This window comes from Oryctolagus cuniculus, chromosome 14 (assembly GCF_051225735.1).
Source record: "Oryctolagus cuniculus isolate XC-2025 breed Fujian yellow rabbit chromosome 14, ASM5122573v1, whole genome shotgun sequence".
NCBI lineage: Eukaryota > Metazoa > Chordata > Mammalia > Lagomorpha > Leporidae > Oryctolagus > Oryctolagus cuniculus.
In genome coordinates this window covers 60643717-60786849 of record NC_142880.1, presented here as the reverse complement: position 1 = coordinate 60786849, position 143133 = coordinate 60643717, and the positions used below count along the sequence as shown (strand labels likewise).

Below are 143133 nucleotides of genomic sequence, written 5' to 3'. Positions count from 1 at the left end.
GCTGCCGCTTGCAGTGCTGGCATCCCATATTTGTGTCAGTTCAAGTCCCAGCTGCTCCGCTTCCAATCCAGCTCCCTGCAAATGCACCTGAGAAAGCCTCTAAAGATGTCTCAAGTACTTGGACTCCTGCCATCCACGTAGGAGACCCAGCAGATCCTGGCTCCTGACTTGGGCTTGCACCAGCTCTAGCCATTGCGGCCATTTGTGGAATGAACCAGCTGATGTCTCTCCTTGTCTCTTCCTCTGTCTCTGTCACACAGTTTTTCAAATAAATAAATAAATATTTTTTATTTCACTATCGATTTCTTAAAAGGGGAAATGCAGAATCTTGTGATTCGATTAGATCCCACCTAGAAAACCTCCCTATTTGAAGGTCAGCTCTGCTTATTTAAAACATAACAATTAGAGGAGCCATAGTTTAGTCATATTCACAGGTTTTGGGGATTAAAGCAAGGCATCCTTGATGAGGGTTAGGTAGGAAAACAGCTTCAAAATTCCACCCACCAGAAGAATAATATTCTCGGAATGACCACTGTGTGCAGCTGGTATGAAATTCCAAATGTGTACAGAGGGTGACAGTGAAGGCAAGTCTCAGCCCTTACCTCTTCTCCCCTTACCTGGCTCACCACACCTAGAGTAGCCACGGGTCTGGCCCTTCAACCACCACATCACACAGATGCACTCTGCTTGCATTAGCAGATGATCTGTATCTTGTGGGTCATTTTGTAGCTGTGCCATAATTTATTAGTTATGGGCATCTAGGTATTTAGGATTTTTTTTTTTTTTTTGCTTTTACAGAAAGATACTGCTGGTAAAATCCTGTAGAGTATGTTTATAAAATTATAATTTTGGTGTCAAAGATTATAGATATTTACCATGTATACAGGTTGTTTTTCTCCACTTTCTCAGCAGATAATGTTTTCAAGCTTCTTAAAATTTACAAAAAAGCAAAAAATGGTACTTTTTTCCCCCACAGTGTAATTTTGATTCCTTTTGTTTGAGTGAGCTTGAGCATCTCCTTTAGAGGAATTCATATGCATTTTTTGACCTCCTGCTGCTAAGGCCCTTTCCAGTCTCTGTGGCAGATGTTATTACTTAAAATAACCAATGTTAGTTTGTTTTACAGCAAAAGCTCTTCACTCTTACAAATTATGATTGCAAAAATGCCCTTGGATTACTGTGCCTCAAGGAAGCCAATATTTGTACAGCAAACTTTTTCCCATCTGAGTTGTAGACTAATTGAGATAAAATGGATTATTGCAGGAGCACAGGCATTAATGCTTTGCTCACTTCTCTCTGGGCCTGGAACAGACCCAGAGCCACACACTCCACCAGCAGAGAAGCCAGCCCCATGAAGGAGAAAGGCAGGGAGCTGATGAGCCTGGGAGTGCGTCTCCCAAACACATCAACCTAATAACTGTACGTCCTGCTCCCCCGGGAATAACAGGAGCCGAGGAGTGGAGCGTTTTCCTAACAGGTGAGCCTCCCCTTAGAAGTAAACCATAAGCCTGGGAGATTAGTTTAGCCCTCCCACAGTTTGCACCAGCATCACACTTTTTGTCTCCCAAAAAGTGTGGAGGGTGCTATGATTTGGGTGGGGTTTGAGAGTCCCCCAAGAGTACACAGGAGGGCCGGCGCCGCGGCTCACTAGGCTAATCCTCCGCCTAGCGGCGCCGGCACACCGGGTTCTAGTCCCGGTCGGGGCGCCGGATTCTGTCCCGGTTGCCCCTCTTCCAGGCCAGCCCTCTGCTGTGGCCAGGGAGTGCAGTGGAGGATGGCCCAGGTGCTTGGGCCCTGCACCCCATGGGAGACCAGGAAAAGCACCTGGCTCCTGGCTCCTGCCATCGGATCAGCGCGGTGCGCCGGCCGCAGCGCGCCGGCCGCGGCGGCCATTGGAGGGTGAACCAACGGCAAAAGGAAGACCTTTCTCTCTGTCTCTCTCTCTCACTGTCCACTCTGCCTGTCAAAAAAAAAAAAAAAAAAAAAAAAAAAAAGAGTACACAGGAGGCTTGGGCCTCAAATGGTGCTATTCAAAGCGAGCCTAGTGGAGGTCCTTACGTTATGGTGTAACTGGTTGGTTAGAGTTCAGCTGAGTCATATCTCTTGTACCCCTGCAAAGTGATACTACCTCTCTAACTGTCGATTTGGTATGCCCACCTTCCCAGGATGTACCTGTCTGGGCTACAAGGCCAAACAAGGTTATGTTAGCTATAGGATTCGTGTGTGCCGTTGTGGCCACAAGCGCCCAGCTCCGAAGGGTGCAATGTATGGCAAGCCTGTCCGTCGTGGTGGTAACCAGCTCAAGTTTGCACGAAGCCTTCAGTCTGTTGCTGAGGAATGAGCTGAGTACCACTGTGGAGCTCTGAGAGTCCTGAATTCGTACTGGGTTGGTGAAGATTCCACATACAAATTCTTTGAGGTTATTATCATTGAGCTGTATAAAGCCATCAGAAGAAATCCTGACACCCAGTGGATCACCAAAACCGGTCCACAAGCACAGGGAAACGCAGGGGCTGACATCTGCAGGCTGCAGGAGCCGCAGCCTTAGATAGAGCCACAAGTTCCATCACACTATTGGTGGTTTTTGCCATGCAGCCTGGACAAGGCGCAATACCCTCCAGCTGCACCGTGACCGCTAACTCAAGTCATGCTTGTAAAATTCATACCTAATAAACCATTTAGGACAGTAAACATCTGCTTAAAGGGGTTATTTGGCTGTTAAAGCTAGTCTGCCAATAATTTCATGAATGCTTTGTCAAATTATGAAAGTTAAAAGTGCAATAATGTTTGAAGACTAAGTGGTGTATCTTGTTTCTAATATGATACACGTCGTCTTATTAGGGGATTCGTGTGTCAGTGTTTAAAACATGCACAAGCTGCTTCCTCTGTGTGTGTGCTGAATTTAGTGTAGAATGCTGCCCTGGAAGGATTTCTAAAGTCCCTACCACAGAGCCAGCACTGTGTTACGTATGGTGGAGCAGGAGAGGAAGACAGGGCCTCTATGAAGGTATTCAAAAATCTCATAGAAAAATAGAATTAATGGGGTCAGCATTGTGGAAGAGCATGTTAAGCCACTGCTAGCAATGCTTAGCTAGCACCCTGTGGCAGAGTGCCGGTTCAAATCCTGGATGCTTCACTTCCTATCCAGCCCCCTGGTAATATGCCTGGAAAGGCAGCATAGACAGATCCAAGTGCTTGGGCCCCTGCCACCCATGTGGAAGACCACATGGAGTTCCTGGCTCCTGCCTCAGCCTGGACTACCCCTGGCTGTTGCAGCCATTCGGAGAGTAAACAAGCAGATGGAAGATCTTTCTCTCTGTCACTCTGCCTTTCAAATAAATAAACATTCTTAAAAAGAAAAAGAGAGAATTAAAAATGAGTTGATTTTTGGTACAAAAAGTATAATATCCATGCATATGTGGGGGTCTTCAAAAAGTTCATGGAAAATGTATAGCATGAAGAACTATGTATAGATTTCAAAATTCCATTTTCCCCAGACTTTTGAAAACACCAGTGTCTGCCCTCAAACACTTGAGTCTCATCGAAACCCAAGGCAGGGCCATTTGCTCCGGCTGAGGACTGTGAGCTTCACAGGCACTGTCCCTGTAGCACCACGACAACCCTGTGATGGAGACTGTGGTGGGCAGAATAACGCACCTCCCACCCTCAGACACATCCTGTCCCAGTCCCTGAAGCTGTGAATCTGATTCTCCACATGGCCGAGGGAGATTGAGCTGGGGTGACCCAGATGGGTCCAGTGGGAGAAGATCCCTGGAAGAGACATGAGGAAAGCAAGGTCTATGTCACTGAACAAGATGTAGAAAAATGCTGCTACTCATTAAAGTTTTTTCAGAAAGTTATTTTCCATCATTATTATAAAACATGTACTATTGTAAATACATTAATGCTTTAAATTTTCTCAGTTTTAATTTTAATGCAGTAAATATCAACTGATATCCATAACACAGAATCTCTTGTGTTCTCACTTTTTAGGAGTGTAAAATATTTGAGAACTGTTCTAATGCAAAGTTGTCATTTTTTCATTCATTCTGCAGGAGGTTCTTCATTTTTTAATAAATTCCAGATATTGATCTTCTGTCGGCAATCTTTACAGGACATGTAAATATCAGCAGCTTGTCTGTTTATTGATGTTCATATTGTTCTATAGAATTCTTAATCTGGATGAAGTTCCATTTTTCTTTAAGGATGTACTTTTTCTGTCTTGATTGATTGATTGATTTGGCACAGAGGGCAGGATAGCTATCTGATCTGCTGGTTCCTTTCCAAATGCCTACAATGGCTGGGGCTGGGCTGGGCAAAGACAAGGGACCATGACCTTGAACCAAACCCAGGTCTCTCATGTGGATGGCAGGAACCCTATTACTTGAGTCATCACTGTTGCCTCCAATGGTGCACATTAGCAAGAAGGTAGAATTGAAAGCAGAACCAGAACTCAAACCCAATAAACCAATATGGGATGCAGGGGTCCCAATCACTGGGAAAAATGCCCACCCTCTGTTTTGTTTTAAAGAAATCTTTTTCCGGGGCTGGCGCTATAGTGCGGGGGGTTAAAGCCCTGGACTGAAGTGCTGGCATCCCATATGGGAGCCAGTTCAAGCTGCTCCACTTCCAATCCAGCTCTCTGCTATGGCCTGGGAAAGCAGCAGAAGATGGCCCAAGTCCTTGGGCCCCTGCACCCACATGGGAGACCCGGAAGAAGCTTGTGACTTCAGATCAGCACAGTCCTGACTGTTGCGGTCAGCTGGGGAGTGTACCATTGGGTGGAAGAGCCCTCTTTCTCTGTGTAACTCTGACCTTCAAATAAATAAATAAAATCTTTTAAAAAATATTTCCTTTTAGAAAACTGAAAATAATCTTACAGATTCTCATTTTAAAACTTCATTTTTTATATATATTTTTTAAAGATTTATTTGTTTGAAAGTCAGAGTTACACAGAGAAGGAGAGGCAGAGAGAGGTGGAGGGAGAGAGAAAGGGAGGTCTTCTATCTCTGGTTCACTCCCCAATTGGCTGCAATGGCTGGAGCTGCACCCACCCCCATCCGAAGACAGGAGCTTCTTCCTGGTCTCCCACATGGATGCAGGGGCCCAAGGACTTGGTCATTTTCTACTGCTTTCCTAGGCCATAGCAGAGAGCTGGATCGGAAGTAGAGCAGTCAGGACTCGAACCAGCGGTCATATGAGATGCCAGCACTGCAGGTGGCAGCTTTACCCACTATGCCACAGTGCCAGCACCCATATTTTAGTCTTTAATTCATGTAGATAGTACAAATTATGTTTTTACCCCAAAACCTTGCCCCAGTCTATCAAAATCAAGTTCCCGTGTATGCATTGGCCTTTGTGACCTTGATGATTTCTTTCATCAATGTTTTCTAATTTTCATTGTAGACATCTTTCACTTCTTTGATTAAATTTACTCCTGACTATTTGATTGATATGTGGGGTGGGGGGGTGTTGAAGTTGATTTCTTCTGAGAAGATTCGTTCTGAGAGGAGGAGTGTGATGGGGGCAAGAGGTGCAGAGTCACCACACAGACCCCGGGAGTCAGGTGAAAGCAGGCCAGAGACAGGCAGCCCGCAGACTCATTTATTTCAGTTGCTACAGCTGCTTCTATAGCTAAGGCAGCCAATCCGGTCAAAGGGCGGTCTATGCCCTAACCAATCACAGACTGTTGCCAGGCAGTTTCTGAAACCATCCAATCACAGCCTACTGTCAGTCAGGCTCTGTTGTCATGTGGTTTCCGAAGCCATCCAATCACGGCCTGTTGCCAGGCAGTTTCTGTTGTTAGCAGCCATCTTGGCATCACTTTCTCATGACCTTCTCATCTTCTCATTCCACCACAGGGTGGCTATTATGAAAGGGATTTCTTTCTTGATTTCTCTTTCAGTGATTTAATGATTAGCATATAGAAATATGTTTCTCTATGTCTGTTTTGTAATTGCATCTTTGCTAAATTGGTTTATTAGGTTTTGGTGGAGTGTTTAGCTTTTTCCATGTACAACATTATATCATCTGCAAGCATGGATAATTTTACTTCTTTTTTCCAATTTTGATGCCCTTTATTTCTTTCTCTGTAATTGCTCTTGCCACTGCTTCCAGTACTATATTGATTAAGAGTAGTGAAAGTAGATATGCTGGGGCCAGTGCTGTGGCTCAGCGGGTTAACGCCCTTGTCTAAAGTTCCGGCATCCCATATGGGTGCCGGTTCGAATCCCGGCTGCTCCACTTCTGATCCAGCTCTCTGCTGTGGCCTGGGAAATCAGTGGAGGATGGCCCAAGTCCTTGGCCACTGCACTCACATGGGAGACCCCGAGGAAGCTCCTGGCTTTGGATCAGCACAGCTCTGGCAGTTGCAGCCAACTGGGGAGTGAACCATCAGATGGAAGACCTCTCTCTCTCTCTTCCTCTCCTCTCTGTGTAACTCTGACTTTCAAATAAATAAATCTTTAAAGAAAAAAGAAAGTAGATATGCTTATCTTGTTCTAGATCTTGGGGAAATGCTTTCAACTTTTCCCCATTCAGTATGATACTGGCTGTTGGCTTGCCATATATGGCCTTGATAATTGTAAAGTATGCTCCTTCCATACCTAATTTGTGGAGGGTTTTTTTTTTTTTATCAAGAATGAATACTGAATGTTATCAGAAATTTTTCTCCACATCTATTGAAATGACTATATGTTTTTGTTCATTCTGCTGATGTGATTCATGACATTTATTGATTTGCAAATTGAGTCACTTTTGCTTATCTGGGATAAATCCCATTTGATCACAATGTGTCTTTTGGCTGTTTTCAGGTTCAATATGCTAGTATTCTCTTGGGAATTTTTGGCTCATAAAAGATAGAAATCTGTAGTTCTCTTTTTGTGTTGTATCTTTGTTCGGTTTTGGTGAAAGAGTGATGCTGGCCTCATAAAAAGAGTTTGGCAGAGTTCTGTACTATTCAATATTTTGGAATAGTTTGAAAAGTATTGAAGGGGCCAGCTCTGTGGTGTAGCAGATAAAGCCACGGCATGCAGTGCAAGCATCCCATATGGGTGCTGGTTTGAGACAATGGCTGCTCCACTTCTGATCCAGCTCTCTGTTATGGCCTGGGAAAGCAGTGGAGGAAGGCCCAAATCGCTGGGCCCCTGCACCCACATGGGAGACCTGGAAAAAGCTCCTGGCTTCAGATCGGCACAGCTCCAACTGTTGCAACCAATTGGGGAGTGAACCAGCAGATGGAAGACCTCTCTCTCTCTGCATCTCCTTCTTTCTCTGTGTAACTCTTTCAAATAAATAAATGAATCTCAAAAAAATTGTTGTATAAAAAAAAGTATTGGAGTTAGTTTAAATGTTTTGTAGATTTCAATAGTAATGCTATCAGGGCCTGAACTTTTCTTAGAAGAATTTTAATTAGTGCTTCAATCTCATTCCTTATTATGAGTGTATTTAGATTTCCTAAATATTTCTTGATTTAATCCCGGTAAGTTATATGTATACAGGAATTTATCCATTTCTTTGAGGTTTTCCAGTTTATTAGAATGTAATTTTTCATAGTAATTTCTTATGATCATCTGTATTTCAGTGATGTCAGTCATAATGTCTCCTTTTTTATCTCTAATTTTATTTGAACTTTTTTCTCTCTTTAACTGTAAGTTTGGCTAAAGATTTGTCTATATTGCTTATGGCCTCAAAAAACCAACCTTTTTGGTTTATCTTTCATATTTTTTGTTTCAATTTTATTTGTTTCTACTCTGATCTTTATTTCTCATCTGCTGATTTAGGATTTAGTTTGTTCTTGTTTTTCTACATTTTTGAAATGCATAGTTAGAGCATTTATTGGAGTTTTTAATTTAAGCACATAGTGATATAAACTTCCTTCTTTTTTAAAGATTTATTTATTTAAAAGTCAGAGTTACATAGAGAAGGAGAGGCAGAGAGAAAGAGAGGTCTTCCATCTGATGGTTCACTCCCCAATTGGCCACAATGGCTGGAGCTCTGCTGATCCGAAACCAGGAGCTTCTTCCTGGTCTCCTGTGTAGGTGCAGGGGCCCAAGGACCTGGGCCATCCTCCACTGCTTTCCCATGCCACAGCAGAGAGCAGAATCAGAAGAGGAGCAACTGGGATTTGAACCAGTGCCCATATGGGATGCCAGCACTGCACTGGCCCCTAAACTTCCTTCTTAATACTGCTTTATCAATATCCCACAGGTTTTGATATGTTGCACTTTCATTTTCATTTATTTCAAAAAGTTGATTTCCTTTATTTATTTTATTTTATTTTATTGACAGGCAGAGTGGACAGTGAGAGAGAGAGACAGAGAGAAAGGTCCTCCTCTACCATTGGTTCACCCCCAGTGGCCGCTGCGGCTGGTGTGCTGCGATCAGCGCACTGCGCTGATCTGAAGCCAGGAGCCAGGTGCTTCTCCTGGTCTCCCATGTGGGTGCAGGGCCCAAGGACTTGGGCCATCCTCCACTGCACTCCAGGGCCACAACAGAGAGCTGGCCTGGAAGAGGAGCAACCAGGACAGAATCTGGCGCCCCAACCAGGACTAGACCTGATGTGCTGGCACTGCAGGCAGAGGATTAGCCTAGTGAGCCACGGCACTGGCCTGATTTCCTTTTTAACCAGTGACCCGTTTGTCTAATTTCCATGTATTTCTGAGTGTTCTATTCTGCTTATTGATATCTAATTTTGGACAAGGCCAAAAGCAAAGTGGAAGTTCTCTCCTCCCTTTAGAGAAAGGTACATCCTTGTTTGATGGCTGCTCCTTTCCACTGGGGTCTCATTCACAGAGATCCTTCATGTAGAACATTGTTTGCCACAGTGTCTTGGCTTTCCACACCTAAAATGCTCTCATTGGCCTTTCAGTCAGACCAGGAAGCCTTAAGGGCTGATTCTGAGGTCAGAGTGTTACTTAAAGCAATTGTTATCCTATGAGTATGCTGTGCAGACTTCTTCCCATGTTGGACATTCTCTCCTTTTTAATTATATTATTGCTGGGCAGTTGATTTATACGATCTCTTTAACACTTAATCCTATCTATATGTTCATTTTAGCACTTAATATGATCATTTTAACAATTAAGATGGCATGGCCAGCGCCGCAGCTCAATAGGCTAATCCTCCACCTGTGGCACTGGCACACCTGTGGCGCTGGTTCTAGTCCCGGTCGGGGCGCCGGATTCTGTCCCGGTTGCCCCTCTTCCAGTCCAGCTCTCTGCTGTGGCCCGGGAGTACAGTGGAGGATGGCCCAAGTCCTTGGGCCCTGCACCCACATGGGAGACCAGGAGAAGCACCTGGCTCCTGACTTCAGATCAGCACGGTGCACCTGCCGCAGCACACCAGCGGCAGCGGCCATTGGAGGGTGAACCAACAGTAAAGGAGGACCTTTCTCTCTGTCTCACTCTCTCACTGTCCACTCTGCCTGTCAAAAAAAAAAAAATTCAGATGGCATTTTTACCACCAATTTAATGGGATTTAGAGTCCCATGACAAGTTTTTAAACTGTACCCTTAAAAATAAGTCCCTAGGTGTGTATGCAGAGCTATACAGTCTTACAGCTATAAACTTCCTCCTCCCTCTTATTCCTACTCTTATTTTTTTGCTGAGATATATTTTCAATTGATTTTATACCCGTATGATTAACTCTATGTTAAGTAAAGAGTTCAACAAATAGTATGAAGAAAAAAAACTGAAAAGACAAAATGAAACTATTCCTCCTCAGTCAAGACAAGGGAGCTCAAGTCATCTCTTCTCAAAGTGTCGATTTCACTACTACAGATTTCATTTTAGGTGTTCTATTAGTTCTCACAGATCAGGTAGAATATGTGGTATTTGTCTATTTGGGACTGGCTTATTTCACTAAGTATGATGTTTTCCAGATTCATCCATTTTGTTGTAAATGACCGGATTTCATTTTTTAAAAAAAATTTTTTTTTAAAATTTCTTTTTTTGTGTGTGTAGTATTACATAGTGTAACATATCCCATAATTTCTTTATCAAGTCTTTGGTTGACAGGCACTTAGGTTGATTCCATGTCTTAGCTATTGTGAATTGGACTGCAAAAAACATGGAGGTGCAGATAGCTCTTTTATTTACTGATTTCATTTCCCCTGGGTAAATTCTGAGGAATGGGATGGCTGGGTCATATGGTAGGTCTATATTCAGATTTCTGAGGTATCTCCATACCATCTTCCATAGTGGTTTTACCAGTTTACATTTCCACCAACAGTGGGTTAGGGTAACTTTTTCCTCATATCCTCTCCAGTATTTGTTGTTTCTCGATTTCTGTATAAAAGCCATTCTAACTGGGGTGAGTTGAAACCTCATTGTGGTTTTGATTTGCATTTCCCTGACAGCTAGTGATCCTGAACATTTTTTCATGTGTCTGTTGTACATTTGAATTTCTTCTTTTGAAAAATATCTGTTTAATTCCTTAACCCAACTTTTAACTGGGTTGTTTGTTTTGTTGTTGTGGAGTTTCTTGATCTCTTTGTAGATTCTGCTTGTTAATCCTTTATCAGTTGCATAGTTTGCAAATAATTTCTCTCATTCTGTAGGTTGCCTCTTCACTTTCCTGACTTTTTTTGATGTACAGAAACTTCTCAATTTGGCTTTGATTGCCTGTGCATCCGGGGTCTTTTCCAAAAAATCAATCACTGCACCAACATCTTCCAGAGTTTCCCTGATGTTCTCTAATTTGATGGTGTCAGGTCGTAGATTTAGATCTTTAATCCATATTGAGTGGATTTTTGTGTAAGGTGTAAGGTAGGGGTCTTGCTTCATGCTTATGCATGTGGAAATCCAGTTTTCCCAGCATTATTTGTTGAATAGATTATCCTTGCTCCAGGGATTGGTTTTAGCTCCTTGATCAAATATAAGTTGGTTGTAGATGTTTGGATTGATTTATGGCATTTCTATTCTGTTCCATTGGTCTATCCATCAATTTTTGTACCTGATCCAGGCTGTTTTGATTATAACTGCCTTATAGTATGTCTTGAAATCTGGTATTGTGATGCCTCTGGCTTTGTTTTTGTTGTATAGGATTGCTTTAGCTATTTGAGGTCTCCTGTGTTTCCATATGAATTTCATCATTTTTATAGATTTGAGAAGTATGTCTTTGGTATTTTTGATTGGTATCTCATTGAACCTGTAAATTGCTTTTGGAATAATGGATATTTTGATGAAATTGATTCTTCTAATCCATGAACATGGAAGAATTTCCTTTTATGTATCTTATGTTTCTTTCTTTAATGTTTTATAATTGTAGAGATCTTTGACATCCAAATTTATTCCAAACTATTTGATTTTTTGTAGCTATTGTGAATGTGATTTGTCTTAGAAGTTCTTCCTCAGCCATAGCATTGTCTGTGTATATAAAGGATGTTGATTTTTGTGTATTGACTTTATATCCTGCTACGTCACCTAACTCTTCTATGAGTTTCAATATCTCTTAGTGGAGTCATTTTGATCTCCTATATATGGAATCATGTCATCTACACATAGGGATAATTTGACATCCTCCTTCCCAATTTGTATCCCTTTGATTTCTTTTTGTTGTATAATATTTCTGAATAAAACTTCCAGGACTATATTGAATAGCAATAGTGAGAGTGGGCATCCCTGTCTGGTACTGGATTTCAGTGGCAAAGCTTCCAACTTTTCCTCATTCAATGTGATGCTAGCCATGGGTTTGTCATAAATTGCCTTGATTGTGTAGAGGAATGTTCCTTCTATACCCAATTTGCTTAGAGTTGTCATCATGAAAGGGTGTTGTATTTTGTCAAATGCTTTCTCTGCATCTATTTAGATAATCATACGGTTTTTGTTCAGCAGTTTCTTAATGTGATGTATCACATTGATTTTGCGAATGTTAAACCATCCTTGCATACAAGGGATAAATCCTTTGTCTAGGTGGACAATCTTTCTGATGTGTTGCTGGATTCAATTGGCTAGAATTTTCTTGAGGTTTTTGCACCTATGCTCATCAGGGAAATTAGTCTGTTGCATTTTTTTCAGGTTTAGGAATGAAGGTGATGCTGACTTCAAACAAAGAATTTGCTAGGATTCCTTCCCTTTCAATTGTTTTGAATAACTTGAAAAGAATTGGAGTTAGTTCTTTAAATGTCTGGTAGAATTCAGCAGTGAATCCATCCAGTCCTGGGCTTTTGTTTTATGACTGATTTAATTTCTGCCTTGGTTATGGGTCTTTTTAAGTTTTCTATGTCTCCATGGTTCAATTTAGGTAGGTTGTATGTGTGCAGGAATCTATCCATTTCTTCTAGGTTTCCCAGTTTGTTGGCATAGAGCTCTTTATAGTAATTTCTGATGATTCTTTTTATTTCTGTGGTGTCTGTTATTACATTTGATTTTTCATCTCTAATTTTATTGATTTGGGTCTTCTCCTTTTTTTTTTTTTTTTTTTTTAGTTGGGCCAAAGGTGTGTCAATTTTGTTTAGTTTTTCAAAAAAACAGCTCTTCGTTTTGCTGATCTTTTGTAATTTTTTCATTCAATTTTGTTGATTTCTTGTCTAATTTTAGTTATTCTTTTCACCTCCTAGTTTTGGGTTTGGTTTGCTGTTTTTCTAGATCCTTGAGATGCACTGATAGCTCATTTATTTGGTGCCTTTCCAATTTCCTGATGTAGGTACCAATTGCTATAAACCTTCATCTTAACACTGCTTTTGCTGTATCCCATACATTTTTATATGTTGTGTTGTCAGCTCCATTTTGTTTTCAGAAATTTTTTGATTTCTCTTTTGATTACTTCTGTGACCCACTGATCATTCAGGAGCATGTTGTTCAGTCTCCATGTGTTTGCATATGCTCTAGAGATTCCTGATTTGCTGATTTCCAGCTTCATTCCTTTGTGGTCTGAGAAGATGCATGATATGATTTTGATTTTTTTAAATTTTCTGAGACTTGCTTCATGGCCTAGTATGTGGTCAATCCTAGAGAAAGTTCCATGCACTGCTGAAAAGAATGTGTATTATTTAACTTTGGGAAAAAAATTCTGTAGATATCTTTTAGATCTGTTTGGTCTATCATGTTGATTAAATCTGCTGTTTCCTTGTTGCTTTTCTATCTGATTGACCTGTCCATTGCTGAAAGTGGAGTATTAAAATCCCCTGTTACTATATTGGAGTCTATGTCTCCTTTTAGATCCCTTAATGTTTCTTTTGAATAGCCAGGTGCCCTGTAATTGGGTGCATATATATTTATTATAGCCACATCTTCCTGTTGAATTGATCCCTTAATCACCACATAGTGCCCTTCTTTGTCTCTATTCACAGTTTTGTGTTAAAGTCTATTTTTTTCTTTTCTTTCTTCCTTTTTTTTTTTTTTTTTTTTTTTTTTTTTTGGCAGGCAGAGTGGACAGTGAGAGAGAGAGAGACAGAGAGAAAGGTCTTCCTTTTAGCGTTGGTTCACCCCCTAGTGGCCGCTGTGGCCAGCATGCTGTGGCCGGCGCACCACGCTGATCCGAAGGCAGGAGCCAGGTGCTTCTCCTGGTCTCCCATGTGGGTGTAGAGCTCAAGGACTTGGGCCATCCTCCACTGCACTCCTGGGCCACAGCAGAGAGCTGGCCTGGAAGAGGGGCAACCGGGACAGAATCTGGCGTCCCGACTGGGACTAGAACCTGGTGTGCCAGCGCCACAGGCGGAGGATTAGCCTATTAAGCCATGGCACAGGCCTATTTTTTCTGATATTAGGATTGCTATGCCAGCTCTTTTTTGGTTTCTGTTGGCATGGAATATTTTTTTCCATCCTTTCACTTTCAGTCTGCATGCATCTTTGTTGTTGAGATGTGTTTCCTATAGGCAGAAAATAAATGGGTTTTGTTTTTTAATCCATTCAACTAGTCTGTGCCTTTTAACTGGCAAGCTGAGGCCATTTACATTCAAGCTTTCTACTGATAAGTAACAACTTTACCCTGCCATTTTCCCAAAAATATTCCTATCTTTTACTTTGAATTTCTTTTGAACTTTTACTGAGAGATTTTCTTCCTTTACATTCTTTTGTAGTGATTACCATGTTTCTGTGTTTCATGCTTCTGTGCAGCACATCCTTAAGCGTCTTTTGTAGGGCTGGACAGGTAGTGACAGATCCTTTCAATTTCTGTTTGTTATGGAATGTCTTCATTTCACCCTCATTCATAAATGAGAGCTTTGCAGGGTATAATATTCCGGGTTGACAGTTTTTTTCGCTTAAGACTTTGACTATATCTCGCCATTCTCTCCTAGCCTGTAGGGTTTCTGATGGGATGTCCACTGTGCGTCTAATTGGAGATCCTCTGAAAGTAATCTGCCATTTCTCTCATGCACATTTCAGAATCTTTTCTTTGTTTTATTCTGGTGAGTTTGATTACAATGTTGAATCTCTTTCCTGGTCATATCTAATAGCAGTTCTATATGCTTCCTGTACTTATATCTCCCTTTCTTTCTCCAAATCAGGGAAGTTTTCTGTTATTATTTCACTAAAAATGCCTTCTAATCTTTTCTTTTTCCACGTCTTCAGGAACTCCTAGAACCCATATGTTGTATCGTTTGATAGTATCCTGTAGATTCCCAATAGGGTTTTTTAGATTTCTAATTTCCTCTTCTTGTCTTTGGTTTGACCGTATGGTTTCCTGTGCTCTGTGTTCTAAGTCTGATATTCTTTCTTCTGCTTACCTGTTTCTGTTGTTAAGGCTCTCTGCTGCATTTTTCACTTGTTCTATTGAATTCTTCATTTCATTTTGATTTAAGTTCTCAATTTAATGGGAGAAATTTTCTTTCATGTCCTGTATGGATTTCAGTAATTTGTATATTTGCTTCTAATTACTTCTATGTAATCTTATCAGTTTTTTTTTTTAATTCCATTTCTTGCATTTCTTCTATCTCATCATCTTCACAATCTAGTATCGAAGTGTTGTGTTCTTTTGGGGGCATGATGTTGTCTTCCTTATTCTTGGCTCTTGAATTGGTGAGTTTGTTGTTAGGCATTTGAGGAGATATTTGTTGCTTTCTTCTTTTTTTTGTTTTGTTTTGTTTTGTTTTAGGCTTGTCATGGGTGTGGCCAGGGAGCTATGTTCAGTTCTCTAGGATTAAGGGCATGCTTAAGGTGACACGAGGTTTGGTGTGGTATATCTGCTCTCTCTCTTTTTTTTCATCGGAAAAGAAATTTATTCTGTTCAGCTGAGCTCCTTTCCTCAAAGGAGACCAGTGCCTCAGCGCTAGCCCCAGTGGGTATAATATTCATCCACTCTGTCCCAAGGACCACACAAAGGATCGGTGCAGTCCTCAGTGTAAGTTCAGATTCCCCAGCAATGTCCCTGACCAGGTAACCAGGAAGCCCTGAGCATGTGGAGTCTCCCACTATGCCCAAAGTCCCATCCATACTGTGAGTCCTCCCACACACCCTCAGGGTTTTTTTTTTTCATAGTCCTGGTACAGAAGCCTCACACAGTCACAAGCTCCTAGCCCCCTGTTATTTCTCTCCACCAGAGTCAGAAGTCTCTACTTGGCTGGTTACTGGGCATGGACACAAGCTGGTGCAGCTGTTACGTATGTCCAACATGGCACCCACTCTATCAGCTTGTTACAGGAAGCTATTGTAAAGAGATCAGGGAGAGAGAAATGTGTCCATCCTGTGTTGCTGTGGATTCATTCTGAGAGGAGAAGCACGGTGTGGGCAAGAGGTGCGGAGCCACAACACAGAAATTAGGAGTTGGGTGAAAGCGGGCTAGAGGCGAGCAGCTCTCAGACTCATTTATTTCAGTTGGTACAGCAGCTTATATAGTCAATGCAGCTAATCTGGTAAAGGGGCAGTTTATGCCATAACTAATCACTGCCTGTTGCCAGGCAGGCTCCTTTGCCAGGTGAGTTCCAAAGCCATTTCCTGAATAACTGACGCTTGCTTGCCAGCACCATGTTTGTATGGCCTTCTCATTCCAACTGAAATAAATGAGTCTGCGAGCTGCTTCCCTCTATCCTGCTTTCACCCAGCTTCCAGTGTCTGTGTCTTGACTCTACACCTTTAGTCCCCACCGTGCTTCTCCTCTCAGAATGAATCCACAGCAACATTCCATCCACTGGTCCACTCCAACACTGGCCATAATGGCCAGAGCCATGCCAATCCGAAGTCAGGAGCCTCTTCCAGGTCTCTCACATGGGTGCAGGGGCCCAAGGACTTGGGCAATCTTCTACTGCTTTCCCAGGCCACAACAGAGAGCTGGATCAGAAGTGCAGCAACCAGGAATTGAATCAGCTCCCTTATGGGATGCCGGCACTGTAAGCAGTGGCCCCACCCACTACGCCACAGTGCTGGCTCCTCACCTTCATTCTTAAATGAGAGCTTTGTGGGGTACAGAATTCTGGGTTGACAGTTGAGGTCTCTGTGTGAGACCTTTGGCTGTTGGGCTGGAAGAGCGATGGTGTCTCTCAAGAAACACCAGCGACAGGCCTGATGAGCATGTCCGTTTATTAGCAATTAGGCACAGACTTTTATAGGGTAAGAGAGGAAGACAAAACCTGGGATAGTAGGCCGGCGCAGCGGCTCACTAGGCTAATCTTCCGCCTTGCGGCGCCGGCACACACTGGGTTCTAGTCCCAGTCAGGGCACTGGATTCTGTCCTGGTTGCCCCTCTTCCAGGCCAGCTCTCTGCTGTGGCCAGGGAGTGCAGTGGAGGATGGCCCAAGTACTTGGGCCCTGCACCCGCATGGGAGACCACAATAAGTACCTGGCTCCTGCCATTGGATCAGCGCAGTACACTGTGCACCGGCCGTGGCGGCCATTGGAGGGTGAACCAACAGCAAAAGGAAGACCTTTCTCTGTCTCTCTCTGTCCACTCTGCCTGTCAAAAAAAAAACAAAAAACAAAAAAAAAAACCTGGGATAGTAAAGCAATTCTATAGGGCAGACAGGGAAGCATGCCAAAAGACCCCTAACCAATTGACTTATAGGTCACATAGGCCCCTGTGTGCAACCTGCCTACATTTGGAATGTGGGAGTTGCTCATTGGCTCTCTGTTTATCAATCATAAAGGCACAGCAACAAGGCTTCTAACAGGAAGAGGGGATTGGAGAAATGGGCCTAGAGCTCTTGCTGGCTGCCAGCAGCCAGGCTATGGGGTCCACCCCAACCTCCCGCATGGGCAGAGCAGGCAGTCCCATGGGATCACCCACAGCAGTTTTTTCTTTTAAGACTTGGACTGTATCTCACCATTCCCTTATATCCTGAGAAATCAGCTGTGAGTATAATTGGAGATCCTCTGAAAATAATCTAGTGTTTCTCTTGTGCACATTTTAGAATCTTTATGTTTTACTGTTTGACTACAATGTGTCATGGTGAAGATCTTTTCTGGCCATGTCTGCTAGGAGTTCTATGTGCTTCCTCTACTTGGATGTACCTTTCATTCTCCAACTTGCGGAAGTTTTCTGTAATTCTTCTGCCTCACCAAGTCTGCTGTTAAGGTCTTCCACCACATTTTTTATTTGATCTATTGAATTATTCATTTCATTTTGATCTCTTTAAAAAATCTCAATTTCATGGGAAAAATTTTCTTTCATGTCATGTATGGTTTTCTTCAGTTTGTGGATTTGCTTCTGATTGCTTTTGAGTAATCCTATGATTAGTGTTTTGAATTTCATTTCTGGCATTTCCTTAATCTCTTCATTTTCACATTCTAATACTGAAATATTTTGTGTTCCTTTGGGGAGCCATGGTATTTTCCTCTATTTTGTTACTTGAATTTCTGCACTTATTTCTAGGCATTTGTAGACTTTTTGGTTTTCTTTTCTTCTGATGGCTTTTATCTTTGGGTTATGGTTTAGTGGACTGTCTGCCCTTGCATTGAATACCAAGAGATGTGTGGTGGGTGTGGCCAGGGAGCTCTGGTCAATGCTATAGTGTGGGTGAGTTTCCAGGGTAACACACAGGTTTGCTGTGATAGAACTCAATATCCATCTATACCCTACACCTTCTCATATAACCACCGAGTCCCCAAGGTCTCAGCACATAAAGCTCCCCCAGTTGCTGGGTCCAGAGGTTTCTCTCCACCTTGCCAGCCTGTCCATTGACAGAGAGGTAGATGTTCCCTGATATAGCTCCAACTAAGCATTTTGACCCTGGGAGGCTACAGGAGCATGTCCCCACCATCCCACGTAGCTGCCCAGCCACCTCCCAGCCAGGCTCAAAATCAGTGGGAACTGTGGACCATTCCTCCTGCCACAAACTCTAGATCACATGTGCACACTACAGCCATTGGTTGCTGCCTGCTTGCCACCACTGCTGGCACTACCAATTAGGTGTCCCATCTCAGCTGCTATGCACACACCCAGAGGTTTCCATAGCTGCTGCCCTAATCCAAAATGGCACCCGTGCTCTCTCAGCCAGACAGCAGGTGCTGTTTTGGAGAGACTAGGGAGAATCACACGTCCCCCTCCACTTCCACTGGGTCCGTAACCACCAGTAACCGCCAGGCTCCAGGGCTCTAGTCTGGATGCATGCCATGTTCTCCTTCTAGCTCTATCACCTCTGGTTGCTGCAGTCCAACGTCGCCTTCATCTCCCAACTGTTGCCCGCTCCAGCTCTCCTCTGCCGTAGCTGTTCACACACTCCTTCTGCTCCAGCTCCACACAGGTTCATTCCACTTCACCTCCCCTCATAGGGTTTCCCCTCCTGTTTCCTCTCCAATTCTCCCCTGGGTGTGCACTTCCTCCACTTTTCACTGTTTATCCTTAGCCTGGCGAACCATGTTGCTCCCTAATCTGCCATCTTTAAAAACCTTGGTTTTTCAATACATTCAGCCAATCTAAATCTTTTGGTTGAGGAATTTAATATATTTACATTCAAGGTTATTATTCATAGATAGGAACTAACAGGTGATTTTGTTGATTGGTTACGGATTATACCTGTTAGTGAATTTTGCAGTGTCATATGGTTTCCTGATGTTTACTTCAAATGCAGGATTTCCTTCAGAATTTCTTTCTTGTAAGGCCGGTCTGGTGGAAATAGATTCTCAGTTTTTATTTATGAGAGAAATACTTAATTTCTTCTTCACTTCTAAAGTTAGCTTTGCTGGATATAATATTCTTGGTTGATTTTTTTTTTTCTCTTAAGACCTTGAATATATCATCCTACTCTCTTCTCACCTGTAAGGTTTCTACTGATGCATTGAAGATCTTTTTTGTTTGAACCTGCTTGGGGTTTTTGTTTTTTAAAAAAAGATTATTTATTTTGAAGAATTACAGAGAAGATGATGCAAAGAGAGAAAGAAAGGTAGGGAGGAAGGGAGGGAGAGAGACAGAGTAATGGCCAGGACTGGGCCAAGCCAGGAGCCAAGAGCTTCATCCAAGTCTTCCACATTGGGTGCAGGGGCCCAGTGACTGTGACCATTTTCTGCTGCCTTCCCAGGCACACTAGCGGGAGCTAGATTGAAAGTGGAGCAGCCAGGACTTGAATTCAGCAATTTTACCAGCTATGTCACAGCACCTGCCCCTTGGGGTTCTTTGAGCTTCCTGTATTTGGATGTCCATGTATCTTTAAAGACCTAGGGAATTTTCAACTATTATTTGATTTATCAGGCTCTTAATGCCTTTTTTTTAAAGATTTTTATTTGGCAGGTAGAGTTATACACAGAGAGAGAGACAGAGAGAAAGGTCTTCCTTCCATTGGTTCACTCCCCAAATGGCTGCTACAGCCGGTGCTGTGCCGATCCGAAGCCAGGAGCCTGGTGCTTCTTCCCGGTCTCCCATGTGGGTGCAGGGACCCAAGCATCTGAGCCATCCTCTGCTGCCCTCCCGGGCTACAGCAGAGAGCTGGACTGGAAGAGGAGCAACCGGGTCAGAACCTGGGGTGCCGGCACCGCAGGCAGAGGATTAGCCAAGTGAGCCATGGCGTCGGCCCCTCTTAATGCCTTTTTCCTTCTCTTCTCCAGGAATCCCCACAATATGAATTATGTGGTATCACTTATTTCACATAGACTTTCTTCATTCTTTGTAATCATTTTCTCTTTATTTTTGCCTGATTGTGTTATTTCAAAAGTCTTATCCTGGGACCAGTGTTGTGGCACAGGGCATAGAACTGCTGCCTGCCTTCCATGTGGGCACTTGTTCAAGTCCCAGCTATTCCACTTCTGGTCTAGCTCCCTGCTAATGTCCTGGGGGAAAAACAGCAAACGATGTACCTAGTATTTGGGCCCCTGACACCCACATGGGAGACGGCCCAGTTGTGGCTATTGTAGCCATCTGGGGAGTGACCAGTGGGTGGGTGGAAGATCTGTCTCTCCCTTTCCCTGGAACTCCGACTTGCAAATAAATCAATCTATTAAAAAAAAAAAGTTATACTCCAGATCAGAAATTCTTTCCTCCACTTGATCTATTCTGCTATTAAAGCACTCAGTCTATTTTATTTTTTATTTCAGTGATTGAAGATTTCATCTCTGAACTTTCTATTAGCTTAGTGATTTATTTTTCCTTGGTGAGTGTTTCATTCATGTCACTCATTTCTTTAAGCCACCTGACTATATTCTTTTGCATCGAGTTTCCTTGCAATAATTATTTTGAACTTTTTCTGACATTTCATAGACTTCCTTAAGGATCTAATTCTGAAGAACTATTGTGTTCTTTGGAGGTCTCATGCTTCTTAGGTTCCTTGTGTCCCTATGTTGACAGCTAGAAATCTGTATGGAGTATGCTTTATGGGAAAAGTTTATGGTTAAGATGGAATGCAGGATATCACTTGTTGCTCTGGCTTTGGTTCTATGTAAGCATAGAAATGTAGCCTCTGAGTGATTCCTTTTGTTTTAATCACAGTCAGCTATGTCTATAACAGAGTGGTCTAGTCTACTGCAGTTTGTGTGGGTAGAAGCGTGACTTTGAGGTGAATGTGGACTTCCTAGAGTGTGTTATCCTCAGCCCCCTGAGAGTTGGAAGTCTGTTACACTGGGTATTTTGATAGAGCCAGTGCCTTGTTGCTGGTTCTGAAGGAACCAGAAGGGGCTTGTCCCCTTGCCCCACTGGAAGCCTGAGAGAAGCTGGGGCTTGTGGCACCAAAGCTTTGGCTGTTGGAGTATGTGATGTACATGGGCTCCTCCTCAGGTCCTGCTAGGGGAGTGCAACTGGTACTGGGGCTTATAACTCCAACAACCATAGTTCCAGGACCAGGGGGTGTGAACTGAACCCGCTGCGGCCCCACAGGCTGGCAACAAGGCATACAAATTCTGCACTGGCAGGCTTGGATCTAGAGAGGGGGAATGCAGGCAGGTTCTTCCCCAGGTCTCCTGGGTAGAATCTACTGGGTTTGAGGAAAATAGTACTGACTGTTACAGTGCTGGCATTGCAGGGTACACTGAGCTCCTTACCCGTATCTCCCAGGGTAGAGATCAGGTGTTGGGGATAGTGATAGCCACCTGTCTGAAAGTGAGTACGGATTACTCCAAAGCATTTAATACCAGCATCAACAGTCCCAGTTCTACAAGGCACAGATGACCCCTAGCTCTCATGAGGCACATAAGAGTGTTGCTGGGGTTTGTGTTCAGGACTCCCAGCACCAGGAGTGAAGAGGGAAAGATGGTACTTCATCAGTCTGGATTTTTTATGGGTTGCTGATGATGCTAGCCCCAAGAAGCTGAGGGGAATCCTCCCAGTTCATGTAAAGTACATAAGCATAGCTCTGGTGCTTATTCCAAAACTTCCACAATGGCAGGATGCAGGGTATCTCCTTCTACCCACAAGTTTCCCTGTCTCTGGCTCCCCTCACTGGTGACAGTGGAACAGAGATCAGCTGAGAGACTGCACTACTGAGCCCTGTGCTCTGCTCTGCAGGGGTGAGGGTGGGGAGAGAGGCAACATGGTTTCCTTCTTAAGAGCCCAGCTGTCACTCAGACTCCCGTCAACTCCCCAGGCTGGAGTTTAAGTCACTGGGGATACTGTGGAATTCTCCATCTGGCGCTAGTGATGGTGGGGTGTGTGGCAACTTCCTCCTACCTTGACCTGGGAAGATGGCATCTCCCAGCAGGCAGCTGGTTGTGCCACACAGCCACCTCATCAGCCTGTCTGTCCTCTTTCCCTGCTGTCCCACAGAGTCTCTGTTCTGTTCCATCACTTCACTGAAAATTTCCGTCAGCCAGCCCCCTGGAAATGATACACTTCTGATGTAGCGTGCGTTCTGACTACTCAGCCAACTTGGATCCAAGAACTGAGTATAAAGCCCCGTTGATTTTTAAATCTATTTATTCTTGACCGGGGATCCCAGGGAGGTGGTGACATTTCCAAAGCCATGGAGACTCCAAGTCTGTAGTAGGAGAAGAGTCGCATTTTTACACAGGTTTCTGTCACACTCTGCCTTTTTCGGAGAATACCTAAAAAAGCTGACTTGGGGTCTGGAATCCTCAGATGGCTAGGACTGCCTCTCATAACCGCCCCAGGTTGGGAAGACTCATGAAATCAAGGAAGTCCACCTGCTTCTCATAAAATTGTGGAAAACTTGAGATTCAGAGAGGAAAACATCTGTTCAAGGAGATCTGGGGAAAAGTGACTGGCAGGGACAGGCATATGGCACCGAGGTCGAGTCACTGCTTGGGGTGCCCACATCCCATACCCGAGGGCCTGGTTCCTAGGCCAGCTATTATGTTTCCAATCCAGCTTCCTGTCTGTGTGCACATTGGGCAGCAACGGATGATGGCTGAAGTATTTGGGTCCCTGCCACCCTTGTGGAACTCCTGGGTGATGTTCCCAGTTCCTGGCTTCTGCCTAGTCCGGTTGAGCTGTTTGAGTATTTGGGGAGGGAACCAGTGGCTGCAAGATCTCTGCCTCCCCCCAACCCTTCCACATTCCTTGGTGTACTCCAAGGCATGGGTGAAGAATGAGAACTAAGTTTATAATGGGCTTCTGGGTGTTGAGCACTCTGTTACTGGTATAATGTTTCATATAATTGTAACCACTAACCTATAAAATAGGCATTTTCTTTATTCTACTTTAATGGAACCATACTCAAAACTTTAGTATGTCAAAGTTAACAAACCTTGTAAATCCCAGTATTAGATTTGACCCCATGTAGATACAGCTTTAAGACCCATACACTCACCATCCTGCTCCTATACAAATGGAGGATATAACCATCTTAAAAAAAAAAAAAAGTCACTGGGAACTGAGTGGACTCCCATAAACAGATTACTCCAAATAGAATGGGACCATTCCCTTGACAGATGCCTCCCACACCATGTGGTTGACTTGTTGCTTTTTTTGTTAAGGGAAGGTATCAAGAAGGACCAAACAGAAACAGATCAAAGTTTGGAATTCTTGAGATGTTTTCTTAGTTGAGCCAATATTCTGGCTTAACTTAAAAATTCAGTTGGTCTTGGGCTAGTGTGGCACTGGTGTGAGCCTTCACGAGGTTCCTCCAGTCCAGGACATATCACCCAGCCTGTCTCCAAGCACAGGCTGGCTGCAGCTCTCACAGAAAGTGTATGCTAATGGCACTGAACAAACTCATTTAGTGTTCAGAACATGAAGTTACTTAATGGTATTGCCAACCCCTTTGGTTTAAAGGTAAACTCAAAAGTTTAAGATGTGTCAGACAATTTTGGAGTATGGTCTTGTCACGACATAAGCTATTCTCTCCACCGTTGCTAGAACATAAGCAGATACACTTTCCTGGGTGGGCTATGCAGATCAAAAGTTCACATGGGTAGTCCCTTTGAGTCAATACTTCCACTTCTAGAACTCTATCCTAAGGGGGAAAACAAATAATAAGGCAGCATAAAGGTAAACGCAAGGATATCCATTAGAATGTGATGGTAGAAAACCAGAAAAACTAAATAGCCATAAATTTGTGATCGATTAGACAATCATTAAAACATGCAGCCTTTAAAATGTTATTGACATGGAGCATGTGCAAAATATATGAAGTGAAAATCTAAGTTTTAAGACAATATCTAGAGGACAAGCTCAGTTTTATAAAACCATTCTGCCTAGAAGTAGCCTCGCTAGGTATAAACTATAATGGTCACGTGTGGCATTCCAGGCGGTCTATCCTCAATTATTTGGAATGTTTCATGGACAGCATTTTCAATTCCATTGAAACGTACATGTAATTTTCAAAATAACCAGAATGAAATTAGCTTCTGAAAAACTGTTTTTCTGAAAAATAAGGCTTATTTTAAACTACAGGTGAAAACTATGGCAAATTGTTGCAAACAACCTCACCAGACACAGGAGAGCATGACTTTACAAAAGTTTGAGTTCTTATTAAGTTGAAAATAAGTATCTGAAAAGATATAGAAACTATCTACTACTTCGTCTAAATGCTAAGAGTTGCCGAGAACTTTTCATTTTTTAAAAATTGTTAGAAACTCTTAGTAACATTCAAATGATTTGCATTACAAAGGATAATTTGAGCCTTTTCTAGTTTTAAAAGGCACTTGGTATCCAAGAGGACATGATGATGATGGGGCCTCAGACTGGTTTTAATGGCAAAGTAATTATCTATACAAATGCACTGAGCCTAGTAACATAATTAAGAACCACTTATCTTCAAAGACATCTTCCAGCTTTAGCCTTTAAGAATTTCATTTCATGGCCGGCGCCGCGGCTCACTAGGCTAATCTTCCGCCTGCAGCGCCAACACCCCGGGTTCTAGTCCCTGTTGGGGTGCCGGATTCTGTCCTGGTTGCTCCTCTTCCAGTCCAGCTCTCTGCTGTGGCCCGGGAGTGCAGTGGAGGATGGCCCAAGTGCTTGGGCCCTGCACCTGCATTGGAGACCAGGAGGAGGCACCTGGCTCCTGGCTTCAGATTGGCGCAGCACCAGCCGTAGTGGCCATTTAGGGAGTGAACCAATGGAAGGAAGACCTTTCTCTCTTTTCTCTCTGTCCTTCTCTCTCACTGTCTAACTCTGCCTGTCAAAAAAAAAAAAAAAAAAAAAAAAAAAAAAGAATTTCATTTCATTTGGGTTAGAATTTCAATATATACAGTAATACAGTTCAGAATTCATTTTAGGATTAACTTAATCACATATTTCTCTTATAATTATTTCACTAGATTATTTCAGAAAACAAAGCAAACAGGTAAATAAAGCCAGAGAATTTAAGAGGCTATTGAAAATAGATGACGGTAATTGAATGCCTCCTCCATGCTCAGCATTGTACTCTCACTTAAGACTAATCTTTACATTTCTGGAAGACTGGTCTGGTCTCTATTTTACAAACTAAATTAAAAAATGACTTAGAGTGACTTGCCCAACACCATCCAGTACCGCAGAACGGGAATCCAATCCAAGGTCTCTGAGGGTTAGCAGTCCATTTGCCCTTTGAAACTCTTCCCTTCTCAGGTTAATGCACAAGGCAGACCGTGCACCAGTCAAGGACGGAAAGTTTGAAACAACTGTGGCTTCAATAATGTGAAGGTTTTATTTCTCTGAGTGCAGAAGTAAGTGGGCAGGGCTCCTAGGGTCCCTTGTAGGGATGGGGAATGCCTGGCCCACAGGCCATATCAGGCCCACAAAATCATTTTGTCTGGCCCTACCAAGGCAACTGAAGGCAGGATTCAAAAACCAGTAAGCCTCTATCAGGCTGATTTTTAAGCTGATCATTTTGTATGGCCCGTGAACGATGTTACAGATACCCAAATGGCCTCTGGCAGAAAAAGGTTCCCCACCCCTACAGGTGTCAGCGTCTGAAACTCCTAAGCTTTAGTTGCACTGCCCTGATGATCTGTGAGCCCACACATGGGCTCCAGCCACTCCTCTTCATTCAAACTGGCAGAAGGCAGGAGCAAGGTTTAAGTCCTAGACGTTGCTGGGCCGCAAGCCAGAACTGACATCCGGCAGGAAGGGAGACTAGAAAGGTAACCTTCATGTCCCAGGGGACTTTGTACCCAACTACAAACCAGAGTTCCGACAGGACCAATGTTGGGAGGGACAATGACCTATGCTATGCTGTGCTTATGGAATATGCCAAGAATAAAAGGAATTTAGACCCCCATCTCCCCCTGCATGTAAGTCAACATTCTGCCAGTGAAGTGGAGCATTAACCTGCCTTTGTGTGTCTGAACTATCTGTAGAGAGTGACAAATTCCCATGTGCTCCCATCCAGAATTAACAGATACTGATGATTCCTTAGATGTTACGATGAGAAAGCAAAAAGGCCTTGGATAGATGAGGCTGCTTTTGCAGCCAGGCCCAGTTCCACTTCTTTCCAAGAGGCATTGCTTTTCTGAACTTTTCCCATTGCTGTTTCTATGCTTTATATAAATATCAGCACAGAATTCTAAAGCTATAACAGCTCATATTTCATCTTCTGCAATAGAAGTTGATCTTTCAACGGCTATCCACATTCATATTAGATTGTTTATTCTTAACTTCTCAGCTCTTTGCCAACTTGTAAGCAGGCCACAGTTTGTCCAATTTTTTGACCATGAGCAATCTGAATTATTTTCAGCTTTTCCTACAAAAAAATAAAAAATTGAGCTGAGAGCACCTCCTTGTATGCATGTGCATGGATTTCTCTAGAGCACTGTTTCTGACTTTAATGAGCATGTGACTTGCCTAAGAGATCTTGTGATCCACAGATTCTAACGTGGCAGGCAAGGATGAGCTGCCTGGTGCAGCCCATGCTGCTGCTCTAATGACCACACACTTTGGTCAGCAGGGTTCCAGTTACGCACCCAGAATGTTGGGTCATCGGCTTTGCAAATATTCAGCTTCATCATCAAACTGAATCAATCTTTCCTCTAAAAGAAATGTTTCTCTCCATTCTCGCCAACACTTGGCCTTACGAGACTTCTTTGCCAAGCTGAGATCAGGAAAGGATGATTAAGTCACATTTCCCTGATTATAAGGGACAGTGATCACCCTTTTCACACTTCTGGACTATTCAAGCTTCTTCTCACATACAGCTTACCCATTTTCTTTAAAAAAATTTATATATTGGTAAGGCAGAGTTCGAGGCAGAAGTGGAGAGAGGAGGAAGGCAGGGAGAGAGAAAGGGAAAGGGAGGGATGGAGAGGGAGAGAAAGGGAGAGGGAGAGAGACAAAGGGGGAGGGAGGGAAGGAGAGGGAGAGGGAGAGGGAGAGGGAGAGGAGAGAGAATATGAATCTTCCATCCATTGGTTCACTCTCCAAATGGCCACAATGGCTGGAACTGGGCCGACCTGGAGCCAGGAGCGTCTTCTGGGTCTCCCACGTGGGTGCAAGAGCCCAAAGATGGGCCATCCTCCACTTCTTTCTCAGGTGCATTAACAGGGCTGGATCAGAAGTGGAGCAGCTGGGATTTGAACTGGTGCCCACACGGGATGCTGGCACTGCATGCAGGGGCCCAATTTTCTAATGTAGCCGTTTGAAGGATCCTGGGGGTTCCTTGAGACCCATTCAGAGGGCCTGCAAGGACCCTCCTTTTCCAATTCCTTGTCCAGGGGAGGCTGGATTTTCTTGCTATACTTTAACCCAAACAGAGTAAACTGACTGCAGGAACAGGTATGAGAATCTAGTTGTCTTTTACTAAGGTAAACACTGGAACTTTACCAAACTGTAAAACACCACTCTCCTAATTTTCCCATAATTATTTAGCATCTATTCTTAAACGAATTCATTTAACCTTTCTCAATTTTAATTCTAACACATTAAATATCCACATAAACACACATACAGAAAAACCTTTTAAAGCTCTCAATTTTTTAGAGTCTAAAGGGGTCTTGAGACAAGATAGCTGAGAACTGCAGCTCCAATGCTGTCATTTTCTCACTGATTTGTAGGGTATTTTGTTTTTTAAGATACTTTGGACACTAATCCTTTGTCACTTATGTCTAACGTTTTCTCTCACTCTGTAGCTTGTCTCTTTACTTATGGCACCTTTTATTCTCCAGAAGTCTTCATTGTGAAGCAGTCCTGTTTTCCTATGAGGGTGTGCTTTCATGTCCTGTTGTAAAGAAATCCTTTCGCAAAATTGAAGATAATCTTAGATATTGTTTTGTTTTTCATATGTAGGTCTTTATATTTTGGGGGAAGAGTATAACAGTACATGTTTCCACCATAAAGATGCAGGTCACTACCTCAAAAACCAAGTTCTCATATATGCATGGGCCTCTGGGCTCCACATTCTCAACTGCTATCTGTTAAGTTATTCTGGCACCCATCACGCGTTAATATTTTAAAAGTATTCTTTGACATTCTTGGGACAAATGCATGCCTCTCCCTCTTTCAAAACTATCTTGCTTCTTCCTAAAAGCACTGTTTTTTTCCCCATGTAACAAGCCTGGGGGTTTAACAAAAGGATTCCTGAGTGCAGAGTCAGGTAGCTGCCCCTACCCAGCTGGGGCTGTGGAGCTCCTGGGTCCCCAGCTCAGCTGCTTCTGTGGAAGCGGAGACCTGACAGTCATCTCGACTTTTTCTCCGGCCCTAAAAGCTTATAATAATTTTAGTACAAAGACATTAAACAAAATTAAAGGCTGAAAAATGAGCTAACTACTGAGCAAAGATCCTTCAGTGTTGCAGATTATGGAAAACAGAACTTGTCAGTTAAAATGTCCTATTATTTCATGTTGAAATTTAGAATTAGCATCATAACAACATTCTCAGGGCTATGGGTTGCTCTGAAATAAAACTATAGCCTTTTTTTTTTTTTTTTTGACTTATTTATTTATTTGAAAGAGCCACACAGAGAGGGAAAGAGAGTGAGAGAGGGAGCGGTCTTCCTTCTGCTGGTTCATTCCCCAAATGGCTGCAATGGCTGGAGCTGCACTGATCCAGAGCCAGGAGCATCTTCCAGGTCTCCCACGTGGGTGCAGGGGCCCAAAGATTTGGGCCATCCTCCACTGTTTCCCCAGGCTACAGCAGAGAGCTAGACTGGAAATGGAGCAGCTGGGTCTCGAACCCACGCCCATATGGGATGCTGGCACTGCAGGAGGCAGCTCCAATCACTACACCACAACACTGGCCCCAAACTACAGCTTTTTGTAAGAGTTTTATTTTCTGTATGAGTTTAATAACAATTTCAGGGACAACTTATACTAAAATTAATTTCCAACCTGGGAATACTGCAGGGGAGGAATCAGAATATAAACTTACAATACAATCCTCCTTTAAGTATTCTTATAATACCAAAGTGCCAATATTGCTTCGGCAGCAATCAAATGGACATGAACTCTACTGTGACTAAACTTCACCAACTCATCTGTTTAACAACTTTTGTGACCAAAGTCAGAAATTAGGAAAAAGGCTGTGGTTAAGGATATTGCTTCTATTTTGAAACAGGGAAACTCTAAATGGGCTTTACAGAGAACTGCCAAGTTGGGTATCGACTGAATTATACAAAGATTTCCTCTAATCCTTTCCCTCCAGAAACCTCACTCTACATATCTCCACACCTGAGCTAACTGCAATCAAGACAGTTACTACTGACCTTTAATGAGATTGTTGTAAAATGTGTGCCGTGTCTTTAGAATACGGCTGTGCCTCAAATGAAATGAAATGTTGGTGATTCACCCACACTGCTATTTTGCCCTGACATAAAATGTGGTATGTTCCCATTTTCCTTTTCAGAAGCAAATTTAGAAAGCATATTCTTATAAAATTTACTGCAGTTAGTTTAAAATGCATATTTCTGTCTGCAAATATTTAAACTGAAAAGATTTAAACCCAATAATATTTTATATAATGCCATTTTGGTTTAAAAAGGACTTTCGTGTAGACTATTTTGACCTTCATTCTGAACCCATATGATGGAGACAATATTATGCTAAGAACAGTGTTAGAGGTGAGAAAAATTAGGTTCTGCAATGATTGTTTCTCAACATTCAGGATGAGAAATGAGATTTCATTTCCAGTCACAACTGAAGGAAATCCCTTGAAAATTATGGTTGATTTTTGTCAATCTGCATAAAAGTGACAACTCCAATCAGTGTTATCTTATGGTCAGAATGAGGGAGAGTAAAGGAGGCCTAAGGGATGTCTTTGGCTCATTCTCTGCCCTCTGCAATGACTTCGTATTTTTACTGCAAAGTAACATGTGACTAACGTGTCATCCCACTCATTGTCAGGCCAATTTATCTACTTCAGATTAGAGGCAGGAAGAGACCAGAAGATACAAAACCGGCTACTGTCTTCCAGAAGAAATCCAAAAAGGAAGAGGGAAAATAATCATTACGAGGAGTTAGTGATAGAAGTTGGCAAGAAATAAAGAAGGAAAAGAAAAAAATACTGAATGATGGAAAAACAGAACCAAAAACTTCTGAGAAACCCAAAGAAGGAAACATCGCTCATTAGTCAGTAGAAATTCTAAGCCATCTGCTACCTTGCTCTACCATCTTTTATAGCTGTCACCAGGCCTGGGGAGGAAGTGCCATGTAAACTGATTTGTTTCCTACTCCACAATTCAAATATATCTTGTTGCTAATTACCAGTAAAATATTAAGTCAACACAGTGAAACCCTGAAGCAATATTACTCTGGAAATACAAGCATCTATGTACAATTTTTTAAGATTATTTATTTATTTGACAGGTAGAGTTACAGACAGTGAGAGGGAGAGACAGAGAGAAAGGTCTTCCTTCCATTGGTTCACCCCCCAAATGGCCGCTACGGCCGGAGCTACGCCGATCCGAAGCCAGGAACCAGGTGCTTCCTCCTGGTCTCCCATGCGGGTGCAGGGCCCAAGCACTTGAGCCGTCCTCCACTTTCCTCCCGGGCCACAGCAGAGAGCTGGACTGGAAGAGAAGCAGCCGGGACTAGAACCCGGTGCCCATATGGGATGCTGGCGCTGCAGGCGGAGGATTAGCCAAGTGAGCCATGGCGCCGGCCCCAGCATCTATGTACAATTAACTAGCTATCATTGTCCTTGAGAAAAAAACCTACAGTAGTCAATAATCAGTTACTTAGAAATAAATTGGGGGCTGGCATTGTTGAGAAGCAGGTAAAGCTAACACCAGCATCCCAAATGGGCACTGGCTCATGTCCCAGATGCTCCACTTCCAGTCCACCTCCCTGCTAATAGCCTGGGCAGAGCAGTGAAGGATGGCCCAAGCATTTGGGCTCTTGCACCAATGTGGAGACCTAGATGAAGCTTCTGGCTATGGATTGGCCCAGCCCTGGCTGTTGCAGCTATCTGGGGAGTGAACCAGTGGATGAAAGATTTTTGTCTCTCCCTCTCTCTCTGTAACTCTGAATTTCAAATAAATAAACCTTTAAAAAAAAAAAAAAAAAGGCCAGGAGATTCTTCTAGGTCTCCCATATGGGTAGTAATGGCCCAAGCACTTGGCCATCTTCTGTTGCTTTTCCCAGGACATTAGCAGGATCAGAAATGGAGCAGCTGGGCTGGGACATGATCCAGCACCCATATGGGATGCTGGCATGGCGGGCAGCAGCTTTACCTGCTATACCACAATGTCAACCCTAAAAAATAATTTTAAAATCAGAATTGGAGTCATGAGGTCAGGTAGAAAAAAAATCTATAATATTTTTAAGAGACCTGACAGATTATGATAAAATACAGAAGTTATTAAAAATATGAAACTCACAAAATACAGCAGAAAGGGGCATTTTTATGTGTTAAAATAATTTAATTCTCCCTGTACATTTCTGTTCACACAAACCAACAGAAATCAATACACACTTTACAATATTTACCTGTCTTGAGACATTCAAGTCAATCCAGATGGCAAAAGTATAATTCAATCACTAGTGAAATGTTTAAAAAATATATATTAAACAAAAAAATGTTTTTTACAAGATAAAAAATAATCTTTCACAATGCAATAAATTGCAGATCACTGAGATTTTAACTCTTTAGATGATTTCAGTTCAGTTTTTGGTTTCAAAAATCTAGAGACAGCCAAAAAGAAAAAAAGGTGTTGCCAGACTTTCTATCTGTTTTTACGTTTCTCTTTCTTGCTTCGACTGCTCGTTACACTGTTTAAAGATGATGATGATGAAGGTGCTCTTGCATGACCTGTGGCCTTCAGATGGTCAAAGAGTTTATTTCGGGATGGAAATTCACTGTGGCAGGTTGCACAGCTGATAAGAACATCACTCTGAGAAAAGGAAAAAAAAATTCAGACAAAAGCCAAGTGTTATCATCGAGGATACTGTTAATGCCAAGATAAAACACCGTTTATGTTGCTATTCCTTGATGTTTTAACAAAACGGGGGCAACAAAGGCAGATGTTCTTGGAAGTTAAATTCCACCCACGTCAGTGGTGCACACCACAGGGGATAGTTTGTGCTTCACTATGCAGAACCTGACACAGGTAATTCTTATCACCACAGCTTTAGATTGCCAAGTAATGGAAAACAGTATTGGTAACTGTGCTAGTACAGACTAATATTTCCAATGTGCTTGCTTCTTTTTAAAGGAAACAAAAGTAGCACTTAGATAAATTCTGCATCTGTCAAACAAAACTGAAGGAGCCAGGTCTCTGCAGAGTCTACAGAGAAGGGCTCACTCCATATGCGGTCACATCTTTGGAACAACATACTTTGTAAACAACACGGCCCACTGAGGAGACGTCACACGGTTTTGACCTACCACAGTTGGGGGTTCAGCAGGTACTCTGACAGATTTTTTCGTGTCTTTGGTTTTCTTCCCTTTGGATTTAGGAACACTGCAAAATAAATTCAGCATAATCCAAAAAGGTACTTATTATAGTTGTCATCTTGCTCCCAAGAACCCCTTGAAAGAGATGAACTTTAAAGGGCAATTCACTAATTTTAAGGGCTATTTTAATTAAACTTCACATCTCATATGAATAAACAACTTTAGAGACCAAACTACAAATCAAATTAAGGGATGTATGAGACCCCTAAAATACCTCCAAATGTTCAGAGTGCAGAAGCGGGGTAGCTGGGATTTGAACCAGGCCCTCCCATATGAGATATGGGCTTAACTGCTGTGCCAAATGCCGTACTACTGGCCTTATACACACTGCTGTACCCAAATTCCACTGTCCCCTTACTGCTGCTCCAGTGTGGAGCATTTCAACTTTGCCTGCACTTGAACTCTTTTCCAAGGTCCTGTAACAGGAACCCCAGGCTGCTTATTGTTTGGATCTCTCCTCAAGGAGTAAGAAATGGTTCCCTATTTTAGAGGAACAGAGGAGGATAAGGACAAGAAAGTCACATAAGAGGAGGGAAGGAGACAGGACTATCTCCCCGAGGGAGACCACTCTAGCCCCCCACTGTGGCCTTTCAAAGCTGCTGCCCTCAGTCCTAACACGGTGGAGCCCAATAAAGGAAGACCATCACCATGATGGAACTTGATGAGTGACACTGCAGGAGTATGTGATGGAGAATGAGACTCAGCAGGAGCCTGTCTATCCTGAGCATCAAGGATTCAGGATCAGGACAAGGTAAGAACCGCAGTAGGAAAAGGGAAACAACACATTCAAATGGACTGCTTTCTGATCTTGCCCATGTTCCCGCAACGTCTCCAAGCATATTCCTCCAGCATTCTCTTTCTGACACACCTCATCTGTGTGCATGGGGATACAGATGTCTAAGGTATATGTGTGTGACTTGGTCAGTCATGGGAACATGTGAAACATTATCCTTACTATCAATATTCAGTAACTGCAAACTAATAAACAACTTTGGCTTACTTTTTAGATTCATTTTTTGGATCATCACATGGTTTGATAGTCTCCACAACACTGACATTTTCTTGGGGGCTATCTCCCAATTCTTTGGCACTGTCTTGATTTAAGTTACCATCTTCTGGATCAATTGTTTCTTCTTCTCCAGTTCCATTTTCATTGAAATTGTCATCATAATTCTAGGTAAAACACACATGCATTACAAGATAAATGGCATGTCGTAATAGTGGCTTCTTACATGAGGTTGCCAAGTAGCTATAATAAGCAATGATAATATCTTACATACTCTAGTAGGAGAATATCTTCAGGGAATAAAATAGAGGAACAGGTAAGTTAAAAACAGATGCTCATTAGAGATTAAACTAGGGAAAGCTGAAAATAGTCCAAATGTTCAGTAATGGCTGAATATATGAAGGAAAAGTACAACATATTAGCAAAAGTACAAGACAGAAAATTATACATACAATCAAATCACAACCTAATTCAACATGAACTAATCTCTATCGGCAGAAATAAGGATATATTTATACTTATTTGAAAGCCAGAGTTACAGGAAGAGATAATCTATCCACTGGTTCTCTTCCCAGATGGCTGCAATGACCAGGCTAAAGCTAGAAGCTGCTTTCAGATCTCCCACATGGGTGACAGGGGCCTAAGCACTTGGGCCATCTTTTGCTGTTTTTCCCAGGCCATCAGCAGGGAGCAGGAATGTCTAAATGGAGAACCAATGCCCACAGGGGATGCTGGTATACCAGGTAGCAGCTTTACTCACTATACCACAATGCTGGCCCCCGATATTTATACTTTTCTATATTTTCCAAATAATTGGCAATAAGCAACTATTATTTTTACAAAATCAACAACGAACAGGCAGTTATATGCACCAGGCATCTTTCATAAAACTTCACTAAGGGTAACTGTTTTGACTCATTTTTGCTACATTTGTGTTCTCTCTCTTGAGTCTTTGCCATGTATTTTTTTAAGGTCAAAAACATTCTCCCCCAGATCCACAACACTCAAGCACTTCACAGTGATATTATCTGTTACACAGTCCACATTCAAGTTTACCAACTAATTCCTTTTCTGTAACCCAATATGAGAACTCAAGAAGAATTCCACTGTTCCATATTTTCTTTCATGATATTGAAAATTTGATTGTTTTGTAGAACACCCCATAATTTGGCTTCATTTGTTAATCATTAGATTCAGATTAAACATTTGTAATAATGATGCTGTGCCAGTTTGTCCCATTTCCCAGTGAATAAGTGGTGACTCGGTTAGATGGTACTATCACATATTTCTCTACAGAAAAGGCCCTTTTCCTTTTTCAGTTAATAAGTAATTTGCAGGGGCCGGCGTTGTGGTATAGTATGCTAAGCCTCTGCATGTGGCACCAGCACCCGCCATGGGCACAGTTTGAGTCTGGCTGTTCCTCTTCTGGTCCGGCTCTCTATTATGGCCTAGGAAAGCAGTGGAAGGTGGCCCAAGTGCTTGGGCCCCTGCACCCACGAGAAGAAGCTCCTGGCTCATCTCTGCCTGTTATGGCCATTTGAGGAGTGAACAAGCAATGGAAGACCTTTCTCTCCCTCCTTCTCTCTGTAACTCTACCTCTCAAAGAAATAAATAATCTTTAAAAAGGTAGTCCGCAGAGTACAACTTTGAGACTGTGTGACTAGCTTGCCCACAATACCCATCTCCTGACGAGTGTCGCATTGATCGATGACTTTCCCAAACCTTGTAGTACATTAGTGGTAACAGAACAGGGATTCTTCTCCCCATTATTTGTGCCATTCACATTTGTATTAACTCTTAGTCTTCTACAAGGAAGTTTTCCCACTTCCTTTAACAAAATCAATGTGTGAAAACTTAGGACCATTATTCCTTTCACTAACTCAAATTTTCTCCAATGGCAGGTCCTGCAAGCTGGCTTCTGAGCACTTCTTAGTTTTTATTTTTAGCACAGGATGCTCTCGGCTGACCTTTCATCATCTTGGTCTCAGCCTGGAATCCAGTATTTCTCAAGCATTTTCCTGGGAAAGGGAACTTAAGAAACCCAGGTACGTGCACAGCAGGATGCCTCCGCAAGATACTCATAATGGGCACTGCTAACACACTCACAGCTTTTTGACAATGCCCATCCAGCACACCACCACTCCTCCTATGCCTCCATCTGTATTTCCCTTCTCTCACAGAGAATGTGGTTCCCTAGAGCATTAAGGTATTTACTGGGTGCAAACAAGGGGCAGAGCTGGGATGCCTATATCCTGTATCCAGGTACCTGGGCTTCAGTCCCAGCTGCGCTTCCATTTCCAGTGTACTGCTAAAGCAGACCCTGAGAAACAGCAGTGATGGCTCCTAGTTAAGTCCCTACCACTCAAGTGGGAGATTTTGATTGAGTACCCAGATCCCTGGCCCAGCCCAATAAAGTACTAGGTGTTCTTTTATAATCTTCAGTGGCTTGTGCAATTTTTTTGACCATCCTTTCAGAAAACTTCCCCAATCTGAAATTTTAAGAATCTCAGGCCAGTGCCGCGGCTCAATAGGCTAATCCTCCGCCTTGCGGCACCGGCACACTGGGTTCTAGTCCCGGTTGGGGCGCCGGATTCTGTCCCGGTTGCCCTCTTCCAGGCCAGCTCTCTGCTGTGGCCAGGGAGTGCAGTGGAGGATGGCCCAAGTGCTTGGGCCCTGCACCCCATGGGAAACCAGGAGAAGCACCTGGCTCCTGCCTTCGGATCAGCACGCTGCAGCACGCCAGCCATTGGAGGGTGAACCAACGGCAAAGGAAGACCTTTCTCTCTGTCTCTCTCTCTCACTGTCCACTCTGCCTGTCAAAAATAAATAAATAAATAAATAAAAAAGAATCTCAGTATTTACTGCCTTCATCTATTTGAAAAGCTAAGACAGATCTTTCATTTTCTGGTTCACTCCCCAAATGCCCACAATAGCCAGGCTGGGACACATTAAAGCCAGAACTTCATCAGGGTTCCATATGTGGGTGGCAGGGACCCATCACTTCAGTCATCACCTGCTGCCTCCCGGGATGCATTAGCAGGAAAGTGGATCAGAAGCAGAACAAGTGGGATGCAGATTTCCCAAGCCACAAGCAGGCTTCACCTGCTGTGCCACAATGCCTGCCCTTGCCTCCAGCTGCTCATGTGTCCACACTGACATCCCCTTCACGAGGGGCTTAGAAAATACCAGGAAAATTGCTACATAAAAATTATAAACAAGAAGTGTTATAAAGAAATATAGCTTTGTCAGGAGAAAATGGAGAGGGCACTTATTAGTATTTTCTTCATTGATGAAAATGCTTTGTTTTTATTGTAATCAATAGAGCTTGTACTCCATGAATCAAGGTAAGAGGCAAAGTATAATTCTCCCTGCATTTTCTAGTGGTACAAACACACCAAGCAAAGCCAAAATGTCCTACATCAGTGTTCACAGGATCCTGGGAGGGGTGATGGCACCAGCAAATTTACAAAAGGAACATACAACTTATTATGTTTTGTAACTGAAGCAAAGACATTTCAAGTCATAATTCTAATAGTGATTAGCTCTGGTATCATTTTGGAATAAACTAATAGTTGAACTGTACTTGACAATTTTTATCTAAAGATTCATGAAACATTCATGTGTATCTGATTTTGTAAAAACATAACTAGATCACATTAAAATGTCACAAAAATCAGTTCCATTCTACTTGGAACCGACAAATAGTCTTAGTAAAACAGACAAACTCACTTATTCTTTATAGGTTCAGAGACATCTAACACCATTTATTTTAAAATAATCCTTATGATAAAGACTGCACTGGGGGCCGGCGCCGTGGCTCACTAGGCTAATCCTCCGCCTGGCGGCGCCGGCACACCAGGTTCTAGTCCCGGTCAGGGCGCCGGATTCTGTCCTGGTTGCCCCTCTTCCAGGCCAGCTCTCTGCTGTGGCCCGGGAAGGCAGTGGAGGATGGCCCAAGTGCTTGGGCCCTGCACCCCATGGGAGACCAGGATAAGCACCTGGCTCCTGCCATCAGATCAGCGCGGTGCGCCGGCCGCAGTGCACCGGCTGCGGCGGCCATTGGAGGGTGAACCAACGGCAAAGGAAGACCTTTCTCTCTCTCTCTCTCTCTCACTGTCCACTCTGCCTGTCAAAAAAAAAAAAAAAAAAGACTGCACTGGAAGTCCAGCAGCAAAATATTTTGGGGCTGGCATCGTGGCACAGCAAGTTAAGCCACTGCCTACAACACCAGCATCCCATCTGGGTACTGGTTCAAGTCCTACCTGCTACACTTCCAACCCAGCTCCATATTAATGTGCCTGGGATAGCAGAAGATGGCCTAAGTACCTGGGCCTCTGACACACATGTAGGAGACCTGGATGGAGTTCTCGGCTTTGGCCTAGCCCTAGTCCCTGCAGCCTTTTGGGGAGTGGATCAGCAAATGGAAGATCTGTCTCTCCCTCTAATTCTGCCTTTCAAATAAGTAAGTCTTTAAATAGCTGAAATATTTTTTCAAGAATAACTATTATTACAAGTTTATAACCAAAAGTTTCTTTTACACAATGTCATTTATACTACTGGTAGAATAAATAAGAGATACAATGAATGACCAATCTTCCAGAATTTAAATGCTGTCTTGACTGAAAAGCCTTGTTATCAGATGTATCTAGATTTGTTTTTTTAAATATGGTCACTCATACCAGGGGAATTTGACTCAAGACAGTCAATGCCCAAATGCCCACATGGTAAGGGATGGACCAAGCTCAAGAAAGAACTCAATCTAGGTTTCCCAGATGGTTGGCGGGTACTCAACTAGTTGAGCCATCACTTGCTGCCTCCTAGGGCACACATTAGCAGAAACCTAGAATCAGGAGCCGAACTGGGACTTGGGCATCCCAACCAGCAACTTTAACCATGAGGCCAAACATCCACCACTACACACAAAATTTTTAAACACACTGATAATGTGTCAGTTATATACATAGAAGGAAGAGAAAAAGCTAAAAGGGAAAATGTTTTTAATACCTTTTTTTTTTGACAGGCAGAGTGGACAGTGAGAGAGAGAGACAGAGAGAAAGGTCTTCCCTTTGCCATTGGTTCACCCTCCAATGGCCGCTATGGCTGGCGTGCTGCGGCCGGCACACCGCACTGATCCGATGGCAGGAGCCAGGTGCTTCTCCTGGTCTCCCATGCGGGTGCAGGGCCCAAGCACTTGGGCCATCCTCCACTGCCTTCCCGGGCCACAGCAGAGAGCTGGCCTGGAAGAGGGGCAACCGGGACAGAATCCAGCACCCCGACCAGGACTAGAACCTGGTGTGCCGGCGCTGCAAGGCAGAGGATTAGCCTATTGAGCCACGGCGCCCGCCTCAATACCTTTTAATCAACAAAAATCATGGAGTGAAAGGCCTTCTCTTTCCTATAGCCATACAGGATAAACCAAGAGCACTCCAGCTTTAGGGTTGGTGTTCAATGTTAATAAAACGTTGACAACATACCTGTGCTGGTTTCTGTTTCTTTTTCTTCTGTTTTTTAGAAAGCCTAAGAGCAAACAGAAATCAAAATGTTAAAACACTTGGCTGTGTGGAGTTTTACTAAATGACTGATACTGAAATACACTAGACAGAGAGGGAGGTAAAAAGCATTCAACAGAAAAGGAATTCTCATATTGCTAGAGACTAACAACCTTAGTTCAGTGAAGAATAATTTGCCTACAAACTGCAAAAGTATAAAATGGCTTTTTATATAGATATAATGCATTCTGTAAAATTTGTATTTGCTGCCATGTCAGTATCTACTTTGATATGCCAGAGTTCCACTAACCAGAAAGGATACAGAAAGTGTTAGCATAACAGACTAACTCTCTTGGAATAAACAACACTTATGTGAAAAGTTCATTAAGTGATATATAATATCTAGAAGTACTTTTCTTTTGGTGCATCTTCCATTTCTTCCTCAGAATCGGCATTCAATAGATTTCCATCTGTTTGAAGTCCTGAAAAATTCTCTTCCTCCGCTTCCAGCTGCTGTTTTAACAAGGCAACCATCTCTCGGTGCTTCTTCGACTTCTCGTGATTCTTCATGCTGAAAGAACAACCTCAGGTGAGCAGGTGCACAGGCACTCCTTCACACGTGCCCAGCTCATGCTAGATGGCTCCAACCCAGTAGAAATTTACTTTTCCCCAGTTAACTTAGAGATGGATACAGACAAACAGAAGGCTGTCAAGACTTCCCAGGCATTAAAAGTAGCTGGGGCGGGGTGTGTGTCCCATGACCACCCTCTTTCTTCCTGTATCCAGCACTCACCCCTTTCTCTGTACATACTTCTTCCTTTTTTTATGGGGGGAGGGATTATCTATTGTTTTCAATGTCTACTTCAGTCTATAAGTAACTAAAGGGCATCTCACAAGAAGTGGACAGATTAACCAGGAGGTAGCAAACTGGTATCATTATCTACTTGACCTCAGCTGTTCAGAAATATGGAATTCTAGAGTGCTACTTTTCCTGCTCACTAAAATTCTTCCTCACGCCAAGGTCCCTGGGAGAAACTGTGTCAGAAAGTAAGTGCTCAGAAAAACAATGAGGGCATGTCACCAGGACACAACAGCTGGCCTGAAGGAACTCTCACTAGCTAAATCTGGAATAATGTGAGGGAACATGAAAAGGGCAGTAACGTATTATAAGGCACTGAGAAAGACTGGCTCACAACAGATGCCAAATTCTGACACCTGAGGCTGGGAAAAAAAAACACCACCATTTAGTAATCATCACTATAAAGACTGCTACAAGCTAAAGCCATACAGATGCTAACCAAATCCTCTCAAAGAGACATGCAGCAAGTGAAAATCAGCTACAAAGGAAAAACACTAATCAAAATCATCACCACCAATGATGGACAGAAGACTTCATGAGAAAATCCCAATGAGAAATATTCTACAAAAAATGGGCAGCATTTATAAAATGTAAACAGCATTAAAGACAAAGACTAAACAAATGAATACACAGTCCTAGACTGGATTTTGTAGTCTAGAAAGCTACATAGACTATTAAAGGAACAGCTGACAAAACAAGTATGGGCAACAAGTTAGATACAAGCATTCTCTCACTGCTATTAATTTCCTCATGTTGGCTGGCACCGCGGCTCACTAGGCTAATCCTCCGCCTTGCGGCGCTGGCACCCAGGTTCTAGTCCCTGTCGGGGCGCCGGATTCTGTCCTGGTTGCCCCTCTTCCAGGCCAGCTCTCTGCTGTGGCCCGGGAGTGCAGTGGAGGATGGCCCAAGTGCTTGGGCTCTGCACCCGCATGGGAGACCAGGAGATGCACCTGGCTCCTGCCTTCGGATCAGCGCAGTGTGCCAGCCGTAGCGGCCATTGGAGGGTGAACCAACGGCAAAAAGACCTTTCTGTCTGTCTCTCTCTCTCACTGTCCACTCTGCCTGTCAAAAAAAAAAAAAAAAGATTTTCCTCATGTTGATAGTGGTCCTGTGGTTATGGAAGGAATATCCTTATTTTTAAGAACTATATAGTGAAGTATTAGGCAATAAAGAAACATTGTATATGTAACTTTCTAATTATTCAGGAAAAACGTGTGTATAGAGAACCAGAGGGCACATGGTACAAAATGTTAGCCACAGGAAATCGGGTGGGCTCTATTCTGTTTTGCTATTTCTCCTTAGGTATTATTTCCAAATAAAAATGTTTAAAACTCTCTTCAGTGCTGTACTTTGTTTTCTTGCTTGTTTCTCGTTCAAGTGCCTCTGGAATGGCTCTGATGCTGCTGTTTTGCCCTTACGGTCAAACAGTCAGTTTATGACTTCCTCAGCTTCCATTTTCATTGACTGCCCATGGTCTGCTCCTTTCCCAGGGCTTATTCTACTGGTTCTCTCACATGGTCTGTCCCCTCTCCTTTATAATGGTACCATTCACAAGTCCCTCTTTTTGGTATTGTTTGCATTAGAAAAAGTGCTTCCACTTCAGCAAATACAAGCTTAAAGTTCCTCAGCTGTCAAAAGCAGCCTGCACGGGACAGGGATGACTGGATGTGGTCTCTCCTCCTTGCCAACACAAGCAACATTTCTCTCTGGGGACAGCCTCTGTGTTGCTGGTACAGAACGTCTCCCTCCCCTGCTGGGCAGGAACAGCCCCCAAGAGGACATTGTAAGGATGAGTGATCAACTGCCCTTCTTTCTAAATATTCAAAGTGTCACTCTTTGACTGCAAAAAAAAGGTGATCCAGCTTACGCCTTTTCTGTCTTGAAGGACTTGTCACAGGCCGGGCAGTAGAGGTCGTCATAAAGCTCCGCGTCCTCGGCCTCCTCACTCTCTCTGCCTGGAAGAGGGGAGATGACGTTAGGGGTCCTGCTTCATCAGAACGCAAATCAAACACGCTAACAGATGACATCTCTTCAGTAGGGGCCTAAAGCTACATGCAAATTAAAAACAAAAATCTGTGTATTTCTTTACAAGTAACCCACAAATGTTAGTAGGATCTGAGCTGGCCATTTAACAGCAGCACCAGATTATAAGGAAAGGCTTCTGAATAAACCACTTTATCTTTCAAGTTCTTTACATACATCCACTTAGAAGATTCAAAAGATTCTCAAAGTCTGGTTATAAGCTAAGTTTAGAAAATCAAATGCCCTTTATACTTAGGATGTTTTTCTTACAAAGGTTTTCACAGTTCACCTATTGAGCAAGATTTGATTCAGGCACATCTTGCAACTATTATCTAAGCTTCAATGTTAAGATAAGCTTAACTCTTAATATTCTGCCATTGAACAGAAAGAAGTGTACCATCCTTCTGGACCTTTTATCTTAAGACTTTATTACAAGAAAGTAATTAGTACCTACATAGCCCACAAAAACTAAGCCATTAAAAACTCAACTGAAACCTTTGCACAATTCTATATAAAAATAAGTTGGTTTCCATTTGAGATTCATTATAGGATCAATAAAGTTTCCAAGGAACTCGTCCATATTCTACTTTTTGGTTCTTAATATCACAATTTTTTTTAAGATTTATCTGAAAGTCAGAGTTACACAGAGACAGAGGAGAAGCAGAGAGAGGCCGTGCATCTGCTGGTTCACTCTGTTGGCTGCAACGGCCGGAGCTGCACTGATCCGAAGCCAGGAGCTTCTTCTGGGTCTCCACATGGGTGCAGGGACCCAAGGACTTGAGCCATCTTCTACTGCTTTCCCAGGCCATAGCAGAGAGCTGGATCAGAAGTGGAGCAGCCGGGACTTGAACCAGTGTCCATAGAGGATGCCAGCATTGCAGGCGGCAGCTTTACCCATTCATTATGCCACAGTGCTGGCCTGACAATATTAAAGAACATTTTCATTGAAATCATATGCCCGAAATATATTCTATCTAACTCTAATATTTAGTACCTAGTATTGTTTTCTAATTGTATACACTTAATATTTCATGTACATGAAATCTTTAATCAAATAAACACTGGATTTGATGTCAAAATCTGGATTTGAAAATGGTCATATATTCTCAGGCATTCCCCATATCAGGGTCCTAGTTTTCTCATTGGTAAAATGGAAACAATTCCATGCATAAAAAAACCTACATTTAAGGGACAATATTATGTGAGATTCAACCAAAATCTTGAAGTACTTTATAAACTGTAAAACTGTATAAATGCCACCTCATATTAAGTGCTTTTAATTTACAAAGCACTTTTAGACATACTACTACTGATTCATTAGCAAGATGTTTCATTTTATAATAATTTTGAACAAATAACAATTTGTTACTTTATCAATTGGGCTATTAGTCTGAAAATACATTTACTTACAAGGTAAAACTGGTAATTGTTAGGTGATTTCTCCTTATGGAGTAGCTAGAGACTGGAGAGAATGAAGCATACAGCCATTCTCAACTGAGCCTTCACCTCCCCTTTTAAGGTGGTCATGTGTCTGTGCACTCATATTTCAGCCCACATCAGGAGCCCCTCTGCCAAGTGAGAAACCGGAGGAAGAGCTTAGACACAATATGCAGGCTCCTACACTACGTCAGTTTTTGTAGATACAGTTGCTATTAAATTTGACCTACTTAACTGCATTTTTAAGGACCAGTCAGGTCAAACCTGTCAACATGCCTGCCTATACTCCATTAGATATGCAACCAGAAGCACAAATCACTTACTTACCACATGATCAGAAGCACAAATCACTTACTTACTACATGATCAGAAGGCTTTGTTAACCAAAGTATCTGAGATTACTTCAACGGACTACCTTTGGACCAAACTACATGGTTTTCAATTCTAGTTCTTTGTTCCATTAAAAATCTGGAGATGGGGTTGGCACTGTGGCATAGTGGGTTAAACCTCTGCTTGCAACACCAGCTTCCTATATGGGTGCTGTTTCAAGACCTGGCAACTCCACTTCCAATCCAGCTCCCGCTAATGTGCCTAGGAAAGCGGCAGAAGATGGCCCAAGTGCTTGGGCCCCTGCCACCCACATGGGAGACCTGGAGCCACCTCCAGGCTCCTGGCTTCAGCCTGTTCCAGCTCTGGCCCTTGTGGCCATTTGGGGAGTGAATCATGATGAAGAGCTCTACCTCTACCTTTCAAATAAATAAATAATAAATTCTGGGGGGCAGGTGCAGAGGCACAGTGGGTTAAAGCCCTGGCCTGCAGCACCAGCATCCCATATGGGCGCAGTTCACGTCCCGGATGCTCTACTTCTGATCCAGCTCCCTGCTAATGTGCCTGGGAAAGCAGTGGAAAATGGCCCAAGTGCTTGGGCCCCCAGACCCACGAGACCCAGAAGAAGCTCCTGGCTCCTGGCTTCAGAGAGGTGCAGCTCCAGCCATTGTGGCCATTTGGAGAGTGAACCAGCAGATGGAAGACCTCTCTCTCTACCTGTCTTTAACTCTCTAACTCTTTCAAATAAACAAAATAAATCTTTAAAAAAAAAAAAAAAAACTGCTAAGAAATCCAGATGTCACACACTTTGGCACGTTTCCGGCAACAAATGGCTGAAACCAGCTGTTCTCCACCTGTCACTTGCCTCTCAGTCCCTGATGTCTTACCTGGGCCTTGTGAATGGCACCTGTTGGTTCTGAGCACCCATCTGGTTGCACAACACCATTTATTTTCTAAAGTTCCTTAATGAATGGAGAACATTACCATCTTGTCCGTCCTTTGGTTCACGCTCCTCCACTTCATTTTCATCTGATCCGTCTCCAAACTCCTTTTCATACCGTGCCTCCATCTCCTGGAGCTCCTTCTCCAAATTGGCCATGGTCATCCAGCTCTGCTCCCTGTACTGCTCTGCCAGTCTAGATGCACAAAGCACAGTCAAGTCTCTCTGTGGGGTTTTTACTTACTTTTCATGCTTAACATCCACCCCCTGGAGACAGACTATCCATGCTTACAAGTTTAAAACCTGGGCTTGGAACTGGGACAAAGACACTTAAACCTGTCACTCACTATGTGGCTGATTTTAATTGCTCTATTAGATAATGGGTTTTGAAACTCTTGGTGACATATTAAAAGTCTTCAGGTGACTTTTAGATCCTAGGTGTAAAGTCCCAATTTTTAAAAGATGAGAGGTAGGGTAAGTAAAGTTTTTAATAAGTGACCATTTTTTTGAAAGAATGCTATAATGCTAATGCTCTGGAAACAATGCTTCTGCAGAAACTCAACAGCAAAATGAATGAACTGAGTAAATGAGCTGAATGTATCAGAGTATTCCAACAAAGAGACAGTGTCTCACGGTGGTTAAAAGCAGGGGCTCTACAGGGCTGGTGCTGTGGCAAAATAGGCTAAGTCTCTGCTTGAGGCACCAGAATTCCATGTGGGCACCAGTTTGTGTCCCAGATGTTCCTCTTCCCATCTAGTTCCCTGCTAATGGCCTGGGAAAGCAGTAGAAGATGGCCCAAGTGCTTGGGCCTCTGCAGCTGTGTGGGAGACCCAGAAGAAGCTCCTGGCTCCAGATAGGCCCAGCTTCAGCTGTTGTAGCCATTTGGGGAGTGAACAAGTGGATGGAAGACCTTTCTCTCTGATTCTCTCTCTGTCTATACTCTGCCTCTCAAATAGATAACACTAAAAAAAAAAAAAAAAAAAAAAAAAAAGAGGAGCTATAATATCAGACTTTTGGGTCTGATTCCTAGATTCCTAGCTCTGGGATTTATGTCCATCTGTCTCCTTTCCTCAAAAAAAAAAAAAAAAAAAAAAAAAAACTTCCAGAATTGTGCAGTGGGAGATGTGCGCCATGTCTCCCCACACGCACTGAGGACCACCCAACGACACCTCCTCCCCCCTCCCCCTCTTTCTCTCCCTCCTCCTCCTCCTCCCCCCAAGGACTGAGGACCACCGCACTGAGGACCACCTAAGCCCACGGCTCATACTTCGCCTGCTTCAGCTTCTGTTGCCGCCTCATCTCCTCAGCCTTCCTCGCCTTCTCTGCATTCTGTTCTTCCACAAGTTTTCGATGTGCCTGTACTCTCTTATCTCTTTTGCGAATGAAAGCTACCAGCTGCCGGACAAGTTCATTCTTCTCTTTCCTTGCTTTGTCCCGGATCTTTTTGTTTTCTTTTTCCATAGCTCGTTTTTCCCAGCGGTTTGAAGCTTGTCGCGTATCATATTCCTCTTTCCAAGCAAAATTCTTTTGAGTGCAGAAACTCTGCCAGTAAGCGTAGAAAGGATGGACTACCTGGCAACAGAAGACAGGTCAAATTCTAGCTTTTTATTTCTATATATGCATGCATGTGTGTATAAATTTAATTATTTATAAGACAGAGATCTCCCATCAACTGGTTCACTCTAAATACCCGTAATAGCTGGGGCTGCGACTGGGCCAGAGAGAAGCTAGGAGCCAATAACTCAATCCAGGTCTCCCATGTGAGTGGCAGGGCCCCAAGTAGTTGAGCCACCATTTGCTGCCTCCCAGGGTACACTAAACAGGAAGCTAGAATCAGAGGTGGAGCCTAGACTTGGACCGAGGCACTCTGATACAGATTCGAGTTTCCCAAGTGGTGTATTAACCATTGAGGCACTTAAATGCCCACCCCTCTTTTTAATATTTTTTGGCAAGGTAGCAAAAGTGAGTAATGCAAAACACCTTCCAGCTGACTATCTACACAGATAGCATTCCTTTCTTCAACAGGAGAAGACAGCCCTATTCAGACTTCCCAGAACACATTATTCTTCAAAACAGATTTAGTGAGAAAAGACTATTACTAACCACAGGTTGGAACCATGGCCAATAAACAGGAAAAGTAAGGAGTGGGAGGCTATAGGGAGGTGAATGTTCCTTTTGGAAGGAGGAGAAGATGAGGGATGACGGGACAGGATGGAGAAATAGGACTTTTCTTTAATTAATCTATTTATCTGGGAGGCAGAAAGAGACAGAGAAAGTGAGCTCCCACCTGAAGATTCACTCCCCAAATGGTTGCAAAGACTGGGGTGGAGGGGTGGGCATCACCTGCTGCCTCCCAGGGTCTGCATTAGCAGAGAGCTAGAATCGGGAATGGGAGCCAGGACTCCAACGTGGGCACTCCGATGTGGATACAGGCACCTTAAACAACAGCTTAACCACTACAAACAACTGCCTTGCAACTTTTTTTTTTAATAATAGGAAAAAGACACAGTGATGAACGCTATAAAATGTAATGTTTCCTCCTTTTACCGTGTCATAGTCACTCTGGGAGTCTCCAAAAGTCGGGAAATCCTCAGCATCCTCCTCTAACACCGATTCCATTTCTTCCTTTGCAATCATTTCAAAGACATTGCGATACACTGTGTAAAAGCCCTAAGTAAAATCAGAAGTATGCATTCTATTTTAATACTTTATTGCACAATCACAGAGTAAGATTTAAATTGTACAGTGGAAAAAAAACTATAATGCTAAAGAATTCTAGGACCAAGCTGTCACTGCAAGCACATTTAGGTATCAACTGGTGGTTTTTATACTGACAGCTAAAAAATGAAGGCAATGTATTTTCAGTTTTCAAAATGAACATTGCTTCACTTCTATTATAGAATAATTTCAAGAATTCTCTTTGTATTTAAGTCTTCCTCAAGTTCTTTTTTTTTTTTTTTTTTTTTTTTTTGACAGGCAGAGTTAGACAGTAAGAGAGACAGACAGAGAGAAAGGTTTTCCTTCCTTTGGTTCACTCCCCAAATGGCTGCTATGGCTGGCGCGCTGTGCCGATCCGAAGCCAGGAGCTGGGTGCTTCCTCCTGGTCTCCCATGCAGGTGCAGGGACCCAAGCACTTGGGCCATCCTCCACTGCACTCCCGGGCCACAGCAGAGAGCTAGACTGGAAGAGGAGCAACCAGGTCAGAACCTGGTGCCCCAACTGGGACTAGAACCTGGGTGCCAGCGCCGCAGGCGGAGGATTAGCCAAGTGAGCCACAGCACTGGCCCATCCTCAAGTTCTTGATCAGCAATCAAGAGTGAGTCCCCTTATCTTACCTTTTCATCATCTCCATAACCAGAATAACAGGTAACAGTGAAATAGTGAAGCAAATCTAAGCTGTCGTCTTGATATTCTCCATCAAGCCCACCTTTAAGTAGGGCCTCTCTGTGATTATCATACCTAAAAAATAAAATGAAAAATTAGCATAATCAGTGAAGGTTCTAACAATTCAAAAGGACTCCTTACTCTAAAACAGCCAGAATAATGCACATTTCAATGTTTCAAATCAACAACAAGAGATTTTAAAGAAACATCAACATGAAAAGACTTAATAATCTTTCAGGGAACTTCTGATTAAAACTACACTTGCAACAGCCAACATGTGACATAATACTATGAACAGGAGGATTTAGAAAGTCAGGAACTTCATGACTCTCCCAGAAACGTAGCTGCATTGTCACAGGAAGCATTAAGAGGAAAGCAGTGGACATAGTCTGGTCCACAGACTAACTATCCACTAGTGATCTGGGAACTTACCAATGTGCACCAGAGTAAGACTCAACTCATGTTTATGTAACCTGATGTAGAAGCTTGCCCCACAAACACAAGAATTCCTCATAATACTGCTGTAAACATAGTTATTATCCCTGTTTGATGTAGCAGGAAGCTGAAACTCAGCAATATCAAAATCATTTGTTTTCATGATCATAAAGCCAATAAAGAGTTAAGGCCAGAATTCAAAACCAGATCTCTTTCACTGAAAAGACCAGGCCGTAGCACTACATGGTACTGTCTCGAGGTAACAGGAGATACTAAGCAGAAGCTTTAAACAGAAAGACCAGAGATTCCTTGGAACAAGAAAACCACCTAGAGAAGAAGCTACACTGAATTTCAAAGTTCTGAGAGGAAGGCAAAAGCAATTCTAAAGCTAGACCTCCAAACTCCCTGGGTACAGAAAAGTTGAGGATCCTTTCCCCTTATGATCCTAGTAAAGATCATTCTATCAGAATTGTCTTCACACCCTTTCTCACTTGACAGCCACTGTGCTGTATACTGTTCGACACACAGAACTTGTGCAGTAGCACACTGTGCACCCACCTACAGGATCATATATCAGGACTTAAAAATGTTATTTCAGGACTTAAAAATCTATTTTTTTGCAGCAAGAAGTTAATTGAGAACCTGAAAACTTAAGAATGTCTTCAAACATAGAACCTTTTTATTTAGAAATAGTAATAATTTATCAGATCATCATCAGTACAAGTATTTGTCAGAAACACAGAAGCTCAATCCAAATTTTTCACATAAAGTAGTTCTATGGACAAATATACAATTCTTTTTTTTTTTTTTTTTTTTTTTTTTGGCAGCCATTCTGTGTTTATTAGCAGCACGGGCTCAGGCCTTGACCGCGTACTTGCGCAGGGGGTACAGCCGCTCCTTCCGCTGCTGCTTCTTGGTCTTCAGGCTCTCCTCGTGCTTGTTGAGCCGGCGGCACATGGCGCGGGTCTTCTTGGGCCGCAGGTCCAGGGGCTTGTACTTCTTGCCCTTGTAGAATTTCCTGAGGTTTTCTTTCTGGGTCTGGTTAATGACGGTGAGAACGCGGGCAATGGATTTGCGGACAACTCGAATCTTGGAGAGCTTGGACGCCGCGCCGCCGGCCACCTTGGCCACGCGCAGCTGGGACAGCTCCACCTTCAGGTCGTCCAGCTGTTTCAGCAGCTCCTCCTTCTTCTTGCCGCGAAGGTCCCGGGACTTGATCTTGGCCATGGCTGCACAACCCCGCTGCCACCGCTCCAAATATACAATTCTTAAATTGAACTACTCTATCTGATTTTTAAGAACAAGTCAACATTTATCCTGTTTGATATCAGTAAATGTGTCATTCACCAAAGGTACCCCCTTTAACATCACTGCTCAATCTACCAAACTTTGTTCCAGTATCTATAAAAACCATACGGTTGGTACAATCACCTCCAAGGTTCCTTCCTCTCTAAAGACTGCATTTTATATAATGAATAGGTGACATGCTTCGAACATACCACAAACCATTTGGATATTAAATTCAAAATAAAAACAAAACACCAGGGCTGTACTGATGATTCCTTCCAACAAAACAAACTGGAATGGGGCGAGTGTGATGCTCACCAGGCTCTTTCCTGAGGGTCACTCAACACATCATATGCTGCTTGGATTAATTTGAATTGTTCAGCTGCTTCTGCGGCATTATCCAGATTTTTATCTGTTAAAGTGAAGGCACAGAAATTTAGTCATCAAAGATGCACAGGACAGAATCTAAATGAGATCTATAAACAGACGAATATGTAAAACATCGAAAAAGAGAGCCAAGGTGACAGCTGATAATCAAGACCTGTTAAAAGCATCTAAGTAGAAATTTCAGGCTTTTCCCTAAACTTTGGTATATAACTGAACACTCAATCTGGATACTCACAAATGAAAAACCCTGAGTAGCACACATTTTATATATTTGTTTTCTAAAGATTTATTTTATTTACTTGAAAGGCAGAGTTACAGCGAGAGGAGGAGAGACACAGAAAGAGATCTTCAATTGCTGGTTTGCCCCTGAAATGGCCACACGGCTGCTATACCACAATACTGGCCCCCATACATTTTACTTTTAACAGAAACAAAATAAAGAAGACTCAAATCAGTTATAGAAAGACTCATTTAGGGGCTGGTGTTGTGGTGTGGTGGGTTAAGCCACAGCCTGCAGCACTGCCATCCCATATGGGCACAGGTTTGAGTCTCAGCTGTTCCACTTCCAATCCAGCTCCCTGCTTGCTAATGCCCTTGGGAAAGCATTAGAGGATGGCCTAAGTGCCTGGGGTCCTGCCGCCCAGGTGGGAGACCCAAAAGAAGCTCCTGGCTCCTGGCTCCAGCCCAGTCCAGCCCAGCCCTGGGTGCTGCAGCCGTTTGGGGAGTGAACCAGAAAATGGAAGATCCCTGTTTCTCCCTCTCTGGAACTTTGCCTTTCAAATACATAAAAATAAATTAAAAAAAAAAAAAAAAAGATGTATTTGGTGCTAGGATATTTAGTGCTCACACTGTCTTTTTCTTATCAGAATTTATCAAAATAAATCTTGTAAGGTTAAAAAGACATGCACTAACTGTTATTTCTATAACTGTGCTTCCTTAACCCTGGAACTCAGCAAGCATCTCTGCCTCAGGGTAACAGCCAGCTTCCTAGTACCAGACACACAACACCCCAGTGTAATCAGTGTAGACTTACATTATCACTCTGTAACAGACACTACTAGCCAAGGTCTCTCCTCTTCCAAACAAAACTCTGATTTTGTTAACAGTGGCAAAGAACCCAGTTCAAAAATTCACCTCTCCAGAATTCCTTGAATTGGGAGTTATCAGGCAAACAGTTTTAATTAGCCAGTGAGATACACTTAAGTCTATTGGGTGAAGTACCACAGGAAAGAGACTGTTCTCCCGACACAAAGGATGGATGCAGTGGTTAAGGCACTGGGATACCTGCATCCCATACTGAAGTGCCTGCTTTCCATTCTAGCTTCCTGCTGATGTGCACCAGGTGAGGCAGCAGGTGACGGCTCAGGTACTTGGGTCCCTGACACCCAACACGGCAAATCTGAAAACAGTTCTGGGCTCCTGGCTTCTGTCCAGCCCAGCCTAGGCTGTTGTGAGCATTTGAAGAGTGAACCAGTAGATGGAAGATCAATCTTTTAAATTAATTAATTAAAATGGAAAAAAAACTTGTCAGATAAAAGGGATAGTCTCAAATGCCCCAGAATGTCAGCAATGGAATTTGCCTACATAAAACAAAAAACGGACTGGTGGGTAGGGTCTTTTTTCCTTCTAATCAGTAACTCATCTTAGAATACTGCTTTCTTTCACACCCTGCTTTCCTCCCCCAAAGACAAAACTCACCAATATGCCATCTGAAAATTACTAGAGTTGCTTTCTTAAATCACTGTTTCCATCTATCATATGGCTTTGTATTTCACTTCCATACACACTTGAGCCAGCTGACTATAAGGCTGAACTGAGTTCTTTAAGTATGAGCATAATAAGCTCAAAAGCAGGGGCTGGCACCGTGGCACAGCAGCTTAAGCTGCTGCCTATGACACCCATATGGGCATCTGTTCAAGTCCCTTTGCTCCAGTTCTGATCCAGCTCCCTGCTGATGGGCCTGGGGAAGCAGTGGAGGATGGTCCAAGTGTTTGGGCCCCTGTACCCACAAGGGAGACCCAGATGAAGCTCCTGGCTTGGGTCTGGCTGAGCCCTGGCCACTGTGGCCATTGAGGGGAGTGAACCAGCAGGTAAAAGATCTCTGACTCCCCTACCCTAACTCTTTCAAATAAGCAAATAAATCTTCTAAAGAAGAAAAGTTTAAAAGCAGTCATGAGGGACTGGCGTCGTGGCCCAGCAGGTTAAGCCAGCACCTGGAATGCTAGCATCTCATAAGAAGGCAGGTTCATGTCCTGGCTGCTCCACTTTCAGCTAATGCACCTAGGAAAGCAGCAGGTGGCCAGAGTGCTTGGTCCCCTGCACCCATGTGGGAGTCCTGAATGGAATTCTGAATTCCTGGCTTCAGCCTGGCCCAGCCTTGGCCATTGTGGCCATTTGGGGAGTGAACCAGAGGCTAAAGCTCTCTCTGTCTCACCCCTTCTGTTAAACTATGCTTTTCAAATAAATACTAAATTTTCATTAAAAAAAAAAAAAAGGCAGTAAAAGAAAGGGCAGTTGGCACAGCAATTAAGACCCTACTTGGGACACCTGCACTCCACACTAAACTGCCTGGGTCTGAGTCCCAGCTCCACTTTAAATGCCAGCTTCCTGTGCTAATGCACACTCAGGGAAGTAGCTGGTGACAGTTCAAGTAGCTGGGTTCCTACCACCGACACAGGAGATCCAGATTGAGTTCTAGGCTCCCAGATATGGCATGACCCTGGTTGTTGCCGGTATTTGGAGAGTAAACCAGTGGAAAGAAAATCTTTCTATTCATCGCAGTCTGTCTCTCTCTGCCTTTCAAATAAAATGAAAATACACTTACTTTAAAGCATCCATTAAAAAAAAAATCCCATTAAGCAACTGCAAAAACCACAGGTATTGCAAGCCCAGTCGTTAAAGTTTAAGAGGCATCCTCACATTATTCTTTCTCTCGACACGTTCATGCACTCTTGTGCTCTCTCCAGTGCCTGGAAAATTTCATGGATCATGTCTTTCAGCCCTGGCCTAAAGCCAGGCTCCCTGAAAACACCACTTGCCTACAGGCCTGCCCGGCTCCTCTTGCCACAGCACTTCCATGCTGGCCTGACCACATGGATCCTTCCCTCACACATGACTAAGATCCTTAGGCCATACCACCTTCCTCCCCTTCTCACTGCCTACTCGTCTCCAGCCACGCCCCTCTGACTCACTGAAAATGCTGGCACCTGACTCAGAATTTTCAACCCCAGCTTCTAGGTCAGTCATCCCAGGTGCCATCATTGCTGCCTGACCACCCAGCCTCCCCAGCTCCAGTCTTGCTTGGCCCCTACAGTCCATTCTGCCCAATATAGCCAGAGACTTGAAAAACACAAACCCACCATCCCCCTACTTCCAATTCGTCAGCGGCTTCCAATGCCTTTAGGTCCAAGTCCTGACCCTGTACCCTAGTGAGGTGGCCGCTGTTTACCGGGCCATGCTCGTCGTGTCCTGCCTCCCTCTACCTGTATTCCGCCTTGGGGTCTCCTCCTACATGTCCCTTCTTCAGCAGCTAATTTCCTGGACAGCTCTCCCTTCTCCCACCAACACATAAACCTAGTCACGGCTGGATTCACCTGCTCCTAAGCACCTCGTACCTGCCTTCATACAGCCCCTGCATCATCAGACCGAAGCTGCCCCTTTTCCTTTTTGCCCTCAGACGGGGACCTTTTCCGCTTTCATCAGATGAATTACTAAAAGCTGCCCTGAGATCACACAGATGTTACTAGACAGAATTATTGACCTTACTGAAAATTATTCTCAGTCCCTCAATCAAGGTAATTACTTGTTCTTTAATACCATAAAAAAGACAGCTTTTCCATTTGAGTTAAGCAAAGCTTTACTATAGAAACATTAAGATGCAGTGCACACTGAACAAAATTAAACATTTTTTGAGTGAGGCATTTTCAAACCAAAAGATATCTGAGATGCCGTTAATCACAGTGATAGAAAAGATATATATGCACATTCAGTTCCTGACAGGTTTCAGAGCAGTTATATGCTATTTTACTAACATCTTCATACTTCATCCTTTCTTTCATGCACTGATTGCCAATTAATCACCAAATCTGGTAATTTCTCCTGTCAACATCTCTCCCTATGAGGTCTCTGCCCTAGCCTGACCCTGAGCCTCGATTGGGTAACAACCTGTCCCCTGTGGACTGACTTCTGTCTCCAGGCTTCTTCAAGGCACTGGGCTGCCTCCCCAGGATCCTCCAAGACTTATTAATAACACCAGCCGTGACTCTCCTTTAGTGGTAAAACAAATCTCTCAGGAACATTCAAGACCCTCTACAATGTGATGTCAAACTATTCTTCAAAAACATTTAATAGTGTTACCAAAATTACATATGCTGGGATCAGCTTTGTGATGCGATGAGCTAAGCTGCCACTCACAACACAGTGTGTTGGTTAAGCCCATATGGGATGCTGCCACTGCCGGTGGTGGCTTTACCCACTATGCCACAGTGCTGGCCCCCTCTAACTTCTTTCTGATTTCCTAACTCAGTTACTAAAGGTAATTACCTCATTACTCTACCAATATTCTTTACCAATATTACTTCTGGGTTTATTAACATTGACAACATTGACAATATCGTCTAACTTCCTGATGTGATAAACATTTCGGTACTTGGGCCATTTACATCTGTCCTTACACTATATGAAAAGTCTTCAAAAAGTCCACGGGAAATGCATACTGTCGAAAAGCTGCAGGGATTTCAAAAAAATGTTTGAAGCAAAATAAAGTCATCTTTTAATTACAGTTCCAAAGAACTTTTGGGAAGTACCTGATTTTCATGCCATTTTTCAGTGCTTCTGCTGGCAGTCAGTATTCCTTTGAAGAACAGACTCACACCTGTTGCTTGTTTCAGCAACCATCAACACCCCTTCCCAGCTGGGCCTCTGCCCGTTCCCTCATCTCCGCCTTCCCAGGACCACCACCTCGGTCCAACTGCCCCTGGCCCGTCTTCTGCCCCCACTGTGCTCCCCCCCATACTTTAAGCTTGCATTTTCAAATTCTGTTCCCCCGGGGTCCTCGGTGACAAGGTAACTCAAGTCCCTGCTCACACACAGATAATTCCCAGGAAATTATTAGTTGCTCTGTTAACCCAACTACCAACCCATCACCACGTTACACTGTTTCATTTGCACCTGTATGTATGTGTGGCGTGTTGCCCAGCGAGGCTCCGAGGTCCCTGTCTTGGCATTTCAGAGTTCGCATGCATACAAGGCGATCACCTGCCAGCTGTGTTTACGAATTCATGAAACTACTCACGCTCCTTATTATAAACCCCAGAAGGCTGAGATTCAACTTCGTAGTTTCCCGGGCTGGAATGCCACACAGGCCCGGGTCACAACCAAACAGAACCACCAGAGGCGGCATAGTTCTAAATCAACACACACACACACACACACACACACACACACACACACACGGGCGGACACTCCATCAGAGTGAGCCGCAGAACCGGGTCCCAAGTGAGGCGCAGGGCTGCTTCGCCGGCCCACGAGCAGCAGAGAAGCATTCCTTTTAGAGGGCCCCTGACGAGCTCCCCTGACTTAATTTCGCTGAGAAAGGCGCCCAAGTTAGGGATTCCTGGATGAAGTTCTGGGAGCTCCAAGGACTGAGGCCCACCAGGGGCGAGGCAGGGGCCAGCCTGAGCTCAGAGCCCCGCGGCCCGGCCCCGGCCCCCGCCCCGGGCGTGTGCGGGGGCGCAGGTGAAGTCGCCGGCACCTGTCTGTCCCCATCAGGTGGCCATGCGGGAGCCGGGACCGTCGGGAAAGAGCGGGGTTTTGAGCCGGAGGGGCCTGGGAGCGGGGCGCCGGGCCGGGCCCCCGGCGTCGCCCAGGAGAGGGGTGAGAAGGGTCGCGGGCCCGCGGCGGTTGCGGGACAGCACCTACCAGGGTGCCATTTCAGGGCCAGCTTCCGATAGGCCTTCTTGAGCTCCTCCTCGCTGGCGTCGCGCCGCACCCCCAGCGCCTCGTAGTGACACTTCATCGCCGGGCCAGGCGGGGAGCCGGGGCCGAGACCCGGGCCCGGGCAGGGGCAGCGGCGGCGCTGACGGGCCTCTCCTCCGGCGGCAGCCCGGCGCCCGCACCGGGCCAGCCAGCGAGCACGGCGGCGGCGGCGGCGTGGGACGGCGGAGACGCGCGGCGCTGGCGGGCGACGCGGGCTGCGGCACGCGGGCGCGCGGAGGGGGCGGTGCCGGCGGCGGCGGCTCCGCATGGGAGGCGGGGCGGATCTGCTCCCGGAAGGGCCGCGCGCGAGGGAGGCGGGGCAGCGGCGGGGTGGGGGCGGAGCCTCGCGGGAGGGAGGCGGGGCCGTCAGGTGTCATTGTGAGGGCCACAGATGGCTATCAGATTGAGTGGTGTCTACTTGGCCGCTGATCTGAAAGCTGATGGGACGGAATAGGGTTGCTATGAGAGGTTCTGGTAAATATCTTGTAGGGGCTCTGATTATATTATGTTATAAATGTTCACTTTTTGTTTGAAAAGGATACAGAGAACTTCCATCCCTGGTTATTTCCCCGAATGTTAGCAACATCCAGGGCTGGGCCTGGCCAAACCCACAAGTGGGGATGTCAATCCGGATCTCCCACGTGCATGCAGGAACCCAACTGCTTGAGCTATCACCTGCTACCCCTAGGGTACACATGGGTAGAAGCTGGAATCTGGAGCGGAGCCAGGACTCGAACCTGGGCATTCTGACACAGGACAGACTCCCAGACTTCCCAAGAGGCATCTTCACCACTGAGCCAGCAACTCAAGTAGTCCTGTGGCTGGCCTGACCCTCCTCAGCTGACAGTGGCAGTACTTGGCTGGACTGAACCCAATTTTTAATCTCTTTCCTTAATCTCTTTCCAACTCTTCAGCTGCCACTTAGTACTCTGATCTACATGGAAAATTACAGTAAGATAAACATTTCTTCAAGTAACATACCAAAAGCTTTATTATTGTCAAGGATAAAATGTTGAGTATTCATCCATCCAGTCCTCTTTAAATGTATTTCTGGTCAATAATCCTACCTTTCCATAATTGGCTTGGACTGAGAAAGTGGCTATGGAATAGTATTTAACCAGTAGCTTCTGGCTGATCTACATGTATTACATTGTATTACAGTACGGAGGATCTGTACAACTGCTGCAATTTGATAAGGTGTCATATCCCACTGTCCTTAAATTGCATCCACACACCAATACATTCCCCTGTAATGTGGAGTATTCACACACACTACCTGTGAGTTTCCTGTATCAACTACATATGGGTAAGGACAGAAGGGTTAGTGGTGTTTCTGACACCTGTTGAAATGAACAATCTGTTTATCCCTTATTCCCTAGTATCAAAACCAACCCTAAGCCTTACCAGGTTTCTCCACACAGCAATGTCACCAGTCACCATTCAAAACTTTTATTTTCCACAGCCTCAACCTTTTGGCATTGGCACTGGACATGGACTGAGAAGTCTGAGCTTGAGGGGAAATGGGAACTTTATGCTCTCAAGAACAGAATCTATCTTTGGAGCCGGCGCCGTGGCTCACTAGGCTAATCCTCCACCTTGCGGCGCCGGCACACCGGGTTCTAGTCCCGGTTGGGGCGCCGGATTCTGTCCCGGTTGCCCCTCTTCCAGGCCAGCTCTCTGCTATGGCCAGGGAGTGCAGTGGAGGATGGCCCAGGTGCTTGGGCCCTGCACCCCATGGGAGACCAGGAAAAGCACCTGGATCCTGGCTCCTGCCATCGGATCAGCGCGATGCGCCGGCTGCAGCGGCGGCCATTGGAGGGTGAACCAACGGCAAAGGAAGACCTTTCTCTCTCTCTCTCTCTCACTGTCCACTCTGCCTGTCAAAAATTAAAAAAAAAAAAAATCTATCTTTGCCTGTAACTTTGTAGATATGCATGGGTGTTCAAAAACAAACATTGACTATGACTTAGTTTCATCCAAGGCTACATAATGGCCATTATTTTTTGCTTTCAACCAGATTTGGCCTTAATTAGCCATAAATATTTTGAAAATCTAACCTGAATTACTTGCACAATTTAGAAGACTTTGAAGATTTCAGGTAGCCTACTTAAACCCAGGAATGCTGACAAAATTAAAAAAAAAAAACCATGTAAGATTGATGACAGTTCTGCCCACATGAAAGATTTAAAATATGAAATTAAAATGTGGGGCCAGTGCTATGGCATAATGGTTCCAGTCTCAGCTGCTCCACTTCTGATCCACCTGTCTGCTGTGGCCTGGGAAAGCAGAAGATGGCCCAAATCTTTGGGCCCCTGCACTCGCGTGGGAGACACAGAAGCTCCTGGTTTCAGATTGACACAGCTCCAGCCACTGCGGCCATTTAGGAAGTGAACCAGTGGATGGAAGACCCCTCTCTCTCTGCCTCTCCTCTCTGTGTAACTCTTTCAAATAAATAAATAAATCGTTTAAAAAAATTTAAATATAACTTAAAGAAGATGTCTAGAAAAACCTTACTATGGGGGCTGGTGCTGTGGCTCAGCAGGTTAACGCCCTGGCCTAAGGTGCCGGCATCTCATATGGGCACCGGTTCTAGTCCCGGCTGATCCTATTCCAATCCACTTCTCTGCTATGGCCTGGAAAAGGAGAAGATGGCCCAAGCCCTTGGGCCCCTGCACCCTTGTGGGAGACCTGGAAGAAGCTCCTGGCTCCTGATTGGCGCAGCTCCAGCCGTTGAAACCAACTGGGGAGTGACCATCAGATGGAAGACCTCTCGCTCTCTGCCTCTCCTCTCTGTGTAACTCTTGACTTTCAAATAAGTAAATAAATCTTCAAAACACACACACACAATCACTCAAGAAAAACCAATACCTGACCAAAAATGATTTTTTTAAATCCAATGACAGATTATTTCACCACTGGCAAGGGTACAAGGAATTAACTCTAACTTCTGGTGAGGTACAATTTTTGGAGAATTAAGCAAAAATAATAGTGTTCAAAACATTTGACCCGAGTTCTACTTCTAGGAAACAAACTGTGTAGAAATGCTCACTGCAAACACCTAAGCCAGCCCATCCTTCCCACCCCCAAAAGAGATAAAAATGAAACCTCCAATAAGAAACTGATTACTTTGTTTTACAAGTAATTAGGACCCCAAAATAACAAAGCTGAATTCCAACTTTGCTAAACCAAAAGAGGACTAACCTTTGAGTATGCTTTTTTACTGACACACACACAAAAACTTTGAAAAGAAAAACAAATTAACTTATCAGTTCTGGTTTTATTTTATTTAGAAAAACATCATCAAGATTTAAAATTTTCCTTTATTCAATGTCACACTAAATAGACCTAAGAGAACCTAGAAAATAAAGTATTTACATATTCAGTATGGAATAAATACACGCTAACTGCAAATCTGGTCACCCGCGGATTCACTTTGCATTCCCTTTGTTCATCTTCTGTTTCATTTTCCTTTGCCTCTTGTAAATCCTTTTCTTTCTTGCTTTCAAATCAACTTTAGGTTCCGGTTTCTCCCACTGTATTTCTATGGGTTTCTCTTCAGCTGGAGTAACAAAAACATCTGCAGTGGGATCATGGGGAAGTACGGTCTTCGGCTCTTTCTTTCTCAGTTTCTGCACGTCCTTCACTTGCTGTTTCTCTCTGTACTTTGCAGCTGTCATGGATCTTACAATACGCCGATGCTAGAAAAAAATTACACATTTTAATAAGGCAAAGACATTCACTTATGAAAACTATTTCCCTTCACACAGTGTCATTAAAAAAAAAGTAGAAATTTTCAAGTTTATGCAGCAAACACCAAATTCAGTTTCATAGGTAAAAGAGAACATTAATTATTTCATAGAAATGTTCTGGTACAACAAAGACCATTAACAATGAAACAGCTTACCATGTTTGGAGACTGGTAGTGAGGATTTTCATATAAAGTTGGTCCTCCAAAACTCCCCTGGAAAATCTTTATAAGATTTAAGACAAAACGAGGTCCTATTTCTACAAGAGCAGCATCTTCTTCTATGATCTTTAATAAAAAGGGAAACATTTCATTTTGGTTTGAATATACTATCCTAGAAGATATACTGCCTATAACCTCATTATAAGTGTGCCTAAATAACTTACAATCAGCAAAATTAAGGTAGAGGTGAATCCTGACAAGTGCCAATGCATCAATATTTTCTGAAATCTATCACTAGTTACACAGAGTTGGTATGACAAAATACAAACCTTTTCTTAGTGTGTCCTTTCAAATTAAATAATTTTAATTTGGTTCATATCTTGCTTCTCAGTTTAATATAAAAGCATTTTTGAAAACTTTTTTTTTTAAAATATATTTATTTTCATCTACTTGAAAGGAAAAGTGACAGAAACAGAGACAGGTATTTTGAGATCTTGTATCTGCTGGTTTACTGTACCCTCAAATGTCTACAACAATCCTGAAGCCAAGAGCTTGGAACCACATCTGGGTCTCTGACATGGGTGGCAGAGGCCCTAATACTTGAGCAAGCCATCATCTGCTACCTCCCAGAACACATTAGCAGGAAGTTGGATGTGTAAGTAATGGGATGTGAACCAGAACTCAGCTATGAGACTGTGGGCATCTGAAGAGGTGGCTTAATCTGCTGTGCCATGACACCTGCTCCTTAATAAGGTACATATTCTTTATTTTTTTTTAAAGATTTACTTATTATTTGAAAGAAAGTTATAGAAAGTTGGAGAGGGAGAAGAAGGGAGGGAAAAGGGAGGGAGGGAGGTGAGCAGAGAGAGAGAGGTCTTCCACCCGCTGGTTCACTCCCCAAATGGCCGTGATAGCTGGAGCTGGGCAGATCTGAAGTCAGGAGCCAGAAGCTTCCTCTGGTCTCCCACACAGGTGCAGGGGCCCAAGGACTTGGGCCATCTTCTACAGCCTTCCCAGGCCGTAGCAGAAAACAAGATTAGAAACAGAGCAGCCCAACGAGAACAAGCATCCATATAGGATGCCAACACTGTAGGTAGCAGTCTACCTGCTAAGCCACAGTTCCAGCTCCCAAGGTACATATTCTTGAAAAACTGTGTTTAAAATATATTTTTAAAGTTGTAGCCAACTAGAATCTGTCATTGTAGCGTAGCGGGTCAAGCCATTGCCTGCAATGCCAGCATACCATATGGGTACCTGTTAAAGAGTCTTGGAAGCTCCACTGTTGATCCAGTTCCCTGCAAACATGCCTAGGGAAGCAGTGGAAGATGACCTAAGTCCTTGGGGCTTGCACCAGGTGGAAGACCCAGATAGAGTTCCAGCCTCCTGGCTTTGGCCTGGCCCAGCCTCAGCCTTTGCAGCCATTTGGAGAGTAAGCTAGTTAGATGGAAGACCTATCTCTAACTCTGCCTTTCAAATAAAATAAAATAAATCTTTAAATATATTGTGGCCATTATTAATACACTGTTTTAAAGCACACCATGGGAGAACCCTTTTAAAGATTCAATCAAGTATATATTATTATTATAGATCTGATTGAAATCACATTAAAAGGCATGATTTTATTTATTTATTACTGATTATGAAATTAACAGAAAACTTACAAACGATACAAATTAAGAATGGGACACATTTAGCTCACACTGCAAGGCAGTCAGTAAAAAACATGCCAGACTAGCGCCTAGCTTACGACCTACACCATCTGAAATTTTATTGTCGCTGGTCTCTATCCCATCTCCTCCTTTCTGCAGACTTAATCCACCAAACTCCTGCTTTTTTCACCTCTTCCCTGATGAGTCACTATATGACTCATCCAGTAGTCCTCACTTTAAGCCTTCTAAAGGAGTAATGTTTTTCTCTGTCTTAACCAACCCCCAGGTGGATGGTAGCCTTTTAGAACAGAAACTTATATTTTACTGTATTTTATAATATTTGTATACTGTACTTTACTGTATCCTTTATAGCACTTAACATAAATTGGGAACCCAAGTACCTCATAGGTTTTCCTTCTTATAAAATGAAAAATATGGTGGCTTGTTAGGAAACTCAAACCCTGTATCAACTGACAGTCATGAGAAGAGTGCACAGAGGTCACTTCAGGAATGAGATAGAATTATCTGCAACAAATCTCTTAGGGTAAAGGAAGCTATTTAAAACAAAAGGGTCTGTTAATCTGATTTTCTGTGTCTCCAAGCCCTGTGTATCCCAATTTATTTTAAAGTCTAAATAAAATAAAGCTAACCTGAAAGTTCCGAAACCATATCCTATTATCCAAAATGGAGAATGTAAACACATGGTCCACAAATGGTTGGCTTTTGGGGTGATACCGTGGTGTACTAAAGATCTTAAAAGAAAAAAAAAGTATATTAGCTCCTTACAATATCACACATAATTCATGCTTTTGACAGTTAGCAAAAAGTCCAAAAGATGCTCACTTACAGTTATAAAACTATTTTCTGGAAAAGTTTTGTTTACCTGAATTAAGAGTTCTTTTAACAAAGCATAATGTGGTAATTCATCAAAAGCCTATAAAATAAAATAAACAGATTATTTGACAGTTGAGTGCACATTTAAAAACAGTTTTCTTTTTTTAAGCAATTACAACTATATCCACTAAAATACAACTGTGCAGAATAAGTAATTGTATCTCCCATACTGAATGAGGAACTCACAGGATCAAAGGACAAAAGGGGTCGAGAACCTCTCAAGCAGTTTCCAGTCATTTTTAATTCAGCTAGGGTATGAACTAGAAAAAAAAAGTTGTAACTTTGGCACAATTACTCCAAAAGATTGTTTTAGCTTTCTCATTAAAAATATTTATAACTAAGTCAACTTACCATTTTGAACAAGGAATTTAGCAGATGGCCCATGAGGTGAATTTGAAAGCCTAAAGAAGGAAGTTTTTTCAATTAGTTACAATTTAGAATGTAGTAAATGCTAGGCACCTATTCCCAGGAAACAGCACAACATGCTTAAAATGTAAATGTACTTAGTTTTCTTTAATGGGTTCAAGGTTTTCCAAATTGAATAGTTTGTTTCATTTTATAGTCTTTTATATAAATGACTACCTATAAGAACTACCAAGAATGAGTCCACTTCTGTAAGTTCAACCCAAATCTTAGTAATACTCTTACCACATATAGAGATCCTGTTTTTTCTTAGCTTCAAAATAGATGCATTTATTGCAGTTTTTCATTTCACAGACCTAAATGAAAAAAGTACACACATATAACATAAATACAAATGAGAACTAAGTAATTCATCATAATATCCAGTTTCCTCTAAATATTTCAGTAGGTGACAAAGGTCTAACTTATTTACAGAAACAAACATTTAAAGTTCCTCTTAGACTTTCTACCCATGTAGAGTAGTCACTCTGCCTACTGCTTTGGCTTAAATAACCTATTTATTTATTTTTTTGGCCCACAGCATTCTATAGTATTAAGAGGTCTCACTTGGAGATTACTGGAAGCCTCTTTTCTTCTGACCATTCTCCAGTGAACAAACTGAAAATATGTCCAACACACAGCATTCTGCAGTCAACCCTACAAACATAGTGCTTATAGAACCAAAGACATTTCATAATGCTTATTTTGATTTTTTTACTTTTTGGCTTTTTTAAGATCACAAAATTTAAGGTCTTCTTCCCCAGTTATAATTTCATTTCTGAAGACATGGTTCCATAAAATCACCAAGGGACTGGTGAGAAGTGTTAAGTACACAAAACTTATTTCAAATTGAACTGAACTTCGTTGTCTTGAAAGTTTACAAAGTCATACTTGAGAAATATACAAAACACTACAGGAGCTAAGTCTTAAATTACTGTAGTACTGATAAACCATCTGATATAGTACTAATAAAGTCTAACTACTTGAGACTACACATCTACAAAAATGCTCCAGCTGTTTTTTCTTTTGTAACATAAGATTGCTTTATTTATTTTGAAAGTCAGAGCTATGGAGAGAGAGCTCCCATACACTGGTTCACTCCCCAAAAGGCCACAAGAAGGCCAGGCTGAAGCCAGGAGCCTGGAACTCCATCTGTGTCTCCTACCTGACTGCAGAGGCCCAAGGACTGAGGTCATCTTTCACAGCTTCTGCCAGGCCATTAGCAGGCAGCTGGACTGGAAACCAGCACCCATATGAGATGCCATCACAGTGGCAGCTTTATCCACTATGCCACAACACTGGCAGCCGCTTTTGTTTCTTACTAGTTTCAGAATAAACACAACTAGAGGAAGTGTGCGCCACTCCGGGCCTTTGCACTTACCTTCTTTTCTACCTAACATGCTTCCCAACTCTACCCTTCTTTCCCTAAAGTCTCTGCTCAAATACTCAAATATTAAGTTGAAAATTATCCCTATGGAAAGGTGCTTTCCCAGCCCAGCCTAGGTTTTTGAAAACCTATAGCTTGCATCCTTATTAGACTGTAAACTTCATAACAACAGGGGCATTTTTCTATTTAACAATGTTTCCTCAGCACACAGAACAATGACACATTGTAGCCAAGGTTCAAAAATCTGTACTACAAGAATAAACAAAAGCTTTCCAATAACAAAACAGAATGAGAACAAAACAATTCTAAATTTCGGGGACCGGCACTGTGGTGTAGCAGATAAAGCCACCGCCTGCAGTGCTGGCATCACGTATGGGCACCGGTTCGAGTCCCGGCTGCTCCCCTTCTGATCCAGCTCTCTGCTATGGCCTGGGAAAGCAGTAGAAGATGGTCCAAGTCTCTGGGCCCCTGCACCCTCGTGGGAGACCTAGAAGAAGCTCCTGGCTTCGGATCGGCTCAGCTCCTCAGCTCAGCTCCAGCCATTGCAGCCATCTGGGGAGAGAACCAGCAGAAGGAAGACCTCTCTCTCTGCCTCTCTCTCTACCTGTGTAACTGTGACTTTCAAGTAAAATAAATAAAATATTAAAAAAAAGAACCATTCTAAATTTTGAATAATTGGCTTTAAAAAAAAATACCTTCAAGAATACACTGATAATTTAACCTATCACTAGCTTATAACACTTTATCAGCAAATCCAAACACAGTATATTTTAATTATTTTATTTTTACTAATTTCAAAGGTATCAACATAGATAGGAAGACAGAGTTGAACTCCAATGTGCCAGTTTACTTCCCAAAAGCCTGCAACAGCCAAGGCTGGGCCAGGCTGAGGCTAGGAGTTCAGAACTCAATCCCATGTGGGTTACAGAAACCCAAGTACTTGAGCCATCTCCTGCTGCCTACCAGGGTACACATTAGTGGGAGCTGAAACGTGAAGCAGAGCTGGGGTTCAAACCAGGCATTCCCTTATGGGATGCAAGCATCCTAAACAGCATGTTAACTACTGCACCAAAGTGCCTATAGATAGCACTTTTAATATTGGCAAAATGTTTTAACACATGGGTTTTCTATAAATATTTAACACCTTTGAAATTGTATACTATACATGCTGATTAACAGTACCTACTGTGACACTGGTACAGTGAGGGAGAAAAAAATGATATAATCCTTCTCTCTCCAGGAACTTTCAGTATGCTTGATGGGACAAGACATAACAATGACTTCAGGCCGGCCCCGTGGCTCAATAGGCTAATCCTCCACCTGCGGCGCCGGCGACACACCGGGTTCTAGTCCCAGTTGGGGTGCCGGATTCTTTCCCAGTTGCCCCTCTTCCAGGCCAGCTCTCTGCTGTGGCCCAGGAGTGCAGTGGAGTGCTTGGGCCCTGCACCCCACGGGAGACCAGGAGAAGCACCTGGCTCCTGCCTTCGGATCAGCGCGGTGCGCTGGCCGCAGCGCGCCAGCCGTGGAGGCCATTGGAGGGTGAACCAACGGCAAAAGGAAGACCTTTTTCTCTGTCTCTCTCTCTCACTATCCACTCTGCCTGTCAAAAACAAAACAAAACAAAACAAAAAAAACCAATGACTTCAAATAATATATACTTAAAACTAAATTATAAGATATAAAATACCAAACACAATAAAATTTCTGAAAACTAGTTATTAAAAGGTCAATAAAATTTATTTCTAAAAGTTTTTAAAATAAAGATTTTATTTATTTAAAAGGCAGAGTGACACAGAACATGGGAGCAATAAAGAGAGATCTGTCTTTCATCTGTTAGTTCACTCCCCAAATGGCCACAACGGCAAGGGCTGGGCCAGGTTAAAGCCAGGAGCTAGAAACTCCATCCAGGTCTTCTACATGGGTGGCAGGGTCCCCCAAGGACTTGAGCCGCTGTCCTCGGCCTTCCCAGGTGCTTTAGCAGGGAGCTGGATCACAACTGGAGCAGTCAGTACTTGAACCTGTGCTCCTTTATGGGATGCCAGGATTGCAGCCATTGTGCCACAGTGCCGGTCCCCTGAATATCTTCTATAAAGTAATTTTTAAAAATCACCAAATAACTGACTTATTTTAATTAAAAAAATTTTAAGTTGTATTTATTTGAAAGAGAGGGGAAGGAACAGAGGGATAAAATCTCTCATCTATTACTTCACTCCCCAAATGCTCCTAACAGCCAGAGCTGGGCCAGGCTGAAGCCAGGAGCTAAGAACTCAACCCAGTTCCATGTGGGACTCAACCACCTGAGCACAGCAGGAAGCTGGAATGGAACGCAGAACTGGGACTCAACCCAGGACATGAGAGGCACATGTCCCAGGCAGTGGCTTAACTGCTGAGATGAACACTTGCCCCCAAACTTACACATCTCTAGTAAAATATTTCCTGTAATTACTTCATAAAATTACCTCATTAATCACAAACAATTTATCTTTACGGTCCATCTTAGTATCTATAAAAAGAAAAAAAAAGCAAGTAAATAAAAGACCACAAAATTACTTCAATCAAACCACACCTACTATCTAGAAAATAATTTACGTGTTTTTATACTCTTCAGTTAAAACATTTTATAAAAACACCCAACTACTTCAAATACCTCAATTCTTCTTTTAATATTTACTTGAAAGGCAGAGTGACAGGAGGAGACAAGGAGAGAGATCTTACAGCTGATGGTTCACAACGGGGCCTGTGTCAGGCCAAAGCCAAGAGGCAGGAACCCCATCTGGGTCTCCCACAGGGGTAGCACTTAGGCTACCGTTTGCTACCTGCCAGGCACATAAGCAGAAAGCTGGGTCAGAAGCACAGGGCAGTTGGGACTTGAGTTTGCACTCCACTAGGAAATGCCAGTGTCCCAAGCATGGCTTAACCTGCTGTGCCACAATGCAATTCTTTTTTTAAATGCAAAGAACATCACTAAGTAGAAAACAATCCTAAAGAATTATCAACTATGGTTTAAGCAGTATTTCTCAGACTTTAGGCAGCCTGAATCCTTTCAAAAATGGAAAAATTCTCATAGAACTGTTCAAAGAACCAGTTTGGGAAAACAGTCATTAAGAAACTTTTTTAATATACTAAATTTTGAATCAGAGTTGTGGAAGAAAATGGATTTAAAAACTTAGTTATGAATTACAGAAAAAGTGTAAACAAATTCAAATTTCTAGTAGTTTAAAATATCTAAAGATATTCCAGTAATTTCAGTTTGAAAGCACTGATAAAAACACTAAGTTAAATTACAACCAAAGTTCAGCCAATTAAAACCAAAAGCACCTCTTAACACAGGCACAAAATCAATTAAACAATGGTACTACCTCTATCCAAAATTCAAAACTAGATATTCTTCATTTACTTACAGAAAACTGGTAAAAAAAAAAAATAACTTGGCATAAAACAGATTAAGCCCAACCTAAAGGTGTTTTAAATCCTATTCCAGGATTATGATTTTTTTTTTTTAATAAAAAAAGATTTTAAAAAAGGTTCAGGCGGGCATTGTGGTACATCAGGCTAAGCCACTGCCTGGGACACCAGCATCCCATATGGGTGGGGCTGCCAGTTAGAGTTCCAGTTTCACCACGTCCAACCCGGCTTTCTTCTAATGTACCCTGAGAGGCAACAGATGATGGCTTGGGTGCTTGGGCCCCTGATGCCCACAGAGACCCAGATGAACTCTGGGCTTCTGGCTTTGGCCTGGCCCAATCTAGGCATCGTGGGCATTTGGAGTGCAAACCAGCAGATGGAAGATCTCTTTTTCTGTTGCTCTGTGTTTCAAGTAGATGAAACTAAACATAGAAAAAAGAAAAAAAAAGGCAACACATAGCAGGCTTGAATCCTTTAAAAGGTCAAATAATCCCACTATCTCATGACCTCCAACAGCATTTTTATGAAGGCACCCCTGGATCTTCAGAGGTACTGTGGTTCTTTATCTGACAACACTGTGTAAGTCAATATACATGGAAGTTAAACACACAGAAGCAGTGTTATAGACACAAGTCTTGAAAGCATATAATATCAAAGCTACCTGCTTTAGAATGAGGCATCAGCATTCTCAAGTCCTGCATTAAATGTCTTGTCCTGAAATTTATTCCTCTGGAAGAAAAGATAAGGATCCGTTCCTTGTTTTTCCACTTGCCCTAAAAAAAAGAGCGAGTGAACTTTTAAAATCTCAAACCTATCTTGTCTCTTAGTATTGTTTAAGAAGCTATTTGACTTCCTTCTCATAACCCTAAAGGCTTTCTTACTCTCTCTTTAATATTTCTGTTCTCTCCATCGCAGAGCGCTTCTATCTAGACAGCTTCAATCATCAATTCTACAGGAGAGTAAGGAACTCTTTCCAGCCAGAAAAATCTACAGTCACCCCCAGCACCCTCAGAGGATTAGTTCCAGTCCCCTCTTCCTCCAATTTCTGATGTAAAATGGCAAGAGTATGTGCACTTCCTGTAGACTTTAAATCACCTTTAGATTAGTTATAATCCCCAATAAAATGTAAATGCTTCAGAAACAGTTGTTATACTGTATTGTTTAGGGAATAAAAGGAATAAAAGCCTGTACATGCTGAGTGTTTACTTCAGACTGAGGTTGCTGAATCTTCCACTGGTGCTTATTTTCCATTTCATCAGCACAAATAAATGCTACCAATTTCTCTTCGCAGTAATTCTTGTTCCTTTCTTGTCCACACTGACCTTACTTAGGTCCTTATAACTTTGAATCAACTGCAAATTTCTTCAATGGCCCCTCTTCCTAGACAGGAGCTCCTGTAACAGACACAGCCAACCGCAGCAGCTAAAGCTTTATTAAGCACAGCTTCACTCACCCTACCTCCCACGGTTTCTAAACAAGTCCAAAAATAAGGCAGCTTTAATACTGGACTCTAAAATGGGCTAAACCACGTTTTCATCTTTCCAGAACCGCTGCTCCACAACAACTCCAGGCTTAGGCCAATCTCTCTCTACCCTTCTTTTAAAAAAAAGATTTTCAGGCTCTTACCCACTTCAACACCTTTAATCAACTCTTCTACCTTTCCCTCAGACTACTCCCTCTCATTCTGGACCAAAATTCTCCCCTTCCCTTTGAAACCCAGCTCAAAGGCTAAGTTCTCCATGATTCCTTCTCATCTTAGGGTAAAAGCAATCTCACTCTCTCGCATTGCCACCGACGGCACCACGGCGTGACTTAGATATGACCGCACTTCTTCCTAGCTCCTTAAAGGAGGAGGGAGAGCATTCCCATTTACTGACGATCTAGAGGCCCAGTTTACTCCTCACCAAAAGTATCTCGCTCCTCTTAATCTGCAGATGAGAAACCAGCACCAAACGTCACCGACACCGACTACCGGCTAGGCTACCACTAAGCACGGGGGACACAGAAGTTAACGTCCCCAGGGTCCGTCTTAGATTAGGGAATTCTCTCGGCTGAAGGCTAACTCCGAAACCTGTGCTCATCTTCTGGACCACCACCATCAGCTCCTGCACATTCTTGGTTTTCTCCTGACCGCCAGCATCTCCGGGGGAAGAGGTCCCACGCTGGTCGGCCTTGCAATCCCTCAAGCCAGAGGAAGCCTAACTGGACAGTCGCACACGGCTCCTTAGAAGCGTGTTTGGTGAGACAGCTATACGATCTGACGTATTTTTCACTATCCCTTCAGTTCAAGACCCAGATCAAGGCGTCAAAGGCCTCATCCCACGAACAACTTTCCAAAGGTTCCCAAGGCGAGCTTCAGGGTTCCCGACTGACACTGGCCAACCACGGCAGCACAGACCGAAACAACTTCGCAAAAACACACCCTCCAAAAGAGGTAGAAAAGAACAAGGAAAAGCCCATGGAAACACCTGAGCTGAGTTCTCCCCTACGCCGGGTAAAGAGGGTTCCAAAGCCCACCACCTAAACGGGGACGGCGGCGTGTACGAGTTAGGTGCACACATCGTGCACAGACCGTCCAAGAGGACTGCTGGGAACGAGCTCCCCCAACACCCCAGCTACTCCGAAAGGAAGAGAGATTTAGGGAGTCCCGGGGAAGACGCGTGGAGCCGCCGCCGCCGCAGCGGTAACCGCTTCTACCTTGCACACGGGGCCGGGGATACGGTCTCTGTTTTCTTCCTCCACCTCTTCTGTCGTGACGCCACTCTTTGCCTGCGGCCCGGCATCTCTGTCGTCTTTTTTCGGCTTCTTCGCCTGCACCGGCAACCCTCCACGCCGCTTCCTCTTGGTGGCCGCCATCTTGCCTCGACACCACTACTGGCTTTTCTTCCGGTTCCCCCCACTCCACCGCTCGCTCCACTTCCGGTCTCTATGGTACCGCACGCGCTCCTCTATAGCTCCTCCGTGGCTCTCTGGCGCTTACTTCCGGTCTCTATGGTACCGCTCGCTCTCCTCTATGGCTCTTCCGCGACTCTCTGGCGCTTACTTCCGATCTCGGTGGTGCCGCCGTGCGACTCTCTAGGCCTCCTCCATCTCTGTGGTGACGGTGGCCGAAGCGGAGGGCTGGTCTGAAGAGAGTGGCGGGAGCTGAGCCGCCCGCTCCGTGGTATTCCGGGAGCTGCAGCTCGCCTGCTCGGTGTCCAGGCTGGGCCGGGCTCTCGGGTGTCTGGCCCCCTCTACAAGGGTAGGATTTCCGGCGCTCGCGATCCCGGCCCTAGGAAGCGGGTGGTCTCCCGCGGGCAGCTGAACTGGTTGTCTCGGACTCTGGGAGAAACTCTTAGGACCCGAGCGCCCCCACCCCGGTTGCCTGTCGGGTTGCAAGCCAGGTTGGTGGCGCGAGGTGGCCCGAGCGGATCCGGGGATAAGTGGCGTGACTGGCCCCCTAGTGCACCTCCTTTGTGGGTTGCGTGTTTTCGTTCTGAGCTACTTTCCCCGTGTTACCGTCCGCACTGGGAAGACAAGAATCCCCCGCAGGGTCACAGTTACAGTGGCGCCTCGCCTGGCCCCTTTCACGTTATCTCCGACCCCCGGCAGGTGCTCTGAGATCCGCGGGAGCGGGTGTGGGCCCCAGGTGCCAGGCAGGATGCCGCTGCTCACCCAGCGGATCCAGGACGAGAGTGTCCAGTACAGCCTAGTGGCCAGCCTGGACAACGTCAGGAACCTCTCCACGATCCTGAAAGCCATTCACTTCCGCGAGCACGCCACCTGCTTCGCTACTAAGAATGGAATCCGAGTCACAGTGGAAAATGCAAAGTGTGTGCAAGCCAACGCTTTCATCCAGGTACGCAACGGGCGCCTTCCAGCCCGAGAAAGGTCTCAGTATTAAGTCTGAAAACAGAATGGCGTTTAAGGTGTCTTCTCTCCTGGAAACATTCTTTCCCCATCTTAACAGAGATAATGGTGAATAATGATAATGATTGACGTTTATAAAGCTAAACCCTAGGCTAGCCAGTCCTCTAGGTGTTCGGCTCATCTGATCCTCACCGTAGCCCCACACCTTCTGTTGCTTCCGTTTTACGTATGTGCAAACAGTTAATCGATTTGCCAGCAGTCCCAACAGTTGAGATAAGAACCCCAAATGTTTGTTTCCAGACTATATGCTCTTTAGTAGCTATTTCCCTATTAGAAAAATGCTTTTCCTTCTTTTGGTTGTAATAGAATCTTACACAGAAATATTTGTATGGTTCAGAAAAGATTTTGGATTCTGCTCATTTTTTTTTTTTTTTAAGATTTATCTATTTATTTGAAAGTCAGAGTTACACAGAGAGAGGAGAGGCGGGGGGGGGGGGTGTCTTCCATCCACTGGTTCACTCCCCAGATGGCCACAACGGCCGGAGCTGCGCTGATCTGAAGCCAGGAGCCAGGAGCTTACTCCCGGTCTCCCACATAGTTGCGGGAGCGCAAGGACCTGGGCCATCTTGCTGGATTGGAAGCAGAGCAGCCAGGTCTCGAACCGGTGCCCATATGGGATGCGGGCGCTGCAGGCCAGGGAGTTAACCCACTGCACCACAGCGCCAGCCCCTCAGTTTTGTTTTGTTTTGTTTTTAAACACCTGAGTTCACAGTTATGACCCCAGGCATGGAAGAATAAATAAGACTTGATTCTTCTCAAAGAAACTGAAAACTAGTATCACACAATGCATTGTTAGATTGTTTTCCAAATGACCTTAGCCATACTGATGGGCACAAAAAAGGACAGTTTTACATGCAAGAACGGAGAGAGGGGCGGCTTTGTGGTATGGAGATCCTGGCGCCCCATATCTGTGTTGTTTCACGGCCAGGCCGCTCCACTTCTGATCCAGCTCCCTACTAATGGCCTGGGAAAGCACCAAAGGTGGCCCAAGTGCTTGGGCCCCTGCCACCCACACGGGAAACTAGGAAGAAGCTCCTGGCCCCTGGCCCTGGCTTGGTTCAACCCTGGCTGTTGCAGCCATCTGGGGAGTGAACCAGCATATGGAAACTCTTTTCTCCATCTCTCTGCCTGTGTAACTCTGACTTTCAAATAAGTAAATCCTTACCAGAAAAAAAAAAAAAAAAAAAAAAAACGGAGAGAAAGGACCCTTCACAAGGTTTTGCATGGGAGCTCCATTACTGTTGCATCTTCACTGAGCAGTAATGTTCTAATGGAAAACAGTTGACAAAACTAAGATGTTTTGATTGGTAATTAGGTAACATCTCATGGGGTCAGCACAGTATAGTTATTTTTAAAACAGTGAAACCTAGAATCTTATATGTGAGTTTTCAGTCTTTAATATGTGTAACCATCTCTGTGCTTATCTTCTCTTAGGCTGGAATATTTCAAGAGTTCATAGTTCAGGAAGAGTCCATTACTTTTCGCATTAATTTAACTGTCCTTTTAGACTGCTTATCAATTTTTGGATCAAGTCCTACGCCAGGTAAACCATTTTATTATAAAGACACAACAGCATTATACAGAATGAGAATAATGCAATGTTATTTAGCATAAAAGCATTTCTTTAAAAGAATTTCTTAAACCAGTTTCTTTGTCAGTGGTTACTCTTGTGGACCCTGACATTTTCGAGTGTCAAGTAAGAAAGAGTGTGTTTATAGGGCACTGGCAGTGCGGCACCACAGGTTAAGCTGCCACATCCCATAACGGAGTGCCAGAAAGCAATGTATTAAAACATGTATAACCAGAAATAGTGGAATTGTCAGGATAAAACTAAAGTATTTTATCTAGAGAACCATAGCTGAATTTTGCCTAATATCCAACTTGCTTTCCTACAAAATAAAATAATTCTTCTGGGGATTCCTATAGTTTTACATTTATGGTTACTGAATTCCTCCATTCCTAAAAATAATGCCCAAAAGAAATGAAAACATAACTTATAAACAGGATTTCTTAAGAATGCAAACAAATTTTGAATACAATAAATTGCTCCCAGAACTGGTTTCTGCTTTTCCCTGCCATTAACTAGCGGTGTGATTTCTTCACCATTTTAGGGACTCTAACTGCACTTCGGATGTGTTACCAGGGTTACGGCCACCCTTTGATGCTGTTTCTGGAAGAAGGCGGAGTGGTGACAGTCTGCAAGATCAATACTCAGGAGCCTGAGGATACTCTGGATTTTGATTTTTGCAGCACCAACGTTATTAATAAAATTATTCTGCAGTCAGAGGGACTCCGGGAGGCATTTTCCGAGTTGGATATGACAAGTGAGGTCCTACAGATCACCATGTCTCCTGACAAGCCTTATTTCAGGTACTTGAGAGCAGTATAGTTATGGTTATTTGGTCTGTATGCTGTCTCCTCACTGAAGATGTAGAATTTTTATGGTCAAACTTAATAGAATTTTCAGAACTTCCGTAATTTTACAGCTCAAGAAACTTAAGACCCAAGAAGACTCAATATATAGGATTTCATAGTTAGGTCACGTTGGTTTCTAGATGAGAAGCCCAGTCTCCTAATTCACAAATCAGTGGGGTTTTCATTGTCATACTACTGATGATTGTAAATCAGTTTATATCATGAAGAAAAATGCACTTAAATGTTTGGAGAAAGTGTTTGTGTTATATATATATATTTTTTCTTAATTCACCCTAGTTCAGGATGTAAAGGGGAGCAGATGTTTTCTCTACGTTTCATTTACTATTGATCACCTGCCATATGCAGATCCATCTTAGAGAGCATTATGAGAGGACTATGTTGAATTGAAGGTGAAGACACAGTGAAACAGCAGAGAACACACTTGCAAGCCCTTCAGAAGCATCCTGCTTAGAGATCCTTCTGATACCAGCAGACACATGGGTCCTGGAGGAGGATCTGCCAAAGAAAGCTTCCGGGGGAGGGCAATTGCAGTAGGAACACCTGTCAGAAACTGCCCAGCTGCTCCTGGCAAGTCTTTGCAGGATGAAAATTGATGTGAAGATTCTAACAATTCAGAGAGAAAAATCTAAATGTTTCTTTTCTCTTGAAATATTCTCTTGAAATACTAAGAGTAAGGAAGCTAAATACATAAGTGCTAAGAGGTAAAAGTTGTTTATTTTGTATCTACTTTAGAAGAATTTCATGCCTTTCTCATAGCATTAGGCAGTTAAAATTTTGGCTTTGGGTATTTTATTAAAATATTAGTCAAGAGGTGGGCATTTGACCCATTGGTGATATGAATTGCCATTACAGGCACTTAATAGTATTCTGTAGGACCCCTTTCTAAGTCATCTCTCTCACCATGCGAACTAGATATGATATTTTTCATCTCTAGGGTGGGAAATGATTTAGTGATGTGAAGGTGGGACTTGGTTAGGTCAAATTAAAGGTGCCTGTAATACTTGGGGTAATTGGATATATAGGTACAGCACTGACAAGTCAGTCTAATCTGGATATGTAGATTTGGGAACCAGCATCATGGCTGGGCATGGATGAAATGCTTAGAGGAAGGGGTTATGTTACAGAAAGAGAGAAGAATGGACTCTGGGAAAACTAACAGCTGGAAGATGGTGCATGAAGAAAATTGACACCTAGGTGTGTTTATCACTGCTCTTAGACCTACCAACATGCCATAGCAAAATCCCATAGCAAATGTCTAATAAATTTGTGGAGATCAAATCAACATATCCACATTTGCAAACTGTTTACACACAAGTGGTTGATACTGTGGAGCAAGGCAAATCATGAAACTGCCTTAAGATTCAGAAATGCTGCAGCTGGTTGGTGGTACAAGAGGGGACAGGATCCGAGGTTTACCGTGTACTTACCGTGTACTTCAGGGTTTTCCGTCAAGCGTCGGTTCTCTCTCCTTGTATATTTTTGACTTAAGGATAAGGAAAAGCTATTTGATAACAGTAGGATTAAGGAATGAAATTGAATGTCATGTCCACCCTCCCCCCATTACTTCTGCAACTTGATTTTCTTAAAGCTGTGGTGTAGTTGCCAGTTGCCCTATATTCCCACAGCATCCTGTGGGAATCTTTACTATGGCACTTGTTACAGTGCGTTGTAAACACTTAGATGTCTGTTTCACCTGCCAGAATGAGCTTCATAAGGAAATGTTTTATTTGGATCCTGATGTGGTTTAGTGTTGGGCCAAAGAATAAACAACTCGCTCATTTTCAATTGCAGGTTGTCTACTTTTGGAAATGCAGGAAGCTCCCACCTTGACTATCCCAAAGATTCTGATTTGATGGAAACATTCCTTTGTAATCAGACTCAAGTTAACAGGTTAGTTTTTGTTTTTGAAGATGTGTTTATTTATTTGAAAGGCAGAGTTATAGAGAGGCACAGGCAGAGAGAGAAAGAGAGGTCTTCCATCCACTGGTTCACTCCCCCAGATGGCTGCAATGGCCAGAGCTGCACTGATTGAAAGCCAAGAGCCAGGAGCTTCTTCTGGGTCTCCCAGGAAGGTACAGGGGCCCAAGGACTTGGACCATCTTCTACTACTTTCCCAGGCCATAGCGTAGAGTTGGATTGGAAGTGGAGCTGCCAGGACTCAAACCAGCACCCGTATGGGATGCTGGCACTGCAGGCAGCGGCTTTATCTGCTATGCCACAGCGCCAGCCCCAGGGTTAGTTCTTAATGTAGAGATTGCCACCAGTGATGAAGGTGAGGTTAAATGCCAAATTTTTCTTTAAAAATTAACTTTACTGTTAAAAGTATGTACTATTTTTTAAAAAGGAATGGTAGGCTGCTGGATTTACTTACTGAGTTGGAGTTGTAATAATGGATGAATAAAAAATGAAGAGAAAATATTAGTACTTAGATAAGTATTTTATTTTTACTGTGTGGTAGTTCTTGGCTAAGTTTTTGTCCTTTGCCTGGAATTGTAAGCACTGCATTATGTCCAAATCACAGCTTGTTATTTGTTCTTGTACAGGTACAAGATCTCTCTACTGAAACCCTCTACAAAGGCCTTAGTCCTGTCTTGTAAAGTATCCATTCGGACAGATAACCGAGGATTCCTCTCATTACAGTACATGATTAAAAATGAAGATGGACAAATATGTTTTGTGGAATATTACTGCTGCCCAGATGAAGAAGTTTGTGAATCTGAGTACTGAATGTGAGAACCGACAGGATACAAGTGTGACACATTTTGTTAGGTTGTGTTCTCATTCTGATATAGTACTCTTCATGATTTCTTCTTGGATTTTTTCCATATGGAAGAGGCATAGGGAAGAACTGGAACAAAAACCCTCTACTCTGAGTATTGCTGTAAATTTTGTAAATAAATATTTTCTTGTAGTCATAGATTTTCCAGTGTTAGACTGTCCTATGTTTCTGTTCTTTGAACTCGGGAATTAACTGTCAGCCAAGGCAAACAAATTATATATTCTCCAGTAGAACATTTCAGGAGTCTGTAAAGACTGTAAGTTTGATGAAGCTGTGGCTGAAATGTTCTTTTATTTATTCTCTATTAGAAAAACCAAACACGTGGGCATGACTTACTAGTTTGGATGTCCTGCTCAGACCGGCAGACTGGGAACTTGTCAGAAACTCTGCAGGTGGGGCCTACAATCTGTTTTACGCCTGCCAAAGTCTGGGACCACTAGTTTAAGGTGCTGTTTTAAAATAGTATTTAATTCCATTGAGGTGACAGCTTTTACATGTGATTTCTTCACAAATGCCGAAGTTGAGGCATTACTAAACCCATCTAAACAATTCTTTATATAACCTATTTTTATTTTTAAAGTATCCCTTTTGAAGAAATCTGTGTACAGGATATGAAACCGTCTTCAGAGTTCCAGACAAGAATTCCTCCTTGTTCTCAGGACTGCTAAATGTCCTCAGTACTCACTAGCTCCCTTCCATGACCTGTCACAGGTTTTTGGCCAAAGCAAGATACAGAAATCCAATCATTAAGGAATTTGGTAAATTCCTGGGTAGTTTTCACTAAAATAATTTGTGTAACATGTACATATTTTTGTATTTAATAAAATATATTATCTGACTTGTTCTCTACTAGAAAAAAAGTATAACTAAAATGAAGTTTCTGCCTGTGTTATAACTGCACTTGGAGAAGCAAATGGGCAAATTACATATTGTCAAAATATATTTGGTTCAGAACAGAAGTCTGAATTATGAAAATAATCTGTCAACATTTCAGGGACTATAATTTTCTTTTAAATTTAAAATAGGGTAGTTAGTTACATTTTTACTCATTGGTGTGTCCAATAACCTGAGTAGTGCCTATTATATAATAGGCATTTAAGAAACATTTGTTAGGGGCGGTGTTGTAGCATAGTGGATATAGCCTCCACCTGTAATGCTGGCATACTGTGAGCAATGGTTCGAGACCCAGCTGCTCCACTTCCAATCCAGTTTCCTGCTAACCTGCCTGGGAAAGCAGCAGAGGATGGCCCAAGTGCTTGGGCCCCTGTATGCACGTGTAAGATCTGAAAGAAGCTCCTGACTCCTGGCTTCAGCCTGGCCCAGTCCTAGCCATTGCAGCCATCTGAGGAGTGAACAAGTAGATGGAGGATTGCTCTCTCTCCCTGTCTCTTCCTCTAAGTCTGCATTTCAAATAAATAAATAAATCTTTAATTAAAAGAAGCATTTGTAAGAGGAAAGACTTCACTGTCAGATTATCTTGTAGCATCTTATTAATCACTTTAATTCTGATTATTTAGTTCTAAATGTATTTTGACCCAATGTATTTTTTAAGTTGTACTATTTTCAAATAAATTGATAATAAGGACAGAGGTGGACCTCTGGCACAGTGGGTAAGATGTCACTTGGGATGTGTGCAGCCCATATTGGATGTAGCCTGTGTTCAAGGACCAGCTAGCTGTGCCTCTGATTCCACCTTCCTGCTAATGCACACCTTCAGAGGCAACAGATGATGGCCCAAGTGCTTGGGTCCCTGCAACCCACTTGAGAAACCAGGACTGAGTTCCAGTTTCTGACTTCAGCCTGGCCCAGCCCTGGCTGTTGCAGGCATTTAGGCAATGAAGCAGTAGCTGGAAGATCTCTGTGTGTCTGCCTTTCAAAAAAATAACAAAAGATGAGGAAATAGAAATTAATTTTACACATTTAAAACTATCATTTTAGCTGCACATACCTTCAACTACTTAAAGTTCAGAAGCTAAATTCTAAGCCATCCTAACAGCATGCTACAGATTTAATCATTTCCTCTTCCTATGTGTTCTTTAAGAATTGTTTACTAGTAGTCTAACTTTATTTTTGTTCCTTTAGAGGACACAAGGTGGCGCCCATTCTCAGGTAGAGCAGGGATGCTCTTCTACCACTAGACTCTTTCACATACTGAGTTGCTGATTCCTGGCTGCTTTTTTTTTTTTTTTTTTTTTTAATGTTTATTTATTTGAAAGGCAGAGAGATGATTGCATCCACTGGTTCACTTTTAGATTTATTTATTTATCTATTTGAAAGGTAGAGAGAGACTTTTCCATCTACTGGGCACTCCTCAAATGGCCACAATGGCCAGAGCTGGGCCAATCTGAAGCCAGGAGCTTCTTCTGGGTCCCCAACTTGGGTACAGGGGCCCAAGGACCTGGGTCATCTTCCACTGCTTTCCCAGGTACATTAGCAGGGGGCCAGATTGGAAATAGAGCAGACGGGACTCGAACCAATACCCATATAGAATATGCGATGCTGGCACTGCAGGCCTTACCCACTGTGCCACAGCACCAGCCCCGATTCCTAGGTTCTTGTTGCAGGCATTTGAAGAGTGAAACAAGATCTGTATCTCTCTCACAGGCAGTGAAAATAATTCTTTGTAACTACCACTCATTATCACCACCATTTCATAAAACACTTTACCATCAAAATCTCAGAAAACAACTTTACACTGACAATAAAAAACAAAGTATTTAACAATTTTCAAATGCAAAAAACAGGTACACTATGAAATTTTATGACGCTACACTTCATGCTGTGGTTTCATTCACACACATTTGTCAATTTGGAGATCTTTAAAATTCAGGTCTCACAATATTGTAAAAGGTTTAAAATGTTGGTGTCGCTCAGAATGGGAGTCTGAATGGCTGCTGCTTTCTGGTTCTTTACCACAGCCATTGAAAATCCATTGTCAACCAGGTCTAGGGAACTGGGAACAATTCTGAGGCTACTGCAGTCAAGTCAGAGTATTCTAGGAACAGCAGCCCCGTCGCCAGGGAGGGCTACAATGAACAATGAGGGAAAGTGCCCATTTGATAAGCACTGCAGAGAAGGGTTCTAGGATGTAGATGCCTTCAGCCCCGCCTGCAACCTGGGACCTTGACTGCAAGTGCCACGCCTATAAGCATTGCAGTCGCAAGCTTAGCAATCTGTGAACAAGCCACAGCAGAACACTGCACACCACCGTCTCTTGGGTACCAACTGATTAGTAGACTTTGCAGGCTGGACCAATGACTGAAATAATTTCTTGGATGAAAATGTGGTTCTGTGAGTACTGAGTGAGCAGCAGAGGAGCTGGTAGGAAAACATGTGTCCCCACCGACGCAGGGTCTTTGAGTTCCACTACATCAGCTAAGACAATTGAGAAAGCATGAGAGCGGGAAAGTCAAGGCGTTGCTAACGTAACCTTGAAGGAAGGAACATAACTCAAGAGTGACGGTCTTACCTGGAAGTTCTTTCCCAACCAACCTCAGCGAGCGCTCCTCTCCAGACTGAGGGTCTTGAAGGCAGTTTGGCGAAGGTAGCGCAGCAGGGTGCAAAAGGTAACTGATCGTCTGCGATTCAGGAAGCCTGCTTTATAATCACCCGCTGACCTTGAACAAATCACTTAGCCTCTCCTGTTCCTTGTTTCTTCACTTAGAAAATGAAAAAAAAAGGTCCTTTCTGAATCACGTTACAACTTCAGCCAATCAGATGAGGACAAGTGATTCAGAAGGATCTGTGACTAAAAACACCTCCAAATAGTAGATCAACTGCTTAGCTATGAGAACTGAGTAGAAAGAAATCAAAGTTAGAGCAGGGGAAATGGGGGCCAGCATTGTGGAATAGAGGGTAAAGCTGCTGCCTGCGACGATGGCATCCGATGTGGGAGCCTGTTCAAATCCCAGCTGCTTCACTTCTGATCCAGCTACCTGCTGGTGGCCTGGGAAAAGCAGAGAAAGAGGGCCCAAGTGCTGGGGCCCCTGCACCCATGTAGGAGATCTGGAAGAAACTCCTGGCTTCTGGCTTCAGTCTGGCCCAGCACCAGCCATTGTGGCCATCTGGGGAGCAAAGCAGTGGATGGAAGACCTCTTCCCTCTCTAATTCTGACTTTCAAGCAAATAAATAAATTGAAAAAAAAAAAAGTGGGGGAGGAGGAATGGAAGATAACGGTGTCCCAAAGACATAAGAAATTATATCTTAGGGACTGGCACTGTGGCATAGTAGGTTAAGCTCCACCTGCAGTGCCAGTATCCCATACAGCTGCTGGTTTGTGTCCCAGCTGCTCCATTCCCGATCCAGCTCCCTGCTGATGCACCTGGGAGAGCAGAAGAGGACTGTCCAAGTGCTTGGGCCCTGCACCCACACAGGAAATGTGATGAAATTCCTGGCTCCTGGCTTCAGGCTGGCCCAGCCCTGATGGTTGTAGCCATTTCAGGAATAAACCAGCAGATGGAAGACCTTTCTCTCTGTCTCTCCTTCTCTCTATCTCTCTGTAATTCTGCCTTTCAAATAATCTTTAAAAAAAAAAAAAGAAAAAAAGAAAGAAAAAAAGAGAAAGGAAGAAAGGAAGAAAGAAGAGAAAAGAGAAGACAAGACAAGACAAGACATAAGTTAAATCAACATGTGTCTAAAAGCTTTCTTTCCTCCAAGTTACAGGTCAGGGTCCTGGTTTCTAATGACTCTTGGGTGCTTTACCTGTAATGCTGCTGCTAAGTGAACCTTTATCTCCAGAGTCTTTAGTAAAAAAAAATAAAAATTAAAAAATTAAAAAAAGTGCGGTCTGGCTTTTGATCTGCACTGCTAGCCGTGTTGACAAACATTTTGTAGTCCAGGATTTTTGTTATCAACAAGGTTGCCTTTATTGTTGGCTCTCTTGTATAGAGGTTTACTCTTTACTGATAACAGAAGACCTACAGGAAAGGAAAAAACCATTTGTGCATTTTTCTGGGTTTTGGCTCATTTTTTCTCCTTCACTACAGGGCCCCTCTCTCCCAGCACCACATCACTGCCTTATCCAAGCTGGATGGCTGCACTCACCACGTACCCCATACGCCTCAAATTCTGACTTCCAAGAGGCCTCCAGAGCGGGCCCGGCATCTTGAGTTTTCCTGCTTACAAGATCACAGTGGACCTGTTGCCGAGTGACGTCACAGCTGCCCTACTGTGGTAGCATAAAGCATTCCTCACACGTGTATGGTGCTGCTGGTATAAACAGACCTACTGCACTGTAGTCACATACCAGCATGACGCTTAGGGCCCATAACACCTGAAGGCGCTAATAAGTGGCTATGTGACTGACTCGTGTTGTCACCATATTTTTATCATTACTTTAGTGTGTACTCCTATTTGTAAAAAATGAAAGACTGTAAAATAATCCGCTGTGTCACGCCAGCAGCAGCCTGCCGTCTCTCGATTGCATCAGGATGCCACATCAAGCGCTGGCTGAGAGCACCGGGGTCTCTCTAAGTCCACTCTATACTCGATGATGTCTGTGCAAGGGAGAAATTGTGTAGCAGCACACTTCTTGGAACACATTCCCATTGTTCAGGCACGCACGTCAGCTCCCGGCTCACTTATCTAAGGTAGGGCCTCATGTACTCCATGACTTTCAGGGGACTTTTCCCACAAGTGGAGAGATTTGAAGCCCAGAGACCTTGTAAAACCTCTGAGTGCCCAATACCGGAGGAGTTGAGCTGGAGTTACAAGTAATATGGTCCAAAAGACTGACCCCAAAAGTTTCTATTGTTCTTCTATCACCTATTTTTACCTCTGTGTATTTTTTTCATAGCCCTCACTTCCCTGAGAAAAATGCATATTGTTCCAGAGCAGTTGGCAGTTAGCTTAGTGGTTAGGATGCCCTTGTCCCACGTCAGAGTGCCTGGCTTTGCTGACTGGCTCCAGATCCTGACCCTGGCTAATGCACAGCTTGGGACATAATGGTATGGCTGGAGTGCCTGGGATCTTTCCTCCATGGGGGAGACCTGGACAGAGTTTCTGGTTCCTGGCTTTGGCCTCAGCCCAGCAACAGGGAGAGGATGCATGCAGAGTTCACAGCAGAAGGTCTGGCCCCATGGCAATCATGTGTGGAATAATGGCTATTTTACTTTTATGGAAACCTTGGCTTTGACCTTACCACCTTTAGTTGCACCACTGGGACGCGAAGCACTTGCCGACAGGGGCTGGCGACTTGGAAAAGGTTATTTGGTGACTGAACCGACATATGGGATGTCTCTCATATAAATAAATAAATAGTTTCACAGAAATGTGAGATACAAAATTCTGTGAGAAACATGGCCTTTTTTAATATGCAAATTCCACTACAGACTTCAGTTTATTCTCTACTACTGGTCTGTATGATATACAGAAAGCTGATTGGCACTTTAACTTCCTTAGCAGTAAACCAAGAGATAATGGTACTGCAAATTAGCAGAGGATAAAGACACATTAATTCAGTTGCTCAGGGGCCGCATGAGATCAGAGATGGACAAATAAACTGCCTGGGACAGTAACTAGAAATCAGTCTACTACCCTGCCACCACAAGGTGGCAGGCTTCCCCTTCCCTGAAATCTCCTGTTCCCTGAAAGGCCCAATAGACTTCCACCATGTCTATCTTGTTGAGGTTTAAGTGTGTGTCAGCACTGTCTTCTCTATGATATTATCTGTGCATCCAGGAGTTTATAAGCCCTAGATCACTTCTGAGATGTTAACCAAAATGTTTTCCACATCAGCTCAGGGGTAACTTTTCCAAGTCACCAGCCCCTGTCGGCCAAGTGCTCCGTGTCCCAGTGGTGTAACTGGAAGATGGTAAGGTCAAAACCCAGGTTTCCATAAAAATTAAATAGCCATTATCCCACACCTGATTACCATGGGCCAGGCCTTCTGCTGTGAACTCTGCATGAATTCTCTCGATTATTCCCACAACAATGCTGAAGGACAGGTACTCATCCCCAGGACTGTAATCTGGAAAGTGCTGATTCATTTTGGGGACTTTAACCAGGTTGGCTGTCTTCGGAACTACTTCTCTTAATCATGAATCATAAATTAGTTCATAAGGTGATGTTGACATCATGTTTCTATGATCAAATAAAGCAGTCTGTTGGTGAGCCAGATCTTGTTCAGAAAGACTTCATTATGTCCTGAGGTAGGCTCCAGATTCTTAACCACACCACAACAGAATTCTTGTGACCTTACTTCAAGCATGTGCTATATCCTTTGCTTTAAACAAAACCGAACCTTAGCTTTTCTGCTTTGCTTCTAAACCTAGTGTAAGGTTTTATTTGCCAAAATGGAAATCACTGACCATTCCAAAAAGAATTCAAGTGAGTAAAAATACATATTTTTTAAAAAAACAAAATAGATTTGTTCTCACTATGCCAATAGAGACCTTTCAAATATGAAGAGACTTCAGGAGACTTTCAGGAAAGTAACCTGTGTCACTTTGTTAACCTAGTTTATTTTTTTGCCTAAACAAATTTCTGTCACACAGATATGTAAGCAGACAGCCCTTGGAATCAGCATTCTTTGCATTCCCCTTTAAGAAATGTTGCCCTAGACAACACCTAAGAGGTACTCACCATGCCACTCCTGGGGTCTGCTGCCTCAGTCATGCTTCGGTGCCCTTGCACATGGAGCTCCTTCCTCCTGGAATGGCTTCTCTCCTCCATTGGGATGAACTGGTGTTTGCCCTTTAAGAAAGAGCCCAAATGTCACCCTCTCAGGAAGCCCTTCCAGCTCTCACAGTCTCTCTGCTCTCGTTGCACTGAGACCTCGATTCCAGAACTCCGACTCCATGTTTCATTTTTTCTTCATGTTTGTCTCTTGTACTCGACTGCTGTTCTCTTAAGATTAATGATCGTGTTTTATTTATCCCCTTTAGCACCTGCAGCTCTAACTGCACCTGGCACTTAAGAGGTGCTAACCAGCTGTTTGTTGAAGGAATGAATGAAGATGAAGAAATCGAGGTGCAGAATGTTTAAGTAACTTAAAGCCACAGAGCAGAGCTGGGATTCACACAGGAAGTGCCTTGTCTCGGAGCATAGTGCTCTTTCCTCCACACCTGCATAGCAAATGCGTGGCAGAAATGCAGCTTTTTCCCTACTCATACTCCATGGCAGAAAACACCACTAAATCAAGCTCCACCAAACACAAGCTTTCTGGAATCTCAGGCATCACTCCAGGAAACCAGTGGTCCTTTTGCTCTCTTCCCCTTCCTCTGGGTCTCTTGTTGTGAGCATGGCAGACTGGTTATTGATAGTGGGGCTCCCCACTGCTCTGCTAAAGACAAATTATACTGAGCTGGCTCCTTGTGGCTTAGCAACACCTGATCCCCATAAGGGAGCCCCTAAAGCAGGAAACTCAAGGCTCCTGAGTTCTCTTCTTTATCTGTCCCAGTGCCTCCAGCTATTCCTAGAACCTTGATTTGGAAAAATGCTGCTCCTTGGCGCGTGAATGCTGCATGGATCGTGCCCTGCACTCATTCAGACCAAGGCTTTGCTAGCTATTTCTTTCCCTTCACTGAGGTAGCGTGGGGCTATTTACTAACAAAGGATAGGACAGGAATATAAAAGCAAGTTACAGAGCCTAACATTTCATCAGTAAGGTCTCACCCAAGACTGGTCTGGCCACCACAAAACATACTGGGCTTAGCATCCATTTTCTTTCTCCTTGCTACAGGTTTTCTCTGAACACAATCACCCCAAAACACCCACTCTCCTCCTATTTCCCTTTGGCTTCCTCCCTAGCCCACAAGAGGCTGTTCCATTTTGTTCAAATGATCAACAGGATAATAGATTACTAATAAGCTAAGGGGCACTGAGGTACTTTCCCCCTTCGCCTTCTTATAAAGACAGCCTGTTGAGGCTGGCACTATGGCGTACCAAGTAAAGTGGCTGCCTGTGATACCAGCATCCCATATGGGCACTGGTTTGAGTACCAGCTGCTCCACTTCCAATCCAGCTCCCTGCTAATGAGCCTGAGAAAGCAGCAGAAGATGGCCCAATTGTTTGGTTTCCTGCACCCACATGGGAGACCCGGAAGACGTTCCTGGCTCCTGGACTCAGACTGGCCCAGCTCCAGCCATTGAAGCCATCTGAAGAGTGAACCAGCAGATGGAAGACCTCTGTCTCTGTCTTTCCCTCTCTATCTGTGACTCTCTCAAATAAATAAATCTTAAAAAAAAAAAAAAAAGAATACATGGAATGATTTTTAAAAAGAGAGGGAGAACATGTTGCCTCTATTTGCTCTTTCTGCTGGCTTTGACAGCATTAGACCAATCAACAATTACACTGAAATAATTTCCGGCAGGCATGTCCTAGAGATGACTGACAGGGACAAGGATGACACTGATGCTCCATGCTTTCAAGCTTCCTATCAGTTTGGATGAACACGCAGAGTTGTAAAAATATTTACTGAACACTTACTGTAAACCAAATACTGTGCTAAAGCTTTGTGTAATAATCTCATTTATTCTTCATTATGTTTTAGTATATTATCGTCTAGTATATTACTCTATGACTTTAACAATACATTCCTCTGGTTTCCGGCAAGATGGCGGAATAGGAAGGGAGCACACTGATAGTCTGGGGAGAGATAGTTTAATAAAAGTGGAGATACTGCAGGTTCAAGGAAGAGTAGGGGAGGAAACAGCAGAAGAAACTCTTCCGGAACACGTGACTCACAGCGGACCTGCGTGGAGAGCGTGGGAGCCCACAGTTCGGGACACCAGTGGCAGACTCAACACACCAGCGCTGGAACGCGAGGTGAGCCGAACCTCAATAGCCCGAGACACCGGCAGGCAAGTGGAGAGAGGAGACTAGAGGGAACGACCCCTGGGGGGGGGGGGGGGAGTTCACAAGGCTAACTGGAAGAGAGAGAGAGAGAAAAAAAAAAAGGGTGACTAGTACGGACACGGGTTTCTCTCTCTCCGCTCACCTCTCAAGGGCGAGCAAGACAAAGAGCAGGCACCATCTTGGACATACGTCATAAGCAGAGCGACCTCAGGTCTGCACCGGCCCTGAGCCTAGCAGACAAACCTGACTCTGGGCGGGGCGAATTAACAGGAGATTAGGACCTAGTAAATTTGTGGTGCTACTGAACTGAGACTGTGAAAAAAGAGACGGTGGGGGAGAGAACTCACGGAATTCACGTGAGCACTCTCCAGAGACGCTACAATTCCGTAACTTTGGCAACCCAGTGGGAGGCTGAAGGAGAATTTGAGCCCACTCTGAGGGCCGAACAGATTCCCTGTGGGGTTCTTGGGAAAGAGCTTCCGATCTCTGGCTCCTGTGGGTATATCATTTGCCTGCTAACTACCTCCAACTTCGTTCAGCTGTGCGGAATTACTTCCCTTTTGAATCAAAAAAAAAAAAGAAAGAGAGAGAGAGAGATTTACCACGCCTAACCTGGGAGTGTCACCTTTGGCACACCAAACAGAGCTCTCAGGCCACACCCATCTCAAGCCCTAAGGCTCCATCAAAAACAGATAGTCCACTTAATCTAGAGTCATAGTATAACAAGAAAAAGCACCACAGTGAAGAAACCAAATATCTCCAATATGCCAAATAACAAACGCAAAAACCGAGGTAATAAAAACAAGGAAGTCACCATGACGCCCTCAAATGAAAAAGACACCCCAATTCAAGATTATGAAGATGATGACATAGAAGAAATGCAAGAAGCAGATCTCAAAAAATTGATAAGAACATTAAGAAGTTCTCAAAAACAAATTCTGGAACTACACAAATCCTTAATGGACAAGATAGAAAATCTCTCTCATGAAAATGAAATATTAAGGAGGAATCAAAATGAAACGAAACAACTAGTACAACAGGAAACTGTGATAGTGACTGAAGTGAAGAATTCAATAGATCAAATGAAAAACACAATAGAGAGCCTTACAAACAGAATGGGTGAAGCAGAAGAGAGAATATCGGACTTAGAAGACAGAGAACAGGAAAGGATACAGTCAGACCAAAGAAAAGAAGAGGAAATTAGAAATCTAAAACATATTGTCAGGAATCTTCAGGATACTATTAAAAAACCCAACGTTCGGGTTCTAGGAGTTCCTGAAGGCATGGAGAGGGAGAAAGGATTAGAAGGCCTTTTTAGTGAGATATTAGCAGAAAATTTCCCAGGTTTGGAGAAGGACAGAGAAATCCTAGTACAGGAAGCTCACAGAACCCCTAATAAACACGACCAAAAGAGATCCTCACCACAACACGTTGTAATTAAACTCTCCACAGTGAAACATAAAGAAAAGATCCTAAAATGTGCAAGAGAGAAACGTCAGATTACTCTCAGAGGATCTCCAATCAGACTCACAGCTGACTTCTCATCAGAAACTCTAAAAGCTAGGAGGGAATGGCGAGATATAGCCCAGGTACTAAGAGAGAACAACTGCCAGCCCAGAATATTATATCCTGCAAAGCTATCATTTGTGAATGAAGGTGAAATAAAGACTTTTCATTGCAAACAGAAATTGAAAGAATTTGTTGCCACTCGTCCAGCCCTGCAAAAGATGCTTAAAGATGTGTTACACACAGAAACACAGAAACACGGTCATCAATATGAAAGAAGGTAAAGGAAGGAAACCAAGGAAGGAAAGCTCACAGCAAAAGATCACAGGGAATTCAAAGCATATATATTTGGCAAATGGCAGGGCAAAGTTACCACTTATCATTAGTCACTTTGAACGTGAATGGCCTGAACTGTCCAGTTAAAAGACACCGATTGGCTGATTGGGTTAAGGAACAAAACCCATCTATTTGCTGCTTACAAGAAACACATCTTTCCAACAAAGATCCATACAGACTGAAAGTGAAAGGCTGGAAAAAGATATACCATGCCAACAGAAATGAAAAAAGAGCGGGCGTAGCCATCTTAATACCGGACAACATAAACTTTACCACAAAAACTGTTAAGAGAGACAAAGAGGGACACTATATCATGATTAAGGGATCAATTCAACAGGAAGATATAATGATTATCAATGTATATGCACCTAACTACAGGGCACCAGTTTATCTAAAAGATTTATTAATGGACTTAAAGGGAGACTTAGACCCCAATACAGTAGTACTGGGGGACTTCAATACTCCACTCTCAGAAATAGACAGATCATCCGGTCAGAAGATCAACAAGGATACAGTAGATTTAAATGACACTATAGCCCAAATGGATCTAACAGATATCTACAGAACTTTCAATCCTACAGCTAAAGACTTACATTCAGCAGTGCATGGAACCTTTTCTAGGATTGACCACATACTAGGCCATAAAGCAAGTCTCAGCAAATTTAAAAGAATTAGAATTAAACCATGCAGCTTCTCAGGCCACAGTGGAATGAAGTTGGAAATTAGCAACTCAGGAATCCCTAGAGCATATGCAAACACATGGAGATTGAACAACATGCTCCTGAATGAACAATGGGTCATAGAAGAAATCAAAAGAGAAATCAAAAACTTTCTGGAAGTAAATGAGGATAACAGCACAACATACCAAAACTTATGGGACGCAGCAAAAGCAGTGTTAAGAGGAAAGTTTATATCAATAGGTGCCTACATCAAGAAATTGGAAAGGCACCAAATAGATGAGCTTTCAATTCACCTCAAGGATCTAGAAAACCTAGGATGTAGAAAACCTACAGCAAACCAGACCCAAATCTAGTAGGAGAAGAGAAATAATTAAAAACAGAGAAGAAATCAACAGGATTGAATCAAGAAAAACATTACAAAAAATCAGCCAAATGAAGAGCTGGTTTTTTGAAAAAATAAACAAAATTGACACCCCATTGGCCCAACTAACTAAAAAAAGAAGAGAAAAGACCCAAATCAATAAAATCAGACATGAAAAAGGAAATGTAACAACAGACACCACAGAAATAAAAAGAATCATCAGAAATTACTACAAGGACTTGTATGCCAGCAAACAGGGAAACCTATCAGAAATGGATAGATTCCTGGACACATGCAACCTGCCTAAATTGAACCAGGAAGACATCGAAAACCTAAACAGACCCATAACTGAGACAGAAATTGAAACAGTAATAAAGGCCCTCCCAACAAAGAAAAGCCCAGGACCAGATGGATTCACTGCTGAATTCTACCAGACATTTAAAGAAGAACTAACTCCAATTCTTCTCAAACTATTCAGAACAATCGAAGAAGAGGGAATCCTCCCAAATTCTTTCTATGAAGCCAGCATCACCTTAATTCCTAAGCCAGAGAAAGATGAAGCACTGAAAGAGAATTACAGACCAATATCCCTGATGAACATAGATGCAAAAATCCTCAATAAAATTCTCGCCAATAGAATGCAACAACACATCAGAAAGATCATCCACCCAGACCAAGTGGGATTTATCCCTGGTATGCAGGGATGGTTTAATGTGCGCAAGACAATCAATGTGATACACCACATCACCAGACTGCAGAAGAAAAACCATATGATTATCTCAATAGATGCCGAGAAAGCATTTGATAAAATACAATACCCGTTCATGATGAAAACTCTAAGCAAACTGGGTTTGGAAGGAACATTCCTCAATACAATCAAAGCAATCTATGAAAAACCCACAGCCAACATCCTATTGAATGGGGAAAAGTTGGAAGCATTTCCACTGAGATCTGGTACCAGACAGGGATGTCCCCTCTCACCACTGCTATTCAATATAGTTCTGGAGGTTCTAGCCAGAGCTATTAGGCAAGAAAAAGAAATTAAAGGGATACAAATTGGGAAGGAAGAACTCAAACTATCCCTCTTTGCAGATGACATGATTCTGTATTTAGGGGACCCAAAGAACTCTACTAAGAGACTATTGGAACTCATAGAAGATTTTGGCAAAGTAGCAGGGTATAAAATCAATGCACAAAAATCAACAGCCTTTGTATACACAGACAATGCCATGGCTGAGGAAGAACTTCTAAGATCAATCCCATTTACAATAGCTACAAAAACAATCAAATACCTTGGAATAAACTTAACCAAGGACGTTAAAGATCTCTACGATGAAAATTACAAAACCTTAAAGAAAGAAATAGAGGAGGATACCAAGAAATGGAAAAATCTTCCATGCTCATGGATTGGAAGAATCAATATCATCAAAATGTCCATTCTCCCAAAAGCAATTTACAGATTCAATGCAATACCAATCAAGATACCGAAGACCTTCTTCTCAGATCTGGAAAAAATGGTGCTGAAATTTATATGGAGGCACAAGAGACCTCGAATAGCTAAAGCAATCTTGTACAACAAAAACAAAGCCGGAGGCATCACAATACCAGATTTCAGGACATACTACAGGGCAGTTGTAATCAAAACAGCATGGTACTGGTACAGAAACAGATGGATAGACCAATGGAACAGAATTGAAACACCAGAAATCAACCCAAACATCTACAGCCAACTTATATTTGATCAAGGATCTAAAACTAATTCCTGGAGCAAGGACAGTCTATTCAATAAATGGTGCTGGGAAAATTGGATTTCCACGTGCAGAATCATGAAGCAAGACCCCTACCTTACACCTTACACAAAAATCCACTCAACATGGATTAAAGACCTAAATCTACGACCTGACACCATCAAGTTACTAGAGAACATTGGAGAAACCCTTCAAGATATTGGCACAGGCAAAGAATTTCTGGAAAAGACCCGGGAGGCACAGGCAGTCAAAGCCAAAATCAACTATTGGGATTGCATCAAATTGAGAAGTTTCTGTACTGCAAAAGAAACAGTCAGGAGAGTGAAGAGACAACCGACAGAATGGGAAAAAATATTTGCAAACTATGCAAGAGATAAAGGGTTAATAACCAGAATCTACAAAGAAATCAAGAAACTCCACAACATCAAAACCAACAACCCACTTAAGAGTTGGGCCAAGGACCTCAATAGACATTTTTCAAAAGAGGAAATCCAAATGGCCAACAGGCACATGAAAAAATGTTCAAGGTCATTAGCAATCAGGGAAATGCAAATCAAAACCACAATGAGGTTTCACCTCACCCCGATTAGAATGGCTCACATGCAGAAATCTACCAACAACAGATGCTGGTGAGGATGTGGGGAAAAAGGGACACTAACCCACTGTTGGTGGGAATGCAAACTGGTCAAGCCACTATGGAAGTCAGTCTGGAGATTCCTCAGAAAACTGAAGATAACCCTACCGTTCGACCCAGCCATCCCACTCCTTGGAATTTACCCAAAGGAATTTAAATTGGCAAACAAAAAAGAGGTCTGCACCCTAATGTTTATTGCAGCTCAATTCACAATAGCTAAGACCTGGAACCAACCTAAATGCCCATCAACGATAGACTGGATAAAGAAATTATGGGATATGTACTCTTTAGAATACTATACCGCAGTAAGAAACAACGAAACCCAGTCATTTGCAACAAAATGGAGGAATCTGGAACACATCATGCTGAGTGAAATAAGCCAGTCCCAAAGGGACAAATACCATATGTTCTCCCTGATCGGTGACGACTGACTGAACACCAAGAGGGAAACCTGTTGGAGTGAGGTGGACACTATGGGAAACGGTGGCTTGATCAGCATAGCCCTGACTGTTAATGAACAACTTAATACATTATCCCTCTTAGTAGTTTTTTTATCTGTTCTACTTAATATGACTGGTTTAGTTCTGTAATTGATGCACAGTTATTCTTAAATGTTGAAAATTAACTGAAATGTGATCCCTGTTGAACATGGGAGTGGGAATGGGAGAGGGAAGAGATGTATAATTTGGGACATGCTCAAGCTGACTTGCCCCAAGTGGTGGAGTTGGAAGCATACCAGGGGATCCAATTCAATCCCATCGAGGTGGCATGTACCAATGGCATCTCACTGTTCCAGGTGATCAATTTCAGTTCACAGTTGGTCATGGTGGAGGGACTGGGAGTCAAAGGGAGCACATAGACAAGTCTAGTACCTGCTAACGCTAACCGATGGAGTAAATAAAGGGGAGAGTGATCCAACATGGGAAGTGAGATACTCAGCTGACTCATAGAATGGCAGATGTCCTAAATAGCACTCTGGCCTCAGAATCAGCCCTAAAGGCATTCGGATCTGGCTGAAAAGCCCATGAGAGTATTTCAGGCATGGAAAGCCAAGACACTCTGGCAAAAGATCTCTGCGAGTGAGATCCCAGTGGAAAGAACAGGTCATCAAAGAAGGAGATACCTTTCTCTGAAGGGAGGAGAGAACCTCCACTTTGACTATGACCTTGTCTAAACAATATAAGAGTTGGAGAACTCAGAGGGCTTCCATAGCCTTGGAAACTCATGACTGGAGCATAGGGAGATTACTGATGCCATAGACAGGAGTGTCAATTGGTAAAGTCAACAACAGGAGTCACTGTGCACTTACTCCTCATGTAAGATCTCTATCCTTAATGTGCTGTACATTGAGATTTAATGCTATAACGAGTACTCAAACAATATATTTCACTTTGTGTTTCTATGGGGGTGCAAACGGTTGAAATCTTTACTTAATGCATACTAAACTGATCCTCTGTAAAAAAAAAAAAAAAAAAAAAAAAAGAAATTATCAACTCCCAACTTGACTCTCACTGGGATTAAACATGACAATAGGTCTGCTCTGATTTCATCATCATTTAAAAAAAATCATCTATTATTTTTCACTTTATATTTCTGTGTGGGAGCAAACTGTTGAAATCCATACTTAATGTATACTAAGCTGATCTTCTGTATATTAAGATAATCGAAAATGAATCTTGATGTGAATGGAAGGGGAGAGGGAGTGGGAAAGGGGAGGGTTGTGGGTGGGAAGGAATGGGGGGGAAGCCATTGTAATCCATAAGTCGTACTTTGGAAATTTATATTCATTAAATAAAAGTTTAAAAAAAAAAAACAATACATTCCTCTAGTAATTGCAACTGTCACATAATGGGCCACTGTGCATTTGTACAAGGATTTCAAAAGACAGATTCCTGGAAGTCGTATTTTAGAATCAAAGGACATTGAGCTGGCGCCGTGGCTCAATAGGCTAATCCTCCACCTTGCGGCGCCGGCACACCGGGTTCTAGACCCGGTTGGGGCGCCGGATTCTGTCCCGGTTGCCCCTCTTCCAGGCCAGCTCTCTGCTATGGCCAGGGAGTGCAGTGGAGGATGGCCCAGGTGCTTGGGCCCTGCACCCCATGGGAGACCAGGAAAAGCACCTGGATCCTGGCTCCTGCCATCGGATCAGCGCGGTGCGCCGGCTGCAGCGGCGGCCATTGGAGGGTGAACCAACGGCAAAGGAAGACCTTTCTCTCTGTCTCTCTCTCTCACTGTCCACTCTGCCTGTCAAAAATTAAAAAAAAAAAAAAAATAAGAAAAAAAAATAAGAATCAAAGGACACATGAATTTAAACACTGTTAATTTTTTCCAAAATTTTTTCAAAATGTCTATCAAAAAAGTACCAACAGCTTGTTCCATGGAGTATTGAAGAGGGCTAATCTCCCCATGTCTTTAATAGGTACTATTACCTATGTTTTCATTAACACAAATATGATAGGTCAAAAATGATGTTTCATGTTTTGAAGTTATTATTTGTATATGAGATTTAAAACCTTTTTTCTTGTGTGTATCTTCTGGCCATTTGCATTTCTTCCTTGAACTTGCCCTTCCTGTCTTTTATGACAATGACAGTGATCACTCCTTCCTTAAAACTTTCTCCTCCTTTGATTTCCCTTCAATTCTTTCCTAAGTATTTTAATTCTCTAAGGACCCTTTTTGAGTCTCCTTCCCAGTTCCTTTTTTCTACATGATCCCAAAATAATAGTAATTATAGTTATTAACATTTCATAGATGTTTATTATGTGTCATATATTAAAGTACTCAGAGTGCTCTTATTATTTGCATTTTTATAGATGAAGAAAATAAGCCTCAATGTAAATGGGAAAGCTTGAATTTGAGCACCAACTGTTCTGCTACCAGTTCACCACATTATATATTATATTCTCTCCACAGTGTATTCGCTCTTCTTTATATAAATATTTTCGTTTTTACATATTTCACTTATATGTAATATATATTTCATAAATATACACATGTACATGTCATAGACTATCTGATCTACTCTATTGGCTTTAGAATTCGTCTCCTTGAGCACTCAGTCCATAGAGTCAACATCTTACGGAACACTGCCAAGCAGATGGATGCACTGTGGATATCACGAACACAACACAGCCTACATGGAAATCGTTCTTTTACTTAGTCCCCAGACAGCCTCCAAGATGATCTTTACAATACTGCTTCACTTAACAGCACTGCCACACCCCTTGTTGCCCAAGCTGGAAACTTCAAAGCTGCCTTTAATTCCCACCTTCATCACACCTCACATCTGACGAGTTCTGAGATCTGTCATCATAGACTCCAAAATTGTTTCTCAACCCACCCTCTGCACATTCCTTCTATCCTTTTCTGGCTTTAGATAATTTAGGATCTCAACATCTCTCCCTTGGACTATTGGCTTTGCCTCCTAACTGGTCTCCCTACTTCTCCCTGTGTGCCATCTATCATCATTGCTGTCAGAGCTAGTGTTATGAATCAGTAACTGATTATGTCATACTTTGCTCAAAAGCCTTTCATAGTTATCTTTCTGTCTACCAAATCAATTTTAAACTCCTTAGCACAGCACACAAAAATTCCATAAGCTGGTCCCAAGCTGTCTTTCAAACCAATCTCCAGCCTGTTTTTTACTGGCCTACCTTAAATTATAACCATTAAGGCCACTTGCTTTTCCTCAGAAATATTAAGTCACTCCACGCCTCTATTCTTTCATTCATGCTACTTGGAATGCCCACCTCTGGCTTCCCTCTACCTGCTGATACAATATTCTACTTTTCTTAGAAAAACCCTGCAGCCAACCCCCAATCTACTGTTTTCACCCGTATCTCTAGGCTCACAATTTATTACTTGTCCTTCCTGTTTACTTTTCTCTTAAAGATTTACTACAGATTAACTTGTGATCTGGTCATGTGTGTCTGTTTTCCCAGAAAGGACTAAATCTTACACATATTAGTATTTCTAGTGCTTAGAAGGAGCTTGACATAAATGATTAAAATTGAAGTACATTTGTAAACAACCTTGAAGCTGATTTCCAAATCTGAGATTTTCTATGTCTTTTCTATACATGAAAATCTCATTTGAGGCCCTTGCAACTATCATTTAACCTTGGAAATAACTCCTATTTTAAGAGGTCCATTCTGCTTTTACTTCTTAGCGTAGGCTTCAAAACCGAAGAATTCGGGCTCATGGCGATGAGAATCCAGTGAGTGCTATCACAGCATTTCCAGAGGAGGCGAAGTGGAAAACACACAGAGCGCCCTGGAAAACGAGCAGAGCTCCAGGACACCAGGGGCTGATTATGCCAGCGAGACCCTAAAGAAAAGAACAGTACTTGTCCTGGGTTTGGACCTCGGGGCCTCAGCAGATCCTCGGGCTTGCTCAGCAGTTCTGGAGGAGTGAGGTGTGGGCTCGTTTCAGGGAAAGCAGCGCCTTCACTGAGCCAACGTCCACTACAGCGGTGCCCTCCCAGACTCATCCCTCGCATGGCCTCTCGTGCTAGGACTGTGTCTCAGCGTCATTGTCAGAGACAGGAGTCAGGCTCGAAGCCCTAAAGAAACTCCCCACTTGGGGCCGGAATCAAGCTCTACCCATGTCTCCTCATTCCTCCTCCTTCTCTTTGTAAAAACAGCTGAGGAGATAGAATTTTCTCCCCAATTCTGAGGAAACATTGTGTGCTTCTTTGAAGTGATGTTTTTTTTCTTTTAGTTTCATTCTTATTACCTTCAAAGCATACAATGTAATCTAGATATGTTCAGAGACTCAAGTTCTCAACCAGTTTCTCAGATGCATAAAATATGGTGGTACTAGCTAACACTCATTTTTTTTTTTTTTACAGGCAGAGTGGACAGTGAGAGAGACAGAGAGAAAGGTCTTCCTTTGCCGTTGGTTCACCCTCCAATGGCCACCGCGGCCGGCGCACCACGCTGATCCGAAGCCAGGAACCAGGTGCTTCTCCTGGTCTCCCATGCGGGTGCAGGGCCCAAGGACTTGGGCCATCCTCCACTGCACTCCCTGGCCATAGCAGAGAGCTGGCCTGGAAGAGGGGCAACCGGGATAGAATCCGGCGCCCTGACCGGGACTAGAACCTGGTATGCCGGCGCCGCAGGCGGAGGATTAGCCTAGTGAGCCGCGGTGCCGGCCCTAACACTTATTCTTGATTCCAAATACTTGGACATGTTTCCTCAAAAGCAAAAGGCACTGTGCTGAGAAGAAGGGGGAGGAAGGATGTTTTCTTAACATTTACTGAGTACATACTCTGCCAGGCACTGTGCTATGCATGTCACAGACATGATTTTATTTAAAACTCACAACAACTCTATGTGGTTTACTACTGAATTCTGCATTTTAATGACCAGGTTAAGCAATTTGCCCAAGGTCACATACTTGCTAAATGGCAGAGGCAGAAGATGATCACAGGTCGGATTGCAGTAATGTTACTCTCTGATTGCAGTGCTCTTAATATAAAATGATAGTAGTTAGGGTGATAAAGAGAAGCCCCTTATGTAGACATTCGGACCTCTCGGTAGCACCCCAGAAAGAGAATTACTGTGACTTCAATATGATGATGTCAACTCCTATTGAGCTGTAGGACCTGCCAGCCCTGATCTCAGTGCTGTATCATGAACTCTGAGGAAACCCCCATGTCGGGGCAGGTACTATTATTTTCCTGATGAAGAAACAGAGGCTGAGGAGTCAATGAACATGGGTCGGACAATGGACTGTTGCAGCCTGAGCTTTAAGTCCATGCAAGTCTGCCTTCAGATTCTAAGCTATACTATCTACAGAGAGAATATCTGGAATTAAAAATACCTTGGCCAAAAGTCCAAGCTCTTCCCCTACCAATCAGTTCTCAGCTTCTCCATAGGTAAAATGATTCTACAGCCTTACATGCTGAACAGATATCCCCATATGTGTACTCTACTGCATCTAAATAAGTGAAAGAAATGGCATTTTTCATGGCTTTTGTTGTGGCATAGTGGGTTAAGCCAGCATCCCATGTGGGTGCTGGTTTGAGTTCTAGATACTCCATTTCCAATCCAGCTCCCTGCTAATGTGCCTAGGAAAGCTGTGGAGGATGGGTTAAATGTCTGGACTCCTGCACCCACATGGGACATCCAGATGAAGCTCCTGGCATTGGTCTGGCCCAGCTCTGACTGTTTCAGTCATTTGGTGGGTGAACCATCGGCCACTGGCTGCCATGTGGGTAGTGAACTAGTGGATGGAAGTGCTCTGAGCTCGCTCGCTCTCTCTCTTTCTCTGTAACTCTGCCTTTAAAATAAATAATTAAATCTTTAAAAAAAAAAAAAGAACATTTTTTGCAATCAGATCTACTTGGCTCCAAATCTTACATTTACTAGCTGGGTGGTTTTGAATAAGATACCTACAGTTTAAAAGCTTGTTTCAACATCTGAACCATGGAGATTAAAAAAAATGCCTACCTAACCAGGGAGATAAAAAAAAAAATACCTACCTAACAGTATGGCTGATGGATCAGAAATTGCTAATGTAATTTTACAATATAGTGCTATAGAAATAAAAGGAGTCCTACATTATAGACTCATAGCTTTGTGGTTATTGATTAAGAAAACAAATTTTTTGAGGCTGGCACTGTGGCATAGTGGGGAAAGCCGCTGCCTGCAGTGCCAGCATCCCATATGGGCACTGGTTCAAGTCCCAGCTGCTCCACTTTCAATCCAGCTCTCTGCTATAGCCTAGGAAAGCAGTAGAAGATGGCTCAAGTCCTTGGGCCCCTGCATCTGTCTGGAAAGACCCAGAGGAAGCTCCTGGCTCCTGGCTCCAGAACGGCTCAGCTCCGGCCGTTGTGGCCAATTGGGGAGTGAACCAGCAGATGGAAGACTCTCTCTCTCTCTGCCTCTCCTTCTCTCTCTGTGTAACTCTGACTTTCAAATAAATAAAAAAAATAGAAAATATATTTTTACATGCTCTGGCAGGCAGGGAGAAAAGCTCCCCTGCTGCTGATCCTCTATATCCTAACCTTGGCATCACTGAGAGAGGCTGGAGAACCTCCTCCTTGGATATGACAGGGCCTACCTTAGGGATGGCTCTCCTGGGGTGGGTGCAGAGAGGATGGGCTGAATGCATTCCACATGCTCATCTCCCCCACATATAGCCTGGTCAGAAGGTGACTGAATGGTTGTGAGTCACCTCTGGTGAATGCAATAAGGGTCCTAACTCTCATCCAATAATGACGCCCCTCTTTTTTTTTTTTTTTTTTTTTTTTTTTTGACAGATAGAGTTAGATAGTAAGAGAGAGAGACAGAGACAAATACCCAAATGGCTGCTACAGCTGGCACAACGCCGATCCGAAGCCAGGAGCCAGGTGCCTCTTCCTGGTCTCCCATGTGGATGCAGGGGCCCAAGCACTTGGGCCACCCTCCACTGCCTTCCCAGGCCACAGCATAGAGCTGGACTGGAAGAGGAGCAACTGGGACTAGAACCCCGCACCCACATAGGAAGCCGGCACTGCAGGCAGAGGATTAACCAAGTGAGCCAAGGCGCCAGCCCCAAGACCCCTCTTTTATAGAGGGTTTCTAGGGAAACACACATGCCTTTTAGACACATTTACTTGCATCCAAACCCCCAGGAGTGAGTGAATTTAGGTAAATTTCTTTATCTATCAGGCTCCCCTCTGTCGAATGAGAGCTATCATACTGGATGCTTGTGAGGATTAAAAGGAATACTTTATGAATAGGATCTAGCTCAATTTGGGGGATTTAGAATACACTCAACAAATTATAATTTTTTTCTTAGAATAGAACAGTTCAAGGTCAGTATCATTCTGAGATGAAGAAACATCAATGGTATGCCAAGGACAAAGTATGAGGCAAATCTGTATAAAACTTTCTTTGCCTTAATCTCTAAACACTGCAAAAAGGAATCAAAAGAGGCTCTTTCATTACTGAATCTGCATACTACTATAGGCCAAAAACTTGCCTTCTATTTAGGGATCAGGATTTTGTATATTCTACAAGAAAAATAATTTTAATGTACCTATTTACTTTGTATAAATCCATATCATATTATCACATATATTTATTGACATCTTGTCTTGCATGATTTGGATACATATCAGCATTAAAATATTGTAAATATCATGTATTACTGCAGCATACTCATAATACGGGGTTGTACAGATGACAAGAAATCAACTAGTTACCCCCAGATAGGATTTATCCAAATCCAAAGAATAGAAAGGTTTTTGCCTCACTAGTAAGAATGACAGAGGTGAATCACCCCTACTTTGTTAAACCAGGGAAAGGTCATTTTATGCATATATCCACATTGATGATATGGCTGATGGCCAAGGCCAGAACTCACCTTTGCAATAGGGTAAGGAGGCTTTTTGTCTCTCTGCTTTTACTGTGTTCACTTCCATACACAAAGATTTGAATCATCAGACACTGTAGGTAAGGTGGGAAACAAGTAGGTTAAAGAGAATCATATAGCCAACAGCTTAATTATAAGCCAAAATCAGAAGAGAATGAGTAAATTGGGATGTCACAAGTTTACACTGTGGATGCCTATACCACACTGCATCGGTTCCCTGCCAAGGAGGAGGAAGGGTCTGCATCAGAGGCTCTTTAGTTACCTTCTGCATCCCTCATGCTGTGTGTGCACTCCAGTTTACCACACCTGGCACTGCCATATGGGCCTGTGGGTAATCATAGTGGCAGGGCTAAAGACTGACAGCATCCCTACTCAAAACACAGCTGCAGTGGCCACTTCCATCAGTATTTTCCAAACAACTGTAACCAAACAGATACAAATGAAATCTGTGTAGGTGTCCCAAAGTTGCACTGTGTTCTCATGCTGTAACACTTTACTCTTATGCAGTTTTCCATTTTAAGTTTTATTGCTGACCTTTGTTTCCAACCAATATGGAATAAAGGGGACCAAATTTACCCTCCACCTGAAACAGCCCAACAAAGAAATGTGTGAAATGACAAAATGCATGAATGACTTTCAAGACACAACATCAGGTGACAGTCTGTGATCCCTGAGAGAGAAACCTGAGATGGCACAGTTGCCCCAGATTACTGATTTGAGAGTGTCTAGGTTGTGGCACATGGAAGGGGGACCGATGGGGCTCACCCAACTCCCTGATAGAGCTGAGAATCCCAGGAGATTCTCAGAGCAGGGCAACAGAGAGATACTTCCACAGAAAAGAACCACAGCTATCTTCAGTGGGTGCCCTCAAATATTCTGCAGAGCACTGATTTGTACGTGCATGTGAGGAAATCGTCCAATGCTGAACCATCTGAAGGGACTACAGAAAACACTTCCTGGTGCATATACAGGGCCAGGTGTAGTACCTGGTCCCACTAGCCACGCTGGAAAGCCTCATTGTTCATGGAGCACTGAGTGGGAAACCCAGAAGGCTCCTGCTTCAGTAATGGAGGGTGATTAGTCTTTAACTAAATGTCTAGCTCCATCTAACAACTCTTAAAAGCTACTGCCACCCCTAGATTCTAAAATTAAGGCGTTACTCTCTCAAGGCTCGAGCCTAGGTATGCACACAACAGCTTTTGTATCACATTCTTTCTCAGCATATCTAAGAAAGCAGAGAAATTTCCAAAGACAACACATGACTTAAAAGCAGAGTGATAAGAGAGAAGGAGGGCAGGGAAGGGAGTGAACACCCACACATCACGTCTCACATTCTGCTTACAAGCCCAGGAGGAAATGCAGCAAACCAGCCAGTATTCACCTTCCTAAGTAGCTGAATTGCCTTTCCGAGCTCCCCTTCGGCAAAGCAGATCCTGGCCATGTTATAAAAAGTCTCAGCCACTTTTTCACTGCAGTCACCATAGCTGGTAACCTGGGACTTCAGTAACGACTTCAGCAGTCTGTAAGCTTCCTGAGGAATTGAAAACAAACTGTTGTACTCAAGCTAGTCATCATGCAGCACACGCTCTGTGGAGAAGGCACTCTGCCCACAATGGCAGGAGCCTCCAGGATCAGTTGTGATGTAGGGCCTACACAATCTGCTTCTGTTGAGTTAAAGTTCTAAGCTTATAGTTAACAATAGTTAATTTAAATGTATTTAACTTCACTGGCTACCCTATAAATCTTATATGTACATCTACAATACCACCTTTCTTATAGATTTGCATGTATGTAGCCAATTCTACTTCTTCGGTCACTTCAATGTTTTCTTTTTTTTCCCCAAAAGAAATCTTTTATTTAAGGAATACAGACTTCATTAATTTCATAAGTACAACTTTAGGAATATAGTGATTCTTCTCACCATACCCACACTCGCACCACACTTCCACCCCTCCTCCTCCCCTCTCTCCCACTCCCAGCCTCATTCTCCACTAAAATCCATTTTCAAGTAACTTTATACACAGGGCCGTTGCAGCCATTTGGGGAGTGAGCCAGTGGATGAAAGACCTCTCTCTCTCTCTCTCTCTCTCTGCCTCTTTTTCTCTCCCTGTGTGACTCTGACTTTCAAATCAATAAATAAATCTTTAAAAAAAAACTTTATACACAGAAGACCAATTCTATACTAAGAGTTCAACAATTTGCACTGAAAAAAAAAAAAAAATGTTCCTCAACAGTCAAGACAAGGGCTGTTCAAAGTCATTGCATCTTGAAGTTAATTTCACTGTTTTTTTTAGAAACTTAACTTTGAAGGAGCACCCAAGAATAATATATCTTTTGCATGCACTTAGACATAACTATAACTTATGAGACATAAGAATATCTTCCACTTAATACATTAAAAGAAAGTCCTTGAGAAGGAGTTTTAGCATTAATTAAGAAAGCTTCTAAGGAAACAAGCAATGGAGTTGGACACTTAGGCTTAACTATAACTTATGAGACATAAGAATATCCTCCAGTTAATACACTAAAATGAAATAAATCTTTGAGAAAAAGTTTTACTGTTAACTCTCATAATACGACTCTTTGAGGACAGAGGTCCTGCATGGGAGTGAATAGTGACTCCTGTTGTTCATTTTTTTTTGTTTTGTTTTGACAGGTAGAGTTACAGACAGTGAGAGAGAGAGACAGAGAGAAAGGTCTTCCTTCCGTTGGTTCACTACCCAAATGGCTGCTATGGCCGGCACTGTGCAGATCCAAAGCCAGGACCCAGGTGCTTCTTCCTGGTTTCCCATGCGGGTGCAGGGGCCCAAGCACTTGGGCTATCCTCCACCGCCCTCCCGGGCCACAGCATAGAGCTGGACTGGAAGAGGAGCAACCGGGACTAGAACCCAGCGCCCTAATGGGATGCCAGCACCGCAGGTGGAGGATTAACCAAGTGAGCCACAGTGCCAGCCCCTCCTCTTGTTAATTTAACAATTACCACTCTTATGTATGCCATCAATGATCACCCAAGGCTCTTGACATGAGCTGCTTAGGCTAGAGAAGCCTTTTTAATCCACAAACTCTGTCAGTGTTTAGACAAGGTCATAAGCAAAATGGAAGTTTTCTCTTCCCTTCAGAGAAAAGTACATCCTTCTTTGATGACCACTTTTCCACTGGGGTCTCACCCACTGAGGTGCTCCATGTAGGACAATTTTTTGCCACAGTGTCTTGACTTTCCATGTCTGAAATGCTCTTGTGGGCTTTTTGGCCAGACCAGAATGCCTTAAGGGCTGATTCTGAGGTCAGAGTGCTACTTAAAGCAATTGTCATTCTATGAGTCTGCTGTATGGACTGCTTCCCATGTTGAATGGGAATGTTGGAGCATTCATTCCTTTTTAATTCTATCTATTATTATTACCAAACATTTAATCCTATTTATATGACTGATTTAACACTTAATTCTATCTATATTATCACTTTAACACGATAGTATTTTTAGCACCCAGCTTAAGGGGATTTGGGGTCCCATGGCAAGTTTTTAAACTGTACCCTTAGTAGTAAATCCATAGGAATGTATGCAGAACTGTACAGCTTTGCAGTTACAAATTTCATACACTTCATAATTACAACTTTAGGAACATGGTGATTCTTCCCACCATGCCCTACCCATGCTCCCACCCATACTCCTACTCCTCTTCCTCTTCCCTCTCTTCAATTCAATGTTTTCTAAAAGCCTTAGGAAACATATAGCAGGTGTCTCTTTTCTCTTTGCATTAGTCATTTTAATGAACTACTGGAAAGTGAAAATTCCAGGTAAAAAGATCCTGTTTATTTTTCCTATCTGTAGAAGAATAAATTTCTAATCACATACACACAAAAAATTATATTTTATGGGAACACAATTCTCAAGTCAGAATTCTAAGTTTCCATTATGGTCCCTCAGAGCAGGCCTACAGCCATACATCAGGCTGGGGGTAGTAGAAAGAACTCTTTAAAAATTTGGAAATTGTTATAAAATTCAATTTCATTCAACAATTATTGAGCACCAATTCTTAACTGAATTATTGAGTGCCTGTTATTTCAGTCACCAAGGACACTACAGTAAAACAGACAAAAATTCCTGCCCTCATGGATCATGCTTTCTAATGGTAAAGGTGACCTGTCCAGAGCCCTGCACAGATCCATTCTCATCTTTAACCAGGAGCTTGGTATTCTAGAAGCACGTGGTTAGAAGTAGGAGACCATCAAGTACTGGTGTAGGTGTTTTATCATAAAAAAGTCTTTAGCTGTTCATTGCACTATAGCATAACCAAGATAACCAATAAAATTCTGGCCAAGTGTTTTCACATCTCTGAAAATAAAAATTAAATATTAGATCAGCCATTTTATGGCACTGGGGTCTAATGTTAATTTTCTGAGCCAACAAAAATATCACAGCCAGAGAAAAAATTTTGCAAACCTATCAGTTTTTACTTTTACAAGTGGCAGTTAAAATGTAAATAAAGAAAATTTCAGTTATAAAAGTGTTCAAATATGGTATAAAAGGTTTATTCCTAGAAATAAATTCTTACACATAGCCATACTCTTAAACTCATTGTGACACAGCCAGTGAGACTATGTCCAATTTATCTTTGTTTCTCAGCTGCCTGACGAAGCATACACTGAGTGTGATTAGATCATGTGCGCTCTCAAAGACAAAGGTCTTCACTATGGTCATGCTGCGCTGATTCTAGGAAGTTTGGGTCAAAAGTTTTTGAGTGATGGCTTAGACTTATGGGATGTCAAGGTAAAAAAGTCAGCAATCAATAGAATTTTCTGTAATTTTTAATGTGAAAACAAACTTGAGGTTAATAAAGGACCAACAATCCAAATAAGAGGGAAATATCACTATGAGAAAAAAAAACCTGATAGCTAGATGCAAAGGCAGAAGCCAATTTTGACTTAAAATATTAAATTCAGAAAGCCAGAGCTTGTAAATGTCCAGCATTAAAGTATTTCACACATCCATATACAAGATAAATGTTTCTACAATATTCCAAGTAGCACCAGTCTTGTGTGTTACTTCTAGTTTTTTCCAGAAGTTTTGTTTCTGAGGTGTGAGATGAAAAGGCTGTTCTGATCTAATAAACAAGCCAGCAATTATGTTGTTAATATTTACCTGTTTTTCCCCATTTTGGACAAGCCATTTGCAAAATTCTTCAATGGTGGCCAGTGTTTCAGAATCTTCTGAGCCCAATGTTACTTGATATGCACTAATACTTTTTATAAAATATGTCTCAATAGCATCTGGAACAACAGAAACGACAATTTAAGGCAAGCTGCTAGCCTTCACAAATGTGCTGCATCAGCTATGGCTCAATGGACATTTTCATATTTAAAGTCCATGCCTATTCTCATCCCAATCTCATAAGAACACCTTAAAAGTCCATGAAGTAACTCAATGGGATCAGATGATATTCTGATTTTTATTCTCCTGATGAAATGCACAGAAAAAAATTCTGTCAGAATAACCTTATAATGCTAGGAATACAAATAAATATATTAAACTCCTATTGAACTGTTAAGATTATATTTTTAGATTATATTATTTTTATATTTCTGATTAAGAATACTATTTACTGCAGTTCCTATTTGGTACATGTGTCTGTGCATGTGTGGTATATGGAGGGTGGGGGAAAGAGAGAGGGTAAAGGAGACAAAGAGAGAAAGATCTTGAGAGACAGAGCTGTGATTTTATAAGTACTTTAACTATAAAATTGCTTAAAATTTATTTTTAATGTTCCTTTATTCCAAGCATAATAGATGTTTATGCAGTCGATGTAGAAAATGCACAGAAACAATGAGAAAATCTGCCAATACCACACCATCTGATTACTGCGGCTTTATAATTAAGTTTCACCCAACTCTTTTCTTCTCTTTCAGTGTTGTATTGGTTATTCTGGGTTTTTTGCTGCTCCAAATAAACTCAGAATCAGTTTGCCAATATCCAAAAACCAACCTGATCATATTTTACCGAGTTGAAACTATAGATCAAGTTGTGAAGAACTGACAGCTTGAAAATATGGAGACTTCCTATCCATGAACACAAAATATCTCAGTTCATTCAATGCTGCTTTGATTTCTTTCATCAGTTTTGTAGCTTTTCTCATATAAATTTTACAGATTTTATTAGATTTATACCTAATTATTTCACATCTTCTTTAAATGGTATTTTGTTTTCAATTTCAAATTTCACTTGTTCTCTACTGGTAATTAGGGAAGTGACTGATTTTTGTATATTAAGCTAGTATATTGTATCCTTTCTATACTCAGTTCCAAAAGATTTTATTTTTTTTGTTTGTCGGTTCTTTCAGATTTTCTGATAGACAAAGGTGTCACCTGCAAGCAAAAACAGTTTTATTTTTTCCTTCACAAAGAGTATACCATCTGTTTCCTTATCTTATTGTATTGGCCAGCACTCCCACTATAACGTTGAAAAGTAATGGTTAAATGGGATATCTTTGCCTTGTTCCTGATCTTAATGGGAAAGCTTCTAGTTTTCCAGAATTAAGAAAAATGATGCTAGCTGTAGGGTTTTATTTTCCATTTTTAGAAGTACTTTAAAAAGAAAAGGGGAGGGGCCAATGCCGTGGTTCACTTGGTTTGATCCTCCGTCTGTGGCACTGGCATCCCATATGGGCGCCGGGTTCTAGTCCCAGTTGCTCCTCTTCCAGTCCAGCTCTCTGCTGTGGCCCGGGAGGGCAGTGGAGGATGGCCCAAGTGCTTGGACCTCTGCACCCGCATGGGAGACCAGGAAGAAGCACCTGGGTCCTGGCTTCGGATTGGTGCAGTGCTGGCTATAGCGGCCATTTGGGTAGTGAACCAACGGAAGGAAGACGTTTCTGTCTGTCTCTCTCTTTCTCACTGTCTTATAACTCTACCTGTCAAAAAAATTTTTAAAAAAGAAAAGGGGATTAGTTAGGTCACAGTTTTGGGGGCTGAAAATTCACAGTATGGAACTGGTCTGGTTAGGACTTCCCTGGTCTTACCACTGATGACAGATAGCATCATGGTGAGAGCAGAGACAGAGAGATCACATGGTGACACAGCAAATCAAAGAGCAGGGAGGAGCCAGTCTGGCTCTCTTATAACCACCCTCTCCAGAGAACTATAAGAATTCCTTCCACGGGCAGTGATCTAACTGCTCCTGGTAGGCCCCACATCTCAAAGGCACCACCATCTCTCAATCGTCTGCCCAGTGGGAACCAAGCTTCCAGCACCTGAAACTGGGGGGTGGGGGACATCCTCAAACCACATCAAAACCATAGCAGTGGTTTATCAGGAGGAGGAAGTCTTTCCTCATGACTGAGACGTAGACTCTGTCATGTGCTATTTCTGCACTGATTCATGTGATTCATGTGATCCTTTTTCTTTAGCCTGTTAGTATGGTGCATTAATTGATTTTCAAATGTTGAAGTAGCCTTGCATATCTGGGATAAATTGTACTTGGTTGTGGTATATAATTTATTTTATACATGATGGATTCAACTTGCTAATGTTTTGTTGAGAATTTCTGCATATAGGAGATACTGTTTTTTCACAACCTCAACTAAAATACCCAAGAAGAGCTTCTTTGAGAAAGAAAAGATTCATTTTAGCTTACATTTTGAGATTATAGTTCAGGATCAGTTGGCCCCACATTCCAGTGTCTGTGGAGGCTGCTCATGACAGGTGCAGAGACACGATCACGTGGTGAGCCAGGAAAGCAGACAGAGGGAGAGCCAGGCTGAGAAGACCTTCTCGCAAAAACCACCTTCAAAGGGCATATCTCCAATGACCATAAGAACTCCACCAGCCCCACTGCCTAGCCACCACAATTAGATCAAAATCTCTAAACCAAGTCCATCAGCCAGACACCAGAGTGTAAACATCTGCATGTTCTTTAGGTAGAGAAATCCTAATGTACCCATAACAAGCACTATCTGTCTGATTTTGGTTTTAGGACAATGCTGGCCTCAGAATGAGTTAGGAAGTGTTCTCTCAACTTCTATCTTCTGAAAGAGATTATAGAAAATTTGGCCTATTTTCCTCCTTAAATACTAAGCAGAATTCAGCAGTAAGCCCATCTGGGTCTGATGCTTTCCATTTGATATATTTATTAACTATTATTTCAACTTATTTAATAGACATAAATCTATTCAACGCCAGTTTCTTTTTTTTTTAAAGATTTATTTATTCATTTGAAGGTCAGAGTTACACAATGAGAGGAGAGGTAGAGAGAGAGAGGGAGAGAGAGAGAGAGAGAGAGAGAGAGAGGTCTTCCACCCACTAGTTCACTCCCCAATTGGCCGCAATGGCCGGAGCTGAGCCAATCTGAAGCCAAAAGCCAGGAGCCTCTTCCGGGTCTCCCACGAGGGTGCAGGGGCCCAAGGACTTGGGCCATCTTGTACTGCTTTCCCAGGCCATACCAGAGAGCTGGATCAGAAGTGGAGCAGCTGGGTCTCAAACCGGTGCCCATATGGGATGCCAGCACTTGCAGGCCACAGCTTTAACCCATTTCACCACAGCGCCGGCGCCAGCTATAGGGTTTTTGTACATGCCCCATAACCCCATTTTAAAAATCATATTGAGAAAGTTCAATCATGAGTGCATGTTGGATTTTGTAAATGCTTTATGTACACCAGTTGATAAGATCTTGTGCTTTTCATCCTTAGACTATTAATACGGTAAAGTACAAGGATCCAAATTTGACTATTTAACCAGACTGCTATTTTCAGGGGAAAAAAGCCTCATTTGATCATAGTGTAATATTATTTTTATATATTCCCACATATTTTGTCAAGGATCTTTTTTGTCTATGTACATGAAGGTATTTATCTGTAGCTATTTTTATTTTTTGTTTTATTTTCTGGAAGATATTCTGTAGAATTGGTGTTATTCTTTCTTTAAATGTTACGTGGGAATTCCATGATGAAACTATCTGGACCTGGAAAGAAAACTACAAATTCATCTTTTAAAGAATAGTTAAGCCTCTCTTCAGATTATTCTCTCATTCTGGATGAGTTACTTGTTTTTTAATTTTTTCTTTGTGACTCAGTTTTAGATCATTATGTAATTAACACTGTGAACCTCTTTTATGTTATATCTTTATGTGTGTTTAGAAATTCTTGTTTTATCTATTTTTTAACTTCAGTAATTTTTTTTCATTTATTTGACAGGTAGAGTTATAGACAGTAAGAGAGAGAGACAGAGAGAAAGGTCTTCCTTCTGTTGGTTCACCCCCCCCAAATGGCCGCTATGGCCAGCGCACTGCGCCGATCCAAAGCCAGATGCTTCTTCCTGGTCTCCCATGTGGGTGCAGGGCCCAAGCACTTGGGTCATCCTCCACTGCCCTCCCGGGGCCACAGCAGAGAGCTGGATTGGAAGAGGGGCAGCCGGGACTAGAACTCGGCGCCCATATGGGATGCTGGCACCACAGGTGGAGGATTAGCCAAATGAGCCACAGAGCCAGCCCTTAACTTCAGTACTTTTTATTCCAGAACTGTATTTTCATCTGGCTACCTTATATTTTAAGTTTTAATATATAAGATGTTAATCCATCTGGAATTTAGTTTAATAATGATATGATTTTAAGATCTATATTTTCTTTAAAAATCAGTATAAGGTGCTGGCGCTGTGGCACAGCGGGTTAAAGCCCCAGCTTTCAACACCAGCATCCTATTCGGGTGCCAGTTCAAGTCCCAGCTGCTCCACTTCCAATCCAGCTCTCTGCTGTGGCCTGGGAAAACAGTAGAAGATGGCCCAAGTCCTTGGGCCCCTGCATCCACGTGGAAGACCTGAAGAAGATCCTAGTTCTTGGCTTCAGATTGGCTCAGCTCCAGCCATTGCAGCCGTTGGGGGAGTGAATTAGCAGATGGAAGACCTCTCTCTCTCTCTCTCTCTCTAACTCTGTCTTTCAAAAAAACAAATCTTTTTTTAAAAAAAATAGTATAAGAAAAACTTAAGTGCTTTAGATTCTCCCAGCTCTGGCTTATTTTCATAAATTAAAAAAAGTTAGGGGCAGGTGTTTGGCATAGCAGTTAAGACATTGTGCAAGTTACCCACATCCTATATAGGAGTTGTGGTTTTGAGTCCTGGCTAATCCTAATTCCATCTTCCTTCTAATGCGCTTCCTGAAAGTCAGCAATAATGGCCCAAGGAGTGGAAATCCTGCCACCTGAATCAGAGACCTGGGTTAAGTTCCTGATTCCCGGCTTCAGTTTGGTTTGGCCCAGCCCTGGTTATTGTGGGCATTTCAGAAGTGAATCAACAGATGGGAGATCTCTCTCTGTCGGCTCCTCTCTCTGCCTTTCTACCTTTCAAATAAATAGAATAAAATTTAAAAATTCTCAAGGTAAACATTTTACATATTTACAAACATTAAATTTCTTGTGTCCACTCTAGGTATAGTATCTATACTTTGAGTATGCACAAGGAAATTTTCTTTATTTGCTTATTTATTTATTTTATTTGAAAGGCAGAGAAACAGGGTGAGATTTCCATCTACTGGTCCACTCCCCAAATGCTCACAGTAGCCAGAGCTGGGTCAAGCAAAAGCTAGAAGCCAGGAACTCAATCTGGGTCTCCCACATGAATGGCCAAATACTTGAGCCATCACCTGTTTCCTCCAGGGTGCACATTAGCAGGAGGCTGGATGGAAGCAGAACAGTCTTAAACCAGGCACTCCAATATGGAATTCACATGTCCCAAACAGACACTTAAGCTGCTTTGCCAAATGCATGTAGCCCACAAGAGAAAATTTTAAGAGAAGAAAATTTGCTAATAAACACAAAATCAGGAAGTCTTCAATTCACCTTTATGCATCATAAACCAATACTTAAAATATTAAAACTTCAAATATTTATTTAGTGACATGGGGAATGCAAGAGTAGAATAAATAAGATGCAAGATTTTCTCTATACTCCTACCTCCCAAATTGGAAAATAATATACCAAAATGGATTACTTTTATAAGCAGAGAAAAGAAACATTTTTTAAATGTTCAAATTACATTCTTCACAAATCCCTTAACAGGCCTCTGATTCCATGTGTCAATTAATCTGATCAAGCCAGTTGAGAATGACACTCTGTCTTCCCTCATTGGTTGTTTGTGTCTCCCTAAAAGCTGCCCACTTTCAAACAGATGACCTTGACAAAGAGCCATCATTGATGGATTAATCACCCGGTTTTCCTTTTGAAACCCCGGTACCTCACTTTTGAATCTAGGTCAAAAAAATTCTAAATGCCTCAAACATTCTCTCCTAAAAGCCAGAGCAAAAGGGTCAAGAAGATTGAGAATGGAGGAGGAGTACAGGAGGAGCCAATGTTGTTCTCTTTTATAATTGGATTTCCTCATTTACCAGTACTTCATAGGTCACATTCATAGTGTATATAATTTCTACTCCTTATCAAGGAAATAAAGGAAATAGAAATCACATGATTTTATAGGTTTGATGGTCCAACTAACTGGGGAAGTGGATATGACCTGATCTAAATTCATGTGTAATTGATTCTGTATGAAATCATGACCAGCCTAATCTTGGCATCACAGGCACAAATAGCTAATTCTAACCTTACTGTAGAAAGATCATTTGCTAATACGCTTCCCACACGTGGTCAGGCAATGATGATGACTACATGGCTGCCTCTTTTACTTACCCTTGTGCTGGGGCTCTCCGGACATGGCATAAGCTCTGGCTAGTAAAGCATTAGCCTCTGCAGTTTGGGGGCTGACTTCAGTGAACGAAGAAACACAAATAGAATGGGCCTGGAAGACAGAAAATCATGACAAACTAAGTACCCAAATTACTGCAAATTTTCTGTAAGTTCTCATAGAATTTCTGGTTGATACAAAGCCAATAGATAGCCAGTCATGGAGTTAGAGGAGAGATGAGTTGGAGTCCCAGCTCTTCCACTTCATGCTATGAGTCTTGAACAAGTAATTTCATCTGCATGCATTAAAGGACTTCATGTGCTTCCCAGCGACTAGGGTTTGGTAAAATTAGATGAGATGGTGTTTGCAACCCACTAAGCACAGTACCCATCACATGGGAAGTTGTCAGTAAATGTTAGCTCAAATAATGTATTTGATAAATAAAATAAACTGTTTTATAAGTTTTCACAGCAAAAATAAAATTACATGAAAGTATCAAAGGCAGTTTAATAAAGCATGGATCTAGAGTCACCCTGCCTGAGTTCCTAGCACAGCCAGCCACTTACTGTGACATAATTCAGATTACCTGCCCTCTTCAAATGTAAAACAAGGATGGCAAAAATAGTATTTTTCATAAACAGTTGTTGTAAATAGTAAATGAATTACTAGATGTAAAGTGCTTATAACACCATCTGACATATAATAAGCAGAAAAGAAGTATCATTTTTATTATTATTGTTATTATTATTACTATTTGTGCTAAAATGGAAGGAATAACATTCAGGAAAGAGAAAGAAGGAAAAATCTAGTATATACATCCACCAAGAAGGAAACAACCACCTGTGCTAATATTTCATAGGCCAGACACTATGAACCTTTTTTTTTTTCTTTTGTTGACAGGCAGAGTGGACAGTGAGAGAGAGAGAGACAGAGAGAAAGGTCTTCCTTTTGCCATTGGTTCACCCTCCAATGGCTGCCGCGGCCAGCGCACTACAGCCGGCGCACCGCGCTGATCCGAAGCCAGGAGCCAGGTGTTTCTCCTGGTCTCCCATGAGGGTGCAGGGCCCAAGAGTCCACTGCACTCCCTGGCCACAGCAGAGAGCTGGCCTGGAAGAGGGGCAACCGGGACAGAATCCGGCGCCCCGACCGGGACTAGAACCTGGTGTGCCGGCACCGCAAGGGGGAGGATTAGCCTAGTGAGCCCCGGCGCCAACAAACCTTTTTAATAAAGTAAAGGGATCACTGGACTTGCAGCTTACATATCAGGCAGAGTCCTTATGAGTATAGGCTCTCTGGTCAAATTTTCAGAGTTCAAATCCCTCCTTTAACACTTGCTAGCTACACAACTTCAATTGAGTTAGCTACTCTTCTTTGTGTTTCACTTTTATCCTTAAAATGACATAAAATAATAATGGTGCCCATGTCATAGGACTATTATATGGATAAATGAATTAATAATATGCTCAAGTACATGTATTAAACACATTCCTTAAATATGAACTCTCACTGTAGGCTACACCTCCGCCTGCAGTGCCAGCATCCCATATGGACACTGCTTCAAGTCCTGGCTGCTCTTCTTCTGATCTAGCTCTCTGCTATGGCCTAGGAAAGCAGTAGAAGATGGCCCAAGTGCTTGGGCCTCTGCATCCACATGGGGGACCAGGAAGAAGCTCCTGGTTCCTGGCTTTGGATCGGCCCAGCTCCGGCTGCTGCGGTCATTTTGGGAGTGAACCAGCAGATGATAGACCTTTCTCTCTGTTTCTCCTTCTCTCCATCTGTAACTCTACCTCTCAAATAAATAAATAAATTTTTTTTTTTAAAAATGAACTCTCACTTTTTAGTGGTGGTGGGAATCACTGACATTTATTCTTTTATCCATCCTGATCTGACCACTGCCCTAAGAAAGTCTTGAACACAAAAACTGCACTGGCTCCCTCTGTAAGCAGTGGGCTCCCTGACTTCAGGGCCGCATTCCCAAATGCTTCCCAGTTGCACGATGTTCATAACCCTGGACTGTCCACTTGTTTGCAGTGCCTTTTCTTCAGCATCTGACTGCTTTACGTATTGCACTTTTCTATGGTACAGAAAATCCAGCATTTTCCTCTGTGTATGCTGGAGGTTAGGCACAGCAGCATTCTCATTTGGAAGACAAAAAAGGTAAATTTAACTAACAGTTTCAAGTACATGAGACATAAAAGTGCCCTAAACTGTTCTCATATGATAGACTCAACATTCCTTCTGTGTTTTGATTCAGTTTCCCTTGGGCATTTGTCAAGTTAGTTACCTCCAAGGGAAACATCATTGTGTTAGTTTAACCTTAACCTTGGACATACAACCAGCTAGACGAGCTTAATGGATAAATGACAGCATTATACCAAAATACCATGATCTTTCATTTAAAAGATCCTTTGTGTTTGTGGAAGACTTCAGTTGCTTTTCGTCTTGGAGCAGACTCATCCCCAACCTCCTCTTCCCAGCACCTAGAGATGAGCGAGCAGCCTGGAAGAGGAAGCACCATCTGTAGGTCGGGTCACACAGCAACTACACCTGCCCACCTGAGTCACTTTCTCTGCCTAGGTCACTGACGGTTGATGAAAGGCTCTTGCCTGAATCTGGAGGGAAGTCAGGGTTAAAATGGAATCAATCCCCGCTGTGTTCTTTGAGAGGCCCAAGCTTCCTTGACCCTAGAGAGAAACAAGGCCACCCAACCTGGACTCTGGCCAACCCACCAACCTGCTTCAGGTACTGGATGGCCTTGTCATGGTTCCTCCTCAGCTGTTCAATCTGAGCTATTTCCTCATACAGGCTGATCAGATCTGATGTGCCATCACCCTTGGCAGCAATCACGTTGCCAATTGCTTTCTCAAAGTATGCCAAAGCTAGGTTCAGCCTGTGGATGGCCAAGGAGGCTCTACAGAAAAACAAATGAAGGTGAAAAGTCAAAGAGAGGTCACTAACTTTGCAGACACATATGGAATTGATTCTAAGAACTAAAGAATTTGGCCCTCCTAGGCAAATCATTTGTGTGGTTGGCTCAAAATTCAGCCTTGCTGTAAAAAACACTCTTATTTTGCATCTTGCCCGGCAGATTCAACTACCATTCATTAAACCCATTAATATGCCATGCTGTCTTCTAATTTTACAGAAAAGCAAATGGAAAAAATGACTTCTAGCAATTCACAAAATGAGATAATTTACCAATAAACACAGACTTCCTAAAATAGAGTAAAAGTTTATTACCTCTGGTTCCAGCTCTTTCAGGCCAAATAAAGTTTTTGCTTTGTTTGATTTTGTTTAGCTTGGTTTATTCCTCCTCAGTTAAAAATGACAGAGGACAGAGAAAACAATGTAAATATCTCCCAGAGGAGTGGTTAAATAAACTATGCACATCATACAATAAATTCGTCACATAACCATGTTTTCCTGTTAGGTTAACAATTTAGGGAGATGTTCAAAATACGTTAAGTTAAAAAAGCAAGATATAAAACTAGACTCATATAAAATGTGATCCAGATATATGTATATGAGCAGATATGACACACACGTATGGGTACTTCAAAAAGTTTACGGACAAATCAAGTTAAAAGATAAGTTTATTTTGGTGCAAAAATTGAAATGCATACATATTTCATAATATATATTTCCATAAATTTTTGAAGACCTCCTTGTCTATACAATTTCAAAATATTTTGTATCAAAATAAGTTTATCTTTTATTCCATTTTCCATGAACTTTTGAAGTACTCTTATATACACGTATCTTCACAATGTTCATAGCACTTATGTCTGGGAGGTGGTATTATAATTAACTTTTATTCTCTTTTTCACATCATTCTTTTCAGATTTCCCACAATGAAACTGGGAATATAATTCTTTAAAATGATAATACAACATCTCACTTAGGTTTATCTTTCCAGGGAAAGCAGTTACAATGAGAATACAGGTAGCTGAAAGCTGGTTCTGACAGTTATTAGTTTTATCAAATCCCAGAATCATATAATTTGTTCCAAATAAAGCAGGAATAAGTATATCTAAATTACCAGATACTATATGAACTAAATATAAAAATAATTTTTTTGTTCTATCAGATCACCATTTCCCTTGACCACAAGAGCAGAAGTTATTATAATGGCTCTAATTAAAGAGCCTGTAGGGCAATACTAACAAGTTGTCTGGCCTCAACAATATTGCCTTAGTTTCCCAGCCCTTAAAATGAAACAGGTATTTGGCCTTATGAGACATCTGATCAATAGTAAACACAACTCAGTGTAGTACAGAAGGTGAGTAATGATTTCAGATGCCCCAGTTACAATCCTGGCTCTTCCAACAGACTTGAGTTAACCTTTCTGTTAACTTGAAAGTTAAAAATCTGAAAGTAATAGCCGGCACCATGGCTCACTAGGCTAATCCTCCGCCTTGCAGTGCCGGCACACTGGGTTCTAGTCCTGGTCAGGGCGCCGGATTCTGTCCCGGTTGCCCCTCTTCCAGGCCAGCTCTCTGCTATAGCCCAGGAGTACAGTGGAGGATGGCCCAAGTGCTTGGGCCCTGCACCCCATGGGAGACCAGGAAGAAGCACCTGGCTCCTGGCTTCGGATCAGCGCAGTGCGCCGTCCGCAGCACGCCAGCCGCGGGGGCCATTGGAGGGTGAACCAATGGCAAAGGAAGACCTTTCTCTCTGTCTCTCTCTCTCTCACTGTCCACTCTGCCTGTCAAAAAAAAAAAAAAAAAAAAAAAAGTCTGAAAGTCATAAAAAGATCTATCCTCATGAACTTTCTAAGAATTGAGTAAAATTATGTAAAGCATACAGTGTCTAGCATAGTTAGACTTAGTAAGAATTCTAACATTTAAAACAGTTCACGCACAAAATACTCAATAATTACCATGAAATGAATAAGCCAAATGAGTACCAGAACACAGCATGAAAAATGAACAAGACCATCTTTCACATAAGGCAGAAAAACTGCAGCCACTGCCTTTGTGACGGCAGTACACATTCAGCAGATACTAATTTATGGCCCTATAGATGAGAAACAATTGTTTGACTTAGTTCTGGACATTCCAACATCTCCCCACCATTTCCCATTTGACTTCTAGATTCATGGTTGTTTACAGGAGGCAGACGGGCTACATGTATTTCATTTATTTACTGTTCAGTTATCTGCCCTATTGTGCCAAGTGCTTACAGCTTTGGAAACAGATTACATTCAATGATGTGAAGATATCTGAAAAATCTAGGGAACAGTAAACTCTTTATTATTTTTTTTTCTGGTAATCTGATGGGCCCACTCTCATTTCCAAATATGCTGATTCTCAGAGGATCCCTAAATCAATTGCAAAACAGTTAAGTCTTATGCTGGCTTGAACACATTCCATGAATTTTGTTTCCATATGGAACAGAATTTACTTAAAAATGCATGTGCTATACATAGTTTTCATGGCTTCCAATTAATTATCTTCATTAAATGTTCCCTCCTCATTTGTTAAGACGTTACACTTAGCAACAGAAATAAATGAGAATTCAGAAAAAAAATTTAATCCTAGAAGAAGTGGAAAAGGCAGGATGACGAAGAGCTAAGAGTTCATGAGTTCAGATCATGGTTCTAACGCTTGTGAGCTAGGTAACCTTGGACAATTTGTTTAACCTCAGCCTCAGTCTCCTTGTCCTTTCTCCAATGACTTCATAATCAAGCCAATTATCTTTATAGCGGTTGTGAGGGTTAAATGAGGCAGTGCACACTAAGTTGAGAACACAACATACACACTTGGTAAATATGAGCCTCTTTTATTACCACTTGAGTTTCTGGGTTTTGGACCCTGAATTTTTTTTTCCTTTTATATACAGCACCAACATCATGTATCTCTAGGCCTCATTCATAAAAGCCTCTCTAAGTCCAGATCTTACCTGCCCAAAGCAATTGTTAGGTCTTTCTCTGAGACTTGTAATTCACAAACACTTCCCTTACATAATTCTTTCAGCTCCTTCATGTTTCTCTCTGCCTTCTGCAGGTTGAAATAGGCCTCTCTGCCGGTGAAAAAGTCAAGAAAACAGCAATACACACACACAAGCCAACTGCCAATGAGCAGGGGCAGGAGTTGATAAGCAAACAAAAGGGCCTCTTGGGAAAACCAGGCAATATTTGAAAAATGGGTACTTAACTATATTCTATGTTCTCTCTATATATATGTTGTCAAGAAGGAAGAATTCTTTAGAAAAGGAAGAGGGCCTTGGTTTTCTGTGGCAGCTCCCTGAAGTCTGCGCTGGAGGGGGTGGTGAGGGTTTCCAGGAGTGAACGGAAACTGTAAATTATACTAGACTTCCTTTAGAGGCATCTACTTTGTAACAAGTTACTCATTTTTCCGGAGTTCGTTCATTGGAATGGTAAAAGAGAGGAACTAATTATGCTGAAAGGGACTTTCTGGGTTATTTAAGAAGTCCAAGCAAAGCAATATTTTGGCCAGCAGCAAATAGCTAGAAAGAAAATCCCCGTAATTCCCAAATATTCTTCTATTTCCCACATTTTTAACTAATTTTCCCATTAAGGGTATAACAGAAGAAGGCCACAAATCAGATTGTCCAAGTTGAACAATAGGACCAAAAATAGAGATGGGGGGATGCATAGAGAGGAGAGCCTGGGGGGGGGTGCACAGAGAGGAGAGCCTGGGGGGGGATGCATAGAGAGGAGAGCCTGAGGGGGATGCATAGAGAGGAGAGCCTGGGGAGGGGGTGCATAGAGAGGAGAGGAGGGGGATGCATAGAGAGGAGAGCCTGGGGGGGGATGCATAGAGAGGAGAGCCTGGGGGGGATGCATAGAGAGGAGAGGAGGGGGATGCATAGAGAGGAGAGCCTGGGGGGGGGGGATGCAAAGAGAGGAGAGCCTGGGTGGGGGGAATGCACAGAGAGGACAGCCTGGGTGGGGATGCATAGAAAGGAGAGCCTGGGGGGGGTGCATAGAGATGAGAGCTGGGGGCGGTGCATAGAGAGGAGAGCCTGGAGGGGATGCATAGAGAGGAGAGCCTGGGAGGTGGGGGATGCATAGAGAGGAGAGGGTGGGGATGCATAGAGGGGAGAGCCTGGGTGGGGGGTGCATAGAGAGGAGAGCCTGGGGGATGCATAGAGAGGAGAGCCTGGGGAATACCTGGGCTCATGATTGTTTGTGAACAAGAAATGCCCTTCACACCTTTCAAGGTGGGACCATATCAAAAGGCTGCCAAAAATCACAGCTTTTTAAAGAGAGGCACCTATAACAGTCCACTCTGGGGATGCAGAGAACTACTCCTTTTGTCCATTTCAATTGGCCTCCATCATCATGGGCTGTGTTCACAACGTTATTTCAAAAAACTAAAATGATTGAGAATTCATTGAATCTGTGGTTTATGGTATACATTTATAAGCACCTGAGGGGCTTTTTAATATTTTAACAGATGTACCCCCACACCCACTGAGACAAAATTTCTGGGGTGGGACCCAGATATCTAATTCTTCCAACTTCCCAGGGGACTGCAGTACACAGTCTAGCTTGCCAGACTGTACTTTAAGTTACCACCCATTCTCTCCATTCCTATGCCACCACCACCCCCGCACACATATTCTTATTTTCTTGGGTGCTCAGTAAAGAAGAGGATAGACTCAGAAAACCTTCAACTGGGTAAAGGATGCTTCACTCATGAGAGCCTTCCCATGGCTCACTTCAGAGCTTACACAAACAGATGCAGGACGAAGATTCATACCTTTACAGGTGGAGACAAGAGGGCTGCGGAGGGCCTGGATGTTGGAACAGCTGCAAAGCCTTGCTTCCATTACTCACCTTTCTATGGTGAAAGAACCCACCTGGCGTGGGTGCCCTGTGGCCTCTGTCACCAGACCCAGCTGGGAAGATAAGGATATTGGTTCTGGAGGAGCCAAGCCACCCCCACAGTATAGTAGAGCATGACCAGGGCATCCAGGATTTCCTTTTTCTCCTTTTCTGAGGTCGTGTTCCCCTTCCAGGTCAAGAGTGTGGTCTTGGCAGACTCAGCATGTTTCTTGGCCTGAGCTGGGAGGCCTGAAAGAGAATAGAAGGCAAAAAGACAGACATTAAAAAGGCACACTTCAGGCAAAGATGGCATGAAGTGGGCAGTGTAGCCATCATACGGTCTTTACTATTGGTTCCAAAATCTGACCATGCATCAGTATTATGTAGAATACTTATAAAGAATACAGTTTTTTTTTTTTTTTTTTGACAGGCAGAGTGGACAGTGAGAGAGAGAGACAGAGAGAAAGGCCTTCCTTTGCTATTGGTTCACCCTCCAATGGCCGCCGCGGCCGGCGTGCCACGCTGATCCGATGGTAGGAGCCAGGTATTTATCCTAGTGTCCCATGGGGTGCAGGGCCCAAGTACTCGGGCCATCCTCCACTGCACTCCCTGGCCACAGCAGAGAGCTGGCCTGGAAGAGGGGCAACCAGGACAGAATCTGGCGCCCTGACCAGGACTAGAACCCGGTGTGCCGACGCCGCAAGGCGGAGGATTAGCCTAGTGAGCCGCGGCGCCAGCAAGAATACAGTTTTCTATCCACACACAGAGTTGGACTTTCTAAAGAAATGGGGTCCAGAAATCTCTTCTTTTAACAAATTACACAAGTAGTTCTTATCATTCCCCCTAACCCCGTCATTAATCTGTGGACCTCACTTTTGAAATTACTACTAGAAACAGGAGGGGAAACTTCGCATACAACTCCCAATTCTTCCACTAGCGCCATGTGACCTTTTTAACCTTCAAAGATTCTCCATTCTCCAAATATCAAATGACAACAATAATTATAGGAGCTGCCCTGTACCAAAACACATGGAGATCCTCCAGGAACAAGCTAATTTCTGCTATAGACTGCTGTGCCTTGAGCTTTCTGGAAAGGAATTCTATAAATATAAGAGTTTATGAATTCAATTACTTCCATCTGGGGGTTATTTTTTCAGTCCAAGATGAAGCTGGTGATAACTGGTCATACACACAGATACATACACACATGCATACACGTGCATGCAATCCAATTTCTAAATGTAGTGAGGTTCCTTATTAAAAAGACAAAGGGATTGCCCAAGTCCAGCCAGACAGAACTGGTGGGTTTTTCTCTTTGTTTTCTAACTACAGCCTGGTGTTTCTGGCACTTATTTGAGCTGCTATTCGCCCGGTTAACAGAGATAGACTTGGGAACATTCAGTATACGGGCCTACTCCTACAACCCAGTTCATGTCTTTTCTTTTCCCGATGAAAGGGGAAGCCCTGGGGAAAAAGAGAAAGGCCACAGAGAACCGACTACCCTCATTCTCCTCCGTGCTACTGAAGCAAATATGGCTGGCATTCACTTCCAGGCCTGTCACTGCAGGACACTTAAGGGCAGGTGAACATATCCCCCCACTGCCTGGTAGGTCTGCTGAGCTCCTAATCCTCACACCCGCAGCCCAGGTCCTACCTAACTTGCTCTGCCGGTGGCCCCTGGAGCCTTGTTCCAGCATGGTCACAAGTCAGTGGCAACAGAGCTGATTTGAAAAACTTGCCAGTGTCGCCTGCAGCCCTCACGTGCTCTAAATGTGCAGATCTCCATAATGGGCTACAAGAATGAAAGGGAACGAAGTCGCCTCTGGGAGGGCTCTAGAAGTGGTCTCAAAGCCAAGAAGTGTCTGCAGAACACTCAGACATATCTGTTCCTTAAGTCTCAAGAGAACAACAGACGTGTAGATAAAAAGAGGGCTGTATCCTAAGTTACCCAGTAACAGTGGCCCTCAGACTGTACTGTCCATCACAAGCACCCTGTAAAAATGCAGGTGTCTGGGCTCACTTTCAGTAGTTACAGTTTACAAGTTCTGAAGTGAGAATCAAGAATTCAGAGTTAGAATAAGCAACAGGGTCTCAGGTGGTAAGCAATTCACATTGATAACTATTCAGGGTGATATTCATGCAAAGTCGCCTGAGGACCAGAGAGCTGAGTAGGAAAATCTTTAGAGAGGACATGGCATCCATCTTGCTTTTGAACACTGCATAGGATTTTCACTGGTGGAGAAAAGGAGGAGTGTCTGCTTGGAGTAAACAGCCTGGGGTCATAAAACCAGGAGAATGAGGTGTGTGCCTGTGTGTGTCTGTATACACACGCACGTTAGGTCATGAAATTGAGGGGCTGCAGGAGTGTTCGGGAAGCTGGTAAGAAGACCAACCTGACTGAAAGGGAAGTGTGAATTGAAATATTATTAGGTATGGATTGGAAATGTAGAATGAAGTCTTGGATGCTACCTTAATCCTATCGTGATACTACAATGCAACACCAGACACTAGGTTATCTATTTCTTTCTTTCTTTTTTTTTTTTTTTTTTTTTTGACAGGCAGAGTGGACAGTGAGAGAGAGAGACAGAGAGAAAGGTCTTCCTTTGCCGTTGGTTCACCCTCCAATGGCCGCTGCAGCCGGCGCACTGTGCTGATCCAATGGCAGGAGCCAGGTACTTATCCTGGTCTCCCATGCGGGTGCAGGGCCCAAGCACTTGGGCCATTCTCCACTGCACTCCCTGGCCACAGCAGAGAGCTGGCCTGGAAGAGGGGCAACCGGGACAGAATCCGGCGCCCCGACCGGGACTAGAACCCGGTGTGCCAGCGCCGTAAGGTGGAGGATTAGCCTAGTGAGCCGTGGCGCCGGCCAAGGTTATCTATTTCTTATAGTTCTGGTGGCTGGGAAGTTGAAAATCACGGTTCCTGGATGAGGGAAGGGCCTTCTTGCAGCATCCTCATATGGGGAAGGTGTGGGAGAAAGAAGGGCTAAATGCTGCAGCGTGAAGACTCTTAAGAGTGCCTTAACCCTATTGACAAGGGAGAAGCCCTCTTGGCCTAATCACATCTTAAAGGCCCCGCCTCTTAAATACTACCACACTGGCAACACTTGAATTTTAGAGGGGGGCACATTCAAACAATAGCAGATGTCAAGGTGAGGATGCTGGTAACTGGAAGTCTTGCAGTTTTTAAGGAAGGCAGCATCAACTAACGGCTCACAGAAACCCCTGCCTGGGACATCAGACGCTGGCATTGCTACTTTCCAGAACAAGACAATGAAGTAGGAAACTGGGAGACTCTTTTGACCAAATAGGTTGTTTTCCACAAGCAGGTAGGCTCCTGGGAGTGTGTCAATAAGGAGTGCGGCAAATTCAGATGCTACACTGGACCCTTACAAGAAAGAAAGAGGAAACTAGAGGAGCTCCCACCCCCACATCTGCACAACACTCCTTCGGGGCTCGTGAATGGAGAACAAAACAAGACTCACGTGAGAAGGCTGTTCTGCAGCAGCCCTGAGGCTTCGAAAGCTGCCGCAGCCTGCCCCAGCGACCCTGGGGGAATACTTTTCCTCTAAGCTCGGCAGCTGATACAGTTCCTTGTCTCCAGGCTACCACGACCCACATTGTGGTCCCGGTGAAAAAGCTCAGCTGGAGACTACTGGAGCTAACAAACTGAACCAGGATCTTGGCTTAAAATACTTTACTATACTTGAAAGTAAACCCCAAAGGGGAAAAACCACTCCTTTGACCTTCACAGAAACCCCTCTGGTCTCCAAAGTGGAGCTCATGTACCCGCCATGGAAATGTAAGATTCCATAAAGGGTGTATGGGGAAAAAACAAAACTTCTCTGCTTTTAAAATATCTTATTCTTTTTTCTGTATTTATGAATATCTCTAAAATTACATAACAATATCGTTGTATACAACTTATAATAAATACACATCTATACTTTTTAGTGGCAAGGGAGCTAATTCTCAAGAGTTGGGAGATGACTGCTATGGACAAATGTTTTCCAACATTTTCAAGTATGAAAGTGCTCCTTTATGTTTTAAAAAATAATCACGTGGCTTTGTCTACTTTGTGATGGCTGTTTTTCAGCACATCCTACTTTAGAAATTTCATGATGACAAAAGTACCATATATTTAATACCAGTAACATTTTGAAATGAATGTGCTTTTATTAATTGCAAGAGCACCTCCTTTTATGTAAAAAAAAAACACACACAGTATATATGCTTAAGACTTTCATTATTGTGTCTCTCATAAAGGAGACTCATAGATTTCTGATTTCCTTCCCTAACTCAAAGTTTCCCACCTTCAGTGCCAACATCTGCTTCTACACCAATTCATTTTTATCTACCTGCCCTCTCAAGCCAAGGACACCAAGCTTCTGGCACGGACAGTACAGCAACAGGGTGGCAGCAAGGTCTGCTGCTGGGGACTCGGAGTCAGAAATTAAAGGAAATAGCGATGGACTGGCAAAATGGGCCCAAAGATTATTTACCCAACATACCAATCATTTTGCTTGTTTGGCTTGAGATTCTGTGATTGATGTCTGTTTACACCAACTCAGGCCAGAGAGAATCCAAGAGCTACCAAGTCTTTGGAGGTTGCTGCTGTCACCTTAGATCATCATCTAGCTTTAAGAAGTTAGTGTAGCACACGGACTAAAAAGAGCAGGTCCAGGTACAAATCCTGGTTTAACCACTAAACAAATCCAAATGGTCTAGATAAGTTACTTAATCTATCCATGCCTCAGTTTATTCACCCATGAACTGGTAATGAAAATGCCTTCTTCTAGCTTATGTAATTGCTGCAAGAATTAATTCAATTCATGAAAGAAAGATTAAATAGTGCCTGAGAGAAATAAGTTTGAAGAAATATATTGATCATCATCTTTATTATGTGGGTCCATTTCTCTTATTGAGTAATTTTATATTTGTTCTTAGTGTGGACATTTTTCCTAATGTTCCTTACAGAATCTGTTTTTTTTTTTTTTTTTTTTTTAAAGGCTGCATTTTCAAATATAAACCAAAATCAGGCAGGTGTGGGGATTTGGGCAAGTCAGATTACCATTTTGTTTGTTTGTTTGTTTAATCATCTTCTGCTGTTTCTATGCCAGCTCTCTTTACCAACAAGACAGAAAAAGTAGGGTCCATGATATATGCCTCCGTTTCTGGACTTTGAAGAAATCTTGGAACAGAGCCCTGAATAACTGAAAGGTTCCCAGTAATAGCAAGTCAGCTGATTAATTTATTGTTTCTTTAGCAATAAGCAAAATATCAGGAAACTGCCTGAACGCATTGCTGTATTCTTCCTGAACACTTGGCAAACAGTCCACCGCTAGGTTCAAAACCGCCCTGGTGTTCCCCATGGGCCTGTTCTCAGCTGCTGTATCAGTAGGTCCTTGGAATTATCACTAGGGCAGCTGGCAACAGAATTCCACTTCAAGAGCCCGTTCCTCTACTTCACCAACATGCTTTTACACACTGTGCTCTGCAAAGACTTCATGTTCTTTCACGAATCCTACTCCGTTAAATACTCTATTTCTTAAAACTTTCAAACTCTCTCTCCTAATTGGCTCCGTCCTCTCTGCCTAAAATATTGTTTCACCTCCTTGCCTTATAAAATTATCTTCACTTGACTTTTCTGCCTTCCTAGTTGCCCTCCTATTTTCCCTCACTTAAGTTAGAATGTAGTATGGAGAGTAGGCATGTATCCCTTTGTGGATATATATTAGTTCCCTACTGATGAATGCTTGGTTGTTTCCAATCTTTTACTATCATACACAATTTTGCAAAGAATAATCTCATTTATATGTTATAAGGAGAGATTCCCAGAAGAATCCCTCCCTTCTCACCCATTCTCTCTGTGATTAGCCTACTTTTAGACCTACATGAATGAGACTGTGTCTGTTCTAGCTATCGTTGCTGGATGAACCTTGCCAAAAAGTGTGCTTTGATATTGTCATCATCCTGTTGGAAAATCTCCAGTAGTCCTCCTCATCTACCAAATATATCCCAAAGTCTGTAACCTGTATTTAAATCCACACCATCATCTGCCCAATACACCCTTCTTTCCAGGTAAGTCTTCCTGGTCCCATCCTTAGCCAGACAGGATGCCTGTTGCTTTCTAAGTAGACTATGCCTTTCCCTTCCTCGGGTCTTTGCCTAAGCCTTTCTCTAGATTAGAAATACCCACCCCTTCTACCTACTGAAACCCTACTTATTTCTTACTGTCCTCCTCAAATGCCATCTCCCTGCTAAGTCTATCACTTAACAATTTAGGATTATTTCATTCAACCTTCCCAAAGCCCTGTATGCAAATCAATTACATGGCATTTACCTTACAGTGCCTTCTATCATAGGTAGTCTCTAGGTAGCTCACTCCCATGCTAGGCTGCAAGTTCTTGGAGGGCTTCTATATATTATATTTCTCAAAGCTCTGCACATATTTTACATCTATAAGGCTCTCACTATTCACTGAAAGACTGTTTATTGAGAGAAATCAGCTTTTTGACTTGCCCCCCCCATATCCCAGTGCTAGCAAGCTCAAAGGGAAATGAGGAAAGCAGATCTGATGGCTATAACACACACACACACACACACACACACATACACATGAGCAGCCAGGCATGAACACACACAGACACTTGCATCCTGCCTGCACAGAAGACCAATTCATCTATTCTGTCCATTGTAAAGCAGTTACAGGATTAATGATAACGAAACTAAGTGTAACTTAGTATATACTTCACCCCCTTGAAGGGTATTTCCAGGGCTTTAGTTATTTTATTCTATGGATCAGGCAGTAGAAAAAAATAAAAGCTTAAGTGAAGAACCTGGGTCAGGGCTGCAACTGAAATAAGAGGCACTGGGCTGTTCTCAAGGAAAGGTCACAATCATCGTCTATTCTAGAAAAACTCTAGGGTGGGTGTCAGGAAGTCTGGGCTCATGTCTAGGAATGTTATACCACCTGGTCACTTCATCTAACCAGGAAGCTGTTTTTCCCAAATGGGAAAAACAAACAAAAATTCTCTTTTCACAGGAAAACTTTCTCCCCCTCCAATCTATTACCCCAACATAGTTCTCCATTCTTTTATCAGGAACAATTGTAAACTAGGGAGGAAAGAATGCTTTTACCATCTTTTGTGATACGGTTTGTCTACCTATCTTGACTCCACATAGAATCTAGTTGGAAAAGTAAAACTCAAAGTCAGTTTGCTGCTGACTGTGGAACGGGTTATTCCAGAAGATGTGGGCCAACATTCTCCCCTAGACCTACCATAGAAATCTACTATACAAGCCAGGGAAGGCAGCATTTGGCCAAACCCCAAGTTCAGACAAATTTCCCTCTAGAATGCCATCTTCTCCAATTCAAGCTGTCATCACCTCAAGTCTGAATTCTAGCAAAAGTTTCTTAGTGAATCGCTTTGAATCTGGGCTCTTCCAGGGCCCAAGGAGCGTTCTTGCCTGCACCAAGTATCAGTTACCTACCAATTGCCAAACTCATGGCTGTGTCGGTAGCTTTCTCCTTATTTGACCCTGTCTCTACCATCTGAAACTATTGAAACTACACTGCTTTTCCTTTGGAAACTCTCTCTCCAACTTTGGCCTCGATGACACAGCACTTCTTGTTTCTTCCATTTCTTTGGTTAGCTCCTTTTCCACTTGCCATTCCTAACACTCTTCTTCTGTCCTCAGTTACTACACATGTTTTCTGACCAACCTCATCTACTCCAATGGCCTCCACCTGCTCATCTATGTGCGAAGCCCCCCAGCCTGACTCTTTCTTGAGCTCTATACTCACTTGTCAGTTGCCTGCTGGACCTATCAACATAAACGGGATCCAACCTGTCTGAAAGCAAACTCAAGAATTTCTCCTCCCTTCCTCTATCAACTTGGTCTTCCTCTTTAATTCTATATTTCAGCTAACTGTCCACATCATGGCCACTTCATACTGAACTGGCCATGCCATGTCACCAACTCTACATTTAAAGTTATCTTTTCTGCATTCCCACGGTCATGGCCATGCCTTAACTGGCTCTCATCGGGGCAGGATAATGGCCTAACTGATCTTCTTCACCTCTACTTTCTTTACCACCCAACCCATTCTCCAGAATTTCTCTGTGATCACAACACAAACTGGATTATGTTACTATTCCATTTAAAACCTTGTAATAACTCCCTACACTCCCTGATATCTAGACCCAAATCTCCTTTTAAATCTCATTTTCAGGCATGACCTGCTTGTCCTGAAGTAGCTTCTTTTCTATGCTGGTCCCTTGAGACTGGAAAGAACTTAACAATGTCCTGGGTAAAAAGTTCCATAACGGGAGCCAGTGTTGTGGTGTTGTGGATAAAGCCACTGTCTGCGATGGTTCAAGTCCTGGCTGCTCCACTTTTGATTCATTTCCCTGCTAATGTGCCTGGAAAAGCAGTGAAAGATGGCCCAAGTATTTGGGCCCCTGGGACCACGTGGGAGACTCAGAAGAAGCTTCTGGCTCCTGGCTTTGACCTGGCCCAGTTCCAGCCATTGTAGCCATTTGGGGAGTGAACCATCAGATGGAAGTTCTCTCTCTCTCTCTCTCTCTCTCACCCTCTCTTTGTAACTCCATCTTTCAAGTAAATAAAAATAAATATTTTTTAAAAAAAGAGTTCCATATTGAATGCCTTCCCCTCTCCACCCATTCCTCAGAGGGACACGCAGGGAGAACAAATACGGCACTCTCCGCTACTCCCCTCAAGGCCTTTACTCAGCCTTCAAAGACAGAACAATCATCACCTCCTCTCTTGACAGCCTTCCCTGAGCTTTCTAAACGGCAAAATCACTGATCTGCTGCATTTGTGTTCCCTGGAACTTTGCTACTACTGCTATCATGGGATCCTAGTGTCAGACCCCTGTATGCTACTCTGGCAAAGGGGCCACTAATAATCTGTAGCCCCAGAACCTAGTACAGTTGCCACTAGGCTTGTAACAGGTGCTCTCTGAGTTGAAGTAGCACATCCTTAAATTTGACTCATTAAGGCAGCAGATTTTGAAAAAATCTGACTGAAATACAGAGATTCCAGGTGAGGCAGGATGAAGCCCCATTAAGAGAAGATTCTGGGGCCGGCTCTGTGGCACAGCAGGTAAAACTGCCGCCTGCAGTGCCAGCATCCCATATGGGTGCTGGTTCAAGTCCTGGCTGCTCTACTTCTTATACAGCTCTCTGCTATGGCCCAGGAAAGCAGTGGAAGATGGCCCAAGTCTTGGGCCCCTGCACCTGCATGGGAGACCCAGAAAAGGCTCCTGGCTCCTGGCTTCAGATTGGCGCAGCTCTGGCCATTGTAGCTAACTGGTGAAAGGAACGGCCGAGAGCCAAGAGCCGCCATAAGAATGGCCTTAATAAAACAGTCCTGGGAAATGGGGAGTAAACTAAGTTCACAGAGAAAGCAGATAGCTACTACCCAGAGATAAGGGCTACTACCCAGAGATAAGGGCGACAGAACATCCTGGTATGCACCTAAGCCCCCTCCCCTGTGCTTGTTCAAGCTTAACAAAGAAACCGCGAGGCACGTAGGGCACGTAGCCACCCCTTTCTGCTCTCCAAGGACCCCCTCCCCATATCCAAGCTTACACACGTGGGGCACATAGCCCCCTGTTTCTCCTCCTCCTCGATGACCTCCTCCCCTTGTAGTTGCCCAATAAACTTACGCCACCCTATAGTATGTTAATTTTGTGGTTTTGCCCTTTAAAAACTGTGTAAAATGATTGTTCGGGGCTCCTCTCTGCCCCCGCTGCTTGCGGCAGCAAGAAGAGGGCCCATTTGCGCAAATGAAATAAAACTGCCTCCTGCCTTTTGCATCGTCTGGTCTGGAGTCTGTGTTTCTGGGGTCGTCACAAAAGGACACCGCTTTTGGGGTCCTACACTGGGGAATCAACCAACAGATGGAAGATATCTCTCTCTCCTTCTCTCTGTCTCTCCTTCTCTCTCTGTGTAACACTGACTTCCAAATAAATAAATAAATCTTAAAAAAAAAAAAAGAGAGAAGATTCTGTGTCACTGAGGACATTCCTGGAGTCCCTCAAATCTCCACAGGTGGTTGCCTGCTCCTATCAGTGAAAAATCCCTCCTTTCTTAGCCATGTCAGCCTCCTTGCGGCCTTCTTAAGCCTTCTTAAGGCCTAAAATGGCCTCAATGTAACCTCACTGTGACACACAGCACCAATGAATCCAATGTCAATTATTCATAATCTCACCACAGCAACAACAAAGGAATCTGAGAATACATAAAAACAAGTGAGTGGAAAAGGCCTAAGGAACCCTGAAGAGAATGTATTTGGGATCAATAACTGAGAAATAAATTCAATTTCAATTTTGCAAGTTTTGATTTCTCACATCTAGGCTCATGATGGCCACAGTATATTGTTTCCCTTCCCCAACAGCACACATGTCTCTTATTCTCTGAAATCATTTGTATTATATTAAGAGCTATCTCAGAATGAAGCCCAATAGGTACTTGAAAAAGCCACAGGCCAGTGTCTGTTTTATCAAGCAGCCACATGCTGTATTACCAGGGGTTGCGCTAGATCACACTGTATACAAGGGACTGTTCTAGATCAAATGAGAACTCATCACCTTTAGAGGCAGAGGCATCTGAACAAAGCATACCTGAGTGTTATACAATGTGCTTCATGGCAAAATTGAATCTGGGGGACACTGGTCAAGACCCAAAGGGCCTTGTGCAGGTCATGACCCTGGTTCCAACAGTCTGTTCTTGCCTCAGTCTATCAGCAAGTATTTATTGAGCCTCTACTGCAAAATTCCTGCTGTCACTGAACTCTCACTTGGGTCCCAGTTTTTCAATATGGAAGTGTCAATATCAAATCATTTCAATATGGTACCAGAGTGTCTTCCACAAGAGAGGGCTCAGCCTTTCCTAAACCTGACTTTCTAGGAACATAAATTCTGTCCTTAGAATTCAGGTTCTATGCCTGCATCTGCCTCCCTGACACTGGCTACACATATTTGCTACTAACCTGTAACTAGAACCTCTGATACTCCTTTGCCTACTGTGCCTCACTGTCCTCACCCAGAAACCAAGGTAACAAGGTATCTCTTTCCAAGGAATCTTATGAGAACTCAATAACACTAGTTTCATACATGCTAGATAGTAACCATCACTATCATAATTATTCATTACTAAGATCCTCACCACACTGTGTCATCATACAGTTGCCCTTCTCTCAACAGAGTGTGATCTGGTGTCAGGAAGGGACTCTCAGCCACCTCTGCCCTCACTGAGTTTGTATATGGGTCCATTTTGGCCCTCACAGGCTGGCCCACCCAGACCCAGGTAGGGAAATCAGGTACCTCTCAGTGTCAAGTAGCCATAAGCCAGGCTGGCCAAAGCCTGTGCACATTTCCAGTGATCTTCCCCAAAAATAATCCGAGAAAGGATGACACATCGAATCAGCTCCTTGTTTGCTTGGATATTCTGTAGGGAGCAAATAAATCAGTAAGCTTTTCGGGAAGGAAGAAAAATCTAGCCAATTCTCTTATCATGGGAATGTAGGGCTGAAATTTGCTTCTCCACATTTTTTTCTTCTCTTTTCTTCCCACTCCATGTCCAAGCCATCAAGTCCTATTGTTATTCCTCAATCCTAAAACCAAGCTCCCTGCACCCACATGAGAGACCTGGAAGAAGCTGCGGACTCCTGGCTTCACATTGGCCCAGCTCCAGCCATTGCAGCCATTTGGGGAGTGAACCAGTGGATGGAAGACCTCTCTCTTTTTCTCTCTCTCTCTCTCTCTGCCTCTCTGCAATTCTGCCTTTCAAATAAATAAATAAATCTGAAAAAAAAAAAAAACAAGCTCTTCTTGTTTCTGCCATGAATATTAATCCAAGTCACCCTCATCTTTTACTTGGCTGGCCACAACAGTACCTTCCCACTGTTGTCACTCTTGGTCCTCACAGTCTACTTTCTTTTTTTTTTTTTTTTTTTTTTTTTTTTTTTTTTTTTGACAGGCAGAGTGGACAGTGAGAGAGACAAAGAGAAAGGTCTTCCTTTGCCATTGGTTCACCCTCCAATGGCCGCTGCAGCCGGCGCGCTGCAGCCGGCGCACTGCGCTGATCTGATGGCAGGAGCCAAGAGCCAGGTGCTTTTCCTGGTCTCCCATGGGGTGCAGGGCCCAAGCACTTGGGCCATCCTCCACTGCACTCCCTGGCCACAGCAGAGAGCTGGCCTGGAAGAGGGGCAACCGGGACAGAATCCGGCGCCCCAACCGGGACTAGAACCCGGTGTGCCGGCGCCGCCAGGCGGAGGATTAGCCTAGCGAGCCGCGGCGCCGGCTCACAGTCTACTTTCAATGTAATAACCAGAGGTATTTCTTCTAACTCTTAATCATGAAAACCTTTACCTAAACATAGACAATATGGAGAATGAATCAATTTATCATTTATCTCTTCATTAATATTGTTTCATATCTGTACTCCACCTATATTATTCCCTAACAGTTTATGTTGAAGCAAATAAAGATACTGTAACATTTCATCTATAATTATATCTAAAATATATTGACTTAAAAACATAAATACAAAATCATGATCTCATAAAAATATTAACAATTCCTTAATATAAAACATATCATTTAATAACTTTAATTTTTTAATGCTTTGTCTACACATTAATATCTCCAATCTGTTTTCCCTTATAGGATTCACCCTCCATCTCTAATTCTCTTTCTTGCATTTTATTTGTGAAGAACTGAGCCATCTGGCCTAGTATGTCAAACATACTTGAATTCTGTTGATTGTACCCTCAGGGTATCATTCAATGTGTTCCTCTGTTCTGTGTTCTACCTGTACATTGGCAGTTGGATTTAGTTTAGCTTTCATTTCCCTTGTCTAAGCAAAACCACTTTATAGTGACATGTTCTTCCATCAGATGAATTCCTAGATGGCTCATTTTCTGATGTTAACACAATTACATGGATTAATTCATAAAATACTGATTTTACTGATTTCCTAATTCTATCATTCCCTCTTCATATGTCACCTGGGATAATTCTATAAAGAGAAATTATCTTCTCTTTTAGTTACCAATAGAAAAGTTCCAATAGTAAAAAGGCAGGATACATGATTATCCTCTTTTACCAGCTTTCAAAACAATCAGTTCACTCATTAGCATCCTCCAATGGTGACCAAAATAGTTTATTATAAGCTCATAGATTTCTAAACAAATGTTATGTCCAGCATAATTTAAAAAAAATTTAGATAGTGCAACTTTCCTGTTTAAAAATCAACCCTCCAACAGTTTCCCACTTTTGATTCTTAGTGAAACCCAAAGTCCTTACCATGAACTCCACAGCTGTGCGTTACCTGCTCCTGTCCTAACAACCTGACTCCCTTCTCTACCGCTCACTCATTCTTCCCTTTCTCCCTCTACTGCAGCTGCACTGACCAGCTCCTCACTGTGGCAAACTAATTTTCAACACAGGGATTTTTCTCTCGTAAGTCCCCTGCTTGGGACACTTCCACATAGTTCAACCTCTCATTTCACACTGTTCACCTCAGAGAAGACCTTCCTTAGCTACCCTTCTAAATTAGCATCTCACTTTATCACACACCCTTCCATTACCTAGGTTTTTTCTTCGTGGCACTGACTTCCACTTGATATTATATTAGCTATTTTTGGTTTGTCTATCATCTGCCTCCCCAAATAGAAGGAAGGCTCTTTGATGACAGAAGTTTATTTATCATGTTCTGTGGGAAGAGGAGGGAAACATTCAGTATCTGCTGAATGAATCACCCCTTCATTTGCAAGGGTCAGGATGGGGTGGGGGAAAGAGCCTCTGTCCCCTTGTAGAACTGGGAGGTAGAGCTGTCTGAGAAATCACAGGACTACATCTTCAACCACACATTTCAGTTATCTATTGAGTGTATCAGTAGACAAAGCCAGGCATTATTTCCAGGTGAAGTGAAAAACAGCACTTGAAGTAAGCAAAATCCTGGTGGTGCAGCCTAGTTCTGTTTATGGATCGCACTGCTTTGGGAAAGATCACCCTGATCCTAGCTTTCTTCTGTGAGATTTGGAAGCTTATACCATCTACTGTAGGGGAAAAAACAGTCAGTGTTGAAGTGATTCAGATTTGCTGAGTGTGCTCTAGCTGGCATCCCGCCTCACAGCAACGAATGGGAACAGCAGTGCCTCCCATGAGTGCAAGGGCTGCTCCCTCCTGCCTCCTGTGTCTCCTGCCTAACCCAAGTGCAAACCTGCAGATGCCAGCAGCGGCAGATGGGCACTTCCCCTGAGGACTTCTCCCTCTGATGCTTCAGAAACATCCATTTAGGCAGCAGTTTTGCGAGTTCACCAGGGGCTTACTACACTAAATAATAAGTTCCGTTTTGAGGAAGAAGCATAACACTGTGAACACAAAGCACTGGAATGCGAGTCCACAGCTCTGAGTTCTCCCAGCTCTGCACATGCTGCATTCACCCCCGCCTCCCCGTGCTGGAGAAATGAAGACAATCAGCACAGCTCTAGGGGTCTCCCCAGCACCGCTGCTGCTCGCGGTGGCATCCGCGGTCCTTCTGAGCTCCAAGTTCTGGGTTAGGTTAGATTCAATTCCTAAGGTCAGAATATTTGTCATTATCCAAACTGGCCAGATAGTTCTGAGGTCTCAAAAGCCCAAAACTTGCTCTCCCTCATAGATGGTGCTTCTCTTTTCTAGGCATGACTTTCTAGCCTGGATTTGTGAATTTCTTTTTTTTTTTTTAACTTTTATTTAATGAATATAAATTTCCAAAGTACAGCTTATGGATTACAATGGCTTCCCCCCCCCCATAACTTCCCTCCCACCCGCAACCCTCCCCTTTCCCACGCCCTCTCTCCTTCCATTCACATCAAGATTCATTTTCAATTATCTTTATATACAGAAGATCAGTTTAGCATATATTAAGTAAAGATTTCAACAGTTTGCACCCACACAGAAACATAAAGTGTAAAATACTGTTTGAGTACTAGTTATAGCATTGCTTCACATTGGACAACACATTAAGGACAGAGATCCTACATGAGGAGTAAGTGCACAGTGACTCCTGTTGTTGACTTAACAATTTGACACTCTTGTTTATGGCATCAGTAATCTCCCTAGGCTCTAGTCATGAGTTGCCAAGGCTATGGAAGCCTTTTGAGTTCACCAACTCTGATCATATTTAGACAAGGTCGTAGTCAAAGTGGAAGTTCTCTCCTCCCTTCAGAGAAAGGTACTTCCTTCTTTGATGACCTGTTCTTTCCACTGGGATCTCACTCGCAGAGATCTTTCATTTAGGTTTTTGTTTTGTTTTGTTTTGTTTTGTTTTTGCCAGAGTGTCTTGGCTTTCCATGCCTGAAATACTCTCATGGGTTTTTCAGCCAGATCTGCATGCCTTAAGGGCTGATTCTGAGGCCAGAGTGCTGTTTAGGACATCTGCTATTCTATGAGTCTGCTGTGTATCTCTCTTCCCATGTTCTCTCCCTTTTTTATTCTATCAGTTAGTATTTGCAGACACTAGTCTTGTTTATGTGATCCCTTTGATTCTTAATCCTATCATTATGATCAATTGTGAACAGAAATTGATCACTTGGACTAGTGAGATGGCATTGGTACATGCCACCTTGATGGGATTGAATTGGAATCCCCTGGTATGGATTTGTGAATTTCTAATGGGTCCAGGCCAGGATGCTTGTTCTTCACAAATTTTCTGGGTAATTTACAGATCCTCATCCAGAGAGATACTGCTTCCGGTCATTTGCCTCTGCGGTGCCTCTCAGCCGTTCCTGAGCCATCTGCAGACCTTTTTTCAAATGTGTACTTTAAAATCATTTTTTTCCCTTGACCAAGAATGGCCAGATCATCACTCTATTAACTCCTCTGTTGATAAATCATGGTCTGGAAGAAGGCTGGTGCCTGTGTTCTATTAATGGGAGTCAATGACTTGCTGTCTCAGGATCCTGGATTTTGAATACCCCTGTTTATACTCTTGTTTATATACTTGCTCTGAAACCCTAGTTCCCAAGAATTTGACTTGCCCTTGGAAATGCATACCTGGCCTCTCCTACCTCTGCTGCTACTACCCGTTCCTGCTCCTTTACTTGCTTGATATTCCGCTATAACCACAGGCAGTTACCCATGGACTTGTCAGGCCTGAGCCTGGCTTTCCTTGTTCTCAGCCTCCTGCCTCACTGTCTTGGCTTTCTTGCTACTCAAGAGACAATATCCTGAAGCCTTCTAGGAATTTTTTTTTTTTTAAAGAGAGAAAAAATTAAAGGAATCAAACAGCAACAGGAAATACACAATAATTTTTAGCTGAAAGCCAGGAGCACAAACACTTCAATGAGGAACAACCACTGAACCATGGATGGAACTGAAAGGTGAGCTGGCAACCCAACCATACGCTGCTGTTTCTCTCCTTCCGAAGGCACATAACCCCTTCCTCTATCTTACATGATTCATTCTCAGCAAAGGAAGAGCTCCCTAATCATGGGCATGTCTTTAAATGGAAACAAACACCTAGGACGTTTTCTGGTTGTTTTACCATTTTTTCCTTAATCAGCTGAACTATTTTCTTCTGGGCCTGTGCTAATTTCTCTTTGGGAAGAGACATACAGTCAATGACTATGTCCTCCATCTGGGCTGTTGTGTCTTCTTCACTCTCTCCAGACCCACAAGTGGTACACAACTCTTCTGTTTGCTGGCATGCTGGGAACTCAGTTTGCTGTGACCTGCAGGCACGAGGGGCATGGAATTAGGATCTGATCTTTGCATTATCGCATTATCAAACAAGATAAAATTGAAGGACACAGCTCTTCCAACTTGGGGATAGGGACATGCTTTCTAAATTAAACTGGAAGGAATAAAGGAAGACAGTAGATACGTGTCATCTTCAAAGCTCAACTTCAAGGCCACTAATGTGGTCATTCAAATTAAACAGATTCAGTGAGCTACCCCCCTGCATTAGAGCCGCAGTTCTGTTGCGACCTGAATCATTTATTAGTTTACTGCTCTGTAAAATGAGGTCATAAGAATACTTGCCTGATGAAGTTGTCGGATTAATTAAATGAGACAACACTCATCCATCACTTAGCACAGTGCCTGGCATTTAGTAAGTGTTCCTTTAACAGTAGCTATTATGATTAACCTGGTGTTGTCATCTGCAAAATGACAGTGTTAAACTAGAAAGTCTTAAAGATCCTTCACATTCTAAAAGGTGACCCGGGGCTGGCACTGTGGCATGGTAGACTAAGGGTCCACCTGTGGCTCTGGAATTCTATATGGGCACAGGTTCAAGTTCCGGCTGCTCCTCTTCTTTTTCAGCTTTCTGCTTATAGCCTGGGAAAGCAGCAGAAGATGGCCCAAGTCCTTGGGTCCCTGCACCAGCATGGGAATCTCAGAAGAAGCTCCAGGCTCCTGGCTTCCAATTGGCCCAGTTATGGCTGCTGTGGCCATTTGGGGAGTGAACCAGCAGATGGAAGACCTTTCTCTCTGCCTCTCCCTCTCTGTCTGTAACTCTACTCCTCAAATAAATAAATAAAATCTTTTTAAAAATAAATGCAACCCTCTGGTTCTGCTGACTGGAAAGGGCCAGATTACTTAGCAACTTTTAAAAATAAATAAACTAAAATGTGACCCAAATCAGGAAAGAAAATAGATTCATTGAAATAAGAGAAAGGGAGATAACATTTTGAGGCTAGACTTTCACATCTTCTTTCACATATTTTACAAGCTTCCAAAAAACACACACACACATACACACACTTGCCTATATACCCCTTTCACATACAATATAGATTTCTGGCTTCAATGCTGAACATAATTGTGAATGGTTAAGTGGAATGGTAAAAATAAAGTAAAAAGGATTAATTTGATAAACCAAAAGAAATAACCATATCCTACTATCTCCAGAAAAGATCAATGAAGTAATTCAGATGAAATAAAATTCTGAGATCTTAAGAGCAACAACAGGGGCCAGCACTGTGGCATAGTGGGTAAAGCCACCGCCTACAGTGGTGCCAGCATCCCATAGTGGTGCCCGTTTGAGTCCCGGTTGTTCCACTTTGATCCAGCTCTCCGCTGTGGCCTGGGAAAGCAGTAGAGGATGGCCCAAGTTCTTGGGCCCCTGCACCCAGTAGGAGACCCAGAAGAAGCTCCTGGCTTTGGATTGGCGCAGCTCTGGCCACTGTGGCCATCTGGGGAGTGAACCAGAGGATGGAAGACCTTTCTCTCTCTCTTTCTCTTTCTCTCTCTCCCTCCCTCCCTCCCTCTCTATCTCTCTGCCTCTCAGTAACTGCATTTCAAATAAATAAATAAATAAATCTTTTTTTGTTAAAAGACAGTGCAAGGGCTTCCATTGTGGCATAGCTTGCAATGCTGGCATCCCATATGGGCTCCAGTTCATGTTCTGGCTGCTCCATTTCTTTTTTGTTTTTAAAGATTTATTTACGTATTTGAAAGGCAGAGCTACAGAGAGGCAGTGGGAGAGACAGAGAGAGAGAGAGAGAGAGGAAGAGAGAGGTCTTCCATCCACTGGTTCACTCCCCAAATGACCACAACAGCCAGAACTGAGATGATCCAAAGCCAGGAGCCAGGAGCTTCCCCCATGTCTCCCATGTGGGTGCAGGGCCCAAGGACTTGGGCCATCTTCTACTGCTTTCTCAGGCCATAGCAGAGAGCTGGATCAGAAGTGGAGCAGCCAGGTCTTGAACTGATGATCATATGGCATGCTGGCAGTTACAGGTGGCGGCTTTACCCACTACGCCACAGCGCCAGCCCCTGGCTGCTCTATTTCTGATCTATTTCTTGCTGATGTGCTGGGAAAACAGTGGAAGATGGCCCAAATGGTTGAGCCCCTGCACCCATGTGGGAGACCCAGAAGAAGCTCTTGATTTCTCCCTGGCCTAGCCCTGGCCATTGCAGCCATTTGGGGAAGTAAAGCAGTGGACAGATCTCTCTGTTCTCCCTCTCTCTTTCCCCCTTCCCCTTCCCTTCTCTTCTTCTCTCCCCCTCCCTCCCTCCCCTTCCTCCTCTCCCTGTAACTACAACTTTCAAATAAATAAATCTTTTTTAAAAAGACATTGCAAGGGGCCGGTGCTGTGGTGTGGTATGGCAGGTAAAGCTGCCTCCTGTAATGTCAACATCCCATATGAGCACTGATTTGTGTCCTGGCTGCTCCACTTCCAATCCAACTCCCTGCTAGTAGCCTGGGAAAAGCAGTGGAGGATGGCCCAAGGGCCTGGACCCCTACTACCTATGTGGGAGACCTGGAAGAAGCTCCTGGCTTCAGCCTGGCCTAGTCCTGGCAGTTGTGGCCATCTGGGGGAGTGAACCAGCAGATGGAAGATCTCTCTTTCTGTGTCTCCCTCTCTCTGTAACTGTGACTTTTAAACAAATAAGTAAATCTTTTTTTAAAGACATTGCAAAGCTGAACTTTCTCTTCTACCTTACATGGGTACACGTATTTCTCCTAGTCTTAAGTGGAAGATGCAGTGAGTGTGATGTCAAAGTTCTGTGATACTTACAAATGGAAGCAGAAGTCCCAGTCGGTGTCATTGCTTACAGTTGGGATTCGTATGGGGCAGGCTTGCATCTTCTTCCTACCAAGAACCACGTGTGAGGTCAGCCTTAGGGGAAATAGCCTAGAAGTTTGCCAGTTTATTAACATTAACCTGAAGCTGCTCCAGGGATCCCCAAGGAAACATACGGAGAAGCCGGGAAAGCAGAAATGGACATTCGCCAAAGTCCGTGTCTAAGTTAAATTTCTTTCTCCTAATTTCTATTACACATCACTTCTCCAAAATCTCTGGCCTTCTTTACCTCTCAAAGGCAGCACACTTACAGCTCGTGGATCATCAATACTACGGTCAGCTACTCAACTCATATTATTTTCGCAGGTCTGGGAGTAAGATGGATCCAAGCAATGCAACCAGCTCCCCGGACCAAATGACGTAAGTCACTGTGTTGGACACTCTTCCTTTTCCCTCGGGTCATCTAAGTATTTACTGGGGGGTTCTGGGTAAGGAGCTAAAGACTCATGCATCTATTTTGTTTGCTGATGGGGAAGTGGCTGCAATCCACGGTGAGGAACGTGGTTTATAATTATGTGTAGGATTCCGCTCTCATGGCCAGTCCTGTGGCTAAAATCAAATGCAGATGGAATGCTGCATTATTTATTAAACATGGACACCCACCAAGTCGCTCATCTCGTTCTGCGGAGTGTCACTCATTCCCATGGCAGCCCTAAGCAGCTCTCTCTAACCCAGGCTCCTGAACACCCAGTCTCCGAAAACCGGAAGGGAAGACTCACTGATTTTTCTTTCTAATCTTTACCTTCAAGACTACGACCAGCCCGGCAATTCCAACATTTCAAACTCCTACACCCTGTTCTCAAGAGGTTCCACTTGGGCCTGGGTTCGGACAGCTAACTCAGGCCCTCTCCGGAGTACAAATCGTCACGGGCCCCGACGCTACATGCCGAGCTTCGCCCCGAGTTTCCACGGCTGGGTCTGGGTCTCGCGGGCCAGCTTCAAGGCTCTTGCCCGATCGGCGGGCAAGGGCACCTGCCGGCCAGCGTCGCGCGGCCTACCTGGCCCAGGGCTGGGAAGCCACACCCCGGAACTAGCCCTCTCGGCTCCCGGAGCCCGGCTGCCCTGCTCCCTCTGGCGGTGTCAGCGTCCCGGCCCCGCAGATTTCGTTCCGGGCGCCAGCTGGGTGCCCGGCAGAAACTAGACTGTCGGCGAGGCCGCCCGTACGCGTCCGCCGCCAGGCTTCAGGCCCGCGAGACAAAGCGGTTGCCATGGGAACGGCACGCCGCGCGCCTGTAACTATGGAGACGCGGGGCACTTCCGGCTTTGGGGAATCCTGGCCCGCGGGGCCCGACCCGACCGCTGTTCCACTGCACCAGGCGCTTTCTCCCCTCCTCGCTCTCGGGATGCTCGCGGCCTCGGTCTTGTCCCGGCTCTGAATCGTCTCCTGTTGTTGCTCTCATAGAGGTGAAGACGCAGGAAGACAGGATAAACCCCATGGAAGAATGCAAAGGAGCGCAGGGCTCCGCGAGCCTACCTGGAGAAAGGTGCGAGACGCCTGCCCACGCCAGCGGGGCCCCGCGCTCTCCAGCACGCACCCTGCAGCTTCCCGGATGTTCTGGGTCTCCCGACCCGCGAGGAAACTGTGCGGGCGCCGTGTGAGTTGCCTGTCCCGGTGAGACTGGAGCCAGGCATGGTTAGGAAAGCGCAGTGCAGGGGATGAGTAGCCGAAGAAGTGGGCCACTAGATGTGCCGATGGTTAGCATTTCAGAGACGGCTTTCCAGGTGGAAGGGTACATCTGGCAAACACCACTAAACCCTGAATTATGCCGCCATATAGTCTAAAATCCTTCAGTGGCCCGAGGGACACATGGGCGCACAGGTGGTCGTGGCTAACGCCCAAAGGAACAGCGCCGGCCCTGGCATTCTGGCGTCTGAATGGTGTTATGGGGCCAACAATGGACTCGGCCGGTGACGGGTCAAGTTGCTCTTTCAAGAAAGAGCAGGCTAGGTAGAAAGTGAAGGAAGGATTTACTTAGACCTGAAAAGATGGATTTTGCGTTTGGTACTCGTTCTGTCCCCCTCCAGAGTGGAAATTGAGTCACCGTTGACCCAAGACTGCTGAGAAATCCTCTCTGGAGTTAGGTTGGAGGGGTTGTTTAAATGAGTTCACTTGAGTGTGTCTTAAGTAAAACCTGGATGGTATTAACTCGAGGTTGAAATCTGTACCCTCAAGCTTCTAAGTCAAAATTTTGGACAGGTCCTAGTGTTTATTCTGTTTCCCCTCAACATGGAACGAAAACTGGGAAGAGCAATGAACTTGGTTTCAAGTCAGCAAGATTCTGGGTTTATTGTTGTTGTTGTTGTGTTTTGACTCTGGGAAGCTCGGATCCCAGTTTTCTTGCCTACATAATGAGCAAATTCATACTTGCTTCTATGGGCCCTTCCAGTTCCAGGATTCTGCGACAGTCAACTGAATTTTTGCGGCTCTTCGTACAGTATTTAACATATATGGCGATACAAAGGAAGGAGCTGTTTCCCGTTCTCTAACACTTCCTTGACCACTTGTTAAGTTGAAAAGTTTTTGTATTTCATCACTTTAGGAAATGACTGTGAGGTTATTTCTAAGTGTATGGAAAGTAACTTCTCTTTTCTAAACACTTGGCTTTTTTGCTGGTCATGATAAAAGGAGGTACAGTGCCAGAATAGGCCTTGAACTCCCATTTTTTTTTTTTTTAATTTTTGACACGCAGAGTGGACAGTGAGAGAGAGAGAGAGAGACAAAGGTCTTCCTTTGTCGTTGGTTCACCCTCCAATGGCCGCTGCGGCCGGCGTGCTGCGGCTGGCGCATTGCGCTGATCTGAAGCCAGGAGCCAGTGCTTCTCCTGGTCTCTCATGCGGGTGCAGGGCCCAAGCACTTGGGCCATCCTCCACTGCACTCCCTGGCCATAGCAGAGAGCTGGCCTGGAAGAGGGGCAACTGGGACAGAATCCGGCGCCCCGACTGGGACTAGAACCCAGTGTGCCAGCGCCGCAAGGCAGAGGATTAGTCTATTGAACCATGGCGCCAGCCTTGAACTCCCATTTCTAAAGCCAACAATTTTTCTTTTGCTTCCATTTAATTAGCTCTTACCAGGAGCATGCTGACCTCATCTGTAAAAACTACAAATCAAATTAAAGAACTTGGAAGACCTACCTTGTGTGATACCTTTTCTTCCCTTTGCCATCTTAACTTTGTGGCCTGAATATAAACTTTAGTTTTAGTATATGCACTTCAGAATTTTCACTAACTCTGGAATGGAATGCCACTTATCTGGCTGCATAGTGATTTTTTTTTAAGATTGATTTATTTATTCAAGTAGAATTACAAAGAGAGAGAGAGACAGAGTTCTTCATCCGCTGGTTCACTGCCCGCAATGGCCGGAGCTGGGCTGATCTGAAGCCAGGAGCCAGGGGCTTCTTGTGGGTCTCGCACGTAAGTGCAGGGGCCTAAGGACTTGGGCCATCTTCTACTGCTTTCCCAGGCCATAGCAGAGAGCTGGATTGGAAGTGGAGCAGCCAGGACTGGAACCAGCGGCGCCCATATGGGATGCCGGCGCCGCAGGTAGAGGCTTAGCCCACTGCATCCCAGCATCGGCCGCTGAAGAGTGCTTTCACAAACCTTCACTCACACTCCTTCCCTTACCCTGACGTGCTATTGTAGACACCACACAGAGGAAGCATGTATTCGGGGCACTTCTAGACCCTTACCACCACAGATCAAATGTGATTGTCTTCAAACTATTCCCAGCCCAGGAACTGTGGAATTTAAGAAAAGAAAATCCCAATAAACTTACATTTGGAATACTTACATAT

At 43.2% G+C, this 143133-nt stretch overlaps 4 protein-coding genes and 2 pseudogenes across 16 annotated transcripts; 2 read left to right on the top strand and 4 right to left on the bottom strand.

The window, feature by feature from the left end:
• The first annotated feature begins 2132 nt into the window (after positions 1–2132).
• LOC149122341 (large ribosomal subunit protein eL15 pseudogene) lies at positions 2133–2639 on the top strand (annotated as a pseudogene).
• Positions 2640–31501: 28862 nt separating this feature from the next.
• Positions 31502–56373, bottom strand: DNAJC21 (DnaJ heat shock protein family (Hsp40) member C21). Of its 5 annotated transcripts, none has more exons than XM_008262105.5 (12): positions 56049–56373; positions 50061–50154; positions 47972–48095; positions 47184–47306; positions 45904–46208; positions 44681–44832; positions 41778–41865; positions 39464–39622; positions 39037–39079; positions 33557–33729; positions 32488–32563; positions 31502–31993 (listed from the first exon to the last, which is right to left on the bottom strand). In XM_008262105.5, the coding sequence occupies exons 1-12, from the start codon at positions 56371–56373 to the stop codon at positions 31826–31828; spliced, it is 1830 nt and encodes a 609-aa protein (XP_008260327.2). In that variant the 3' UTR covers positions 31502–31825. The 5 variants fall into 5 exon arrangements, with proteins under 5 accessions (XP_008260327.2, XP_089168834.1, XP_089168837.1 ...); XM_089312708.1 differs by lacking the exon at positions 56049–56373 and adding an exon at positions 55299–55383; XM_089312711.1 differs by lacking the exon at positions 56049–56373 and adding an exon at positions 54935–55081.
• On the bottom strand, positions 49125–49979 carry LOC100342204 (large ribosomal subunit protein uL29 pseudogene; annotated as a pseudogene). The gene has a single exon (XR_016220127.1). The product of XR_016220127.1 is annotated as a large ribosomal subunit protein uL29 pseudogene (transcript).
• A 2989-nt stretch (positions 56374–59362) lies between the features above and the next one.
• On the bottom strand, positions 59363–70622 carry BRIX1 (biogenesis of ribosomes BRX1). 2 transcript variants are annotated; one of them, XM_089312705.1, is made up of 11 exons: positions 70447–70622; positions 69072–69143; positions 68411–68522; positions 66804–66847; positions 63204–63274; positions 62907–62956; positions 62742–62815; positions 62545–62595; positions 62312–62413; positions 60010–60138; positions 59363–59803 (listed from the first exon to the last, which is right to left on the bottom strand). In XM_089312705.1, the coding sequence occupies exons 3-11, from the start codon at positions 68448–68450 to the stop codon at positions 59534–59536; spliced, it is 831 nt and encodes a 276-aa protein (XP_089168831.1). In that variant the 5' UTR covers positions 68451–68522; positions 69072–69143; positions 70447–70622; the 3' UTR covers positions 59363–59533. The 2 variants fall into 2 exon arrangements, with proteins under 2 accessions (XP_089168831.1, XP_002714177.3); XM_002714131.6 differs by lacking the exon at positions 69072–69143.
• Positions 70623–70808: 186 nt separating this feature from the next.
• Positions 70809–77013, top strand: RAD1 (RAD1 checkpoint DNA exonuclease). 4 transcript variants are annotated; one of them, XM_002714103.6, is made up of 6 exons: positions 70809–70990; positions 71341–71587; positions 73093–73201; positions 73770–74028; positions 75886–75984; positions 76638–77013. In XM_002714103.6, exons 2-6 carry the CDS (start codon positions 71390–71392, stop codon positions 76819–76821), a joined length of 849 nt encoding a protein of 282 aa, XP_002714149.3. In that variant the 5' UTR covers positions 70809–70990; positions 71341–71389; the 3' UTR covers positions 76822–77013. The 4 variants fall into 4 exon arrangements, 2 of the variants coding, with proteins under 2 accessions (XP_002714149.3, XP_089168832.1); XM_089312706.1 differs by having other exon boundaries at positions 70819–71132; XR_016220125.1 differs by having other exon boundaries at positions 70838–70990; positions 73802–74028.
• Positions 77014–81713: 4700 nt separating this feature from the next.
• On the bottom strand, positions 81714–140531 carry TTC23L (tetratricopeptide repeat domain 23 like). Of its 4 annotated transcripts, none has more exons than XM_089312701.1 (13): positions 140085–140531; positions 139277–139351; positions 136297–136483; positions 131091–131214; positions 119831–119987; positions 117848–117973; positions 114680–114857; positions 111952–112060; positions 105435–105562; positions 101676–101825; positions 100286–100368; positions 84455–84565; positions 81714–81789 (listed from the first exon to the last, which is right to left on the bottom strand). In XM_089312701.1, exons 2-12 carry the CDS (start codon positions 139342–139344, stop codon positions 84484–84486), a joined length of 1392 nt encoding a protein of 463 aa, XP_089168827.1. In that variant the 5' UTR covers positions 139345–139351; positions 140085–140531; the 3' UTR covers positions 81714–81789; positions 84455–84483. The 4 variants fall into 4 exon arrangements, with proteins under 4 accessions (XP_089168827.1, XP_089168829.1, XP_089168828.1 ...); XM_089312703.1 differs by having other exon boundaries at positions 140341–140512; XM_089312702.1 differs by lacking the exon at positions 81714–81789 and adding an exon at positions 82241–82368.
• Positions 140532–143133: the final 2602 nt, after the last annotated feature.

Bases quoted from the DNA above. Each gene is read 5' to 3' on its own strand.
- RAD1 (XM_002714103.6), top strand. From the start codon at position 71,390: ATGCCGCTGCTCACCCAGCGGATCCAGGACGAGAGTGTCCAGTACAGC. The intron at 73,202-73,769 runs GTAAACCATTTT...TCACCATTTTAG, and splicing joins TGGATCAAGTCCTACGCCAG to GGACTCTAACTGCACTTCGG. The intron at 74,029-75,885 runs GTACTTGAGAGC...TTTCAATTGCAG, and splicing joins CCTGACAAGCCTTATTTCAG to GTTGTCTACTTTTGGAAATG.
- DNAJC21 (XM_008262105.5), bottom strand. From the start codon at position 56,373: ATGCGGAGCCGCCGCCGCCGGCACCGCCCCCTCCGCGCGCCCGCGTGC. The intron at 41,866-44,680 runs GTAATGTTCTCC...CCCCTCTTCCAG, and splicing joins ACCAAAGGACGGACAAGATG to GCAGAGAGAGTGAGGAGGCC. The intron at 33,730-39,036 runs GTATGTTGTCAA...TGTTTTACCTAG, and splicing joins AGAAACAGAAACCAGCACAG to AATTATGATGACAATTTCAA.
- BRIX1 (XM_002714131.6), bottom strand. From the start codon at position 70,605: ATGGCGGCCACCAAGAGGAAGCGGCGTGGAGGGTTGCCGGTGCAGGCG. The intron at 66,848-68,410 runs GTAGCTTTGATA...TTCTTTTTATAG, and splicing joins GATGCCTCATTCTAAAGCAG to ATACTAAGATGGACCGTAAA. The intron at 62,596-62,741 runs GTGAGTTCCTCA...TTTATTTTATAG, and splicing joins CCCTTTTGTCCTTTGATCCT to GCTTTTGATGAATTACCACA.
- TTC23L (XM_089312701.1), bottom strand. From the start codon at position 139,344: ATGCAAGCCTGCCCCATACGAATCCCAACTGTAAGCAATGACACCGAC. The intron at 131,215-136,296 runs GTAAAACAACCA...TGCTCCCTACAG, and splicing joins AGCTGATTAAGGAAAAAATG to AATATCCAAGCAAACAAGGA. The intron at 117,974-119,830 runs ATATCCTTATCT...TGACTTTTTCAC, and splicing joins GCTTGGCTCCTCCAGAACCA to CGGCAGAGAGGCCTATTTCA.